The following is a 144,179-nucleotide window of genomic DNA, read 5'->3' as shown; positions in this document are numbered from 1 at the left end:
AGACCTGTGTTCCAAAAACTTTTCTTCTTTATTCTCAATCTTAATTTTTTTGAAATTTTCCTTTTGATGAAATTTTATGTCTAGGAAATATGAAAAAATGAATTAGTAATGAATTGAGTTCAGATGATATTGCTGACATTTACAAATTACCACAAATGTAGTGACTTTAAATAGCATGAATATATCATCTTACATTTCTTTAAGACAAAATTCCAACACAGGTCTCCCTGGAATAAACAAAGTGTTAGCAGAGCTACATCTTTTCCTACAAGCGGCTCTAGCGAAGAATCTATTTCTCTGCCTCTTCCAGCCTTTAGGGACCTTTCTGTGGTCTTTCCACATAAACTCCTGCCATTCAGAACCGGCAATGAGATACCAAATCCTTCTCAAGCTAACAGCTCTCTGACCGTAGCTGGGAAAGGTTATTTACTTCTAAGCACTGCTGTGATTAAATTGGGTCCACCCAGGTTATCCAGGAAGGTCTCCTTATCTTGAGGTCCTTAAACTTAATCAAATTGGCAAAGTCTCTTTGGCTATGTAAAGTAAGCTGCAGGTGCAAAGATTAGGGTGTGGATATCTTTGGGGCAATTATTTCCACTCTTAGACATTTTAAAAATAAACATTTAAATTTGGGGATAAATTAATCAATACATACAGAAATGCAAGGACATTTTAAAAATAACTCTTCCCAGAATCCGTAGTTCCTGTGATAGGCCAATAATAGCTCTCCAAATAAGTCCGCATCATCACGTCTGCTCCAAATTGGTCATATACTCTGTGTTCCTAGTAATGGATTAATACCACATGTCCAGACACCCATTTTTAACAGCCCTTTGATAGGATAGTGTCCACATAGAAGCAAATAAAGGTAATATTAATGTTTCCCAATTTTAAGTAAATATGAGAAGCATTAATTACCTAGATTGGCTGTCTGTAACACTCTATCCAAGAGAGCTGCCAAATCTACCACTTAATTCTAACTTTTGATAGGAGTGGTGACATACATAAATTAGTCATTTTCTCTTAATTTTCTAAACCACAAGCTATATGGTACTTTTCTTTTTTTAATAAAGTATTTAAAACTGAGTCTGAAATTTAATTTATCTAGTAATGGAATTTAAATAAGTCAAATTAGCAAATGTTTACTGAAGCTTTACTACCAGGGAAAGGCACTTGCTTGACAGTTCATTTAAAAAACAAACGAATAAACAGAAACCACCATAATTAATATGTGCATATAGTACATTTTTATTCATAATAAACTGCTTTATCAAACTCTTTAGTCATCTCCATTCCACAAGATGGATGTAGAAAACATGGTACTAGTTGACTATGAGACAAAATTTAGTTGTATTTGATGCATAGCTGTCTGTAATTCAGAGGAGGAATGGATGCCATATGCAAGGTCAGTTTGAGTAAGCAAATCACAGATGAATGACATGAATTTTCTTTGTTTTTGAATCCTAATGACTCACAGACTGAGGTAATCTTTAGGCTCTGCTTTTTATATAGAATGTGAAGAAAGCAGAAGAGCAAATTCCTTTCATCTTCTTTCACCCACCTAGACCTACTTCTTGGTAGAATTCCATATCTTGTATATTTTGGTCAGAAACAAAATGTCTACGTGAAATAAAATCTAGCTTTGCATAAGCAATATGGCCACCAACTGATTCTCCATATGCTTGTTAGTTTCATGGTTAGTCTGCTTCGTCCTGGAACGGGTAAAATTCATCCAAGGCTACCAGTACTGCCAGGGGGCTCATCAAGCTGTGATCAATGTAACTTTTCATCTTTTAAGGTCCCCACGTTGGACATAATCCCTCTAAAGTTTTGAAATCCATGCTTTTATGGTTGCCAACTAAGAAAAGGAGATTTGACAGTAGATGAGAAAATTAGAACTCTGATTATTTCTAATATTCTGACTGCCCTAATCGGTTGTCCCAGGAAATGAAAGTAAGTGAACATATTAGATTGTGAAGCATCATTGTTTGTTGGCTTTAGTTTTTCCATTTGGCCAGTAAATTGCCCAAGAGTGGTGGTTTAATTCTAAAAACAGTATTTGACTGGGGAACTATCCTGCAGACATGTGACAAACTGCAGAAGCTAAGAAACCTCTGGCCAACAAAAGGGGCATGAGAAAGAACAGTTAAGTGATATAATTAAGAAATGCACTTAGGAAAACATTCACAACTTCACCCAACTTAATATTTTGAAATCCAGACTTCTCATATCTCAATAAAAGTGCAGTCAATTTGGAATCCAAAGATCTACTTTTTTTTTTTTAATGTGTCACTTGTCCTTTTGATTTCAGAGCAACTTACACTTGCTGAACTTTTCATTAAATGGACTATGACTTAAATTTCTAACTTTGGACTCCCATTACATATATAAGTATTTTTCCTCTTGATCTCTCTTGATAGTCTAGCACAGTACTTTAGCATGAGGCATATAGATCATGTTACTCTATGTACTAAAATAAGCCAATGATTCTGCATTGCTTAATGCAGAGATTTTCCACATCAACTGTATTTAAACTGAAGGGAGGTGGAACGTGTGTGGCTCAGTTCTGCACTCATGCTGAGCCTATTTGTCCCTGGAACCATTCCTCATGTTTTTCCTGCTATTCTGGCTTCCACACGTCATAGGAAACATTTCCTAGACTCAAGTCAGCTGCCTTCTGGCAATGTTTAGCCTATTGGAAGCACTGGCAGGAACTCCTGGCAAGGGCAGTCTACTGCAAAGACTACTTTTTTTTTTTTTTTTTTAAGTTCCAGGTACAGAGCAGATTCATTTGGCTTCACATTCTCTTCATACTGCTGGTTCCTTGGTGCCAACTAACACTACCTTCTCCCTCCAGTTCTTTGTCTGAAATGTGATCATGGTTTCCAAGTAGCTTCCAGGTACTTCTCCAGTCCCTCAGATTTTCAGCACCTATGTATCAAGTCCCTGTACCGTATTCACTGTATTACAAATATATGCAGTGTATCCCCTTTCCTGAGTAGCCTTTGACTGATACAGGACCCTCACATGCTTTGTAACTAGATCTGCTCCTTGTTTACACATTGTGATGCTGGATTTCTAAAGAATCCTTTGAATGAAGAGGGGATTCTGAATCCACATGAAAGGTTTGAAACTTAGCTTAGATGTAAAATCTAAATTCCCCAAGAATTCAACACTTCCAGTCCCTATTCCCATCCTGATTTGGCATTCTTAGTCCTGGTTTCTGCCTAAAATGTACTCCAGTAACTCTATCCATATACTTACTTGCCCATGATCATAATTTTGTTGATATCATTGTCTCTTAGAATACCCTTCATTCCCAAGTATCCATGTTAAAATCCTACCCCAAATTCATAGGCATGAACAAATACTATAGTTTCTCATTATTTACAAATTTCATAGTTGCAAATTTCCCTGCCCACTGTAATTTATTTATAATCCCCAAGTCACTCTCACTGTCATTTGCAGATGTAGGTGGAATGGGGAAAAATTTTCCCTCTATCTCCTAAAGGCAGTGTTCCTTGCCAAGGTAGAACAAAGGTGATATTCTGTCTTCTTATTTCACCTCTCCTACTGTAAACAGAGTCCTTTTCATAGTCTACTTAGTACCAGGCTTTACACATTTTTTGTGCTTTTTGTTGGTGACTTTACTGTTTAAAATGGCCCCCAGGTGTAGTGCTGAGGTGCTGTCTGGTGTTTCTAAGTGTGAGAAGGCTAGGATGTGACTTACAGAGAAAACAAGTGTTATATAAGCTTTGTTCAGGCATGAGTTATATGCTGTTGACCATGAATTCAATGTTGATGAATCAAGATATATATTAAATAAGGTGTTTTTACTTTCTTTTTTTTTTTAAGATTTATTTATTTTAGAGGGAGAAAGAGAAACTCAAGCAGACTCCTCACTAAGCACAGAGCTGACACGGCTCAATCTCACAACCCTGAGATCATGACCTGAGCTGAAATCAAGAGTCGGAGTCTTAAGCCATGGAGTCACCGAGGCTCCCCACATTTAATGAGGTGTCTTTAAAAGGAAATACACGTAAAATAAGATTGTGTATTGATTGGTTGACAAAAATGCCATGATTAGATGCTCAAAGTAAACTAACTCAGTTTTCTCCTAGAAGCAGTGGTAATATTTGCAAAATCATGCTCATGGTGACTCTATAGAACATAACTAACCAAGAATAATGTGGATCTACTGTATTCCCCTGTCTAGGAAGTTTCCTCCAATCTCTCTCCCTTCTAGTTTCCTCTGTTTTAATTTCCTATAACCCTTTTCTGTAATTCCTTCCCGTCTTCTGAATAAGACATGCTTAAATATTCAGGGTGAACAATAGAAATATCTCTTAACAGAACACACTCAAAGGTGAAAAGTAAGCCAAGAATAAGCGGGTAGCCAGAGTCAGTAAGCCAGAAAAAGAAGGATAAGTGCTGTGTAAAACCATGGAGGCATGATGCAAAATTGAAAGCTTCAGTCTCCAGCCGGAATTAAGAAAAGCTCAGGGCAAATAGCAAATGAAGAATCTAGGGGAAAAAAAGCCTCCAGTTGGTGGTGTTGTGTATGACCAGCTTTTATGTACTCACTATAAAATGGCTTTGAGGAAGATTGACTGCATTGAAAGTGCCAGAAATTGGGCAGACACCTGTCATCACTTTGTGCCTTCTATTACAACTTTTTATGGCCATGTCATATTCTAACTAGACTGTAAGCTCAGTATCTGAGGATGATTCATTTGTGTTAATGTCTAATAATCTCCCACACATAATCACTATAAATATTTCTTGAATAAGTACATGCAAGAATAGGTCCTACTGTATCCTCCATTAATGTAAAAATTGCAACTTTCACTAGTTAATAATAATCTGATTTTCAGGGCGAACTTTGTATTGCTTAAGTGTCAGTCACATGACCATGATTATTTTTCTTTTAATTTTTGAAAGACTAGAAAAACTCCTTATATAACCTAATATAAACCAAGTATAGTACCACTGGTGTGAGTATTAAATAAATTGAAGTTGTTGTGTTATCAGTTTTACAGGATTTTTGCAAGAAGTTTAGTAAATACAAAAGTATTATTATTGTTAGTAGATGATACTTCTTACAGAAATCATGAGTTTAAAGTTTATGAAATGGACTTCAAATAACTAAAATGTTCATAAGGAAATGATGCTGTTGGCTAATGCCATAGCTTTATCTTTATACCTATCACATTTTCTCAAAAGTATTTTTAGCTTGAGAAAATATAAAATACTAGGTACAGGTCAAATTTAGCTGAAGGTGATCATTACTAAGAAAGTTATTGCCTTGGTTCTTAGTCATTGCACATGTCTCATGTAATAAAATGGTAACTTAGCATTAATCTAAGTCTATTCCTTTTAAGTTTTTTCTAAAATTATAAAGAATCTTTCTTAAATGTTTGGGCCAATATATTATTTATTATCTCAGACATTTCCTGGGGGAAAGGATGTCAAATTGATTTGAAAACAATAATTCTCATAGAAATATATGGAATTGACATAGTCAAATATTCCTTTCTCGTTCATTCTTTATTTTGAATAATTAACTTCATTAAAAAAGCTGTTATGTAACTCCATCTGCTTATTTTAGTTCTAATCATATTTGTGGAAACAATAAGTTGAAAATTAGCCATCTTATAAATCACTATCTTTATATTTAGCCATCATTTTCTTGGTCTAAATGATAAGGTTTTCCACAGTAGAAAAGCTATAAGCCATGCTCAAAAAAGCACTTTTCTAGCATTCTTCTGGTTCCAAAAGTTATGATTGGATCTTTTTTTCAATTCCAACTTCAGCAGGCCCTTTACATGAAATTGCTATGCTCAATAGCATAGAAAGAAAAAGCTTCATCAAGAAGATCTTTTGATGTTCACCCCTGAAAAGCTATATTGTGTCTTATTGCTACTTAGATTTGCTGAGGAGCTAAATGGATTGTAAGGTGATGATATGGAGAAATAACAGAACTAAAAATAATTCTTTCCCATTATAGAATAGCAGAATATGAATTTATTTGGCACTTCTACCAAGGCAAATTATATGTACTTTTATTTCTGACAGCCATACGTATTTTTGCAATTTTAGCCATATTCCGCTTCACTGTGCAGTATTGTCAAATGTTTCACTGAATCATAATCCTTAATCCTGGGAATGAATCAGATGTTCTATGAAAATGTCTCTGTTCATTGAAAAGCACAAATATTGTTAAATAAATTAGAGTACTTCAAATCATTTGATATTAGAGATCCAAAACTCATTTTATGACAGATTCAACTATAATTTCTATTTTACACACATACACACACACACACACACACACACACACACTCACACACTCACAGGCTCATTGTTCTTAATCTCTCTTTAATGATTCCAACAAATAATAAGTTTTTGTGGAACATGGAGGTACCAATGACTTGCCTTCCTTTCCCCCGCACTTCCCATCCAAGAACCTAGAAGTGAGGAATATAGCTGACTTTTGAGGAATGAACAATTTTTAACTCATAATAACAAGAGACTCAAACTGTAACTGGAACTGTAACATGCATCTAACCCTAGATCAGTCAGTGATGTGTTAAAAGAGGGAACCTGGGGTGTCTGGGTGGCTCAGTGGGTTAAGCTTCTGCCTTCAGCTCAGGTCATGATCTCAGGGTCCTGGGATTGAGCCCCTCGTCAGGCTCTCTGCTCAGTAGGGAGCCTGCTTCCCCCTCTCTCTGCCTGCCTTTCTTCCTACTTGTAATCTATCAAATAAATAAATAAATACATAATCTTAATTTTAAAAAAAAAGATAAGGAACCAGTAAGCAACAGTAGGGTCCACAAGAAAAAAAATGTGATGGTGTAGATCAAGTGTTGGCCACGGTGGCACTGAGCCTATGAGAACACAATGAACTAGATCACAAGAAAGGAATTCCATGTGGAGAAATGGGGTATTTTATCAGGTTTTATTCTGGTCTTGATAAATAGCCCAAAACTCAACCCATTTACCTTTACTTTAATTCTATGCTTATTATGATTAAACTTCTCTGCTCAGTAAGGCAGATTCTCCAGCATTTTACAGAAGAAAAAGGAGAAATGTTGTGCTCTAGAAAATGGATGTGAGCAGCCCAGTGACTAGAAAGCTTTAGTCCCCATTATAAATTAATAAAGACATCAGTGAGTATTAATTCTATACTGGCATCAGGTGAATATAATTATTATTGGTTTGTTTCCCTAATAGCCAAGTTATTTCTAGCCATATTGATAAAATTTCTATTTCCCACCTATAAGGATGAAGACCACACATTAAACCTTGGTAAATTTAGAATAATATTGCCATTCTTTGAGATCTGCTGACTTAAATAAATCATAGCAGAGCTACATGACTGTCTGCCAGACATTATGACAAAAATAATATCTAATAGCAAATTAAAGGGACACCTGGGTGGCTCAATAGGTTAAGCCTCTGCCTTCAGTTCATGTCATGATCCCAAGGTCCTGGGATCAAGTCCCACACTGGGTTCCTTGCTCAGTGGGGAGCCTGCTTCTCCCTCTCCTTGCCGCTCCCTCAGCTCATGTGTTCTCTCTGACAAATAAATAATTCTTTTACAAAATAATAGTTATACAAATTACAACATATGCAATTATTTTAGTTTTCTTCTTTCCATTAACATGAGAGAACTGCTCTTAGTTTTAACTCTACAACCTTCCAATATAAAATACTTTTAACCTACAAATAGGCAATTTCACAAGATTTAAGTTAAAACTTAGTGCTATTTTATTAGTCTTGCTCACTATGTTTTGCAGATACATCTTTTCTTTGTTCCTTAAACATTCCCCCTCTACTCACTTGTCCTTCTTTTCAATTTATACCAGAGAGATCATTTTACACTTTTGGGTGCTTGGCCTTGTTTGCTCTAAGCTGCATTTTCTCCTTAATTACACTCTGTTGGCAAAGAAATGATTTCTGAACCCTAATTTCCCCAGGCTTTCTTCTCACCTGATGGGTTTGCCAGTGGGAGGCACTGGTGGGAGTGTGGAAGAGCAAGACAGAAGATACGAGAGCCATTCTTCTTCTCCTCTGTCTCTTGTTTTGGGGTGTCTCTGGCAGGAGCTGTATCTCCTCCTCCTCCCATGGGACAGGTTTGCTCTATTTCTAGCTTCCATGGGTTGACTTCAGCCCAGCATCAGTTACGCTCCTCTTCTCCATGACCTTCCCATTTAGGGTATAAAAATGATTAAAGGAAACCTCACTTAAAATGAAAACAGGAAGTCCTGAATGGGGTCCTCTCACACACTACCACTTGCTGCCGTCCACAGGGTCCAACAGGAAGTTTACCGCACATTCCCCAACAGGAAGAAGCTTACCCCACGACACTCAGCCCATGAGAAGCCACCACCACCCTGAATACTTATCCTTGAGCTTTCATTCTGAACAGCCCCTGTCAACTCCCCCTGTTTTCTCTATAAAAGAATGTTCCTTTCCTTTGTGTTTCAGATGTGCCTATGGTTCACCAGAGTTTGCTTGTCCTGAATTGCCATTCCTCTGCTATTCTCCCTGTCTGAGGATCCCTAGGCGGGGCTCAGCTGGTCCATTGCCTGCATATTCTCTGCGTTGTGTTTTTTTCTGTTGGAAACCTTTGAAGTGATTTCTCTTTTCTTCACTAGACCCTGACAGATAAAATACCTAAAGATTATGAACTGATAGATTTGAATTCCATTTTATTCTTATCACCAAATCTACAAAATAGGAGTCTGAACTCATCTTCTCCTTCCCTACTAAAATAAATTTGCCCACCTATCCATGGCAAACTCCCCCACATACCATTGGTATCCTGTCTCTTCTGCTTTTCCAAATTTCTTATTTCTAGTTTAAAATATCTAATTAAGGATACAGTTCATAAATGTAATCAGTTTCTAGTAGAATCATTTCTCGAAAAGCCCTTAATTGGAGGCAAATTCCTATCCAGCAACTGCCTAAATTTTTTTCTTTTCCAGGCAAATGTAACCAAAAATTTGTCTAAACTGATTTTGTCTATTTCTTTCAACTTTAAGTCTATTTCATACTGATGTCCTCCCTGATCACTCTGCCTGAAACCTGTGTCAAGCTGGATCAACTTTTTTTTTTAATTTCTTAATTTAAAAAATTTTTTATAACCCCTAAGTTGAATTGACCTTTATTTTTTAATTAACTTATTTATTTTTATAACCTCCAAGTTGGATCAACCTTTAAATGAAGAAAAGTGAACACTTTTTTGTCCTCATTTTAATTGCCTGTACAGTAGCTTTTAACAAATAGCCAGTCTCTCTTTCCTGAAAGCTTTGGTCTCTCACTCTCAGATTCCATACTCTTCTGAGTTTCTTGTTTGCTTGCTTACTGATCTCATTACCTCTGTCTCATTTGCCAGCTCTAGCTCCTCGATTTAACCTCAAAGTTCAGGATTTCAGGAAACGTCCATGACCTCATCTTCTCACTGGGTGATTTAATCTCTTTTTAAGGTTTTAAGAGTCATCTCTATAGTGATTGCTCTGAAAATTTTAACTCAGTTAACTCCACTTTTCTGAGACTCATATCCAATTCCTAATTGAAATCTCTACTTAGCTATCTCATGGACTTGTTACATTTAACCAGGAACAACATAAATTTCCATGTTCCCAGTCTTACTGTGTCTTACTTGTTTCATGAAATAAGTTCAAAATAAACATGGTAGGACTAATCAGAATTTTAAGAGACATATTTAAGACCCTTTTTAAAAAAGATTTTATTTATTTATTTGACACAGAGAGAGAGAGAGAGATCACAAGTCAGCAGAGAAGCAGGCAGAGAGAGAGAGGGAAGCAGGTCCCCGCTGAGCAGAGAGCCCGTCCAGGGACTTGATCCCAGGACCCTGAGATCATGACCCAAGCAGAAGGCAGAGGCTCAACCCACTGAGCCACCCAGGTGCCCCTATTTGAAACCCTTCTAATTTCAATCCATTAGCCGTAAATTTAACATTTATGAAATGTGCATAATGTGCTATATGTCATAATGGATTCATTACAAACATTTAACTCTCATAATCTATTAATGAGGTATATTCTATTACTTATTCCCTTTTAATGGATAAAGAAATTACAGCAGAGAAAGTATAAGTGATGTACCAAAAGACACACAGCTAGTAAGTGATAGAGCCAGGATTTTAGGACAGACTATTCAGTTTTAGAGCTCATGTTTAAAAATATTGCACTATGTCTCAAATTATAATAAAGCCATAGTTAACACATTAGTAGCACTTATGGCATAGTTGTAAACACTTTAGATATATTAAATCATTTATGAGGAACATATTGTTATTATGCCTATTTTGTAGATCAGAAAATACACAGAGAAATTCAATAATTTTCCCAAAGCCAGTAAAGTATAGAAAAGAATTTAAAACTGGCTACTCGGGTCCAGGAGTCTGTCCTCTTAAACACCATGCCATATATCTTCTTAATCATCTTGTGACTTCTACCTGCAAAACAAATTTTTATGTTTTTTCATGGCTGAGGAACAAAACCATGCTAAGATTCTTAAGAAGGAAGCCAAAATGCATAACTTGTTAGGGATCTGGGATGACAATCAGAACATTCTTAGTTGGATGAGCTCAGGCTACAGAGCAGGGGAAAGTTTAGGATTGTTGTTAAGTGTTTGGATCCAGCCAATTGATAAACGTAGGACTTACCATAGAAAAACCCATCACTAATTCTTCCAACAAGCAAACTAAACATTATAGTTAGGCAGGAAGCAAGCAGAATGTCACTTTTAACCATTATGAGAATGTTCCATGGATATGGCAGGCAAAAATGCCCATAATTTGTAGCCTTATTTTGTAAGAACCAGAGAGGTTGAAGGAGGCATATATATGGTTAAATTAATTTGCAAGTGCTCTGAGACTAACACCTAGGTTTTCTGATTCATACTCAAATGATTGTATTAATGTCATGTGGACTTTCCTGTGGTCCTTTACTGGGATTTTTATAATAAACCAAAAAATAAGACAGTAGGTATGAGAACAACGAAAGTTGATGAAAAAACAATGCCAGGTGTCAAGACACAAGGGAATTGATATTTGGTGAACATCTTACTAGGGAGGAAATTTTAAAGGTTAACATCAGAGCTCATAGATTTTGTGAGATACTCTTTCAAATAAGTTCATGTAATTTGGAGGGAAAGAGGAAAAAAGTAGTGACAGAATTAACTTCAAAAAATTCTATCTTTATGTCCTGTTTAGCTGAAATGTTTTAAACCAGGATACTGGTAAGAGCTACCAAGAATATTTCCACAATTATAAAAATACATAACATGTGGGACCAGCTCATTTACATATGATTTGAATATGTCATGAGAGAGATGAACAACAGAAGACTTGAAATAGAAGTATCAGTCATACTAGTACCTAATTACAAAATCAAGATTTAAGCAGAAGAACTTAAGTATCTTTGTACATAGACCACATTTTGTAACCAGTTAAAGTTTAGCAAAAGGTACATATGTTCTTAAAGTTTAATTTTTACATTGCCATATATTGTGAATGTTAAAAGAGTAAAGTTCTTGGCACCAGAATTAGATGCAGCTGCCCCATGCAAAGGATGGTATTGGAGCTGTCACGGCTCTACAGAGCACGATTTAATGAATGGTTTGTGATCACTATCATCCTATTTCCTCCAAAATAATGAGGAGAATGCTGCTGCAGGACAAGAATCATTTAACCGAAACTGTTGGAACAAGGCAGAGAAAGACAAATACTATATGGTATCACTTATATGTGAAATTTAGAGGGAAAAAAAAAAAAAGCTTATTTCATAGAGAAAGAGAACTGAATGGTGGTTGCCAGGGGCTAGAGGAGGAAATAGAAAGATGTAAGTCAAAGGATACCACCTTTCAATTATAAGATGAATAAGGTCTGGGGCACCTGGGTAGCCTGGTCAGTTGAGCCACCGACCCTTGGTTTCAGCTCAGGTTGTGATCTTGGGGTGGTGGGATTGACTTGACTCACGTCTGAGTCATCTTGAGATTTTCTCTTTCCCTCTCCCTTTGTTCCTCCCCCACCTTGTGCACATGATGAAGATAGTTACTAATAGAGCTACTAATGGTAGCTGTTCCATGAGGCGCATGTGTATAAAATCACCGTGTACATTTTGCATATATACAATTATATTTGTCAAGTATTTCTCAACAAAGTAGAGGAAAATATAAGTCTTAAACAATTATTGGGCCAGATGTTTTCCAAAATCATAACCTATTTGAGAAATGTAATGTGAAGCGCATTTCAAGTATTACAAATATTACACAACTCTCCACAAGGGGTTTGGGAAGCACCCTGTATCAATCATTGATATTTACACTAAGGGGAAAAGGCAGACTATTAATAGTCTATTGTCAGATCATGTCCAATTTTTGTCACAAAATAAGTTCAGGCCAGGTCAGTTTTTGCCCTTACAGAATACACTTAAGATAATTCTTATCATAATAAAGATAAAATCTTTATTTAAGGTCTTAAAATCTCTTTCTGAGATTTTGGATTTCAAAATTGCACGTAAAGTTTGTGGGTTTAGCCAAGAGTATCATGGTGTTTAAGAGCGACACCTAGTGGCAAATACATGGATCTCCATTATATAAATATTTGCTATTAATTGTAAGGCTGCTAAGATGTTAAGCAAATAATCAAGTATTTTGTGTCTAGTCATATAAAAATACATAAGAAATTTTCCCTACATGGAAGAATTCTTGTCTACTGTTGTATTGAGTCAAGCACACCTCCTGCCAATACAATATGATCAGTGTAATGGAAGAGGATCAAAGAGAACAGACATTAGGGGTAGTGGTCAAAGGAGACTTTCTGGAAGAGCAGACACCTAAGTAAGGTATTAGAAGAAGAAAAGGGATAAGATTGTTTCTACAAAAAAAGAATTTGCACAGAGGAAAGCAAAAACAAGAGATTGAAATTGGTACAAGTACTGATGTAAGAGGCAGGGGAATGATTCATGATTCATTTGGGAATCTATTATTCCTTATAGTTTTTTTTTCTTTTATTTTTACTTGGTTGTTTAATGTAAGTCACCATTCTCTCTGTTGATTTCATGATCCACTAAGAGATATTGATTGGGAAGATATTGCTCCAGAAGGAATGTTGATTTGTTTAAAAAGAATACATATGCACGAAAAATATTTGAATAATAAAACTGAAATATAGAAAATTATGGCTTGGGGTTCAAAAGAGAGAAGGCACGAAAATGATTTTGTTGGAGAAAATAAGTCTTGATGTTAACCTTGAAGGATGTCTGATAATTGGATGTACAGAGAGTGGGGTAACATTGCATGAGGGCTCAACCTCTTCTCAGTGAAGGATCAGTTGGGTTGAATGGGTATGTTTAGAGGAACTAAAGTAGCTTAGATAAGTGTGAAGAAATCTAGCAGGATTGGGTATTGCTGATGACAACTATTCTTTCTGATTGCTTCTCTAGTGATTGGGATTTGGAAATATACATTACTTTATCTTTGTATCTACCCTGTGTGGTAAGTGTTCTTAGCCTTATTTTATATAGAGGAGGAATAAGACATTTAGAGGTTAAGTAACTTGAACTCAGACGTAGTAAATGACAGACTGCGTTTAAGTTCATTCCCTGATCCTAATGCCTATAATCCCTAACTATTGAAATAAAGCAGATTAATTAGGGAAAATGAGCTACTTTGTAGAATATCTAAAATGCTGAGGTGAATAGTGTAGATTTTTTATTTTATAGTCAGTAGGAGATTATTAATAGCATTTAATTACAGAATGATATAAGAATTGTTTTTAAATATACATTTGCCAAAATGATGAACTTGGGTATGGGTCTAATGCTGAACTTGGGTATGGGTCTAACGCTATTAAAGCATTATTAGACATTCTAGAGTTATCATGATAAGGATTAGACTGCAGTTCCTAAGAACCCATGGATAGGTGAACCTTATCCAAGAGCATCCTCAAACCAGAATGTCTACAAGAAGACGGAAATATTAGAGCTTTTTAGTCTTATTTAGGGCTAAAAACAGATGGCAGGGTCTGGGATTTGAGGACTTAAGTTTCTAGTTTCCACTTTCTGAAGTACAGTGTATCCGTAGCCAAAACAAGAAAAAAGAGATTCAGACTTCCAGTTTCAGCATGAGATTTAAAATGGCAGCAAATTTAAAAGACAAAGGGGTTACTTATTAATATTAGAGAGATAATATTATTTGCCATATAGTATGTTTTTAGTAAATACTTGAATGAATAAGCAAATAGATATTCAAGTTTTTAATTTTAATTTTTACAAATTGAAGTGATAGAGAAAATTCAAATGTAGATAATTCAGTTCAATTAAAAATATATTTACCTATCTCTGGCCTAACTACAATTTGTATTGTGTATTTCACAAAATGTGAAATCAGTAAAAAGAAAGAATTGGAAGGAAGCATAAATCTTTAAACAAAAATTTCAAAGAGAAAAACAAATTTTCTTGAACTTAATTATTGATTAGGAAGAATGAAGATACTCCAAAAGAGAACAATAAATCAATTGCATCTCACTCTACTTATTGACAAACCATAAAAGTCTTAATAAGATGAAGTCTTCCCAATAGCAAAAGGGTACTTCCAAACCATGGGCATTTTTATCTTTTGGATAAGAATTTTGTGGATTCTTAGAATTTCAATTAAAATGCTACTTTGATCATTAGTTTTCATTAGTCTTCACTAATAATGAATCCAAGATGATGCTGAGATTTGGAATTTGACTAATTAAATTTCCACCCTGGATCCTTGGCAAACTTTTTTCTGTTGGTATCAGGATATCAAATTTGAAATGACCAATAATGATTTCCTGAAAATTCAAGTCTAAGTTTCAAATGTGTTTTGCTCTTATGTTTGCCATAGTCAAGTTAAACAGTGATTCTTTGAATTGAAACATTATATCCATTTTATTAGCATATTTCCCTTATTTTCTCTCTGTTGAAATTATAATTATGCTTCAAGAGCCACTTTAACAACAGACATTGCTGAAGCTCTTCTTGCAGACTTTTACGACAGTTTTCAAAATGATCTCCTTTCCGTAATCTTTTCCCACTCTCTCGTCCTCAAAACCACCATAATGTGATACCTAGAGAGAGTTTGGGAACGAGCTTTGAGGAATATCCAGTTAAAAGGCAAAAGAAGGGAGGAGCAGCCAGGGTAATGGGATCTAGAGGGAAACCGAGGATTAATAAATAATCCAGGGAGGGAAGTCATTTCTTAAAGCCTGTAATTCCAACAACGTCATGTACCTTGAATCGGCAAAGGATGTTAATTAAGTTGAGTAGAAAAGTGGGAGTTGGAGCTGACTGCAAATAGATGAGAAATGTCTCTTCATTCCCACCACTTCAGTAGAGATCTTGCTCTGCCATGTTCTTTTTTATTTTTTAATTTTATTTATTTATTTGACAGAGATCACAAGTAGGCAGAGAGGCAGGCAGAGAGAGAGGGGGAAGCAGGCTCCCTGCTCAGACACCCAGGTGCCCCAAATGAAATAATTTTTAATAAAAAAACTAATGAGTAGTGGCAGACATAATAAAAATATTCTCTGATATTGTACTGTACTTCTATGAGGCACATAGCCTCAATGATGGAAAAAGGAATCAGAGACCTCTGATGGAATTGCTAGAGGCTCTGGGCTGTGCTGAAGCACCTGTTCTTGCTCTCTCATGCACAGCAGGCTCACTCAAGCTTCTTGGGTGTGAGAGTAATTAATGCGGCAAAATGTGTGAGTGTCTGAGCAAAATAATAAAGAGATGATCTGAAGTCAATATAAATCCAAATAAATAAAATGCATTTGTACTATGCCACACACTAGGGATCCAAAGGTAAACAACAGGTATTCTCATGAGGAAAGACCTGTGAACAGATAACTATAATAGAACACAGCAGTGTTGGGGCACCTGAGTGGCTCAGTGGGTTAAGCCTCTGTCTTTGGCTCAGGTCATGATCTCAGGGTCCTGGGATCGAGCCCCGCATTGGGCTCTTTGCTCAGCAGGGAGCTTGCTTCCCACTCTCTCTCTGCCTGCCTCTCTGCCTACTTGTGATCTCTCTCTCTGTCAAATAAATAAATAAAATATTTAAAAAAATTATTTCATTTGTGGAACTGTCAAAACCACAAATTCATTTAACATTTTAAAACCTTATCAACTTTTCTTTTTTAATTTCCACCAGTGCAGTGAGAATATGCAACGCTGTTCAACTCTTCCATAACTGAGATAATCCTTTATAATAATTTTAATTGAAAATATAAATTGGCTATCAGCATAATGAAGAAAGCAGTAAAACATTTTACAAAAGATTTATTGTGGAGTTGAAGAAATAAAGCACAGTTATACAAAGCCATGAGTTAAATAGAAGAAAAGAGGAAATAAAGAAAATTAAAATTAGGCCAGACTAGGAATGAAATAATTTTAGAGGAAAGGATCTTGCCTGTTCCTTGGGTATATGATTTTTATAACGTATGGGACAGGCCTTATGGATTTTTCCTTCTCAAATGTTTTACAACAACTTAGAGAAGTTCTTAAAATATTTTCCCTCTGGGTGCCAAGATTTTCTTATACTTCCTTCACAAATGAGCTTCTTTGAAATGCTGATTAATAAGACAGAGATGCAGTTGTTTTAGTCTTTTGATTTCTCATGTTTGTTTCTCATTTTCATGAAAAGTGGGATATGATTCACTCCCTAATCAAACTCTCTGTGTCCTTTAATGTTGAACATTACATCGTCCCCTTGGCTCTTGGGTCATGGTTCTCCTGATGCTTTTTTTCTTCTGCTTTTTCCTTTAGGCAAGGCTTCAGAGTAGCTGTGGCTTGCCACTTACCTTTTTATATTCTTCGTCAAGTAGAAATCATATAGCTTACATCTACCCTTTTCATTTTCGTTGGATTGACACCTTTTCATCTGCCCTTTCATCCACTTTATATTGATTTTATAGCATCTTTTATCTTTGTTTCCTTTACAGCTTTTATTACTGTTTTTATACACACAAGTATATAATGGGGCTCACTTTCCATCAATCTTGTGAAAGTCCATTCAATAATTCAACAAATGCTCTGATGACTTCTTGAATGTTGCTTTTATAAACCAACAAATCTCCTATCTTCTGAATGTGACTTTTGGGTTGTTTTCTTTAAGGTCCTGTGAATTTGCTTTCCATTGATCTTTGCACTTTAAAAAAAAATATTTTAAAGAAGTAGTCATTGTTTTGCCAGTATTGGAGTGCGTATACATTCAATTAATCTTTCCTAAATTCTTGTCCTTTTCTGCCATGTTCTTATTAGGTTATAAAATACAAAAACACTCACGTAAAAATCATGGTTTTTCCTCCTCCAGTGAAAGATACCTTAGATATGTTTGTCTCATAACATCATGAAAGAATCTCTAAAAATACACAGTGTAAGGATGTCAAATAACTAATTTACAGATAGACATATAATTCAAATCATATTTATATTAAAAACATAGAAATTCATAAAAAGCTAATATTTACCCATATTGTTAGCCCTTTTAAAAAATTATATAAGGAAATCTCTTCCTTTTGGCTCTTCAGTGCCATCTTGCAAGTTAACAACTCTATAGAGTTGTACTTCCCCATTTTCTCCCCTACTTACACAGACATAGCAGTATGCATATTATGTACCTATTTTTACAAATCTCTCTATATATGTGCATATGTATGGGTACATATTTTTATTACATATCAGTCTGCAACCTGCTTTGTTACTTAAAATTAGTTTATCACATATGATACATTTCCTTTAAGAAGATGCATAACATTTGGGGCACCTGGGTGGCATAGTCAGTTAAGCCTCTGACTCTTGGTTTCAACTCAGGTCCTGGTCTCCCAGTAGTGGGATTGAGCCCCTCTTCAGACTCCGCTCTCAATGTGGTGTCTTCTTCAGATTCTTTCTCCCTCTCCCTCCACACTTCCTCGCCCACTCTCTCTCTTTCTCAAATGAAAAAATAAAATCTTAAAAAAAAGGATGCATAACACTGATGATACTTTAGATCATTTCAAGTTTTGGTTAATACAAATAATACTACAGTGAAATTCAGATATATATGTATGTGAGTGTGTATATATATATATATATATATATATACACACATGTATGTATACACACACATCCTATCTATATGTGTGTGTATATATATGTGTATATATGTGTGTATATGTGTGTGTATATGTATATTCATATCTATTATTTATGTGGATAGATAATTACAAGAAGAATTGTAGGGCCATGGATATGTATTTTTTTATACTTCTATTTTTATTTTCAGTGTTTTCCGATTTTACAAATAAATTATTGAAGTTTGCTTTTTTATATTATTGTTTCCCAACTCCTTTCTTTCTCTCTAAAGCTCATACAGTATGCAAGGAATTCTTACCAACTCTGTACCCATATTGATTTGTGCTACCTCCTTTCTTTTTATAAGAATTTTAATATCATGTCATGCTTTATTGATTCTTACAGCAATTGTCTTGGCATAGCCCCTACATATTAAAATTTAATCCTTGTCTCTTCTCACTTTCTATTACATGTGATATTGTCGGTGAAGGCCATTAACTACCCTCAGTTCATCTATCAGTCTCTGTATTCCCTCCTTTCCTGTTTATCCTTCATTTTTTACCCTGACATGTTTGCTCAAGAATTATCTTCATTCAGCTAAGAATTGCATAAGCAGGCTTGTTTCTTTAATTTCCTTCAACTGTGAGCACATAGACCACAATCATCCCCAACAGCCTGTGTCCATATTTGATCAGCCATTTAGTGAAGAAGGCATTTGGAGAATGAGGATTATAATTAAACGTTTCACTTTACCTGAGTAGCCATGATTACACTGGGCCTTTGTCCAAATCACTTCCGTGATCTTGGTTTTTGGCAATAACAGAAATGAAACTATTGCTTTTCCTTAGTGGCCTTGAAAGTTCAGCCCTATAAACCACTCAAATGGAGCTTAATATCCTGATGTCCTGCTTAAGGAAAAAATAGCAACTGTGTATGAGGCTGGCTAAGCTTCAGGTCAATATATGACATTCTTTTTTTCACTGCACATATGTCATTTCCCAGAAATTTTCTATGACTTTGGATTTTATATCTTATCAACAAACCAAAAATGTTTCTAATGGGCTCATCTTGAATAATTTTAGTTCTAATGTCTGGGCTGCATGGATTTGCTAAGTCTACATTTGTATTTTCTGGGTTATTATCTTTTTTCTTAATACAGGTACTGTTTTTGCCTATGTTAATAGGTAGAAGTACCTATTAGTGCTTGGGCAAGGATACAAACAAGTTTCTAGCTCTCTTTTCTTTTTTTAATCATGTGGATGTTACCTTACCTTGCACACCTGCTATGTAAAGCACATGACTCCCACTTTAATCAAGAACACAAAATGTTTGAACTCCAGATGCTCATAGAGAGATTAACTGTCTTTTTTGATAATAGTGGGAGTCATCAATTCAAGTTAGGAGCCAAGTTTATTTTTGAGAAAAGTGAAATGAAATAAAATGCATGTCAAGCAATCATTCCTTCAATTTTTCTAAGTTTTATGTTTATATAACTGCAATGCTACATAGAGAGACTGCTCATTTGTAATATCCTTACATAAGAGGCAGTTTAAAAATTATAAAATAAAGAAGCAGTCGTGTAAGAAAATATTTCTGCATCATTTACCAAATCTTATTACTATCTGACCCAGGGCATATTGCTTTACCTTGTTAAGACACAAATTTCTAGAGGTCAAATTATAGTCTTATATGACATCTTTTTTACTTTTCTAATGTTCATTTTCTATAATTCTATAAGGGAATATATTAAAGAAGTTCCATTCAGACTAAAAAAGTCAGGAGAAAATTCCCTCTTCTAAAGAACAGGGCGGGGCATCTGGGTGCCTCAGTGGGTTAAGCAGGTGAGTTTTGATTTCAGTCTGGTGGACATCTCAGGGTCTTATGATCCAGCCTCCCCATGGGGCTCTGCAGTCAGCAAGTAGTCTGCTGGAGATTTATTTCTCTCCTTCTCCCTCCTCTTCTGCACCTCACCATGTTCATGCTCTCTCTTGCCCTCATCCTTACACACATACATCTTTTTTTTAATCTATAAAAATATTTTATTTATTTATTTATTTATTTATTTATTTATTGAGAGAGAGAGAGAAAGAGAGAGCACTCTGTTGAGCAGAGAGTTCTGATGGAGGGCTCAATCCCAGGACCCTGAGATCATGACCTTAGCTGAAGCCAGACACTTAACCAACTGAGCCACCCACGCACCCCTAAATAAACCTTTAACAACAACAGGAAAAGTGCTTTTTTAAAATCAGAAAATGCATAGAAAATCACTCTTGTGCTTTCTCGTCCCCCCTTGACTGCTAGAAAACTCAAATTTTATGTTTAATTGTTATAGTTTTCTTGGTTCCTGGCATGATATCTACCAACTCTATAATTGGCTTAATTTTTATTTTTTGAAGTGAATTTTGACTATGGTATATGTATTTTACTCTAAGCTAGCTCAAATCTTTTTGGACTTAGACACACTAGAAATATGTGGAACTTATTTTTACTTTGACCACCCAGCTATATTGCTTGATTTTTAAATGTTTTTTATTGCAAATTTCTTACAATTTTTAAATGAAAATCATTTTTCTTGATTATAAAAATTCTATATTTTCAATATACCAATTTGCATGATTCAAAAAAGTACACATAAGAAAATTAAAATTATTCACCTTCTCTTTGTGAATTGTTTGGTTATAAGAAACCTGACTTGACTTAAACAACTAATGCCAGAAGGGGCACTGATTGACAGATCCAGGGACTTTTATGAAACCCACAACTGAAAAAGACAGAAGATGCTTACAAGGGAAGAGTCAGCAGCTACAGATCTTGTTTCTCTTTTCCACTTATCAGCTTTATTTCCTTTCTCTGTAAATTTGTTCTTGCTGCTGTAGTATACAATTAAATGTGTGTAGTAGAAAATGACTGGTCCCGCCTTATTTTTATCATGAATTCCAGTTTAAAATTCCGAGGGACTGAGTTTTTAATTGGCTTAACTTTGATTAGGTGCCCTCTAGCAGACACATCTAAAAGCTTAACTCTTTAATAGCAGCTGTGGGTAATGAACAGTTTTCAAAGAGGCAGTGGGAGATTCATCTTCCTCTCCAAAAGATGACCACAACTTCTATCTTCTTCTTACCTAAATCACTGTTTATATATATTTTTCTATAAATTTAGTTTTAGATTTTTGTAAGGTCATGAATATAAATGATATGTAAGGTCTGGATCCTATAATTGCCATTTAACAATAGCATAAACACTTTCTTTTCTTATCATTAAGAACTTTTAGGCCACAAAGTTTTCTATTACTACCTAACAAATTACCATAAACATGGCAGCTTAAAGCAACAGGAACTTTTTAGCTAATAGTCCTATAGGTGAGGTGCACAGGCAAACTCAACTGGATTCTCTGCTTAGGGTCTCAGCAGACTGAAAGCAAGGTATTGGCTGGGCTGGGCTCTTATTTGGAGGCTCAGGGGAGAGTCCTTCCAAGCTCATTTAACGTGTTGGTAGACTTGAGATCCATGCATTTGTAGGGTTATGGCTACCATTTCCTTTTTTGCTGATAGGAGGGGACCTCTTTCAGAGGTCCCCTTCTTTCAGAGGTCCCCACTTTTTCTTACTGCCCTGCTCAGTTGTCAAAGCCAGGGATTTGAACCCCGTGTCCTTGGGATCTTTCTCTCTCTTATACTGTGGTAGAAAATAAAAGGCTTTATTTTTTTTTTTTAAGATTTTATTTATTTGAGAGAGAGCATGAGAGAGGAGAAGGTCAGAGGGAGAAGCAGACTCCCCATGGAGCTGGGAGCCCAATGCGAGACTCGATCCCAGGACTCCGAGATCATGACTGGAGCTGAAGGCAGTCACTTACCCAACTGAGCCACCCAGGGACCCAAGGCTCTACCTTTAAAAGAGTTCATGTGATTAGATTAGGTTCGCCTGGGTAATTTCCCTATTTTAAGGTTAACTGGGGCCCATAACATAGCATAATCATGGGAATGATATTTCATTATAATCAGTTTCCAGGGATTAGGTATGAAATCTTGAGGACACACCACAAAGAGCATATAAATAGGTTTGTTTAAATAAACAAAAAACCCAGTCACTTGCTTCAAAACCATTTACTGACTATTTGTTTGGTTCCTAATGATTTGTTATTACATATTTATAAACTCTTAATTTATATAAATATTAACAGAATAGGTTGTATTTCCAAGCTAACTATTTGTTCCATTATAGTCTTCTCATGCTTATTGACATATTTTAGTTGTTTAGTAAATGTATCATCATAATAGAATACCTAGAAAGGCAAATTTTCCTTGAACTTTATTTGCCAAATTCATGTTGGCAATTTTTTTTTCAAATTATCTTAGCTACATATGTTTATGTGCCATGCTAGATAATTTTATGTATTTTTTTATTTTCACAAAATGTTGACATTGAGTTGGCACTGTATTAAACTATCATTATATGTGGGCAAACTTGAAATTCAATCTAAGAACATTAGTCGAGGTCCATACTTACCTTTCACTGTAATTATGGAAAGCTCCTAATTTTTTACACATATGTTCTCAAAAATGTATGCAAGGTCTTAGTAAGTGGTCACTATACCCCTAAGTTAAAAGAGAATTCTGAAAATATCAGAATCGCCAAAGCTAAAATCTTATTATATAAAATTTAAAATAAACTTCTGTTATGAGTTCAAAAACACCAAATTTCCTCAACTGTAAAAATAATCACAGGATTATTTTAGAGAACAGGACTTTTGAAAATGATACTATATTTTATCAAAGGAAAAATGAAAGAATTTTCAAACAATGCTAGTAGTTTAAATATAAACTTATAGTTTTAACTATAAGATCTTATTCTACAATGAAGCTATAAAAATTAATACAGAGTTGGTGTATAGACCGTCAAATGAAACACTACAATATAAAACAGTGGGAAAATAGAGACATATCAGGATTAATAAAACAAAGAATCACTTCTAATCAGTGGATTAAAACTATACTTTTCAATTAACAGTTTCCTTTTTTTTAAAGATTTTATTTTATTTTATTTTATTTGACAGAGAAAGAGATCACCAGTAGTCAGAGAGGCAGGCAGAGAGAGGGGGAGAAGCAGGCTTTCCACTGAGCAGAGAGTCCGATGTGGGGCTCGATCCCAGGACCCTGAGATCAGGACCTGAGCCGAAGGCAGAGGTAACCCACTGAGCCACCCAGGCGCCCCTCAATTAGTTTTCTGCTGACTGACTAGCCATTTGAAATATTTGATGAATGAAATGAAAACTGTAAAAGTTAAAAAAAAATATTTGATGAATGAAGCTCTGTCTTTACTTCACTGACTGCATCCAAATAAATCATAAATCAATCCATTTATTTATTCAACACATGTTTTTGAGCACTAACTTTTTGTCCAGGTTCTATTCTATGCATTTGCGATACAGCAACAAAGATTTAGAGGGAAAAAATCATTGAAAGTGATAGAATAAAACATTGTTAGGTCTTCATATACCTCAGGAGAGAAAAAAATATTTTCTATGGCTGACATGAATTCAAAAACCAGGAAAAAAAGAAGAAAGAAAAAAAAGAGGTACACTTAACTGTACACGTAGTTAAAATTTCTGCTGGAAAAAAGTTCAGGCCTAGGGGCACCTAGGCTCAGTTGTTAAGCATCTGCCTTCAGCTCAGGTCATGATCCCAGGGTGCTGGGATCGAACCCTGCATTGGGCTTCCTGTTCAGCAGGGAGCCTGCTTCTGCCTCTCCCACTGCCCCTCCTGGTGTTCCTCTCTCACTGTGTTTCTCTCTGTCAAATAAGTAAATTCTTTAAAAAAAAAGAAGTTCAGACCTATCAAGAATGTAATAACAAGATAAGATATTAAAAATATAATTATATATAATATATATTATATATATTATATATATATTATATAATATAATATATATATAAAATTACTTTTAATTGAATATGATGATTAACCAATAAAAATGCTCAACGCCTTAAAGAAAGTTTCATTCATATTTAAATTAATGCAAGTTTCTGAAATAAGATACTGCTTTTGCCTGTTATAATGGCAAAGATTAAAAAATATCATATTAGTTTTCTGTTGCTGCTGTTGCAAATCGTCACAAAGTGAGTGGCTTAAGACAACACACATTTACAGTGTTACTGCGATGGAGATTAGAAGTCTGAAATGAGTTTCAGGAGTCTAAAGTGAAGGTCTTGGCAGGATTGTGTTCCTTTTGGAGCCTCTAGGGAGGAATCCATTTCCTAATGTCTAGAGGTGACCACATTCCTTGACCCATGGCTCTCAACCAGAATTTACATGAGTACAACCTCTTCCACACACATCCCATCTCTTTCTCTGCCTCTTTCCCTCTTTCCCTTGTAAGGCCCCTTGCGATTGCATCAGACCCACCCAGGTAATCTAAAACAATCTCTCATCTCAGATCTTTACCTTGAGCACACTTGCAAAGTTCTCTTTTGCAACCTACACTAATGTATCCGTCGGTTCTGGGGATTAGGATATGGACATCTTTACAGAGCCATTGTTCTGCCCATCACACTAACATCCAGGATTGTGAGGAAAGATTGTGAGGAACTGGAGGGAATGGATGCCACCTCTAAAAGATCCTTTTCATAGCCTTCAAATTAAAGTCTCACATACTCCTTGACCCAGTAGTAAATCATACGTTCTAGTTGTGAATCATAAATCCATACTCTAGACAGTATTCAAAATGTATGTATAGGGAAGCTTAGTATAGCACTGTTTGTGCTAGCAGACACTTGTAAGAATTAAATATTTACTTATTAGGAATTGATTCGATAAATTATGATACAGCCACACAATGGTTTTCTGCATTAGTATAACATTATTCAGGTGTATCTGTATGCCCTTATATAGAACAATGCTTACACTAAGAATTACTTGCAAAAAAAAAAAAAAGTTAAAGGATTCTATGATTTCCTTAGTGAAAAGATCCTCTTTATATATTTTCCTAAGGTGCTAACTTTTTTGCCATGAGCAAGAATGACTTCTATTAGAAAAAACAATTCTAATGCAGTATTATGAGTCTCTCACATTTACTCATGGCTTATAAGCAGAAGCACTGACAACTTTGTATGCTAGACTCTCAGGGATGTTTGCTTAGTGGACAGCTTTAGAAGACAGAGATAGTTTCCCTTTAGAGCAGAGGGCAGGGTTTTTTTACTACCAGTATAATAATGTCTCCCTCTGGTGAAGAGATTGGGTCAATTTTCTTGCAGTGTTCTTAGAGAAGATTGAGTTTCCTAACTCTGGGTTCTCCAGTTGTGACATAAACTCACTGTGTGTTTGGCAGGCATCTGTCTGTGCCCCCCTCACCTCACCCCATGAGGCTTGGTTGGCAGCAGATATGGCAAGTGTTGGTAGAACATAAAGCTCATACCGCTTATTGTGCCTTGAGTAAAAAAGCCTTTTGTCTCCAACCCAAGAGTCTGTCGCCGTCTGCCAGGGTCCATTAAAATGTCTCTTTAAAGAGGCTAAATTTGGGCACCTGGGTGGCTCAGTGGGTTAAAGCCTCTACCTTTGACTCAGATCATGATCCCAGGGTCTTGGGATTGAGCCCCTCATCAGGCTCTCTGCTCAGTGGGGAGCCTGCTTCCTCCTCTCTCTCTCTCTCTGCCTGCCTCACCACCTACTTATGATCTCTGTCCATCAAATAAATAAATTTTTTAAAAAAGAGGCTAAATTATTAGCTTTTGAGTATGGTAAAATCTCTCCATGTTTCTTGACCTGTGAATTACACAAAAATATATTTTGAATAAGATACACAAGATTATAATTTAAATTACACAAAAATTTAATTTATAACTTAAAGAAAATAAAATATTTTGACACATAGTGTTCTGGGTGATCACATTTCCATTAGAAGAAAGAAAAAGAAGCATTTATCATCCAAGTTATTGTTAATATTCCAAAAGAGTGGTTCACTTGAAATAGTGTCTGCCACAGTGTAGCACATTTTTGTTTAAGTGGTATCAGAAATTAATAACCCTATCTTTTAGCATTATGCTGGAGAAAAAGTTCAATTATAGTAGGATGCACTATATCATTATAGAATTTGAAGGGTAATATAAGCATCGAGATTTCATGTGTTCCTCAAAAAAAAGGGCAATTCAGATTATTTGGGGGGTCTAGAAGCAGATTCTTAAAGACTAGCCTTGGGTAACAGTCATTCTTTAGAAATTTCTCCCAGAACTATCAAATAAAAAGCAAGCTTTTTGGTATTAGCATAATTTTGTTGAATGAATTGCATTCTCTATGTAGTGAAAATGCTTTCTGCTTTTATGAGCAGAAGATACACACAGAGGTTGAGAGAATTAAAATTAAGTAGTCTCATTTACAGTCAGCTGAATTCCTCATCCACTTCTATAAACCCTCGAGAGCCTGCTTAGGATTCTTTCCATTTGGCTCAGAATGTAAGACTTGGACCAATCTGAGGGGAAAGGCACAGTTGCTTCTCCACAGGATGGAGGACACTCTAAGCTTATATAACTGCTGTGAATCCTGAGATTACAAGATGAAAGATTGTGAGTTTGTGCTTTTGCATGTGTGGTAGCCTCAGGTCACCTAGAGTTCTTCTCCTTGCTTGACTTATTTCCCTCTTTCTCTTTCTTTTTCCTCAATGTCTACTTTTTTTCTCAAGTCAGATCATCTCATTCCTTGGTCCAGAAGCCTGCACTCAAAGTAAGCCAAAGTCTTACCCAGTCTTAAATGACCTCTGTGATCTGACTTGACCTGGTTATCCTGCTCTTTCTTCACTGGAGACAAGGGCTTAAAGCAAGAAATTTACTGGGGGAAGTAATTCTGGAGAACCAAAGTGAGGGAACGAGGGATTCCTAAGCAAGTAAGAGAAATGAGCAAGGATGAGCTGCCCTCTGTGGGCAACTATAGCTCAATCCTCGGGACCCTTCTGAGGTCAGGGGTCCTCTGTGCCTAGACACAGTGGGGGAAGCTGGCGTCCTTCATTGCTCCTGAGCTGCTCTGGGGCATGGCAGCCAGGCACTTCAGTTTTGCTCAGGAGCGAGAAGAAAAGGCCAGGACTCACGGGCATCCTCACGGCGGCGTACACAAGCAGTGACAGCAGGTCCCACCTGTCTCCTGAAACAACAGTGGCCAGAGTGAAGGAGGGGTGAGAAGAAAAGGATAATAGGTGGCACCCCAATGCACATGCACATAATTCCTCTCTGAGCTCCCCTTCCAAGACTTACCCTCTCTTTGATGTCCCTTGACCAAACCAGGCACCCTCTAGTGCCTTAAGAGCCTTAAGGCATTTGCATCAGCTGTTCTTTCTGTGTGAAAGGCTATTTCCATAGTGTCTTCAGGTTTTTGTTCAGACACCATCTTAAGGAGGCAGATATTGGTCAATCCCTTTAATATCACATTGCCCTAGGTGGTCTTCCCCACAACACACACTCTCAATACCCCACACCTCAATTCCCCACAAACTCAGTCCTTAAATGATTGCTCTCTCCTTTCCTTAGCAATTATCACCTTCAAACCAGCTTTATCACTTATTATTTATATTTATTACTTATAAATTTTCTCTCACCCCCAATGTATAGAATGGAAGCTTCTTTAGGGTTTTAATTTGATTTATTCACTGATGAATATATTTCAGACTTTAGACCCATCCCAGTTCTTTCCTTTTATAATATTTTTTTTAGTGTGTATGATGTCAAAATTTACATTCTTTTATTTTGTGAATACTGTCACTAATTTTTGTAGATATAACTGATTTTTACTGCTTTTATGCTTTAATTTCTATACCGATTTTATAAATGATTTCATAATCTGTTCCGATTCAAATAAAATGTGACACCAATTACGCAGGTTCAAAAAAAAGAAATCAAGGGACCAAAGGTCTTACCTTTGTTTGCAGTGACTATTAAACGTCAGTTCTCTTGAAGGAGAATAATTAAAGTGTTCAAGATGAATTCAAAGCAATTGTACTTTTTTGAACCTTCTAAAAGCATCAAGTGTAAATCTCTTTTAGTTTGGATAGTTTTCTCATTATAAACCTTAGGTCAGTATGTTCACTTGATGAATATTTAAAGTAAAAAAGATGACCACATAGTTCAATAATAACTACTTGGCAGGGGTAAGGCAACAGTATTATGAATTTTACATTGGAAAAATCAATCTATCTACCTATTATCTATCTTTCTGTCTATATACCTACCTATCACCTTTTTAAATGCCTTTTGAACTTATGTCACCTTTGATACCTGCTTATTTCATATTTTTATGATTTTATCATTTTAAATGTTACACTTCAATTAACATGAATTTCCTTTATTCCTCAGCTCATTTGAATTAAGTTTCTTTAACTTTCTTTTTTTTTGTGAAACATTTTATTTATTTATTTGACAGACAGAGTTCACAAGCAGGCAGAGAGGCAGGCAGAGAAAGAGGAAGGGAAGCAGTCTCCCTGCCGAGCAGAGAGCTCGATCCCAGGACCCTGGAACCATGACCCAAGCTGAAGGCAGAGGCTTTAACCCACTGAGCCACCCAGGCACCCCTCTTTAACTTTCATTAAAAATCATACAACACATAGAAGTTTACTCATTTCTCCTAATTTTGGATTTGTACATGTGAGCTGGGATCTGATTGCAGGTTGTTGAATGAACTAAAATAGGTACCAGATAACAATCTTATACAGAACAAAGAGACACCAAATTGAATTTTCCATATATGAAGAACACTTCATATTCATGAATATAATTTCACTTTCAATTTTTACAAGCTCACACAATGATGGGTATATAAGAAAGCAATGGCAGAAGGAGTATTATGAAGGAATATCCCTATATCCTATTATTATTAAAACTGGCCAAAATATTTTAGGGATTTTGAAGGGGAGGAAAATATGCATCTCAGAAGGGATGAAATATAGCATGGCTCTTGACAGAGAGAGAAGCATCATAGGAGTGCTGCAACAAAAGCTTCTTGAAAGTTCAAGGTAGGAGAGAGAATTTTTGTTGGAATGATCAGGAAGATATTTCGGAGGGAGTGGTAGCTAAGATGAGCTTTGATAAGTTGGGATTTGGCAGTCTGAGCCTGTCTATAAATGTGGCACACAGATAGAGAAAATAGCAACAACAAGGCAAAGAATGCATGGGCATGCTCAGGAGATAACAAATATGTAGGAAAAAACCTAGAGAAATGCAGTTATTTCTATGGACTAGATTTTTTTCCCTCAAAATTAATATGTTGAAGCCATCACCCTCAAATGTTTGGCAATGGGGGCATATAAGGAAGTGAAGTTAAATGAGGTTGTAAGAGTGGAACCTAATCTGATAGGAGATATTGTTAAAAAAGAGGACAAGACACCAGAGTTCTCTCTCCACGTGCACAGAGAATAAAACGTGTGAGGACAGAATGAGAAGACAGTCATCTACAAATCAGGAAGAGAGAGACTAGAAACTAGAAGAGAAGAGAGAATCTAGAAGAGAGAAAACAGAAACTAACCCCAAGGGCACTTGGATATGGACTTCTAACCCCTAGAACTGTGAGAAGATAAATGTCTGTTGTTTAACCACCCAGCCTATGGTATTTTACTATGATGGCCTGAGTAGATTAAGGCAGTGATGTGATTACTGTAATAAGAGATAGCATTCAATGAGTATCTATTCAGTGAGTGTCTATTTGCTACTTTGCATGTTACTTTGCACATAGGACCTCTATTTCTCAAAAATCCCTACACAGTGAAGGTTATTTTATAGATAGAAAATAAGATGAGATTTAGTAGCTTGAGCCGAGTCATATAATTTGTAAAAAGAACAAAACCTCAAACTGATTCCAGTACGCTAATGGGTGTTCTGGAGCTGGCTTGTTCCAGATCTTGGGATCCGATTATGGACATCTCTTCCCAAAGGATCATGCTTGAAACCAGCTATGGTTAGAGTACTTACACCGCAGAAATTGGCCAACACTAAAATCAGGTCGTCCCCAACCGCCCCCCCCCACAAAGAAAGCTAGTTATTAAACATCTATCATCATACTACTGATGACAACATATTACCTCCTACATAAAGAAAAGGAAGAAAAAAATTGCAAAGACAGGTTGAAGTCACTCTAGAGCATTTACTTTATTTGTTTTATTTTTTTTAGGGAGGTAAGAGCTTTTTACCTTTTTTTAAGATTTTATTTATTTATTTTAAAGTTTTATTTATTTTTTTAATTTCTTTTCAGTGTTCCAGAATCGATTGTTTATGCATCACACCCAGTGCTCCATGCGATATGTGCCCTCCATAATACCCACCACCACGCTCTGTTTTAGAGAGAGAAAGAGCACACATGAGCTGGAGGAAAGGCAAAGGGAGAATCCTAACCAGGCTCCATATCAGGTCATGGAGCCTGATATAGGCCTCGAACACAGAACCCTGAGATCATAATCTGAGCTGAAATCATGAGTCCACCACTTAAATGACTGAGCCCCCCAGGCGCCCCAACTGTAGGGGGTTTAAATGATGATTATTGTTTGTTGTTGCTGCTGAACAGCACTGATTATTCAAGTGTAGTTGATTGCCAAAATATTAATTGCATTGAAATTACAGTTAAATATTTTTTCTTATTATCTGATAACAGAGAATATGGAATAATATCCTAATGTTCTCAGCCAAGAAGAAGATCACCATTGTGGTTTTTTTCCCCTATGCTCGTGGCTTTTTATAAATGCTTTGTCACTCTGCTTTAGTCTCTGCTTTTATGTTGCTTTCTAGAGAAAGTATGAACTGAAATGGCTGGCAAAAAAGCTGCAGCAGAAGGTACTAGAGGGATGTTGAAAATGTCTAGAAAAATCACCATACTGGGTGTAGAAATGCAAATTTTATGAATGTTCAGGGCAGGGGAATATCCCAGGAATTGGTGGAGAAAACAGATGGCAACAAGGCCATATTAGAGATTACTGCACATTGTCTTCTATCATAAAGGGCGTCGTAAAAAGTACTACGATCTGAGCAGAAGCAAAAAGCAATGCGTGAGTGGTAGCTAAAAGAAATTGTAGCTGAGGGCCAAATCTCAAAGTCTGAGGAACTGAGAAGAAGGAAACCCCCAATGTCTTGAGCACATTTCCATAACATCTACCCTCTAAAGGGATAGACCACTGTGTAGTTCATTATAATCACACCCCACTTTGATGAGCATCATCTGTCTATAGTTTTTGCTATGTGGATGAAGAGATGCTGCTAGGGTTTGTATAAAAAAATAAGTTACTTTGAATGTTGTTTGACAGAAACAATTAAGTTTGATTTTACTTAATGTTCTGATTTGCTATTTTGGTTTGCCAACAGTGAACCTCTGTACTTCACTGAAACCATCATCTGTACATATTGATAAGCATAACCATAGAATTGCATTTTATGTTAAAAATTCAACTTCAAAGATAGATGAAGTCAGCTGAGGTTGTATGCTTTATAAGGAACCCAATGGGTCCAAAAGAATAACTGATAATAGTATCAGGCATACTGTTTGGATTACTATAGCTTTGTAGTGTATCTTGAAATCCAGAATGGTTATACCTCTAGCTTTGTTCTTGTTTCTCAAGATTGTTTTAGTTATTTGGGGTCTTTTCTGGTTTCATATAAATTTTAGCATTATTTGTTCCAGGTCTGTGAGAAATGTTGTTGGTATTTTGATAGGGATTGAATTAAATTTGTAGGTTGCTTTGGGTAATGGATGTTTTAACTATTAATTTAATAAATCCATGGGCATCAGGTAGCTTTCCATTTGTGTCATCTTCAATTCCTTTCATTAGTGTGAAAGAAAGGCCAAGGTCTTTCTTTTCCTTGGTTAAGTTTATTCCTAAGTTGTTTCTCCTTCTCTTTCACCTTCTTCTCCTCCTCCTCCTCCTCTTCCTCTTCCTCTTCTTTTTTTTTGAGAGTGGAAGGGGAGAGGGGCAGAAAGAGAAGGAGAATCTTAAGCAGGCTCCATGCCCAGTGCAGAGCCCAAGGTGGGGCTCTATCTCACAACCTTGAGATCATGACCTGAGCTGAAATCAAGTCACTTAAGCAACTGAGCCACCCAGGCACCCCTTAAGCATTTTATTCTTTTGGATGCAATAATAAATGGAATTATCTTTTAAAATTTCTCTTTCTGCAGCTTCATTTTTAGTGTATAGAAATGTTACCAATTTCTGGGTATTAATTCTGTATCCTGCAACTTTACTGACTTCATTTATTCTAGTAGCGTTTTATTGGAGTCTTCGGGGTTTTCTGTGTATAGTAACAAAGTGTCATCTGCAAATGGTGGCAGTTTAAGTTCTTCTCCTTACCAATATGGACGCCTCTTCTTTCTCTTAGCTGAGTGCTGTGTCTATGTTGAATAAAAGTGGTGAGAGTGGATATCCTTGTCTTGTTCAGACCTATAAATACAGAGAGCAAACTGGTGCTTGCCAGAGGGAAGAGGGTGATGCCTTGGGCAAAACATGTGAAGAGTAGTGGGAAGTATGGACTTCTAGTTATGGAATGAGTAAATCTTAGGAATAGAAGTAGAGCATAGGGAACAGAGTCAGTGATAATTTTTTAAGTTTTATTTAATTTATTTATTTAAATTTCAGTTAACATACAATGTAATATTGGTTTCAGGTGTGCAATACAGTGACTCAGCACTTCAGTGCTCATCACAACTAGTCAATGATATTGTAATAGCATTCAATGGTGTCAGATGGTTGCTACACATTTTGATGAGCACAGCATTTAACTATAGAGCTGTTGAATCACTGTTTTATACTTGAAACAAATGTAACAATATGTGTCAACTATACTTAAAAATAATTTAAAAAACTAGTATCAGGCAACTGAAAAATGGCTTCTTAAAGGAAGTTCAAGATATTCCATGATATATTGTCTTAGAATTTATTTAGTGTATTTTAGTTACAATGAAGACATGGAGAAAAAAACCATCATGCAAAGAGATAACGGAAATAATGCTATTAATAAAAATATAAAAATATTTCAATCACATAGTTTATGGTAATAGTTACTATTTTATACTAACTTACTATCTTTTTCTGTCCATGTTTCTAAGCAAAAATAATGAAAAGGGTAATACTTAGAGAGGAAACTCATGTAGAAATAACTGTCCTGTAGTGTTTTATCAACTGAAAATTTTTTTTAAGATTTTTATTTATCTATTTGACAGAGAGATCACAAGTAGGCAGAGAGGCAGGCAGGGGCAGGCGGGGGTGGGGGAGGGAAGCAGGCTCCCCGCTGAGCAGAGTCCAATGTGGGGCTCGATCCCAGGATCCTGAGTCATGACCTGAGCCAAAGGTAGAGGCTTAACCCACTTAGCCACCCAGGCACTCAACTGAAATGTTTTTAACTGAAATACTAACATGGTTATTTTTTTAATTAATGTGTGATTTTTAAATGTTAAACAGTTAAATCTTAGAATTTGATGAAAACACATGTGAATATATTTGACCTTTGAACAACACAGGTTTGAATTGTGTGAATTGTGCTGGTCTACTTACATGTGGAATTTTTTTTTTTTTATAAATATGACACAGTGCTCTAAATGTATTTTATCTTCCTTACAATTTTCCTAATATTTTCTTTTCTTTAGCTTACCTCATTGTAAGAATATAGTCCACAATACATATAACATACAAAATAAATCTTATTGACTATTTATGTTATTGGTAAGGTTTCTGGTCAACAGTAGACTATTAGAAGTTAAGTTTTGAGGGAGTCAAAAGTTATACTCAGATTTTTGACTTCACATGGTGTTGGTACCCCTAACCCCCACATTGTTCAAGAGTCAACCTTTATATGGACTGACATATCATCAACTCCAGTAATTTTTTTTTTAAGATTCTATTTATTTGTTTGACAGAGAGAGAGTACAAGCAGGGGGAGTAGCAGGGAGAGGGAGAAGCAGGCTCCCGCTGAACAGAGAGCCCGACATGGGGCTGGATCCCAGCAGCCTATGATCATGACCTGAGCAGAAGGCAGATGCTTAACTGACTGAACCACCCAGGCATCCCCAACTCCAGTATCTAATCCAATCATTTGAACAAACAAAAGCACATAAATAGGATATGTGCAATGGAACAAAAACCAGGTTGTCTTCAAAATGTATCTGTGCTGGATGCCTGGGTGGTTCCGTTGGTTAACCATCTGCCTTCGGCTCAGGTCGCGATCCCCAGTATCCTGGGATTGAGTCCTGCATTGGACTCCTTGCTCAGCAGGGAGCCTGCTTTTCCCTCTGCCTGTTGCTTCCCCTGCTTGTGATTGCTCTCTCTAACAAATAAATAAAATCTTTTAAAAAAAATGTATCTGTGCAATATCAAACAATAGGAAAAAATGAAACAATACAGTATTTTGAAATTAAAAGAATGAGTGCCCAGTCACACATCATTTAGGTATAATAGTTAAATATGCAAAGATAGAGATCACCTTAATGATTAATTGCATAAAGATTTGCTAAAAGAGTGAGAAATGAATAAAAATTAGGAACTCATTATCTGGGTTATTATGACTGAAAATGATTTGACTTGAGCATTAAATCATATCAACATACAGAGCTAACATAATTTATTGTAAATTTTCATGCAAAGTTAAATTAAAAATGAAAAAAGGGAAAATTAGAAAATAATTAAATTCTGAGTTAAATTAATGAAATTATGTAAAAGGATACAGATAGTGGGGATATTGTTATTCCAAAGAGTGGAACAAAAATGTTGTATTTCTGACCTTTAGTATAGGAGTTTCAAAATGATTGTTATATTCTTTACTTTTATAAGAAAAATGGAAACATGAATTTTTAAAATTTACTATAAAAAATATTAAAACATTTTGATGGAAGAAAATGGCTCCTAGAATTTATCGTTAAGAAATAATCCTATATGTACCATAAAGTACATAAATATTTTAGTACTACATTATTTTTAACAGCAGAAACTTGGAAATAGCCTCTTTAATGCTAGGAAAATAGTTATATAAGTATAGTTATCCATAATATAGTTAACAACTAGGCATTAAAAGTGATGGTGAGAAATAATTCTTAATACTGGGGAAATGCTAAAAATTTTGAGTGAAAAATTAAAGTGTATGTAATTTATGTGTGTATGCACACTTAGGCACACTACACACTGCATACATAGTACATAAAAAATTCGCTACCTACCTGAACTATATGTTGAAATAAGGACACAAAAATTTTTCCTGTTGTGTAATGGTCATGAAACCTTTGGTAATGCTTCCTCTTTAGGTAATGTTTAACACATAGATATAATAACAGTTAAATTCTACAAAGTCATGACAAACATTGAATTAGTCATATTAAACTATTACTCCCCAGGAAAATACAAAATTATGTCCTATAAGCTTTTGGTCACAACATTTTCATCAATTAATCGATACATAAACTTGTTTTACGTGTTTCTATTTAAAAACACTATATCTGTTTCTTATAAGTAATTACGTTCAGCATTTCTTTATAATAAAGCACTGGTCATGAAAGGTTAACATTTTCCTGATTCTGGGTATGTGGCTATAAATTTCTTTGGCTTTCAGTCACACAACAGTGATGTCCAGAACAGTTTTTTTTTTTAATGTCATCATCTCATAAATTCACAAATTTAGCCATTTTCTATTTTTTCCATAACTTAGCAGGATAGGTGTTACTTTAGCACTTTCTGGAGCAGCCTCATGTATAAATCAATGAATTTTTTCTTCTTTATCCTGGATGTGTCATGTTGTTGATTCATTAACGTTGGACTCAAGGCCAACAGTTCTATAACTCAGGCTTGAATGAAACTTATCCAACACATGCATTTTGTCCTCCTCAAGACACAGCATAGCTTCTTGTTCTTAGGAACACTAGATAACACTTCAGTCCTGTATTTGGAGCCCATTTTAAACAACAAATCACCAACAAAAAGTCCATGAATGCAAACACATGGCACTAAACTGACTAGGAAAAGGACACTTGCTTATAACCTAAGAGCTGGAGCAAGAAGACAGAGTGCGGCCTTCTTTGACCTCAGCTGGTAATGTGTGTTGAAGGGTGAATCAGATTTTCACTGCTTTGTGCATGCCCACAAATGATCTGGAATGATTCTGAAAGCATTGAAAGTATTGATTTGGGGATTACAAATAAATTTTAGTAAGTGAATTTGCCAATCCAGAATCTGTGAATAATGAGGGTCAAGTGTGCATGTGTGTGTGTATGTACCTATATATAGCATAGTTTATTGTATTCACATGTTTTTATACCTAGAAAATATACTTGGCTGAGAAATTTTTTGTCTATAAAAATTATCAATTTTCTTATATATAAAGAAAAACCTCATTCGTAATGATAGAAATTCTTAGTTCTTAATATTTAATATTTAAATTAATAATTTTTTTTTTTTTTTTTTAAAGAATGGTGGTATATCACTTAGGGTTTTTGTTTGTTTGTTTGTTTTTTAAAGATTTTATTTATTTATTTGACAGAGATCACAAGTAGGCAGAGAAGCAGGCAGAGAGATAGGAGGAAGCAGGATCCCTGCTGAGCAGAGAGCCTGATGTGGGGCTCGATCCCAGGACCCTGAGATCATGACCTGAGCCGAAGGCAGAGGCTTTAACCCACTGAGCCACCCAGGCGCCCCTAAATTAATAATTTTTATTTAATTACAAATTTAGTTGGTTATCAAATTTGATTGGTTAATTATAAACTTAATAATTTTGGTAGGGAAATTTTGAAAATTTTTTTAAAGTTTTTTTTTTAAGATTTTATTTATTTGACAGAGAGAGTAGGCAGAAAGACAGGCAGAGAGAGAGGAGGAAGCAGGCTCCCTGCTAAGCAGAGAGTCCAACTGGGGGCTCGATCCCAGGACACGGGGCTCAATCCCAGGACCCTGGGATCACGACCTGAGCCAAAGGCAGAGGCTTTAACCCACTGAGCCACCCAGGTGCCCCTGAAAATATATTTTAAAGAAGTCTGAAAAAATATGCAAAAAATGCCAAATGGTATTTTCAGAAAAAGAGCATAGCATTTTACAGCAAATATTAAAACAAAGTCACACAAGACTAGACAGAAAAAAAAAATGGAGCAGGATATATAACCAGAAACATCCCTTATAAGCATTTAATAAGTAATGAAGAGACACCATACCTTAGTAGAAAAAAAAAAAAAAAATCAGTAAATATAGGCATACCTCATTTTATTGTGCTATCTTATTGCACTTCATATACACTACATTTTTTTTCTTTATTTGAGATAGAGCCAGCGTGAGGGAGAGCACGAGCTGGGGGAGAGGCAGAGGGAAGAGAAGCAGGGTCTCCACTGAACAGGGAGCCCTCTGCAGGGCTTGATCCCAGGACCCTGAGATCAGGACCTGAGCCAAAGCAGATGCTTAACCAACACAGGCACCCTGACAGATACTGTGTTTTGTTTTTGTTTTTGTTTTTGCTTTTTTTACAAATTGAAGGTTTGTGGCAATCCTGAATGGAACGAATCTATTGGTGCCATTTTTTCCATTACCATTTGTTCACTTTGTGTCTCTGTGCCACATTTTGGATATTCTTGCAGTTTTTCAAACTTTGAAAAAAATTATATTTGTCAGAGTAATCTGTGATCAGTGACTATGACATGCCAAAAACTCAGATGATGGTTACTACTTTTTAGCAATAACTTTTTTTTTTTTTAAGATTTATTTATTTATTTGAGAGAGGGAGAAAGAGCCGGGGTAGGAACAGAGAGGCAGAGGAAGAGGGGGAGAGAGTCTTAAGCCAACTCTGCACTGGGCGGACTCTGAGATCACAATCTGAGCTGAAACCAAGACTCAGATGCTTAACCAACTGTGCCACTCAAGTACACCCAGTACAGAGTATTTTAAATTAAGATCTACACATTGGGTTTGTTTTTAGATATAAGAGTATTGCACACTTAATGGACTACAATATAGTGTAAATTTTATATGAAAGACCAAGAAGTTTGACTAGCTTTATTGAGACATTTGCTTTATTGCAGTGGTCTGGAACCGAACCTGGCCATATCTTTGCAGGATGCCTATGGTGTTAGGTTAATTGAGACCCTTATTTATTAATGTGTTTATGTGTATGTGTATTTGTTTACACATATATTTTAGAGTTTTATATCACAAGCTGCTTCAATATTAATTAAAACTACTATTTAATAAGTTATTTTTTATTTACAACAAGGCACTCAAACCCTCTTCATCTTGAATTCTTCATTTATAAAATGAGGTAGTAGATCTATAATTCTATAATGGATGATTGATAGCCTTAGTACTTAGTGGGTTTGGGAGCAGGCCCTCAGGCCCATGAAAGCTGACTGAACATGTCTTTTCCAAATTCCATTTTTAATGACAGCAAGTTGGTAGCTATTTTTACCAGGGAAATTGACAAATGCTACGAATTAGGCTTTTTTTTCTCCCAGAAGATCAGCGTTTAAACACGTGTCCACACACTACTATTTATACTTTTATAGATTATATCTGTGTTATAATATAAAACATTTATTAATCCAAAATAATTTCTAATGAGTAAGAATTTCAATAGCATGAAGGGATTCTTTGTAAAGACCTGAAGGCTATGAAATTATATTTTGGTATAAATGTAAGATGGAGATTGAGAATAATATGGAGATATTTGGGATGTAAAATACGTGTTGCCCTTTCAGGCATGTCAATGATCTAACGTAGTGATACTCCGTTTTGACTACACATTGGAACGACATGAGGTGCTTCCTAAGATCTTTGCCCCCAACATTTTATGATTTAGTTGATTTGAAATGGGGCCCAGGCACCCATGTTTGTTTAAAAGTTTCTGAAGTGAATCTACTGTGCAATCAGATTATCCTAAGGTAAATATATAGTGATAAGGTAATAATAAAGTGATTAAATAGTGTTCTCTAACTATATAATTAGGGAGCTTCACCTTCCAATTTTCCATTTATGCCAAGACATGTTTGAGGATAAAGTTTTGTTTAGTTTTAAAAGTTGCACTTAAAAATTTCAGTTTTTGTACCTCTGCCTTTACAGATTGTCAGGGAGAAAATGGAAAATGAATCTGTTGCTTAGACTACCAAATTAAGCTATGAATACAATGTCTATAATTCTAAGGCTGACATATAATTTCCAAATCAGCAGAGAGGAAAACAGGAAATAAGGAAAAATTCAGCAATCGAATAGGAAACAAAAAAAGGAGTGAAGTATTTGATACACAGAAATAGCATTTCTCAGGATGCCTGGGTGGCTCAGTCAGTTAAGCATCAGCCTTTGGCCCAGGTGATGATCCCAGGGTCCTGGGATCAAGTTGTGTATCAGGCTCCTTCTTCAGCCACTCCCCCTGCTTGTGTGCTCGCACTCTCTCTCTCTCTCTCTCTCACTCTTACTCTTATTCTATCTCTGGCAAATAAATAAATAAAATCATAAAAAAGACATAACATTTCCCAAACCACTAATATGATTGAAATAACATCTATGACAAAAGTCTAAATGAACTAAACATGACAAAAGATGAGAAAGACTTTACTGAAGAATATCCCAATTACATGTTATATGTATATATGAGAGAGACACAAAAACATAAGGGAAAGAGAAAGTTAAGCATTTGCTCATTTTTTCATTTACTCTTTTTTTTTTTCCTGAGTGCCTACTATGTGCTGGGCAACATTCTGTGTTCTATTAGTAAGGCTATAGAACAAATCTCTGCGCTCTTGGAGCTTCTGTTCTTGGAGATTGGGGATGGGGTCAAAGGGTGACAGACTATAACTAAAGTAACTGTTCTATTCTATATTAGTAGAGGGAAATTGTTATGCCCGAGTTTTCGGAGAGATCACCAAGGAGCCAAGCACCGATGCAATCACATGAGGGTTTATTTGACAAGCTTAAGCTTGGGCGCAAGTATACCCAATGCAGCGGAGTAGGGACTTGGACCCTAAGGCTAGTTAAGGCAGGGGTTTTTATGGGTCATTACAAGAGGCTTGGGGTGGGGAGGAGAAGTTTCAGACTTTTCTGCAGTAAGCCAATTAGCTGTTGCTGGGGTGTTGCAGGGTGGGGTACTTTCTTGGAACTAAAGCAGGGTGGGGGTCCCTGGACCTAAAGTAAAGTAGGGGAAAGTTCAGCCCTTGGTCACAGGGGCCTGAGATGTCTGCTGAAGTTAAGATGGCTGTACTTATGCTAAGGCTAAACCTAAGGTGGGAGGGCCTTAATTTTTCTCGGTCTCCACAGAAATGTTTTATGAGGAAAAATAAAGCAGAAAAAGGCAATAGAAAATTTGAAGAGAGTGCAGTTTAACAGGCTCCTGGGTGGCTTGGTCAGTTAAGCCTCTGCCTTTGGCTCAGGTCATAATCTTGGAGTCCTGGGATGGAGTCCCACATCAGGCTCCCTGCTTGGTAGGGAGTCTGCTTCTCCCTCTTCTTCTCCCCCTACTTGTGCTCACGTGCACTCTCTCTCTCTCATGCTCTGTATCATGCTCTCTGTCTCAAATAAATAAAATATTTAAAGATAAATAAATAGAATGATGAGAGGCAGAACAGAAAATGAAATTTGAGTAAATTCAAAAGGGGAGGGCATTGTTTCAGCAGCATGGCTATTGGGAGCTGGACCCTGGAAGGAACTGGACACTGGGAAGCCTGCCTTGGATATTCAAGGACTGGCAAGGAAGCCTGAATGAGCAGAGGAAATGAGGACAGGGAGGTCTTGTCCAGACTGCACAGAACTTTTTGAGTCATATAAGGATTTTGCCTTTTATACTGAGTGGAATTAAAAGCTACCCAAGTATGATAAACAGTGGATGAAACTGGCTTTCCAGCTAAGAGTCACACCCTACCAGCTGTATTAATGAGGAAGGGACAACCAGGAGGATGTTGTGTTGATCTGCATGAGAGAAGATGGTGATTTAGACCATGATGGTAGCAATGGAAGTACTAGGAAGTAGAGCCCAAGGGATTCTGTCATAATTGCATAAGAACAAAGAGGAATCAAAGAAAACTCTAGAATTTCTGGCCTGAGTAATAGGACATAGAAAATTTACATTAACTGAGATAAAGTTTTTAGGGGTTGCAGATAGGAGAGGGAGAAGGTAGGATTTTGAGTTCAAGTCAATGTGAACTGACAGGAATGTCAGTGGAGATTACGGCTGCTTATAGTGAATTTGAGAAGAATGGAAGAGGAGGAACCAGAGTGAGCTCAATCAGTTTTACAGTAAAGAAAAGAAGAATGGGGCAGTAGTTGAAGGGCTAAGTAGAGCCAAGACTTTTTATTCATGGGATCTACAAGAGCATGTTTGTTTGATGATAGGTTAAATCTCAGGTAGGGATGTATTTTTGAAACATTTTGTATTTATTTACAATAATCCTTAAATTTACATGACATCACCAATATTCAAGTTGAAACAAACTTCTAAACTTTCAATAATAAATACAAAATATATCACTTTTTCCAAATTTCTTAAATTAAAATCTATAGTGATTTATTCTGTTTTAAATCAATTCCACATTTGTACTAATTTTATATTATTTTGTACTCTTTTTTTTTAACTCTTTTCTGAAAGAGGGCTCTTCAGATTTGTAAGCTCTGGCCCCACAAAACCCTGGATCTGCTCTTGGCAAGATGTCCTTGAGAAGTTTAAAGAATTTAGAATGCAAAAGGAGGTTTCATTCATTCAAATTAGAGATGCGGTAGAGTATGTGGATGAAAATGCAGGGAGTGGGAGAAGAGGTAGTGGGAGCTTCTAGAAACTTTTTGATTATTTTATGTTTTCTCAGTGAAATAAGAAGCCAGGTGGTTATCAGGGAATGAGGATGAGAATGGATATGATAGAAGTTTGAAGAATGAGGAAACGACATAAAATCAATGTGAAACAGAGTGAGAAGGTAAATGGATTGGGGAAATACCTGATTCCTGCACAGCACTGAGAGCCCACTTGAGGCCAGTAATCATGAGTATGAAGTGTAGCACTTTGCCTGACCTTTTGGTTCCCCTCTCTGTGGGAAGATGCACGAAACAGCCAAAATGGCTTTATCTGTGTGATTTCATCTCACTAAGAGAGAAGGTCAAGATGGTTGAAGAAGTGTTCCAGAGAATATCAGAACGCTTGATAAAAAAAGTTCATTTGGCTAAGGAGGAGAAAGAGGACACAAGAGAGCAGCAATAAGAAGTAGGGTTATTGATGGATTATAGGTCCTTGAGGGGCATAAATAATATTAAAGTTGAGTTATCAGAAATACAGTCAGTGATGTATGGGAAGCTGGATATTTCCATAGAGATAAAAGAAAATGTCACCATTATTAGTAATGACATAGTCTGTTAAATGCCCACTAGCGTTGGAGGTAGGGTGGGGGAGGAGTCAAGGAACTGAGTGACCAGTATCCTGGAATTATTCATCAAATAGATATTGAAATCAACAAGAATTATGTCAGGAATAACATTATAGAGAGTGCAATGAATCTGGATGCTGTGGATGACAGCAATGAAAAGGGAGTGTAGATGATGTAGTTAAATGATAGGGCATTTAAAGTGGAGGAGGTTTTGAGAGGAGGGGGCGGTGAATAATCTTATAGCCAGGATGAGGAACAAGGGGAAAATCTTCCTAACCCTCTAGCCCAACGTCACTTGAGGATGGAAAAGAGAACTTTTTTTTTTCTTTCTTTTTTTTTTTTTAATTTTATTTATTTATTTGACAAAGAGAGATCACAAGTAGGCAGAGAGGCAGACAGGGAGAGAAGAGGAAGCAGGATCCCCGCTGAGCAGAGAGCCCGATGTGGGGCTCAATCCCAGGACCCTGAGATCATGACCTGAGCCAAAGGCAGAGGCTTAACCCACTGAGCCACCCAGGCACCCAGGAAAAGAGAACTTCTAAACTGCAGAGGAAAGTGCTATTTCCATGGGACAGCAGTAGCAAGTGAGAGGCACAATAAGGAAAGTAAAATGATGTAACCAAGAAAAATAAAAAATTGATGGCACCGTATCAATCCAGACAAAACTGACAAAGGCAAATAAGCAATGTTAGAGACGATTTCTAAACTTTTTGGCTCCATCTGTTCCTATAAACATAGCCATGATGATTGGTCCACACAGGAATTGAAACTAGTGTCCAAGTCCTCAAGAGAATCTACTTGGCACCCACCAACACACATTCTGAAAGTGCAAAGGAGTTAACACTGGTGAAGCCATTCTTGACCAATGAGGATGGAATTGCTTTTGTGTCCTGGGCAAATAGTCCAGACATGCATTCATAAGGTAATTAAGAACATCCTCTGGAATGTAGTACTAGGTGGTGCCAAGAGTGATGACCAACTCCATAAGGCATCCTTGACCGACCTTCTACCTTCCTTATTCCACTTGGCTTGTTCCCCACTCTTGCTCCCTGGCATCCTCTCCAGATAAATTACCTGCCTGCAAGCCTTTGTCTCAGGCTCTGCTTTTAAAGGAAGCCAAGCTAAGTATGTAATTATAATATTTTTGTGGCCTGGTTACATACAGGCATATGTGTATAGTTAGAAATAGATCTTATAATAGCTCTTACTGTGATCATTTATATGCACTTTGTGTACCTTTAGAAGTTCCAAAACTTAAGAGAACCTGATAACTTAGTCATGTGGTTTCAGTTGAAGAGGAGAATTTGATGAAATGTTTAAAAGATTTATAAAATCAAGATCTTATATCTTAAGCAAGGCTATGATAGCTTCTCTTTGTGCAAAAGATGTCTCAGATGCTGAAGACACTGCCAGAAGTCTAGCCACATTTTTAAGGGGCACAGAGAACTTCCAGCCTTCCTTGGGACTTTTTAAGAACTTTGGAGATAAACAATCCAGGAAGCTGAGGGTGATGGGCTCTGGGCCTCAGAGCAGCAGAGCCCGAGGCATCAGGGATCCCGAGGAGGGGAATGTGGTCTCTCTGTGTCTCCCAGTCATTCTGTGTTGAACTTGGTCTTCTCCTCCCCCGCTATAACACAGGCACACGTCACTGATTCCTAGCCCTCTCTTTGTGTCTTTGAAGTCTCACGTGTCCATGTCCGTGGAGTTTGTCACTGAATCTCCAACTTCAGTAGCATCATGTTGCTCATTTTCTCCCCAAAACTGGGTTATTTCCCTTTATTCAGTTTGGTCTTCCTTGCACAAGGAAACCTAGAACAAATATTCCAAAACCTGGCTGTACTTTTTCTGAGAGTGAAGAGACAGGTTAAAAAAAAAATCTTTTGCTTATTAATTCATAATGACAAAATAACCAAAAAAAGTTGGGGGGAAGGATTCATGAATCAATTAGCCAACATGCTATTATTCAGTAATGACTATTTTCTCCTATTTTGAAGTGTTTATTGGGGAATGATCCCAGAAGTGGAATACTGGAATAGAACTATATATAAAAATTATTATACAAATTTATAATTTATAATAATATATATACATGTGCATTGTGTTTGATGCCCACTAGCAAATTGAACGCCTTACATTACTCACAAGAAAGCAATAAACATACTAGTTTGCCTTCATTATAGCTGGCATTGTTTTTTTTTTTAAAGAAGCTGCTGATTTAATAGTAAAAATGAAAATAAGAACTGACCACACAACCATTAACGTTCTTTTACAACTGCTGCTACTGAATAATGATATTCTGTAATTTTTCTAAATTATTTTTATTAACAGGCAAGTGGAAGCAGCCCACTGTTTGTGTACAGTGTTTATTTGAAACAAAAATTATTGTTTAATTATATCATCATCCATTGAGAGTAGTCATCTGAACAATTTACAAACAAGGTTCCTCATTATCTGTGAAAGCTGAGTATAATCAATTAAGTTAAATGCTTCACTGATGCTGAAAGAATTGTCCCCTAAATATTTATTCTGATTACCTGCTATGAGACTAATGTATACATAGCTAAGGCATGAGCTTCAGAATGACAACCCTATGCAGATTGGTCTCTCTAAACCTTAGCATTAAGCAGTTAACTATGACTACAACGTTTGTTTAGTATCAGCCAATATTCACTAATAATATGAACAGCAGATTAAAATGATTGAACATGTTGAATCATTAGTAGCAGGAAGTTTCTTCTCTTTCCAGAGCATGAGGTGAGTTCAATCTGGACAAAGTCCTTGGGAATTAGAGCTGAACTCTAGTTCACTTATGGTGTTAGTTCAATATTTAAGTAGTGATGTTTTTGTGAGCACTCTAGTTTGTCTTCAAATGGCCAGGATAGAATTGGGATACAAACAAAGTGTGTCTCTGAATTATTCCAGTCTGTAGCTGTATGAAAATCTATAGATCTAATTTTAATCTTCCTTTTGAACTTCAGGATTCTATATTCAATTACCTATTGGCTGTTCATAAAAGACTGAAATTCAAAATATGCAAAATTAAATTTTTATCTTTCAACCCACCCACTTGCCTATCCCTGGTATTCCCCATCTCCTTGAGTGGCTCCAGCCCCTTCCCCTTTGCTTAATCCAGAAACTCCATTACCACCCTTGACTTCTCTCTCTACCTCCATCTGTATGTTCCGCTAATTATGATCTTCTATCTATTCTAACTTTATGCTGTCATCCAATATTTACTGAGCATCTAAAAAAGTGGTAGGCCAGTGCTTCACAGACTTGAATGTATATACAAATCACTTGGATCTTGTTTGACTACTAGTGCAGTAGTTCTAGAATTCTGCATTTTTAATAATCTCACAGGTGATGCCTATGCTGCTTGGTCCACAGGTTATACTCTGAGTAGCAAGGTGCTAGGAAATCTTCTAGGATCCAGGAATACTACAGTGCCACAAAGTTCTGACCCCGAGCATCTTACATTCTAATGAAGGGAGACAGAAAATATACAAATATATCTGAGGAAAATTAGCATTCTGAAAATATAAAGTAGAGTAAAGGGGTACAGTATGAAGGTGAAGCTGTTCTAGTGTGAAAACACGTGTAGATGACACATAAATGAGCATAGCTATGTTCCAATAAAATGTATTTACCAAAACAGGTGATGAGCCAGATTTGGCCACCCAGATCTAGAAAGCTTTTCTAATGTGTTGTTCTAGAGTGTTGACCAGGATATATTAACTAAAAAGCATGTATTTCATTTACACTTAGGGATACTGAATAAATAAACCAATATTCACTCAGTAGAGTTTATTTTTTCACATTTAAAAAAAAATATTTATTTGAGAGAGAGAAAGAGAGAGGGAGAGAGGGAGTTGTGGGGGAGCAACAGAAGGAGAGGGAGAGGGAGAAAGGGATTCCCAAGCAGACTCCTCACTGAGCACCAAGCCTGTTGTAGGTTTTGATCTCACAACCCCGAGATCTTGACTTGAGCCAAAATCAAGAGTCAGACACTCAACTGACTGAGCCACCCAGGTGCCCCTATTTTTTTTTCACGTACTTTTTGATAACAAATTTTATGCTAACAAGTTTAATGTAGGCTTTGATATTGCAAATTTTGAAGATACTTTATATTACAGCATAACTTTTCTTTATTTTATAAACATTATTTCGTTCCCTCATGTATCTGTGGTTTCAGTGATAAGATTATTTAGATAAAATAATAAAATAAATGTTACATTTTTTCTTGAGAACAGAAACAAATAATTATCACTTACCCATGAAGCAGAGTTTATTCCAAGGAGTTTCACCATGGAGTATAATTTTTTATTAGTCAATAAATTCAGTATATTTGTGAATCCCTTTCTTAAGAAATGCCACTTTGAGGGTTTTCCAGGTACCAGGCAAAAATTTGAAAAACTCTCTGCCTTCTTTCTATTTGTCCTAGAAACACATTTGGTGTGTATTCTGTGTGCTTCTCTCTCTCTCTCTCTCTCTCTCTCCCCCTCTCTGTGTATTTGTGTGTATGGAGATATATATCTATATATCTATATATATATAGATAGATATATATTTGATCATCTCTGTATAATTCATTAAAGTACTCAGAAGTCAAGCTTTGACTTTTTATTACAGATATTATTTAAAAATAATATTAGATTTGTTTCTAAGAAATATTAAACTTGTTTCTATTTTCCTGATGAGAACATTCTCAGATAAATCTTCACAATTCCTTTTGTTTTCTAGGCTCTAGGTGTGTGGTAGTGCCACCTGCTGGTGGACTTGAAGCAAATGTCAGTATGGTGAATAAAAGCAATCTACATGGAGAGCCAGATGAAAGTGTATTGTTAAGGAGCTAGAAAATTAAATAAGGTTGAACACTATTCAAGGTGCATAAAAGTATTTCACCTAAATTGAATTTTATTTTTTAAACATTTATTTTTAAATGCAGTAAAATTGTCTATCTCAGACCTTTAGTCAATTTTTTGGGGATAGTAAAACTTTTTAAACTTTCTAATGAGAATTTACAACTTTAGGCACCAAAATTGTTCTTATTCAACTTTTTTTTTTTACAATTTTTATGAAATGTCTTTATATTTCTCAACTTTCTTGAGCAGAATGGTAAGAGGACAATTTATCTGATGCACACACACTGATAGCAATAGCAATCAGACCTTCAATCAACTTCCCGCTTGATTTCCCAAGTCAACTGATGAATGATCACTGCATGCGTGGTACTAGCCTCTCTCTTTCCCTCCAGTTTTCTTTTCCTAACCATTTGTATTTGTGGAAACCACCTAAACAATCAACAGAAACTTGAAACTGCTTTTAAAATAACATTTAAAAATAACCAGGAAGGAAGTATTCGTGTCAGTTTGCAAAAAGCTTTGCAATTTAATACTAGAGTGTGTGTAGAGAGAGAAGGAGAGAAGACTAACTTCTACCTCAGAAAGTTTTTCTTTTCTTTTTTCTTTTTTCTTTTTTTAAAGATTTTATTTATATATTTGAGAGAGAGACAGAGAGAGAGAGCATGCTAGGGGAGAAGGTCAGAGGGAGTAGCAAACTCCCCGTGGAGCTGGAGCCCGATGTGGGACTCCATCCTGGGACTCCAGGACCATGACCCAAGCTGAAGGCATTCGCTCAACCAACCAAGCCACTCAGGTGCCCCAGGTTTTTTGTTTTTTTTTTTTCCTTAATTAACAAATGAACCAAAAGTTTTGGTGCCATATATTAACTCACAGTAACTGACTTTCATTTACCACATTCCTCCAACTCTTTTGAATAATAATTAACTACCATCTTCCGAGGGCAGAAGAATATGTAGAAGAGAAATGGCAAAGCAGACTCACTCTGGAGGTGAAATTGGAGACAAAATTTGTATAACTGTAGTAGTTTTGTCATGTCTTTCTGAGCATTTCTAGAATCTCCTCTAGCAGCTGTCCCTTGAGTGGCTCCAGCCCCTTCCCCTTTGCTATGTCTATGTCTTCATGCTGCACTGCACTTACACGGCTTTGCCACTAAAGTGCTAAATATGTGGGATATTCACTGTCTCCTTGATGCAGTCATCAATATGCCTTCCTTGGACTAAAGACCACGGTACCACTCTCTGCTTCCCTTTGGCTAAATGCCAATATTTCAATATTTCTTTTTTTAAACTCTACTTTTAATTGTCAAATTTTAAGTGCTTTGCAGTAAATTACTTCAAATTCCTTTAAAAGCATTGTGGGCGTTCTTTAAACATATTCAGTAAATAAATATCTATTCTAGCTTTTTTTTTTTACATGGAGGGTATTTTTCTGGAAAACGATCAGTAAGGCTAATGACTTACGAATTCAGGCTTTGCCTGGTTGCTTCATAAATCTTTGCTTAAACTAAAAGGAGTAATAGGAATGTGAGCATTTTATCTACCTGATGGATTAGTGCCAGGTTATGGGGAAGTTTCAAGCTCTTGTGGGTCCCGTGGAAGTCTATAATTTGTTTATTGCTTTTTCTACCCCAGAACAGAGCTGCCCCTATGGGAATTTAAAGTGAAGGTACCAGAACAGCTCTCACCTTAATTTCTATTCACATCACAGCCCACTTTGACAAAACAAAGAATTTTTTCTTTTTTTTTTTTTTTTAAGATTTTATTCATTTATTTGGGAGAGAGCGAGTACATGAGCGGGGGAGGGAGAGAGGGAGAATAAGACTCCCTACTGAGCAGGGAGCCCGATGCGGGGCTCGATCCCAGGACCCTGAGATCATGACCTGAGCTGAAGGCAAATGCTTAGCCGACTAAGCCACGAGGCACCCCAGAAAAAGAATTTCTAAAACTTTTGTCAGCTAGCTAATATAAATCAAATCTAATGTGATTTCTATACAAAAATACCAAGTGTTTACATATTCTAATAAAACGTAGAAAAACCATGTATTATCACCTTTCACTGTGGAGACACATTATTTGACCTAAATAAAGAATACTGTATATAGATTCAAAGTCTTAATCTCCTTTTGAGGGTAAAATTCATATAGTGTGCAGTGTTGTTTTATCACTAAATAGTGGTCAATTCTGGGCATCTTCTTGAATGAACAACAGGAAAAATGACTAATACCATTTGGTGCTAATTTGTTGAGAATTTGAATTGACGTATCTTTGAAGAAAATTTTTCATTCCCTTAAACAACTTTTATCTTTATGTCAGTTTGCTGAAAGTGTCCTCTCTTCCTCTACAGAACTGTTTATAAGAGATAGTTTCAATCTGAATAAGAAAACTCCAACTTACCCCATTACACTTAAAATTCCACATCTATACTTGGAGACTACCTAGCCCAACCTTGAACCTCACAATGTACAATCTCTTATCAATAAACTACTCTGTAAGAGTCAGTTGGATAACTTTGAAGATGCAGGACTTACCAAAAGGTAGCAGAATGAAAAATGAGTCCTAATTTAGTGAAAAGTGCCTGCTTTTATGATAGAAGATTATCTGCTATCAGAAGATGATGACACATTAACTCCTCATGTGTTGTTGATGCTTATTATGATGGACACATGGACTAATTCAAAGACTGAAAGGGCTGGCTGTGATTTGCTTAAGGGCAAGAGTGCCTACAGTATTGTGGATGTGAATGCCCAGGAAATGTCTGATGGCCAAATGCCAGAACCTGGGAGCTAAAAAGGCACACTCAGTATCTCCTAAATTCTCAGGATCCTGTGCTGCAGTATACACGGACACAGGTTTTCATCCATTTGCTTACTTAAGCTGAGATCAGTGCTCGTATAAATTGCTATTCCAGATACCAACTTGGTATATAAAATGGTTTTCTTCTTTTTTATCATTTTATTTTTTCATCATAATAAATATTTTCTTTAATCCCTAACCCCTATTTCTCTCATCCCCTGACCCAACTCCCTCCTGGTAATAACCAGTTTGTTCTCTATTGTTAAGAGTCCATTTTTTGGTTTGTCTCTTTTTTCTTCATTCACTTTGTTTCTTACATTCACATATGAGTGAAATCATATTGTATTTGTCTTTCTCTGACTTATTTCGCTTAGCATTATACTATCTCCATTCATGTCATTGCAAATGACAAGATTTCATTCTTTTTTATGGCTGGGTGGTATTCCATTATATATATATTATAGATATATAATATATATATATAGTTTCAATCTGAATAAGAATATATATAAATTAGTTACATATATGTACATTTCTTCTTTTTTTTAATTTCATTTTTTAAATTTAAGTTCAATTAACTAACATATAATGTATTATTGGTTTCAGAGGTAGAGGCCAGTGATTCATCAGTCTTATATAATACCCATATGTGCTCTTAACATCACGTTCCCTCCTTTCTGTCCATCACTCAGTACACCTAGGGAGACAAATACACTGAGAATAGTAAAAAAATATTTTTACCATCAGAGGGAGTATTTACTAATTTTCTTATTAGTTTTAGCCATATTTTGATATAATACTTTGTAAGATGTAGAAATGCGAGAGCATTAATTGGTTTTTCCCTCAAACAACAACAATATAGTCTATAAATACATTTTTCTCTCATTGACATCTTCTGTATCCCCAAAATCCAACATTTCCTGGGTTACTTTTGACCTATGGCAATGCTTTGGCAATATGTGTAATTTGAGAGGAAATTGCAAACATGTTTCAAGTAAAGATGTAGATAACTTGAGTCTTATGAGACATCAAGTAAACATGTAGATGACTTGAGACTTATGAGAAAGGACTAAGTACTAGCTTTGGAGAATGCCTCAGTCTAGGCACATATTTGTAGGGTCAGGGTGTAGGATATCATGGTAACATTGATGGTCCAATATTTTTACTTCAAGTCCTTTTTCACAGTAATATTTTGGCTTAAGCCTGTGTTATCATGCATTTACTTATTGTCTTGTTCCACCATAAAATTTGCAACTTTCTAAGACTGTGATACTACTTGGGTTATTGACAGCACCAGTAATAATCACTTATCTGATCAACTGGAATATGTCACTATCCGTGTAAGTGTGTGAACTTTGAAACCATTTATGGACAGATGGTAGAGAATTCTCTAATACAATACAATTTGCAATTTGTTTAGTGTATGCTGCTAGTACATTCAGTTTTATATTTATACCTAACTAATTTTAGTTATGATTTTACTTTAAAATATACTTTAAGCTCTTTTAAATCCTGAAATCCAAAACATTCTGGCACAATCTCATGGACTACCGTGTTTTTTCATATTGTGTCTTTTTCTGTGCATTTTCTCTCTTCCAGTTCTGGTTAGAGATACTACATGTAGCCAGGTATTGTTTTTAAAAATGGTAAAGATTATTCAGTTAGCCAATAATCTTGAACACTAATGATGGTTAATAGCTGTATCGGTTAAGTTTTTCTAGAGAAAGAGATGCATAGAATAATAGAGTGGGTATATGTGCACACACGTGTGTGAACGTGCCTGCACACGTGCATGAATTTAAAGGAATTGGCTCAGGTGCCTGTGGGGTCTAGCAAGTCTGAAATCTGTAGGGCAGCCAGCCTATTGGAAACTCAGGCAGGAGTTGATGTTGCAGACTTGAGACGGAATTTCTTTTTGTCTATGAAATCTCAGTTTTTGCCCTTAAAGACTTCAATTAATTGTGTTAGGCCAATAACGTTATTGAGGATCATCTCCTTTTCTTAAGGTCAACTGTAGATGTTAACCACAGCTACAAAATACCTTCATAGAGACCTAGGTCAGTATTTGATTAAATCATCACTATAACCTAGCCAAGTTAACATAAAAAAGTAAACATCACAGTAGCTAGTGGAATTGATTTCTCCTTATTGCCATTTTTTTTCTGTACTACTTTCCCCAAACCTTTGAAAGAAAAGACAAAATATTATAGTCCTGGGGGTGGTGCTATTTTTGAAAAGCTGCTACACTTAAAGTTCTGTTAAAATGAAATAACTCCCATTAAAGAATGAATTGTTTTTTGTCTTTTGTTGTACAAAATGATTTGAGGGGAAAAAAAACAGGAATGAATGCTCTAAAAAATGGAATGACTAATGCAAAAGACACCACAATGGAAAGAAAAAAGACTATGTTTTTATCAAGCCCAAAAAATAGAAGCTTTCAAAGAGTAATTATTCAAATGAAGGAAATGAATTGGTTGACTTATGAATTATGATACTCATACCCTGTTCTTTTTCTTCTATTTTTTCTTATTGAGAAAATAGAGATGAGGGAATATTTAGTTAGACTAAACAAACACTTGAGAAATATACATTTGTTTCACTTTCTAAATAAGAGCTTCTCATTCCTACACCCCACAGATGGAATTCCTTACCCCTGCTCAAGTTATCATGGTGGCTCAGTTCAACTAGACTCTGAATGTGTGCATGCCTCCTCAGAGAATATCTCTGATACTATCTCAAGACTGCAAGGAACAGACAGTAAACTACTAACTCTTCCTCCACTCCCACCACAACCCCACCCACTCAACTCTACTTCCTTCTTTCTCTTCTTTCTTCTGTAACTCCTCTGGTGCGGCCAAGTGCTCAGGTGGTAATGACATGCTAGTTTTCATAAAAAGAACTGTGGGACTAGGTCGGAAGCCTGCTTCTGAAAAGCGTTCCAGAACTAAGAATCTATCATCTAAGTAATTTGCTGAATTCTTGGAGGTCTCAATAACTTCAAAAGTCCTTTCGGGCTTTAATTTTCTTTAGCAATGCTAGCATGATTGTTACTCATGTTACTCATTTTTCATAGTTCCTTCCTGTATGACAGACTTCAAAATTAGTTGATTATATTTATATCCACAGAAAGGGAGGACTGCTGAAATTGCATATATAATAATATTGACAGTACATTTGATACTCTTCCATATTAATCTCAGATCAAAAATTAAGACAGATCAAACAAAAGAATTACATAGTTGAAAGGCAAAAAGAAAAAAAGAATGGTCAATAGATAAATACTATAAACCAGCAGTAAACATCCTCCTTAGGAATGAAAAAGATGAATTAAAATGCAATAATCAGATACCATATTCTTTCTATGAATATATTATTCAATTCCTCAAGGGTATGTTGAGAACTTCACGCTTCTGAATAGCAAGTAAAAGTATAAATTTAAAGGTCCTTAGAGAATGTAATTTGGTAGTATGTATCGCAACTCCTAAAATGTTCCTCAATTTTCAACAATCCATTTGCATTTTCATAACAATTCATTTTTAGCAGTCTAGTCTAAGGAAGTAACCATAGACATTAATAAATATTTATAAATAAAAATTTTCATGAGTGCATATGTGTAATTAGTCAAGTATTGAAATTGTCCTAAATATTCAGTAACAAGTTAACATTACCAAATATAATATATATGATGAAATACTATACAGACAGTTAAAATGTCTTTATTAGACTTTTTAAAGACATGGAGAAATACCTACCCATGTTATTAAATAAAGATGATGTAAACATATATTGATAGAAATTATTAACCAAATTTTATTTATTTGGCTAATTAAACACATATGTCCTAGTAGTGGTTATTTTTGTATTTTAGTTTTTTGTTTTTAGTAATTGAGGTATAATTGACATATATTAGTTTCAGGTGGTGTACAACATAGTGATCTGCTATTTAAATATACTGCAAAAGATCACCTTGATAAGTCTGTTTAACATCCCTGCCCATAATAGTTAGGATGTCTTTTTTTTTCTTTGTGATGGGAAACTTTAAGATTTACTCTCTTAGTAACTTTCATATATCTAATGCTGAATTATTAACTATAGTCACCATGCTTTACATTACTTGCCCATGGTTTATTTTGTTGTTGTTTTTTTTTTGTAAAGATTTTATTTATTTATTTGACAGAAAGATCACAAGTAGGCAGAGAGGCAGGCAGAGAGAGAGGAAGCAGGCTCCCTGCTGAGCAGAGAGCCCAATGCGGGACCCAATCCCAGGATCAAAGATCATGACCTGAGAAGAAGGCAGAGGCTTTAACCCACTGAGCCACCCAGGTGCCCCATTTTTTCCCCTATGGTTTATTTATTTTGCAACTGAAGTGTGTATCTTTTGACCCACTTCACCCATTTCACCCACCGTCCACCCCCACCCTGTCACAACCATTAATCTCTGTATCTATGAAACTATTTTTTTCTTTTTTTAATTCCACATGTAAGTGAGATCATACAATATTCATCTTTGTCTTATTCTACTTAACATAATGCTTTTGAGGCCCATCCAATTGAAAAGTCAATTAAACACTGTAGGTTTTAAATTTTAAATATTTTGCTCAAATATTAAATTCCATAAAATTTTACATAGCTCTTACAATCTAGTTAATAAAAGGAAGAAACTCTGTGCTCTTTTTGATCAATATTTCTAAAAATATTTTTTAAAATAGTCACTTCCTAAGTCACTGTAGGCAATCTGGATAGTGGATAGGTAGTTTTTATTTTAATTCCCATTAATCTTTGGAAGGTGAATGTCACTGCCCTCCACCATACTTTGTATGTATTCTTAGCCTAGCAGTTATAAGCTATCTCACCAGGATGCCCAAATTAAATATTCCCCACCATCCATTTTTAAATTCCTTGTCGGAATATACCTCTTCCATGTCCATTTGGGTTTCTGTGTCATGCTACATAAATCTTGCAAGTAATGGTTATAATGGGTCATAACTGCTTCTTCAACCATGCCAGACCCTGTATCCCAGTTTACCCAGTTCACACCTGTTACACAGTACAATTTTTAATAGCACTACTTTTTTTTCTAAAAGCTATCCATATTTGGATGATAAATTATGTGGTCACCCTAATCATAAGAGAAGGAGACTATTTTAACAAAGGGATAACCGGTGATAATCATCAAAGTCTTGTGAGCAGAGACACCTAGGGAGTAAGAAAGTCATGATCAGTAATATCGTGTGAGCTGCTATGAATTAGCCTTCATATAAGACTAGTTGTGTTAATGACTCAGTGTCAGAAGTGACATTTCTGTGTTTTTCCATCATTGACTCATTCCATTTTGCCACTTGACTAAAATAACTTTTTGAACCTTGATTTCCTCATCTGTACATGAAGACTGATATCAATTGCCAAAAGTAGATTGTAAATTGAATAAAGCTATAGGTCATAAGTTCACTGGAAAAGAAAACATGCAGCATCAATTTACAAAGATCTGCCTCTTTTTGGTTACACCTAATTTGGTTACTTCTGGTTTTTAATTGATTTGTCTCTTTCATTCACACTTTCACAAGGTATCATAATGTATTCCACATCTTCCTAAGAAGACTGATTTCCATTTAGCCAACAGGGTTAAGTTTGATCCTTTTATACTTCCCATGAAATCATTCATTTCAAGTACAATCTTTTAGAATTTAATGCTCAATGTTAATTGAAGAATTGCTCTTTCTCCAAGCTCTGCTTTCACTAAGTGGGATAACACAGCATTGCAAGTGACCATTTAAAATCAACAGATGCACCCCCTCCAGGATCGAGCTCCTCCAAAAATGGTGGTGAGGCCTGGGAGTAGGTGGACACAGACATGAGGCTTACTCATCTCAAATATGTAATTTTAAAAATGTAGTAAAAATCATTATTCTGGAGAGAGGTACATATGAAGAGATGTTGAGAGGATTGTATGATAGTTATATTCTTATCCAATTTTTTTAAAGATTTTTTTAATTTATTTGACAGAGAGAGAGAGGTCAGAAGTAGGCAGAGAGGCAGGCAGAGAGAGAGGGGGAAGCAGACTCCCTGCTGAGCAGAGAGACCCATGCGGGGCTCGATCCCAGGACCCTGGGATCATGACCTGAGCCGAAGGCAGAGGCTTTAACCCACTGAGCCACCCAGGTTCCCCTCTTATCCAATTTTTTAAACAATTACTTATTCAACAAGTTCCAGCCCTCCTCCATATCCAAGATTATTTATTTGGATAAAGTGAGATTTAAGTTTTTTGTTTCAAGTCGGTATTTGAAAATGGTAGTATAATTAGGATATTGTCATGGTGGCCTTGGAGACAAGCAAGAAAGCAGGCCAGTTGCTTACTATGTTTCTTCCAGCCCCCCTCTGCAGCTTTTCTAATTATGTCTTCTATTTCTGTCAGCCTAGAATGTCTTTCCTTCTGTTCAAGTACTACTCATTCTTCATAGCTGAATTCCAGCCTCAAGCTCTCCATAAATAATTTTCACAATGACTTCAACTTGAAAAATATTTTCCATTTGCAATCTTCTTTAAACAATCTTAGAATTTAGGGTAAGATAATTTATGGAAATGTTTATTTACATTTTCTCTTCTCTTTCTTCATCTTTTCTTTCCATCTCTTCAAGTGATTTAATAAAGCTTGAGGCAAGATGTTTTCTGGATTATGTTTCCAAAAGTCCAGATGGTGAGCCTTCAAACTCTCCAGGCTGAGAGGACAAGGTGGTGTTGGTACTGGAAGAAAAGAGGACTTGCAATGACTCCCTGGCAGGACCCAAGGACTTCAGGATGGACACCGGTGCCTGAGGAGTTTCAATCCTTACCCAGAGCTCTGAGCCAAAGATACCTGTGTCTCAAATATGGCAGAAACATAACAACGAAGCCTTGAAGTGACTATACCAGCAACCCAGGTGTGGTATAGATTCACCATTATTGGTTTCTATTATATAGAGTGTTTACCTTCCTTCCTTCCTTGCTTCTTTTCTTTCTTGTTCCTTCCTTCCTTCCTTTCATCTGTAGCTCAGCTACACATATAAAGAAACCTTTATTTTATGCAGCATTTCTATTTGTAACAGAAAGTTTTCAAGGTTATATGACTGCCGTTTTTCCAGAATTCAAAGTATTAAAATTAATATGTTTTTGGTGATTTTGATATAAAGGTCTTTTTAAATATGTATCTATAGCTGAATCTGCATGTGTTTCCCAATCCTTTTATTTTTCTTTAAAACTCAGTTTACAGGGGCGCCTGGGTGGCTCAGTCGTTAAGCGTCTGCCTTCAGCTCGGGTCATGATCCCCTGGTCCTGGGATCCAGCTCCCTGCTCTGCGGGAAGCCTGCATCTCCCTCTCCCACTCGCCCAGCTTGTTTTCCCTCTCCAACTGTCTCTCTCTCTCTCTGTCAAATAAATAAATAATTTTTTTAAAAATATCCGTTTATGTCATGACTTAATTACCTATAACTTCTACCTGTAAGACTGCAATTTTTTAATAACAGATGCCTTAATCCACATGTACTTGTTTGATATATCCTCTGAAACAAAGCTCCTATTCTGATGTTTTTCAAAAGTAAGCCAAGAGTCATGGGACCACTTATTAAATAATACTGTCTTTTCCTACTGATTCTTAAAAACGTTTTCACCAAAAATGGAATTCTCAAATCGAGATTTGTACAAGTGATTTTAAACTTATTAGTAGAATTTGACAAATTGTAAATATGAAATATTAAAAATGATTTTGTTAGAAAACAATTCCACTGTAATGTTTTTAGGTTCAAGTCTTGTCTTCTCTGTCTTATGTTTCAAAGTGTTACAAGTGACCTTTTACGGAGCTCAGCATTGATTTAAATATGCTGATGAAATCACTTGGCTTGCAAGATGTTTGATAGAAAAATGAAACCTTAAACTACCAACTGAGTTTGAACAGATGATGTTTTTCTGACTAACACACCAATATTCATTAAACAGAAGTATGTGTCCAAAGTTCAGGTATGAATAAAAATGAAATGGCTTTTCTGGGTGCTTATATGTTAAGCTTCATTAGGTCATTATTTCTCAATACCATTATGATTTGTACTTTGCTCTTCAATATAAAAAAAGCAATTAAAATATTACAAAGCCCCCATGAACTCCGAAGAACTTTTGTTCTCATTACTAATCATTTGTAAACTGGAATTCTGAGGTTAGCTTTACAAACTTGCGTAATTGACTAATTCTAGGAACTTGTTCTTCTCCTATTTTCATCCCTATTTCCCTACATTTTCTCTCTGGGTTATGGGTAACAAGTACAAGCAGAGGAAATACTAAGAATAATAATTTAAGAAGACAAAATTCTTTGTCATATTTTACATCGTGCTTACCATCTCCATCATAATGAACTGAATCGTATGATGGTATAGTTTGCTTTTGTATCCATCACATGTGAAACATGACCAGCATTCTCTGCTTTGTATCTTCCATGCACCTGTTCCTACCTACCGTTAAATGGGATTCTCAATGGTCTTTAAACACATGATGTAAAATTAATCCTCTTCAATCCCTCAACCTCCCTTCCCCCACTCCCTCTAACTTATCCTCTTCTCTTTTCCCCACATGCATTCCAATCTATTTGATCCCTTGGAAAATATAGAGAGTAGAATTAAGACAAGTAAGAAACATGTTCATTTCGCTGTGCATCAACTAATCAGTGCATGCATTTATTAAAGGGAAATGTACTTGGAAAAGTAATTGTCATGTGTTTTTTAATATTTTATAAATATCAATATTTAATTATTTATCATTTATGACTTCTGAATCACTGATTCAATTTTTCATTAGAAATATAATTATATTCAATTTAATATACAATATACTTTTAAGTGATCTTATTTTATAGTGTGAAGTAAGTAGGTGATTCTGTCAGATTCAACTTTATATTCCATTAGATGACTTGATTAAAACTCACTTTTTAATTTTTATTTATTCATGGTATCTTAATATCAATGCCATTGGTTTTATGACACCTACTGGTTTTCTTTATTTTATGTGTTCAATTTTGTCATAAACATTCGCCATTCAGCTCATTGTTTTACTCAGATTGTCACCTTTATGATTCAGAAGTTAGCTTATCTAATTTTAAAAACTTTTTTTGAAACACTTTGTTTACACACTTTGAAACACTTTTTTTTAACACTTTTTGAACACTTTTTTTGAAACACTTTTTTTGTTGAAATACTTTGTTACACGGTTCTCTGAGAACCGTGGGAAGAATAGCTTTATCCTCAGAGATAGTTCTTTCTTCAGTGTACAACAGAGGGTTTTCATTTGCAAAATCAATCTAGTGCAAGGCAGGTGTCTCAGTGAAAGAAATTCTAATTTTATTTACCCTTTATTGAAACCTTCATTTTTTTTCTTGAACTTCTAGGTTCAGTCAAGAGTAATGTAATTATGTTTGTTTTTATTCAGAGACCTAAGACCTAGACAGGTAATTAATCACAAATATATATATGTATACACACACACACACACACACACACACACACACACAATGTACTTAATTGCTATTATTCAGGGTATGAGGAAGCGTTCTTTTCATATTGTCTTAATCTGTTCTCTCCATTTTTTCCTGCAGAGACACATTCTACTTGCTTATTACAGATCTAAACTTGAATTTTCCTCTAGTCTTGTTCAGTTACTACAGTGAAAGAATTCAAGGACTTGGAGAGATTACTAGTTTCAAGGTAAAGTGCAAATATTTGGAGATTTCTGTGAGAGTCACACTACAAGAAATATAAAAGAAGCATTTCAAGTAAAGATATATAAATAACAAATTTATACTTGATGAACCACATATCTAACAATGTCAGGAAAATATAGGACAGAGATTAGTCTAAAATCACTCAGAGATCATTAGAATTACACTAATTTAAATAACATGTTGGAATAACATATTTCAAAGCACTCAGGACAAATGGGTCACAGGGTAGATGCTCAGTAAACACTAATGGAATCTGAATTCATATTAAAAAGAAATGTCTTATTATCAAAAACAGTGTTTTCTAATAATTGAGTACTAAACAGTATGTGTGCCTGTGTGCCAAGAACAGTCTTCATCATTATTATTTTTTTGAAAGACTTTACTTATTTATTTATTTGTCAGAGAGGATGAGAGAGCAAACACAGGGAGACCAGTCAGAGGGAGAAGCAGGCTCCCCAGGGAGCAAGGAGTCTGACACTCAGTGGGACTTAACCCCAGGACCTAGGATCATGATCTGAGCCAGAGGCAGATGTTTAACTGAATGAGCCACCCAGGTGTCCCCTCAGTATTATTTTTAAATAATGTCTCCTCATTACTGGAATTTTTCAATGCATTTAGTTATGCTGCCGCTTAATTCTCCCACATCCATCAAGCCATTCATTTTTCCCCATTTGAATTATAGAGAAACATTTAGCCATATATGATTCAGAGTCATAGATTTATGAAAGTTTAAGTCATTAGATCCTCTACTCCTCAGGTGATCACACAGAAATTTACAAAGATTTCATCTGCCAGTGGCAGTCTTACAATATAAGTAGGAAATATAAAAGTAGCATGAATTATACTTTTAAACATGATAGTAGAAGTAAACAAAGGATAAGTGGAAGAAGATACAAATGGTATAGATAACATTTTAGGGTAAGTAGTGTTAAAGCAGAACATAGTATGACTGTCTTCTGAAAGCCTTCTCTTTCTTCACTGTGATCTGTAATAAGTCTTGCTTGCCTTCACTTTAATGAGAACATTGGGAGTTACACAGAAATGACTAGATTTTTTTAGGTGACATATTCTGCACCCCCACCAAAAAAAAAAAAAAAAAAACAGCAAAACACTGAGACAATCCCAAATAATCAAATGTAGCCTTTGATCTCCACCAGAGGAAATGAAACACCTTTCTTTCTCCCACTTCACACCCCTGTTTACCTTGTCTCCCTTCTACAAACCCTACATTAGATTATCTTGTATCATGAACTAAGCCATAGCCAGATGATTATAATTAAATAACCTCATTGCAGTAACTAAGGAAAGCATTCTGCTTCTTTCATCTTCAGAGATGCCTAAATGAAAAAAGGAGACACACTCCCTCAGCACAATATCAATTAATTTGCTGTGTTCTGTATTTATTTCTTGTTACACCATACGATATGCGTGTGTAACTCAGACTACTAAGGAGCTAATCATTTTCTTTCCATCATGAGTTTAAGGAATAAAAATATCACTTCTAATTCAGGTACCAATAGAAAACATCTCTTGTGAAAGATTTATACACTTCAAAATATACCTCTGTGCATCGTGTGTAAAATGCCGTCTAATGAAACTCAGAGCAAAGAGGTTTCCCAACTAAATTAATTCAGGTGCGGCAGTCCATTGTTTAGACAAGACTTACTCTCTTTAAGTGAGGGAGACAATGATAAATCTACTCACGAACTGTAGTACCACGGGGATACGGCCCTTATGGGCGAGCATCACTCTTAAGTCAGTGTCTCACCTTGACATTTATTATCCGTAAGTAATGAGTTTACCCTTTAGACAGCATTAAGAGAGCATTCATCTTCGGGAAGGTTGCAAGCCATTGACATTATCTCTTCCTTGGGCAATAAAGAACCTTGATTTCTGGATCTGAAGGAATTTAAGTAAGAATGAGCTGAATAATGCACACAGTCATCACTGTTTTCACAATCAATAAAGAGCCAAACATGGCGTGCGTGACTGATGTGCACTTTAAATAATGTCTGCTTCCAGTGTGACGGAGTTCCTTTTCAAGCCATATGGTTGTATAATCTTTTCCTTAAAACACTTCTTTGAGTAAAATTTATCATCTTTTCAAAAGTTATGAGTTGTGGGAATTCTATATTTTATTGCCACTAAGACTATCTGAATAAATTAATTTAGATTCATTTTCATATCCTGATGGGGATTCCCCATCTCAATTCCTTTTTCCCTTTTCTCTCTCCTCTCAGCATATATATCTGTATATAAATACCTATAGATAACCTATAACTATATACAGTTATAGTTAACTATACAGTATTTACTATATATAGTATAGATATAGATATATTTATATAAATATATATATATATATTTATATATAATGGCTCAGGTCATGATCTCAGGATCCTGGGATCAAGTCCTGAGTAGGGCTCCCTGATTAGGGGGGAAGTCTACTTCTCCTTCTGCCCCTTTCTTGTGATTTCTCTCTCTCTCTCAAATAAATAGATGAAATCTTAAAGTATCCACAAATTTGATTCAGTTTGAAGTGCTTTGAATTGTAATTTGAAGAAAGAATTATTAATATCGGTTAAACACATTATTAGATAGGGTTAAATTATTCAGCAGTGTTAGTCCTTTGCCCCGTAAGAGGCAATGTCTATATTATTCTTGTAATATACCTGCATACTCATATAGGTTTATACAGCAATCTGGATGTTGAAAAGATAGAACACTATATCTTTTAAAGAGTTATCCTTTTTCCTGTGTTTTCTCTCTGAAGCCATGTGACAAACAAGAAGTCTGCATATAGAGGTACATGGAGATAGGGAACAGACTTAGAAACATCTCAATATCAACATTTTCCTTATATAATAAAAGGCAGTATTATGTAGCTTGCTCAGGCTTCAGATGGCTTGAATTCCTACACCAGCTCCACTCTTTACTATATGACTTTTAGTAAAGCTTTAGGCTCTCTATGACTCAGTTTCTCAGTCTGTACAATGGTGCCTATCTTACTGGATTCATGTGAGGTTTATGTGAAATACCCATAACATATGCAGACTTAATAAGCATAAACACTATTATAAAAAGTCACTTATTAATGATTACTAATATTTATTGAGAGCTTATTACACACCTGGCATTCTTCTCAGTGAAATGAGTATTAGAATTGTCTCCATTTTATGGATAAGATAAACTGAGACACTGAAAGAGGAAGCTAACTATCAGTCATCACATAGCTGCTAAGGTGTAAATCTTGAGTTCAAGGCCAGACAGTCTGGCTCCAGAATCTGTCTATATGTCGTATCATTATTCTATAGTTTTCAGCTCAAACAAAAACATAGAAAAATTAGCTATTATTTCTTAATAGCATGTTTTCTAGATTTGTATGTTTTTCCCAAAATATGATCATTCTGCCAAAACTCAAACAGTATATTTTTAAAAAAAAATTCTTGGCTCAACTGAAGAGGAGGTATGATGAATGAATAAAACTAATAAATCGGCCTGGCCAAGATTTCAGCTGTATTTTCCTTTATTACTTTAACCTGATTAGACTTTTTATTTATATGATAGTTTTCAAATTATGCTACAGTATTCATTAGTATCTAAACAATTATAAAGAAACTCTAGAAACATCATGAATATGGCAACTTAAAATGTCAAAAGGAATTTTTAAGGCTCCAAAATAACAAAATACAAAACAAACAAATATCTGGATAAGTGGTGCCTGGGTGGCTCAGTCATTAAGCATCTGCATTTGACTCAGCTCATGAAACCAGAGTCCTGGGATGGAGCCCTGTGTCTGGCTCCCTGCTCAGCAGGTAGTCTGCTACTTCCTCTGATCCTACCCCCAAATCATGTTCTCTCTCTCTTTCTCTCAAATAATTTTTTTTAAATCTTAAAAATAAATTTAAAAAACAAAAACAAAAATTACTGGGCAAGAGAAAATGTAAAAAGTTGAAATTATTAAGAAATGTAAAAAGAAAAGATCAATGTATTTAGTTCATACCTAACCTATTATGTATGTCAGTGTCCAATATAAATTTAAAAGACAAACAAGAAATTAGGAAAATTTCAATCAAAATAAAAACACTAAAAATTAACATTCTTCATATATTTTAAAACACACTAGTTGATAATAAAACAAAAAGATATTAAATAATGGGGTGAAATATATTGCTAATTAACAAAACAATAAATACAAATAGCTAATACAGATATGAAAAATAGCATATTAGCAATAAAAATGTAAATTAATTAGTAAGATGCCATTGTCTTAACAGACTAATATTTAGTATTTAAGCCTAAGTATTTAGTCTTTTATTACTGACATGGAGAATGCAAGAAAATTGTCAATTTCACTCTACTGGTGCTTTTGTAAAATTGTAGAATAGCATCACTCACATTTTAAGAACATCTTCCCAGATAACATTCTATCCATCATCGTCTGCAAATGCCTGACTGCTTCCAATGCAAACCAATCCATTCATAAGTTTGGGCACCAGGAACAATGTTGTACTTCTAGAACATGTACTTAGCCATGGCCAATCAGGATGTTTCTCTGATAAATGTAGACTGAAAAGCTTTTGCCTGGCTAAAAGCTTTAAGACATGATCTAGAGATAGATGGAGAATCAGGCAGGGAGTAAGGAAAAGGAGATAGACAAGTCAGAGAGATTTGGCAAATGGCTTCCCATTTTCTATTTAGCATCTCCCAGTGGCCTGACTTCCTTTTTTTGCAAGTTCCAAGAAACCCCATGTCTCTTAATAATAAATAATTATTTTTTGCTCAACTTGTTCCTGATATTTAAACCAAATAATAATAGAATAAATTGCTTGAAAAATTAAGCCAAAGACTGGAAGAAAATATTTGCAAAAGAGATATCTGAAAATGGATTGTTACCCAAAATATACAAAGAGCACTTAAAATTCAACAAAAAGAAAACTAACAACCCGATTTAAAAATGGGCAAATGACTTGAATAGACACCTCATTAAAGAAGACATACAGTTGGCAAATTAGCATATGAAAACATGTTAAACATCATACATTATCATGGAATTACAAATTAACTTAATGAGATACCACTGGACACCCACCAGAATGGCTAAGACTCAAAATAGTGATGATGCCAAATGTGGAGCAACAGGAACTCTCATTCATTGCTAGTGGGAATACAAAATGCTACAGCCACTTTGGAAAAACCGGTATTTCTTACAAAACTAGATATGCACCTACCATGCAATCCAACAGTCACGTTCCTTGGTATTTACCTTAAGGGACTGAAAACATGTCTACACAAAAATCTGCACACAAATGTTTTTAGTACCCTTATTCATAAATGACAAGACTTGGAAGTAACAAGATGTCCTTCAGTAAATGAATGGATAAACCAACTGTTGCACATCAAGACAATGGAATATTATTCAGCACTAAAAAGAAATGATCTATCAAGGCATGAAAGACCCAGAATTTAAGATTCTTAAATGCATATTACTAAAGGGAAATATGCCAATCTGAAAAGCCTACATACTATGAAATTCAAACTCTATGACATTTTGGAAAAGGCAAAACTATGTAGACAATAAAAAGGTAAGTGGTATCAGAGACTCAGGTCATGATCTTGGGGTCCTAGGATGGAGCGCTCAGCAGGGAGTCTGCTTGAGGATTTCTCTCCCTCTCCTTCTGCCTCTCTCCCCTATTCCTGCACACTCTGTCTCAAATGAATAAATAAATAAATAAATCTTTAAAAAAATAATGGTGAGTGGTACCAGAGGTTAGAAGGGAGGGATAAAGAGGCAAAGCACAGAAGATTTGTAGGGCAGTGAAACTTTTCTGTACTTTTCTGACACTACAATGGTAGATTCAAGTAATTACACATTCGTCAAAACCCATAGAATATATTATAAGAGGGAACTGTAATATAAACTGACTTTGGGTGATAATTCTGTGTCAGTGCAGATTCATCAGCTGTAACAAATGTAACAATCTGGTGGATGATTTTGATAGTGGGGAGGACTGTGCATGTTCGGGTATAAGGGGTAGATGGGAACTCTCAATACTTTCTGCTCAATTTTGCTGTGAACATAAAACTATTCTTTTTTAAAAAAAAAAGTCTTTTTTGAAAAAGCAATTTGGGAATGTTTTTTAAGACCTGTAAAAACCTGTTAAGACAAACTTAATAATCCCACCTCTAAGAATCTACCACCAAGAGGATATTTAGATTATATTTTGAAATACAGATTATATTGTGAAAACACATTGTGTTAAAAAATGTATAAAAACATTCATTGCATTGTTATTTATAAAAGCGAAAAGCAGGTGATACAAAACACCCAACAATAAGGAGATGGTCAAATTATAATACATCCATACAATTCAATATTATGCAAAATTATAATTGTTTATGAAACTGATTTTAAAAACGGATAAATTAACTGTTAATAGTACTAAGTGAAAATACTGTAGTGGAAAAGTCTATTTTCTGGCTTTGCACAGTTTTAACTGGAGCATTCTCATTCACATTTCACTGCCCAAAGAGTTAAAAATTTTAAAACTGTTATTAAATGATGTCTAAGATTCAACTGTAAAATTCTATGTAGTATGACAAACTGCTGGGAAAGCTTTTTGCTTTGTCCAGGGAGGTTTTACAATGCCCCTCATTACCTGCCACTGGGTTGATATGCTTTATCAACATATTCCAAGGACTCTATCATTTAGCTTATTTTTTTTTACATTCAATGCCCAATAAACTTATTTTTATTTAGTTTTCTTAGGAAATTCTCTGCATACATACATTGAAAAACCTGTAAAACCTTTTGTTTCTTTGCTTATGTGGTCTGAAAATTATATAAATTCTGCAAGTGTGAAATACATACTTTTGGTTACCTGTAACTCCTTCTCTCAATTAGAGAAAACAGAGCTTCAAAGATACAGAATTCAGAATGAAAAAATATGTCACTTTCACAATAAATATTTTTCAGGCAATATTTAACGATTTGGGTAAACTTATAACTTCCAAAAAATATCAACTGGTTACTAACAAAATGCTCAAGTTGCAAGTTTTTTGAGATAGTATTCTTATCAACACAAACATTAGGTTTAGCACAAAACAGCCAATCCAAGTTATCTGGAAACATTCCATAATACAAAATTTCAAAAAAGCTAATGGGGCATGGACCTTGCTTAGAAAGTCAGGAATCTCTATGCCTCTCAGTTTGCTTCTGTTTTATTATCCCCAGCAGACATTCTAAAAATAGTATTGCTTTCACTCATTTATTTATAGAAATCATGGTCATTGTACTTGATGCTAATATATTTATCTTTGAATGAACTATTAGTAGTATATATATATATGTATGTATATCCATATATATATATGTTTTTTTCTGATGCTAATATATTTATCTTTGAATGAACTATTAGTAGTATATATATATGTATGTATATCCATATATATATATATATATTTTTTTTTTTTTTTCCCCCCATGCTCACGTGATGTGGAAGGTTTGCACCCAGCGCTGCCATAGTTACTGTAGGCTCTGGAGCAGAATGGTTAAGATCAGGGGTTCTGGAGGAGTTAAGCATAGTGAGGACAGTATGATAAATAATTCACACGGATGTGAGATTTGCACGATGTGAACTATAGAAAGTGCCTAGGATAGTGTCAGCATCTAGTAAGGGCTTCTCACTAAGCCCTAAACTAAATGTTCATTCTTAATGAGTAAATTGAAATCAAGGAAAAATGATACTATCAGTCATGTTTGTCTTCTCTACACAGTACTACAACTGTATTCAAAATTTTTCTATTTTCTACTTATAATATATAACAAATTAGTTTACATGATTTTTCACAATTGCATGTTAAGTCTGAATCAGTAGTTGGCAATATATTCATTCTCAGATTGAGTTTTCTATGCATCTTTCAATTTAAACTTAGAGTTTCTTTCAATTACAAACTCAAATACAGTTTCTTAAATAGAGTTTCTTAAAAATTGTGTAATATTTGTTTTATGCTGTTTTGCAGATTGAATGAGAAGTTATCAAAAAGAATCTCCTGTATAAAAATTTGTTATTGTGTTAGTAACCCAGAGGCACCTAGTATTTTTCAATTCATTTTAGGATTATTTCTTGGAGGGACACTTAACTTCTGAAGCTCTTGAATCCTTTCTAAAAGGTCTCAATCACGAAAGTTCTCCACTCAAGTTTCAGATTTCTCCCTTTCCCTCCATCTATACCCCAGAACCAGGGTCCCTCTTGGGCATGGGTTAGGTTCCGGTGAGAAGGAAGACGGTTCACATTGATAAAGCAATACCCCTGGGAAAAGACGATTAACATGTATAAAGGGATTTCCCTGCAGTATAAGTACCAAGCACGCGCCCTCCTGGTGCTCAGGGCCTTCCTGATGTATATATGCAGGGAGTGAGATTTGAAACGGCCCTTGGAAACAGTAATAGAATAAAAGTCTGACTTGGGGAGCAGCAGTTCTCAGCTTTCTACTGTCTTGTGGGAATGAGTTGCCAACCTTTTACTTCGGCTGATACCTTCATACCTCTGAATTCGGAGGCTTCTGCAACGCTGCCTCTGATCATGCATCACAGCGCTACCGAGTGCCTCCCGGTCTCCAACCATGCCACCAACGTGATGTCCACAGGTATGGACTCCCCTACCAGTCTACGTGCGGCCGGACGGATGCTTTCCATCTTGTTAGTTTAGAATGTCTTTGCTTCTTTTTTTTTTCTCCTTCATTTTAATTCCCTTTACGTTAAATATGAAGGCTATTTAAAAAAGGCCAAACTACCTTAGAAATTTTTAAAGAATATTATTAAGCGTAGTAATTTCAATTGTTGGCTTTATTATAAAGAAGATCTATTTTTTACAAAAGTAAACAGCAAGCCTGGGTGTTTTTAATCCAGAAAATGTTTCTATGTAAATATTTATGGGTGAGGAACAAAACTAAAGGGATAGCTGAAATAATTTAGTGTTTAAAAGGTGTTACTTATTTATCTTAGAGATTCGTTTGGTTTTACTATGTCCAAGAACATCCATATACCTTGTAGTAAACACAACTGAATGATTCCCAATACCAACAACAGTGGATTTCAAAGAATACTGCAATTAAGTGATTTTAACAAACATTATAGCATCATTCAAAACTCAAAAATCAAAGCTAGAAGCAATATGTAGCATTTAGAGCCCACAAACTGAGTTAAAATATCTTAAAACTGAGTTCCAAAGAGTCTTCAGTCTCTCTAACCAAGTTTTAATCTTTTCTTATGTAATTTTCTAATGTAAAAAGTAAGCTTGAAAATTGAATATATTGTCTCAAGTGCAATCAAATAGGCATGTGTTGCTAATGTGTCCTTTATGTGGTAATGAAGTAGCTTTATAAATTGACAAAGTCTTGGATTGAGTAAATTTCTTTCATATGTAAGTTTGGGATTAATCTGCAGCTGAATTTTTAAAATCTAGAAAGTGGATATCTGGATTTGGGTGAAATCATTAAGGTAGACAGTTTTTTGTTTTGTTTTTCATCTACCAAAGAGTCTCATAATTTAAATAAAAAGAAAATAATGGGAGTTTCCCCAAACATATTTTTTTAGAAAATAGAGTATTTTAACCAAATTTTGTACTATAAGTAAATTTAAGCAATTATCACATAACTGTTTATATATTTTAAATAATAGATATGTCTATTGTAAATAGACAAATAATAGTATTTAAATACACGATAATAGCATCAGTTTTATAATTTTTCCATCAAATTATAAATTACTTAGTAAGAAACTAGAAATATTGCTTATAGTGGAAAGAACACTTGGACATTACATGGGTTTCTTGTTTATTTGTTTTAGATTTTATAGTAAGATATTTACATGTAATCATTATAATATAAAATATCATTATACTATAAAGTGACTTCATTTCTTTCTACATGTTAATTGTAAAATGAAAATTTGTGCAAGTATTTTAAAATATTGAAGATTTTCAATATTAAGAGAAAATGTTCTGCTCTCTGAAGTGAACTCAAGTCTTTAATCACTGGATGGCATCTCAATATTGTCAAAGGATTCTAACTCTATACTTCTAATATCTCATATCTATTCAAGGATTTATGATCCTATTATATTTATGAAAACCCACCATTATATTCAGGATATGAAGGAAAACTGAGAAAATAGAACACATAAACGATGGTTTTATTGTCAATACCCAAACTCTTAGCTGGTGATTCATGTTTAAAGCTCAATTAAAATTTAGTATTTTAAATTTACTTTCATAATATACATTGATTCCACAAGGCAAGTAACTATGAATGGTTATGTTTATATGCTGGGTTCAACCTTTATAGATCTCAAGTCATTCAACAATCAATTTTTTTTGACCAGCTTTTATTATTGTAATTGTTGAACTGATTGTGTACACACAGAAAACATACCACCTCTTGGTTTCAGCATCAACATAAATGCATCATGCACTGTCACGGATTTTTCATAAACCTCTGAATTTACTGGGATTTTTATGATTGTATCCAATTAGAAGCTAGTTGCTTGGCCATTTTCTTTTGGATAGAAGAAATTGTTAGGAGAATAAGCAGAAATAAAGATTATTCAAGAGTTGATTTCTCTATTCATTCTTCCAGAGAAAGACCACTCCATATTACCATATTACACAAGAATTTAAAGAGATTATTCCTCTAGTCAGTTGATTGTAATGTTTATATGAGATGTAACCTACAAGAATTCTGCAACTCCCAACCGGCCAACATCCAAACTGGTCAGTCACCCCTTCACAGAGTGCAGCATAATTAATGAATGCTATCATCCACACTGATGATTTATGATCTGATTACTTGAGGCAAACTTTGATTCCTGCTTTTAATCTACTCATCAGAGAATTCCCATTAAGAGAAAAACGAATTATGCCATATAACTTTAAGAATCACATAAATGTGTGTTTTTGCAATGAAATGAATGTATCTTGAATCCTCATACATTTTCTTACCAGTCCCGTCTATTTTGTCTTTGATCCAAACTCCTAAATGTTTGTGCACATATTTCTCGGTGACAACGTTGGGAAACACAGCAACGGGACTTCATTATTCTGTTCCTTCCTGTCATTATGGAAACCAGCCATCGACCTATGGAGTGATGGCAGGTAAGAAAAATAATCTGCCTATAGAGATTGAGTTTGGGGACACTTAGATGGATTTCTTGGGTCTGAGGGAATCTTGACCAGAGCGTATCATGAAATTCTCATCTCTTAACTTTGGAAATTGCTGGTAAACCACTATTTATTGAAATGTTCCCTGATAGTGGGATGCATTCAGTGATCATAATGATTAAATCTCATTGCCCCTGTTCTCCATAGACCTGAACTTCTGTGCTTAACTCTTTTATTTGCTTTGTATGATTTTTACTCTAATTGATGACTACCAAACGGCTGACTGTCACTTAATGTTATCAGTGGGTTCGATCCAGTAATAATACAGCAGTGACTAATCTCATGTGGGTATTTCAAATTTTTTTATTTAAATTCAATTAGCCAACGTATAGTATATCATTAGTTTTTGATATAATGTTCAATGATTCATTAGTTGTGAATAACACCCATTGCTCATCACATCAGGTGCCTTCCATATGCCCATTACCAAGTTACCCCATTCTTCCAACCCCCCTCCAGCAACCCTCAGTTTGTTTCCCAGAGTCAAGAGTCTCATATGGTTTACCTCCCTCTCTGATTTCTTCCCCTTCAGTGTTCCCTCCCTTCCCCTAAATTATTTAAATTTAAACATAAATTAGCTCAAATAAAGTCAAATTTAAAATTGAGTTCCTCTGTTGCACCAGCCACATCTGAAGGGCTCACTAACTATCTGTGGCTACTAAAGCAGACAGCACAGATTTATAAAACGTCTTCAGTGCAATATTTCTTCTGGATGTGTGGTCCAAAGATAAATAAGACATTGAAAGCTAAGAGTCAGTTGCAGTGGGTTCAGTGATATTCATTTGAAATTCTGGCAGCTCAGAGTTGTTGTTAGTCTTAAATGAGATTGAAGAGTTAAAGTTACTTTTGTTTCTCCTCTAGATAAATAAAGCATCAGTAGATCAAGGTTAATTATCTATTGATACTTATATGAAGGCAGTGATAACACGTTTCTTAAAGAAGAGGAAAATTTGACCTAATCCATTGAGAACAAAACTTTATAACTCAATTTTAGGATATGGCCAGAAAAAAAAAGGTTTTGATGGTTTAATAAAGTACACAATTTTGTTCACTTAATTTTTTTTTTTTTTAGCTATTCTTTGATGTTTTATATTCACTGCTACAGCAGGGAGAGAAACCTGATGAGTGACAAAAAACTACTGGGGCTCTGTGAGAAAATAAGTGTGTGTGTGTGTTGTGTGTGTGTGTGTGTGTGTGTGTGTGTGTGAAAGAGAGAGAGAAAAGCTTTAGATAAAGGAATCATATAATAGGGAAATCTTTTCTCACTGCTGTGTCTTGTTGTCATCCATAATAAGTGATAGAAAAAAAATGGATCTATGACTATAAATTTGAAATAAAACTGAATAAAAAATTAGTTCACTGGCATTTAATTTCTCCATATTTTTCAGTTTGAGACTAAATAAAACACTAAAAATTTAAAATAAAATATTCCAGAATAAATTAGCTTCACTTACATCCTACCATGCAGCATTCTTGAATAAACTAGTGTTCTCACTTTTATAGTAAAATGAAGACTGACCTGTAAATCCTAGTGTCTCTTTTTTTTTAATAATTATGAAATAGGGACAACCATATTTTCCCCTTTGAAAACTGATCATTTATGATTCATATATTTAATAGCTCATCAGTATTCATGGTTAATTAAAGTAGCCCTTTTTGATGATAAACTACTTTCATTATAAAAATAGTAAATTGTGCATTTAGCCACTAGAGGGGCAGGCAAAATGCTTCTTGTGGCCCACACTACATTTTGATTATGAAGATAGGAATGACGAGCACGTGGCCATGTGCTGCTGTCTCTTGGAGGGGAGTCCTTGCTGTTCATTCACAGTAATTCCCACAAACTCAGCTCAAAATATGTCAAATAGTGTCACACATTTAGGCTCCTTCTAAACCCAGTGACAGGCAGCCATGGATTGAGGTTAGCACAAAGGTAACATCAGTCACAGGCCAAATATCTTTTTTTTTTTTTAAGAGAGGGAGGGAGAAAAGGAAGTGGATGTTGGTGAGAGAGGAGCAGAGGGAAAGGGAGAGAGAATCCTAAGCAGGCTCCGTACACAGTGCAGAGACTCATGTGGGGCTCCATCCCAATCCTGAGTCAGGAACTGAGCCAAAATCAAGAGTGGGACACTTAACTGACTGAGCCACTCGGGCACCGCCCCAAATACTTTAACATGGTTTTTGCTACCACCTCCCTCCCCACCAGATGAAGGCCACTGGCTATTAGCCTAGTGAATTTGCAGCTGGCCTGAGAATTCTGACATGTTTCTTGTTTCTGGGCCCGGGTTCACAATGAGAGTCTACGGGCAGCTGGGGCTATATTACCAAGTCCTCTCAGCAGGCACTCAGCAAACCCACTTTCTCACTGCAGCTGGAAAGGAGAGGCCCCCAGAAGAGCCCTTTAAAGTGCCCCAAAGCCTGGGTAGTTAGTATCATAAGGAGCAAAAATGGTTATCCTAAGATTTGAATGTATCACCGTAGTTCTAAAAGCAAATATATATTGTCCCTGGAAGAAAAATTCACCATGGCAAGCATAGAGATGATATTTGAATATTTTTTGAGAGTGATACACTTTATTATTGGTTAGAATGTCACTATTTTGACATATGTTTGGTGTGAGTATTTGCATCATAGCAGATTAAACCTCAGAGAATCTGAACTCTCCTGTCTTTATCCCCAGAGAGGCTACACAAATTGAGTTATAAAACACAGGAATCCAAATATAAGAGAGCAAAGGTATAAAATACACAAGAGAAACCTGGTTAATGTCATTAGAATTTTCCAAGAAGTCTCAATGCATTCATCAAATCAGCCACTGCCACACAATTCACAGAATTATCTTATCATCTACAACAAGGACAGGTTCATTGTCACATATGCCATATGAAAGGAAAGGTACAGAAAGACCTGTATTTCAAAGCATATGAAATTGCTTTATTTTAATGTGGCAACCTTAGAAACTACAGTCTGATGCTTCCATTAAGCTTGAGCATTTCCTTGAATGAATAAGAGCTATAACTAATTTTTTGTTAAGGTTGAGAGAGAGGACTTTGCAGTTACCACATGAATCCACTGTGCCTTATAGTCCAGGAGTGGACACACTGAAAAGAATGACTAATTGGGAAAAATGAATTAGTCGCATCATGAACTAATTAGAAACCTTGTTCAAGTCCCTTCACCTCTCTGAGTTTCTGTCTCTCTTTCTTTTTTTTTTAGACATACACCCTTGTGTTTCACATTGTTTTAATTTTTAAATATATCTGTTCTTTTTTAACAATGTATAATGTATTCTTTGCTTCGGGGGTACAGGTCTGTGATTCTTCAGTCTTACACAATTCACAGCGCTCTCCAGAGCATACACCCTCCCCAGTGTCCATCTCCAGAGCATACACCCTCCTCAGTGTCCATCCCCCCAACACTTCCCGCCCCTCCCCTCCAGCAACCCTCAGTTTGTTTCCTGAGATTAAGTCTCTGATGGTTTGTCTCCCTCTCTGGTTTCATCTTGTTTCATTTTTTCCTCTTTTCCCATATGCTCCTCTGTCTTGTTTCTTAAATTTCACATATCAGTGAGATCATATGATAATTATCTTTCTCCGATTGATTGATTTCGCTTAGCATAATACCCTCTAGTTCCATCCTCCTCCTTGCAAATAGTTTCAGCCTCTTCCTGGCTGAGTTGTGGTGAGAGCCACCACTCCGCTGAAGCTGGATTGTGGCAGATATGTACCAGCTCTACCTGGTTCTTCCTATGATCTTCTCTTTCTATACACTTCCAACTGAATGTCTTCTATGCCTTCATTCCTGAGAATTTAGGCCCTTCAACAGCCTAGAGTGAATTAAAAATGCTCTTCAAAAGCTCTTCTGGATAAACACGCATTAAAATAACAACAACAACAACAACAACAACAAAAGCCCTCTGGAAACTCTAATTCTTGGGTATCTGAAATTGATTCTGTTCTCTGGTTTCCGAAGCTGGGTGAAGTTGGGAAACCTGCTCCGCGGGCTGCCCACCCTGCCCGCCCTCCTGTGGAGGCGGCCCATCAGCCACACAGGGATGACCTTTAAACCCGGCTGGGTCAGATTATGTAATGGCCAAACCAAGGTGAATTGTGAGAGTCCTCGTTTCAAAGCTCATCTTAAGAGAAAAGCAAAATAGCAGAGGTTTCGGAATTAACCACGAAGATGAATGTCCTTTTTTGCTGTTGTTTTATTTTTTAATGGGAAGTGGATAATAAGAGAAAAGATAATTATGACTGAAAGTGCCCTCTCCATAGCTCTTAGGCACAAAGCAACAGAAATCAGTTTGATGGCTGACATGGAAAAATAGTCAACTTTAGAGCCCATCTCTTATTCTTAAATTATTTTCTTTCTTCTCCTTCTCCTCTTGCTCCTCCCCATTCCTCCTCTCTCCTTCCTCATCCTTTTTCTTCTTTCTTCCCCCTCCTCTCCCTCCCATTTTGTTTCTCCCTAACTTGTTCTGGTTGTATTGACTCTGAGGGAAGAAGTGATTCTGAAGGGTTTTTTTAACCTCTGAATCAGAAAAGGCTGTTCAGTAGCAGTAACATGAGGTATTTTCCCTAAGTTTTCTTAGTCTCTCAACTACTCGGTTCAGCAGCCATAGGCAATGTGTAAACAACTCTGCATGCCTGTGTTCCAAATAAATTACAACACCAGGCAGAGGATCCCTGTTGTATATGGATAGGATTTACCAGTGCACAAAAGAGAAGAGATCACAAGTCGCATTTAGGGTTTGTTTTGCATGGTCTTGTGTGATGAAAAAGAAATAAACGGAAATATCCAATACACCTTCCTTTGCACGTCTCTAGCAAGATGGTGTGTCTTATTGTATCCCTCTGCTTTCCCTGCCTGTTCTTCTAAGGCTTCAGGCCCATAATCTCAGAGATGTTGGCAGTTACATGGGGCGGGGCCCCAGTGTTGAGCCAGCCACCTCTGCCTCCCCATGGCCTGCTTGAAAAGATTGACCTCTTCTCCCACTTCTGCCACACAGAAGTATATACACAGCCATTGAGAACGGCTTTGGTGGATTAATCCACAATGTGAACATATACTTTGGGCTATAAATAATGTGCAAACACTTCCAGGCTCTTTCACTGCGTGCTTCTCTGGGGCTTACAGATAATTTTGCTTTATCAATGTTTTGGAAATGGTTTACGAGACCTCTACTGACACTCCCTGCTGCTTTTATCTTCTTATTTTTTTTTCTTTTTTAATAATCCATGTCTTAGAAAGGTTTTAAAAATATTTTGCCATAGTTACAATACCATAGTCACTCTCCACTCTCCCCCAAATACAGGATCACGGGATAGACACTGCCATTTGTTTGGCTGTGCCTGTGACCATCATGAATTTCTGTTCAAGGCTGGTTAGCTCCAGGAAAACCATGTCTGTGTGGGTAACAATGGATATATTCACTGAATGAAAAATACAAACGTATCACACATCGTGTTTTCCTTTTTGCTCCGGACACCAGACCTCTGAACATGGCATCTTCTGTGGTCTTCTCATGGACTTGTGTACAAATTTATTTTTTAAATGTTGATTTTTTTTCCCCAGAGTGTTTACAATGTATAAACTACATTTATAATTTTTCAGAAATAGAGGTGACTATCTTCACTAATTATTAAAATCTAATTATTTTTGTCTGAAATCATCTGTTTAATGTAGCCAAATGTGTTTAAACTGCAGATGTCTTTAAAAGAAAGTCATCTGGTTTACCTGAGGACAGACTGCCAGAAAAATGAATGAGGTTTTTGTTTTGATGTGGTTTATTGAAGTGATCATTGGACTTCAGTTCTGGTTTCAACTATATCGTTGACTCATTGTGGCACCCGAGGGAGGTTATTGCCTTTTACCTAAATTTTCTAAATTTTAAGTTGTGAATAATAAAAAAAAATTCTTTCTAGCTTTTATATAAGGCTAAGAAGATGACAAATGTGAAATGAGTACAGCACAAAGTATCACAAGGAAGATTCGTCGTGGTGTGTGACTATGGTCAGCAAGAGAAATTGAAAATAGTGACCAAGATTGCTAACAACTTCAGAACTTATGGCTTATCATATAAAAGATATGTAACAAACTACTTACGGACAATAAAAACAATTTGACATAGGTCAAATGAGTTATCTAAAGTACAGTACCTTAAAATACATTAAACGTGCAAAAATCAAACAGTAGTGTGCACATATATAGAGAGAGATATTACTCAGCCTTAAATAAAAGAATGAGAGGGAGCACCTGGGTGGCTCAGTTGGTTAAGCATCCAACTCTTGATTTCAGCTCAGGTCATGAACTCGGGGTTGGGAGATCGAGCCCCAGGTCGGATGCCGTTCTGGGTATGCAGCCTGCTTCAGATTCTCTTCCTCTCTCCCCCTTTGCCCTTACTCCCCCTCTCTTGATGGCCATTTGTGATAACATGGATGGACCTAGAGGGTATTATGCTAAGTGAAATAAGTCAGAGAAAGGCAAATACCATATGAGTTCATTTATATGTGGGATCTAAAAAGGAAAACAAATGAACAAACAAGGTAGAAACAGACCCATAAATACAAAGAACAAACTGATGGGGGCCAGAGGAAAGTGGGTGGAGAAACAGACAAAATGGGTGAAGGGGAGTGGGAGATACAGGCTTCCAGTCATGGACTGAATAAGTCACAGGTTGGAAAGGTACAGCCCAGGGACCACAGTCCATGATACTCTAATGGCATCATCTGGAGATGGATGGTAGCCATACTTACAGCAGGCAGAGCATAACATAGAGGGTTGTTCAATCACTATGGCATACATCCGAAACTAATGTAACATTGTGTGGCAACTGTACTTCAAATAAAAAAAAATATATAGTAAGAAAGAGAAAAAACCCAACAGCCTCATTTTTGCTCACTGCTTTTACTCTTTCTCAGAGTAGTTCATCGTTAAGTGTCTTAGTGGCATGTGGTATTTTTGAATCATGAAAGAAGCAAAGATTTTTCATATATCTAACATCCAAGTCTGAAAGCCTAAGTGAAAACAAAATCTTGAGATAAATATCAAATAAACGCTAAAATAAATGTGATCAGTATTCTTTTAATGTAGTTGTAGTCTTTTACTTCAACTAGCAGAAATCCAAAATGAATAGAAAGCTGAAAATAACCCCCAAATTAATAATAACCATTTTCAAATGTTAAACTATGTAGTGAATTAAAAATTCAAAAACTTCTCTTAAAAATGGTCTGATCAATATACTACCCACTAAAGCATAAAATGGACAATTAACTGACTTTTAAAAAGTAAAACAATAATATTGGTTTGTAAAAAGTAGCATGGATTTTTTTTTTTAGACAGAAATGATTTCTCTCACATATTTTTCACAGCAGCTGAATTTATTTTGTGCTATTTTGTTTAGCCCCTCACTTGTATATTTACTTTTCTTCCAGAAAAAATATAGTCTATTGGAAAGGGGTATACCTTATAATTACATATTGTCATATAAATAATACAAGCCAACAATTTGCTGACTTACACTATTCTTTGGTCATTACATATTGATATATTAATGTAAGATTTATATATTCTGGAAAACTACATTATTACTCATGTCTTTGATTCGTGAATGTATTTATAGAGAATTAATAGGTAGCATAAACTTGATAAATTTTTGCAGTGTTTTCAAGAATGATTATTGCCTATATCCTATAGCAATTTATTTTTAGTTTAAATATTTATTTATAATCATAAGAAAAATGAATAATTACCAAATATTCTATTTATATTAAAATGTGTTGGTTATACAAGTGTCATTTAATATAAATCAAAGTGAAATCTCTACCAATAAAAACGTGATATATTGATGAGGAAAACAGAAATAAAATGTATGGAAATTTGGCTTATGCTATCCTCTAGCCAATGTCCCCAATTGAGAAACTCTTCTTTTCTAGTAAAGAATGAAACCTGGAAGCAATTTTTTTAAGAATTAGATCTTTTTTGGTCATTTATCATTTAACTCAACTGATCTAATGTTTCATTTATGGGTAAATGCCCATCATATCTAGAATTACACACTTCTGCCACTTACTTTTGTTTCTTAAATAATAACCAAGAAATGATTCCATTATATTGTATACTTTTTTTTTTTAAAGATTTTATTTATTTGTCAGAGACAGAGGGAGAGCGAGCGAGCACAGGTAGACAGAGGCAGAGGGAGAAGCAGGCTTCCCTCCGAGCAAGGAGCCCAAGGTGGGACTCAATCCCAGGACGCTGGGATCATGACCTGAGCCGAAGGCAGCCACTTAACCAACTGAGCTACCCAGGCGTCCCTATATTGTATACTTTTAAAGAAATCTTGATGCTGACTTTTTAATAGAACTTTAGAAATTACTTTTATCTATTCACTCCTTGAATCTATTTAAGCATATTAGTGTACTTTATGTTCTCATACTTTTCTTTTTACCTGCCTTCATTCAATTTTAAAAAGACATGATTATTTCCCCTTGAAATTAAGCACTGGCTGATAAAACCATGGAGTTTCTTAATATTGTAAAGTCCATTTTCGAATCCTAAGAAAACTTCCCAGCATAGCGCTTAACCATATGCCTTGATTATAATAAACATCACAGATTGTGTAATGAATTAAAACAGAGGTCAAAACATACATCCAGGTTTCAGTTGAACCTCAGATTGACAGGAACAGGTATCTTTTAAGAGAAAACAAAATAATGGAAAACATACTTCTGAGAGAATTTGCTCTTTGGCATTATTTTTGTTTTCACTGCTCTGAGGAAGGTGGAAAAAAAATAACCACATTTATACTAAGCTACTCTGACTTCCATTTCAGACCGCTGAATGTCAGTTAACCTTGTAGAATCGTGATGGCTGCAAGGGAATAATGGGTTCTAAGGTGCAAAACTTTTGCTTGTCTAGAAATGGCGGATAATTACAAATGGCCCTTTTCTTTCTCTTTCTTTGTTTATTCACAGGTAGCTTAACACCTTGTCTTTATAAGTTTCCTGACCATACCTTGAGTCATGGCTTTCCTCCCATGCACCAGCCTCTCCTGGCAGAGGACCCCACAGTCACTGATTTCAAGCAGGAACTCAGGAGGAAAAGTAAATTGGTTGAAGAGCCAATAGACATGGATTCTCCAGAAATCCGAGAACTTGAGAAGTTTGCCAGTGAATTTAAAGTGAGAAGAATTAAGTTAGGTATGCACTTCTTAAGGGTAATAGGTGTACAACTTGGTCTGCAAATCCTTGATAGTACTGGTCAGTCTCTTATTCTCTGCTCAGAAGTCCACGATACTTCTCATTCTACATCTGTGCTGTGGATTTAAGTTAGTCCAATTATGAAAATCCTACAAAAAAAATCCCTTTATTTCCTTGTTAATTCTATATATCCTAAATACATAATTTTTAAATTGGTATTTTTTTCAATTTACCTACCTCAAGATTAACTTTGAAGTGCTTGTTTTTCTCCCTATTTTGTTTGAACTTTTTTGAATAGATGAGCCATTCATATGATTCAAAGGCATAAAGGGTATAAGTGAAATGTATTTTTTATGTTTGTCTTTCCTGTTTATCAATGTTGTTGGTTTCTTTGCATCCTTCCACAGATCCCGTTTGCACATATAAGCAAATACTTATATATCTTCAGTTTTTTTTTTATTTAACCATTTATCTGATAGAGCTTTCCTTATTAATTTTTAGAGAGATTTTTTAAATAGGTCTATCAAATTCCATTTCATGAATATATTATTTAACCAGTCCCCTACTGATGATAAATTTAGGTTGTCTCCAATCTTACATTGTTAAAAACCACCCTACAATGATTCACTCCATTGATGGCATTTTGTACCTGTATAAATACACACATTTTTTTTTAAGATTTTATTTATTTATTTGACAGACAGAGATTACAAGTAGGCAGGGAGGCAGGCAGAGAGAGAGGAGGAAGCAGGCTCCCTGCTGAGCAGAGAGCCCCATGCGGGTCTTGATCCCAGGACCCTGGGATCATGACCTGAGCCGAAGGCAGAGGCTTTAACCCACTGAGCCACCCAGGTGCACCAATATACACGATTTCTTAAAGTGCACGTATCTTTGTAATTCTGATAGATGTTATCAAATTGGTCTATATAGAGGTTATGCCAAATTTTACCACCACCATGAGTGTCTCTTGGCAAACTCCTTAGAATACAATCTTTATGAAAGCAGTAGTTTTTTCTTTATCCATTTTTATTTTTCCTTAAAAGCATATCCACAGCACTTAGAACAGTGACTGGCAGCACATAGAATAAATTATTGAAGGAAAACTATGGTCTAATCTTTTGGATCTTTGCAAATCAGATAGGTCAAAGTGGTTCCTGCAGTAGGTTTTTGGGTTTTTTGTTTTTGTTTTTTTTCTTGAGAAGGGAAGAGAGAGCGTGTCCAAGTGGTAGGAGAGAGGGAAAGGGAGACAGAGACTCTTAAGCAGGCTCCACATCCAGTGCAGAACCCCACATGGGGCTCCATTCTTGTGACCCTGAGATCATGACCTGAGCTGAAATCAAGAGTCCAGTGCTTACCTGACTGAGCCACCCACATGCTCTTGTGGTTTCATTTTAAATTTATGAGTGAAGCTTGAAAAGTGTTATTTCATGTGTTTTACAGTCATTTGTAATTCTCTGCGAACTGTCTGTTCTCACACTTTCTATTCAATAGTGTTTTTAACATAAAATAACTATAATAATTAACCTTGACTTGAATTCATGAAGTAGTGTATCTTTTAAATGGATTGAAAATGATAGTTCCACCGTCTGCACTTGTGGCATGATTTTGTAATTTTGTAATGATATTTATTGACAGGCATTGTACGTAGCTGTTTTATGCATACAGGTATATAGCTTTAGGCCCTGAATTAATATGCAGTTACTATATGGAATAAACACAGCAGTGGGCATCTTTGTAACAGCCATTTTCAGTTTGCTATTCATATGGCTGTATTTCAAATTCTGTGTTGATGGTTGATACTAACCTGTACTCTAAAAATATTTTGGGACAATCTGAACAGAGCTTCGGTCTGAAGATCGAAGCATTACCAAACGATAAAATGAATGTGCTCAGAAATACATGTAAATTATTGGGTGACCCCACTATCATAATAAACACGTTTTCAGGGAAAGTCAGCATAATTCTTATTTTTATTTGGTACCCTTTAACAATATAGTTGAATTTTATACTCTTACAGTTGAGATAAAAATATTTATATCATTATAACTTATGCATTATATTTAATATACTATATTGTTGAGCATGTATCAGATATTTAATAATAGTAGAGAGAAAGAATTTATAAGTATCTTATATATAACATATTTATGACATATCTATCCAGTTTCACTAAATATTGTGAATGGCAGGGGCTCCTGTCTGAATAATTTTGACTTCTAGAAAAAAATAACTAGAAGTCTTTTTTAGAGTACTGAGCAATTCTGCACTGCACTTACTAAGCAATTCTAAATTGCCAATGAATATATGCTTTAAAGCAATATGTAATAGTTGATGAAGAAGGACACAATTTCTGTGATAACCGGCCAAAATGAATACTTCTAGAAGAGCTGAAGCTAACAGATCTCTCCTGCCCTTTCACAGGCTACACCCAAACCAACGTCGGGGAAGCCCTGGCAGCTGTGCACGGCTCTGAATTCAGTCAAACAACTATCTGCCGATTCGAAAACCTGCAGCTCAGCTTTAAAAATGCATGCAAGCTAAAAGCAATATTATCTAAATGGCTTGAGGAAGCTGAGCAAGTAGGAGGTACTTAAGTTATAGGCTCTGTGATGTCTTAACCTAAAAACGATGGCTTCCTTGCTAGGATTTCAGCTAAAGCAGAGAGGTTTGCAGTTTAGTTGGCTTTTTTCTCTTTCAAATGAGAAATAAATGTTTCATATTCCCGAAAAGAGGGAAGCTCATGCATGTACAGAAATAAGTTTCTTGAGAAGGTAAATATAGTGAGAAAAGAAGCTGCATAAGGACGCTTTCTGGATAATGTGGCAGAGGCGTGAAGTGGTGAAATGATTTTTTTTTAACACATCCAGATTTTCTGGCTCTGTTCGTACTGTAGTGATCATACATGAATTTTTATAACCCGATATTACTGTAACCAGAGCATTTGAGCACACCAGTCTTCCAAGTAAGTACAGAAGCAATTGCTCATGTAATAAAATTATCTACTCAACTAATGAGAAGGCTGGATAAAAAGCAAGGCTTGAAAGCATTTAAAGCAAGTGTTCCAAGAAAAGTATGGTCAGGATATCACTAATAGACAGTTGTCTATGCAAAGTTAATATTTCTGCATTAACATTTGTATCTTGGTCTTGTACTATAAAATAATGGAGAGTGTAAAAATCTAAGAAAAATGTATAGTGACTTTATTTTGCATCTCTTTACAAAGAAAATTTGAAACTCAAATCTGATTTTTTTTGAACCTGCTTTGTTTTTGTAATCATTTCTCTTTTCCCCACATTACAGCTTTGTACAATGAAAAAGTGGGAGCAAATGAAAGAAAAAGGAAGCGAAGAACAACAATAAGGTATTGAGATATTAAAACATTCAGAGGAGATGGAATATATAATATAAACAGAAGAGTGAGGATAATCTAGGTAACGAAACTTAAATGTATGGTGAGTAGAGTCAACTGAAAAAAGCAAGATTGGTGAAAAACATAATTTAGTAATTTAGTAGTGAGAAAGAGAGAGCTAGTAATTCTTAACATTTGATAGAACAGTAGGTTATTTGATTCAAGAACACTTGCTCTACAAATCTTAGATAAAGTACAAACTGAACAATCACTTCTACAAAGAGTGATCATTTCTGCAGTCCTTTTCGATACATCTTGCTCTGGCAACTTGGTATCTATGTTGTTAAAAACAGCAAAACTAGTCATCAGTGTTTCAGTCTTTTAAAGTCCAACATGATACCTTGCATTTCATACCAGAAAGATTGTTGATCTTTTGATAATTTGTGTGAAAATTACAGAGGAAATTCTAAAATACAGGTTTTGTTTTGGTCGATGAGTTCACTAAACACTTCGTCTATTGTAAATAACAAATGATTTCTGAGAGACATTTAGAAACGCCTGCACCAGTGCTCATTTCCTTTTTAGGAAATCAGTGCCCTCTAGTGGCACAAAGTGGGATAAATACAGAAAGCCCAGAACACCTTACTACTTTCCTCTTGTTACTTGGCTCAGCATACCCTGCTTAAGACAAGCATCTACATATTCTACAGACTGCATATTTAGCTTTGTTGACGCTTTGGAAGGATTTTCAAAGTCTTTAAACGGTATTAATGTTGATATTTAGTATATTCAACATTACTTAATTTTGATCTGCCAAAACATCATAAAAACACTATCATCTCACCCTTCTTTCTCTACGCCCCTCCCCTCAGTATTGCTGCTAAAGATGCTCTGGAGAGGCACTTCGGAGAACAGAATAAACCTTCCTCTCAAGAGATCATGCGAATGGCTGAAGAACTGAATCTTGAGAAAGAAGTAGTAAGAGTTTGGTTTTGCAATCGAAGGCAGAGAGAAAAACGGGTGAAAACAAGTCTTAATCAGAGTTTATTTACGATTTCTAAGGAACATCTTGAATGCAGATAAAATTTATTATTGTGTGACAGCCAATTTTTTGTTTTTCATTCCTCTCTCTTCTCCAACGAAAATAGAATTAGTTATTTGGTTGGCTTCAAAAATCATTTTATACCAGTAACTTTTACAGAAGCTTTTCTACTTTTTTAAGAGAATACAACTTAAATATTGATGAATTATTTTCTTTAAAGGAATTATTCTCTGAAGCCAAACTGTGCATGTTTCAACTAAAGATACCAACAGGAATAAAACAGTAATCCTCTCACATTCTTTCTCTCTCTCCCTCTGGCTCTATCTACAGACACACACACATGCACACGCACACACACAGTGTGCATGTGGTCTTCTAGTCTGATTCCTTTTCCAAAGGCTGTTTATTAGCTTTTTAACATTTCAGTCACAATGCCAAGTAAAGAATATCACAACGGAAGATAAATTAGAAAACTGATTAACCAATGTCCTGCTTACCATCAACTCTAATAGTTTGAACTGAATAGTTTGCACTTAAGAGCCAGAGGTGCCTTTGAATTTTATTAGTGCATTTAGAAATAAATCTTACTCAGAAGCGACACTTTTTATCTTTTTATTCTTTCCAGAGATTTAGCTTTTTTGATGTTTATTTATAGAAAATATCTTTTATGGATTCTTGAACCCCAAACAGCTCTTCTGTAAGCTACAACAGCGCAAGAATGATACCTGGTTTGTCTTTGTTCCTCCATTCCCCGGGAAAGTGTTTGCGCCTAGTGGGCATGCTATCTTTGTTAAATCAACAAAGGAGTGTGCTGTTAACAAGCGCTATGAACTTGAAGGGTGCCTAACTTAATAACATAATTTAAATCTCACAACCCAGAAAATCATCTGCAATCATATCAAAAAAGACTATCATTTTGGTTTAATTGGTTAGAGTATGATTTATTATTGATGAAAAACCTTGACATATTAAGTATTTAAATTTGGGGAATTAAATCCAAGGAACATATTTATTTAATTTATAAGAATGCACTTCTTTGAAACTTGCAAGTAGAAGCAAACTATAAGGTAATATCTAAGTGGCCTTTTTTGCATTTAAAATAATCTGCTGGCAATGTTTAACTTATTTTATATAACACAAATGGAAATAATTAGACCAACTTTTATTACTGATTTAGAATGCTTACTGAATAAGTTATACTGTCCAGTATCATGGTTTTTATATTAATTTAAGACCAAGCATTGTACAGGTCATAACCTCTATAGATCTTATGTGTTCATGCACACATAATCACCACGAATTGGAAGACGAGAAATTCTGATGTGTTATTAACAAAAAGAGATCTTTTTCAGTGGCTTAATCATCTATGCTTAAGTATATATCTAGCACCCAGGAAATGCTGAACAAAATATATATATACAAAAACTTATTATTCAAGAGTAAATTCCAAATTATTCAGTCATGTAGATATGTCAGTTCCTTCTCTGTATACTTCACCAGCTTACCACACACACTGATTGCAAAGGGATTCTTTAGTTTGCAAATGGCAGGGATAGGATGTATATACAAACATATATACATCCTATATACATACAAAAAAATGCAAATATGCATGTAGAAACAAAATGTAATGCAAAATAAATCAGAGTAGTGACTTTTTGCTCTTTATGAATCTGCTGGGAACGTTTAATCTTTAATCAAAAATAAGCATGTATGTATGCTGTTATCATCATCACATATATATATGATCATAATCTTATCAGACATTCACCCATAAGGTCATTCCAGTTTAGATACAACAAACATTAGGAAGTAATTTTTCTCCTTTAAAGGAATTATTTTGAATCAATACTTAATATTGAAATAGCAAATCTTTATTCACAAGTTAAAGTGTACTGGTATTTATTGTTCATGTATTTGTATTAATGAGATATTTTAATAGATATTGATCTTTTTATAAAAAATAGGTAAGTTATTTAGAGTGCTAACCTGCAATTAAACAAATAGCAAATGTAATTTCCGAGGCAAACTTGGGAATATTATTTGAGAATAAATGGCAAAGCTGACTTTAGCCATAGTCTTGCCATTCTATGTTGTTGTGAACTCTTCAGTGGTTAAATCTTCAGGAATTTAGTACAGTCCATTAGAACAGATTTGTCAGTTATACAATTCATACATTCAGTTTTATCTGGTAGAGGTGGTTGACATTCATAAATTTACCTTTCCATCTCTAATGGTGGGAAGATTGATCTAGTAAAAAAAATGTTTTCATTTACTAGATCCATCAGGATCTAGTAAAGATTTTTTTAGTAAAGATTTTTTTCTAGTAAAGATTTTAGTAACGATTTTTTTACTAGATCCATTTTCATCCATCAGGGATGGGAGCAGTGTGTCTGTGTGCACCTGCATTCAAGTTCTGGGGAGTGTGTGGGGGCGGGCAGGGTGTTAGAGTGCCTTAAATCAAACTTTACAATCCCCAGGCTTCTCCTAAGGTAAATCCAATCCAATTGACTTTTTAAAGGAAATAAGTATGGAAGAACGGTCTTAAGTCCCTTGACAGGACTCAATTTCTACAGAGAGGAAATTGAAAAGCTGATCCATTTTTCTGCTGCTCCAAAAACCTAAATAATGGCATCAAAGGAGGAAGCCATCATTGGTCTCTAGACATACACTGTGTTTTAACAAGGGAGTATCTAAAATAGGAGCACATATTTAAATTAGGCCCACAGGGATCAGGCTAAAACTGTGGCTACTGAGCTAGTAAGGGATGTACTCGGGGCTAAGGGGAGAGTACAGTTCTCTCCTAAAGGCACTCAAATGCAAGTAATAAAATATGCATCACTGTGCAGGTTGAATAAAATAAAGCCCAAGGCTACCAGATTGTATCTGGTCTTAAAGGGTCACAATCTTGAGCCCCAGTGGAAAGCCCCTTTCCACTGGGCCTGCCATTGCCAGGTACTCCTCTCAGAGCACAGAATGTAGTCTACACAACACAATCATCTGACAGATGGTCATTTTATGTTTTCTAAGGCTATTATTATCATCAGTACTGACATTTTCATACCACATTCCACTTCTCTGATACCCTGAAATCTCCACCACCCATGACTTTTTTTTTTTAAGATTTTATTTATTTATTTGACAGAGAAAGATCACAATTAGGCAGAGAGGCAGGCAGAGAGAGAGAGAGAGAGAGAAGCAGGCTCCCTGCTGAGTAAAGAGCCTGATGCGGGGCTCAATCCCAAGACCCTGAGATCATGACCTGAGCCGAAGGCAGTGGCTTAACCCACTGAGCCACCCAGGTGCCCCCCACCCATGACTTTTATATCCAGTAATAGAATGTGACATTGGGCTGCATCCTTCTTGATAACAGAGGTATTGCTATGCTCTTTTACTCTCTATTGGCAACCTCTTGTTTGACAACAGTTGTTAAAGTAATCCTTTTGCCAAAAAAGAGAAGTTAGGGAAAGCAAAGCCAAAAAAAAAAGTCAGTGCAGTTAACCATTGAACAACATTGGTTTAAACTTTGCAGGTCCACTTATATGCAGTTTTTTTTTTTCAATAAATATAGACAGTACCATATATGTATTTACTTTTATGATTTTCTTAACATTTTCCTTTCTCTATCTTACTTTAGTGTACAAAATACAATACAGGTAACATACAAAATATGTGTTAACTGACATGTTATTGGTAAGTTTTCTGGTCAACAGTAGGCTATGAGTAATTAAGTTTTTGGGAAGTCAAAAGTTATGTGTGGATTTGTGACTGCATGGGGTCAGTGCCCCTAACTAGTAACACCCACATTGTTGAAGGGTCAACTATATTTTCACTGAATTCAATGTATAATAATCCTTGTTTTCTAATTTAAGGACTGAAAACAAGTTTTATTTTTAATAAAGGATAGTGTAACAGTATAAAATTTATGACTGTGAAAATGGGCCACAGGAGCATTTTATAAATATAGCCAAATCAGAATGGCTCCCCTCTCTCCTTTGGGTCCCAAAGACTTCTATAGTATCCATGTTTGACTGAAAATAAAGGAAATCACTAAGACTTACCTGTTTAAAAATAATATTTAAAAATGTTTATCCCCTGCAAGTTCTAGAAAAGGAGTCATCAGATCAATTTCATGCGAAACCACCAATTCTTAGGCTTACTCCATTCATAAACATCAGTCCTGTAGCAGCTGCTAATTCACAGAAATGACATTTGTTAAAATGTAAGGAAGACAGTTACCTAATTTTCTTTCTAGGAAAATAATAAAAATCATTCTTTTGAAGAATTACCAGATATGCATAAAAATGTTAATTTAGCAGAAGCCAATAATAGAGTAAAAGATAAGGGAAAAAAGCATAATAGCAATAAATCTTTATTGGAATTTTTTTTAACAAAATAATTTTTCAAAACAAAAGCCCCTGCATGTAAACAAGAAAGTAAATAAAGTTAGTTGGCATCATTAAGTACATCCAAGAATCAAAACAAATTCTGGGTTAACATTCCATAATCCAGTAAAATGTTTTGACCCATCAATGGTCAGGGAAACTATTTAATATTATCAATAATGCGACCTGATCTTTGAACATCATACAATGGTTTATGAATTATAAACAATACAAACTTTACATTCTCCCCACCAATCCATATGCCACATGTAGACCCTGTCATAAAATGGGATTTACATTGTCGATATTAGACCAAAATGTCCATCCTCACTAGCTGACCAGGTTTACGCCTATCTGATCTCTACAGTTTTTATGGTGGGATATGCTAGAACCCATATATTACAATGTGACTTTTTTAAACAAACCTAATCCTAAATTCTATCCCTAACTAATCTGCCATTTTCTTTTTTCTCACTTCCTATACATACATTAAATACCATAGCAACTTCACCTTAAAAAATACTGCTAATACATTAATACACATTTAGGCAATAATTTCTGACAAAGTTGTAGTTTATTTACCAAGAAAAAAAATGCTATCTTTTATTTTAAAATTTAAGTCAAGTATTGTCATAGTAATGTTAAATTAAAAAGGATGGCTTCCATTCAGAGGGTTCAATATACACATTATTGAAGATAAAAATTAAACAGATATTAAGTTATATCTTATATGGGGAAAGTTTTCTCAGTTCTTGGAAGAAAGACCAAAATACAGTTTTATTACTATAAAATGTTATTAATTCAGTGCCTGTTTTTGCTAATTCATTCAATTCACTTTCATAAGCTTTATAAAAGAGAGCCAGGGTAAGTTTTCTAAGAGGCCTTAATTTCGGTTTAAAATTTAAGTCTTTTCTGCCCATTAAAATAACTTAAAGATGTGCACAATATATTTGTGCTGTTTAAGGCAGGTGCCAAGCACATTTTGAAAGGTAATAAACTTACCAACTAGAATGTTCTCCCAAAGGAAAAAAAAGAAAAGAAAAGCTCATGACTGTTTTTAGGACAGATGTTTAAACAGCACTCTTCTTTTGGATCATTTAAAAATAATTTGGCAGCTGAACTGCCTATGGTCATACTACATATCGCTAACAAAGGACAAGCAACAGATACAGAATAATGATATATTTTTAATATTTTTACATGTCTCTTTAGTTGGTGCCTAGTGGCTTTTAACAAGATTTTTGTATTCACTGCAGAAAGACAGAACATAAACACTAAGTAATGAATATAATTTCTCTATGCCATGCAGAAGAGAAGTCAAACATTTTACACATCATCACTTCTAAAGAGTTCTAATTAAAATCCAAACTGTTCCCATTTTTGCATCCTTGTCATTCTTTGGTAAAAGATTCAAAATAGTCATGGGTTAGAAAACAACTGTTTGCTCCATGGTCTTCATTTTTGCAAATAAATGTGTTTTGTAAAAGGAATCTGCACTGTGCCTGGTTTATACTAAATAATTATAAGTAAGCAAAATATTATGGTTTTTCTGACTAATCTACTCCTAAAGCTTTGAGTTGCCGTTCAATCTCTTCATCGGAGATTGTAGCCTTTGAAGTAGAGGCAGATGGTAAGCTTCGGGCAGCTGATGGAGCTTTGGCCATCTATATTAAAGGAAAAGGAAAAAAACGTGTGCATTATCAAACATCTGGGCAAGGACACAAAGGATATGCTACAAAAACGTTTGTCATTCAAATATATAAAAAGATGCCTCTAACAGCAAAAGCTAACTTAAAGTGACAAAATTGGTAGAACTGATTTCCAACCAAGGATGGAAGACATTCATACCTTTCCAGAGATTTCAATTCCAATTTCATCAAGAACTTGATTTACAATATCTTGGCTTTCTTCTTCATCATCAGAGCCATCAAAGATATCATCAAGTGTGTCATTGACTTGAGGGAAAGGGGAGAAACAAAATTACAGTTACTATCAAACAGATTTCAAGTTAGATTTACATTTTTAGAAGGTGGCCCAAGTATGTATACATATTTGTATATTACTCCAGGGCAAACTTAGCTGAACCAACAAACTACAAAAGTCATTTTCAAAAGTTAGTGAAGTTCACTTACACATTTTTGAGTTACTAAATCTGGAGTACTTTTGATTGCAACACAGATTATCCTATAATAAAACAAGTCTACTCTGATTTTTTAAAATGTGTCTTTAATAAACAACAAAAGAAATTCACAGCCAAAGTTTTTAAGTAATGATTAAAATTAAGTTATGATAAATAATGATAAAAATTAAAATAATATTATCATTATAAAAATAATCATTATAATATAAATATATATATTTATATATTATATAAATATAAATAAATATAAACCATTATAAAAATGATAAAAATTAAAGTTTTTAAGTAATGATTCCAAAAACTATATTCATGAGCAAGTTAGCAGCTGTTTAATCTGACCATGGAATAATGTTCAAGAATCAAATATCCTGTAAATATTAGGGAGATAATTTACTCTTTTTAGATCTATAATTATATTTTTAACTTAAATTTACATTCAACATGTAGGCAGAATATTCTAACAAAGTCCAAGGTTCAATGTTTTATTAAACTTGTCTGAAGAATGACATCCAATTTAACCTTGCAAAGATTATTACTACTATATCCCTTTCTTCCTCCTTTCCTTTCCTTCCCAAAATATTTATGGGAAAGGTTCTGCATAGAAAGTATCCTGTTAGGATTGTCATATTTACTTCTGAAACAAAGTGCCTGGGCAATTGTAGTACAGTACAACTGCCTGGGCAGTTGTAGTACAACTACAATTAATGGACAGAGAAAAATGAAGACCTCAGGTACTTTACATTTAAGCAGAAAAGAAATTAATAATCAGTATAAATAAGAAAGATAATAAAGGGAAGAGATTACATCCAACTGGGAGGAAGTACATATGAGGTGCTCCTTGAAGGATGCACAGGATTTTACCAAACAGCAATAGAGAGTACAGAATGAGTAAAGACTCGGTGGAAGACAATAAGGAGTCACTCAAGTAGGGCAAGTTCTTCTGTTGTGTTTTTATTTAGGGAGTATGAATGGAAAAGGCATATCCATTATTCTGTGTCAAAGAGTTTATGTTTGAGATGGGAAAAAAGATCTGGGGAATCATCTGGGATGTTCCCTGTTTCACATGTACATTTTAACTGCTTGTGTCCTTGATATAATTAATAAAGCTTGACACTGGTTAAGATTTCTGGTTAGTATGAGCATGACTGGACAACCTGATTTTTTTGTGTTAGCTCAACAGCATAAAGTACATTTGGAAAAAGCTATATTATGTTCAAGGACAAAAAAAACCCATAGTATCATCTCTGAAGAAATAAAGCAAATGTTAACCCTTCAATTAGAGTTTCAGTTCTTCCACTTAGTGTAGATTCAACTTTTGGAGAAAGTCATTTTACTTCTCTGGGCCTCAGTATGTTCACTGGCAAAATAAAGGGGCCTGACATGAAAACTGCTTTTGATTTACATGTGGGGGTTTTATTTTATAGTCAGCAAGAAGCCACTAAAGGAATCTCACTGGAATCCTCAGAGGTAAGTTTCTGGAAAAATAATTTAGATGCAATTGAAGCAATAATGAGGGTAGGGAGTACAGGTCAAAGTTTATAAGGGACTCAGTTAAGAAGTAGCTGCAGAAAAAAATGAAAGAAGGGGATAGATGAGAAAAGAACAGGGAAGTATAATTAGGGATTAACAAAGAAGGATGCTTTTGGAAAAAGTACAACAAAATTAACCATATTTTATATATATATTATATAATTTATGTATTTGAATTTATATATATGTACTTACACACATATACATATGTATATAAAATGTGTGTGTATGTGTATAAAATACAGATTTCTCAAAGATCCTGTTTCCAAAATGGAATGTGAACAAGTTCTGGAGTAGTACTGTACAATATAAATTTCAATTAGAAAAAGATATATCCATTTAAACCTTGAATTTACCTTTGGATGAAAATACTAATGTTAATGTACTTTACTAGGTCATAGAAGAAATGAGTAATCACCAACAATTACTACTCTTTCAGACCCATTTGCAAAGTACTAAAATACAAATGAGAACTATGACAGAAACGAGTTGTTTGAGCCTACTGATTCTCTTCATAATAGCTTAATGGAAAAGTTAATTCCTCTAAAATCTGCTCACACCTGTGCCATCACTGGAAATCACATACACGTTAGATACTGTGATCATTATATAAATGACAATTCTCACAGTCATTAAAAATTCACTAATGATGTTTCAAAAAAGTCCTATTTTTCAAAGCAAAGATTCACAGTCAAAGCTAAAGAATTTCTGAACTATCAAAGACACACATACACTGACATTAACTCCTAAAAGGGAAACAGATATTCTGAAATTGAATACTTGAACAGTGGTGAGTTTAGTATTCCTGGTAATTTAATTAGATGCTATTTAATTGTACACTATTTTGTTCACTAAACGCCATTAAATTAAAATGCTGGCAGCTAAGCAGAGCTAAACTGGCATATCTCTACATAGTTGTAAAACAATAAGAAAATAACCTTTGCGAAACAATGATGTCAGTTGTGACAAACAATGTTAAGTAATGTTGACCAGGATTATTCATTAGCAGTAAAATAAAGGTTGGGATAATCTTTCTGGGAAGAATGTAGTATGAACCAAAAGGCTTATAAAAGTTAATACACTAAGAATATTTTTAAAATGTAGTAAAAAATAATATAGAAACATTTATCAAAGGATTAGCAAATACACAACAAATTTTAAAACAATGTTACTGACCAATGTAAGAATGGTTCAATAAATTAAGACTGATGTTATTGAATACTGATGATATACAGTATTAAAAGATTTCAGAGAAGATTTAAGGTCATGAGTACATGTGTATATCATACTATTATGTTTTTAAAAATCAGGATAAGGTTCAAAATTGCACATGTAGTATGATTTAACTAAGATATGGGAAAATATAGGAAAGAAACATATAACATTAACAGTATTTAAATAATAAAATTAAATATCTGGGTGGTGGGGCACCGGGGTGGCTCAGTGGGTTAAAGCCTCTGCCTTCGGCTCGGGTCATGATCTCAGGCTCCTGGGATGGAGCCCTGTATCAGGCTATTTGCTCAGTGGGGAGTCTGCTTCCCTTCCTCTCTCTGCCTGCCTCTCTGCCTACTTGTGATCTGTCAAATGAATAAATAAAATCTTTAAAAAAAAAAAATCTGGGTGGTGTGATAACAGATTTTTTAAATAAACTTTGTTCCTTTGTGTTCTCCATAGTTCCTCTACAAAATGAAACTAACTTGTAATCAAAAAGAAGAAAACTAAATATTAAATAACTCTGGGAAGGAAAAGGAAAAAATGAGAACAAAAGCACTTCATTATCTCTACCTCCAACAGAAATAGGGATCTTCTCTAGTATGAAAAAATCAACACAAAACTCTGAAACTACCAAATTCATACCATGAAGAGTTCTTTTATTCACAAGTTGGTTTTGGTCCCCTCATCAATGAAGTAAAACCGCTGGGGCCAATATGGCATAAAGATATGGCATATCATATTTTATATTTTTCTTTCCAGTAAAGTTTGATAGGATTTGAGCCTTATATTTTGCAAATTTAAAAATACACTGGAGTTATAATATAGACATCTATTCAGAAGGCTGCTGTATCATTGCTTTTTTCAACATTTGTGCTTTTATGGATTAGAATACGAGGTTGCTAGTAAATAAACTTGGCTGATTCAAAGATAAAAAAACTAAATTTCATTATAAGTTATTAAACTCACTCATTTCTTCAGTCATTTCCATTTTCATGTTTTCCTTCTGGAAATTCTGCATTGTTTGTAATGTCTTTTGTGGATCCATCTTCTTGTTAACTGCTTGCATTGTCTTTAAATATATGAAAAGATTCATGTTGGCTACATAAATGTGACATTTTTACTATGAAATAAGTCCAAAGAGAACAAACCAAATTAGATACAGGCTTTCTAAAGATATACAAACTGCCATAATCAAACATAAGACTGTTCAGTATTCTAGAAAAATGAAATACTCACTTGGAAACCATCTGCTTAACATTTATGTAATAAAGACCATAGTGAAAGAATTCATATGAACAGTAGGCCAAAAAAAAAAAAAATTAAAAAGCATTGTCAACAAAAAAATCCATTGCTATTCAAATGGGACAACTACATTTGCCTATTCTATGGCAAGCACGTAATGCCTAAATTGAAAAGAATCACAATTTAAATTTTACAAAATTTTTTCATTAAGCTTTTGATGTCTAAACTAAAAAGGGGGACACACAGTATACACACTTAATCCATTCACATATTTTAAACCATGTTTTAAAGAAATGAACAGAACACTGAGTTTTATAGAAATATCTGAGAAGAATCCTCTTATATTTTATATTCACAAGTTATTTCATTAAAAGAGATTAATGCGGGCGCCTGGGTGGCTCAGTGGGTTAAGCCTCTGCCTTCAGCTCGGGTCGTGATCTCAGGGTCCTGGGATGGAGGCCCGCATCGGGCTCTCTGCTCAGCGGGGAGCCTGCTTTCTCCTCTCTCTCTCTATGCCTGCCTCTCTGCATACTTGGGATCTCTCTCTCTCTGTTTCAAATAAATAAATAAAATCTTTAAAAAAAAAAAAAAAACTTAAAAAAAAAAGAGATTAATGCTATCTACTATGGCCAGAAACACCATACAATAGAAAATATATCAGTTTCAAAGATGCCAAGCAGTCTTTTCCCAATCTGTATACAATCTACTGCAAAAGTAACTTTGGTTACTTTGCTAACTTTGGATACTACAAAGTTACTTTGGTAACTTTGCTAATACCAAAGTAACTTTTAAGTATAACACTGGATTTTCCCCATCCCCCTTTAGCCCACACAGACATTGGAAGTAGGATTCCACTGTTCTTGTATCAAAAGCCAAAAACTGTAATTCACTGTGAGACCAAACACCACTGAACTCAAACAAGCTAGTCTTATGGTGTACACTGCCCTCCAGCCACACTGATCTTCCACTTCCTTAAATGTGCCATACTTTCTCTTGCTACAGGACCTTTGCATATGCTGTTTTACACATGCTCTTCTCCATTTGTTTTCATTATCAACACTTCAGATTTCACCACTTTCCTAGGGAAATCGTCCCTGACACCCCTGATTAGAATAGATATTCCTGTTAAATCCTCCTCACTACTGATGGAATTCCCTATTTACTGATGTAAGTTATATTACTTCTCTTGCAACTTATAGTATTATTGCAATTAATACTAATAACAATATGATAATAATAATAATAAAGCAGTAAATGCCTACAGAGTCTTAACTATGTTTCAGACACTGTTCTAAGCACTTTTACATATAACATTTAACATTAAAAGACATTTATTCAAACCTGACAAATCTTCTTTATGTGCCATTGCCGTTCGTTTTAAAAACGGATAATGAAGGCACAGAAGGGCAAAATAACTTGCCAAAAGCTAATGAATAGAAGTGAGATTTGAACTCAAGTAATATATATTCCTAATTACCACACTAAACAACCTCTCAAATGGGCTGTTTTTGAAATAGACTGTACAGGGGCGCCTGGATGGTTCAGTTGGTTGGTTAAGCGTCCAACTTAACTCTTGATTTCAACTCAGGTCATGATCTCATCAGGGTGCTAGGACTGAGCCCTGCGTTGGGTTCCAAGCTTAGCATGGAGTCTACTTGTATTTCTCCCTCTGTTCCTCTTCCCAATTTCTCTCTCTCTCAAATAAATAAATAAATAAAATCTGAAATAGACCGTACAGTTTAAACCCTTGCCTGGTTTTGCTTTCCACTTCATCCCCATCATTTGCTGTACTTCCTACCTATATAGGGTCTAAACAAATATTTGCTGAATTAACAAGTATCTAAAAAGATTAAGTGAAAATTCTAGTTCAGATATCCCTATAAAACAGGACCATATTCTGTACCTTTTCCTGGCCTACCACCTGCAAAAAATAGCAAAATAAGTAGTTCTCCCCTTAACATTATTGAAAGGTTACCCATCTCAAGTGTGTGATCATCACGTACGATCTTTTCCTCAATTAGATGGTTAGTTCCATTTGTGAAAGAAAAAAGAAAAACAAGTTTTTGTCCTTAACTATATTTTTCACTGTAAAATGACAAAGATCCATCAAGAGTAAGTTAACTGACAGAATATTGAAACTTCCTCTATTTTTTTGAAATGTCCTTTATTTTTTTAAAGAACATAAGGTGTCACTGCACTTACCGCAGCTAAGATGGATAAATTCTATTTTCATGTGCTCTGTAATCTACAACACAATTATAGTTGCTCCTCATTATTTCTGGATTCCTTATTTGTGGATCTGCCTATTCACTAAAATGTATTTGTAACCTCATACCAGTATCATAGAGCTTTTGTGTTCCTCTGTGGACAAGTAGAGAACAGCAAAAAATGTGAATTGCCAAACGTGCTTGTTTGCAGCTGAGGTCTAACAAGGTGACACCGTGCTGCCTTGTCTCAACCCTCATACTGTAAACAAGTATCCTTATTGTGGTCTACCTACCTTTTGTTGGTGACTTTGCCTTTATTAAAATAGCCTCAATCATAGTACTAAAGTGTTGTGTAGTGTTCCTAAGTGCATGAAACTATAATGTATTCATGGAGAAAATACATGTTAAGCTTTGATTAAGTTCAATGTTAATGAGTTCAATGTTAATGAATCAACATTTATTAACTGTGGTGTCTTTCAACAGAAACACATAAAACAACCTTAGGTATAAGCTGGCTGACAAAAACGTTGTGACCAAAGGCTCACAAGAACCTAACCCTCTATTTCCCCTAGGAGTGATGGTTTGATATTCACTAATCAAGTGTTTCCAACTTAACAAAACATTAACTACTTCAAATAATGAGAATCAACTGTAGATACCATTTTTCTAATATGAACCTCCTACTTTCCTCTGCGGCTCTCTTTTCTCTTGGTCTTCATATTCATACTCCTCCTTCCTTATATTTAACACCTAGTGGTATTTTTTTTTTTAAGATTTGTACTCATTTATTTGATAGACAGAGATCACAAGTAGGCAGAGAGGCAGGCGGAGTTAGAGAGGGGAAAGCAGGCTCCCCGCTGAGCAGAGCCCGATGTGGGGCTCGATTCCAGGACCCTGGGATCATGACCTGAGCCGAAGGCAGAGGCTTTAACCCACTGAGCCACCGAGGTGCCCCCACCTAGTGGTATTTTTAAGACCTAGGTCTTCTGCAAAGTCTTTCAGATCATTCAGTTCAAAGATCTGTACAGTTCACTGAAACTTAGCACACACTTAGCAATGTTGATATATGTAGTAGGTAGTTTCCCTGTCAGATATAGCTTAACCTCCCACCCCATCCCCAACTGAACAATAAAATCTGTAAGAACAGGGCCTTTGTCTTAAATATCTTCTTATTCCTTATAGTACTTCATATAAATCCAGGGACTCAGTATTAAAAAATCAAAAAGCTCCGAGGCACCTGGGTGGCTCAGGCGGTTAAGCATCCAACTCTTGATTTTGGCTCAGGTCATGATCTCAGAGTTGTGAGGTCAAGACCCATGCTGGGCTCCATGCTGCATGTGGAGCCTGCCTAAGATCCTCTCCCTCTCCTTCCACCCCAGCACCGAACTCTGCCTCTCTAAAAACAGTTCAGAGTCCTTTAAATTCTATAGTGAAAACATTTTTTTTTTTTACATATAAAGACTGTAAGTTAAACATAAGTTCCTGATAAAATTAACTGATAAATACTTCTGACAGAAATCATGTGTCCTTCTGACACAAACATGAAAATGAATCAAGAACAAATTACTAATTAAAACTTACAGCTTAATGAAATAAGGCCAAAAATCTAAGAATTTAAGGGAAAACAGCAAACAACACTTTAAGTCAATTTAAAAAATTTAGATGCTACACATGATCTTGGAGAAATCAGAATGTCCTGAAATAAGAAATTTTAATGTAAAACATTATGTAAAATAATGTAAATAATGTAAAACATATCAATAAAGAATCTATGTACATGTGAAACTAATTTAATGTTATAAGGTAACATGCTTCAATTAAAAATTCTAGAAGTAGTTATCTGGATTACCTCATATTATAACTCCTTTTACTAAATATTACACAGATTCTGTACCACATATATACATCAGGAGGTACTTTTAAATCTGATTTGAATCCTTTGAATCCTTAAATGTCTTAAATAAAACCAAAAATGTATGGATATAAAGTTTCCACTTACTTTTGCTGTAGTAGACATTGCTCCTGCCATCTTCATCTGGGAATTCATCACTTTCGTTTGTGTCGACATAGAAGTGACTTTTGAACTTACAGCAAAAGTTCTTGTTTTTTGTTTCCGTAGATGTACAAGTTGTTTGGCTAAAACTCTGCAAGCTTCTTTATTACCAATCTTAGCCATTTTCTTAATTTCTAACTCCTAAGAAAGGAAATAGAGGGAGTATTGGGAATAAAATCATTGATAGGTAGGTAATCCCTAATGATTTACTTCAGAAAAAAAAAATTAAAAATCACACACACATTATAGACCTTTTTCTCCCTGATCATGAAGAAAGGAAGAGGCAGTCATAAAGTCACAGAAAAAAATAGTTTTTTTGAGTGGGCAATTTATTCCACATGTTTACAAGGGACTTTGTACCTTCATCTACGAATATAAAGCAAGTCTATAAAATTGTATTTACAAAGAGCCCGAAAGAAAATGAGAAAGTTCAACCCAAAAGTTAGTAGAAAAAAGGGAAAAAAAAAAAAGACAAAGAAAAAAAAAAAAAAAGAGCACAGTGGTTGATTTAAAGTGAATAATAAAGACAATTATACCAAGTGAGAAGGTTCACCTAAAACCTCAATAAAAGTTGTCATTTTATGTAAGAATATAAACTATACTGTATGTTTTGTCAAGAAACCAACTTTAATTATAAAACCAAACCTACGTAAAAGGACAGAAAACATATTCCCTATAATTACCTACTAAAATCTGAAAATCTGGAGTGTGCCCATTAACATCAGATAAAACAAATAAACAAACAAAAAAACCATGAGAACAAGGAATACTATCAGAAATAAAAAGGGGGATTTCATAATGACAAAGGAATCAATATATAAAGATGTTAAAACAATCCTCTACGTGCATGCACCTAAGAACAGTGCTTCAAATATGTGAAGCACAACTGACAGAACTGAAAGGATAAACACACAATTAGCATGAGGTATTCAACAACTCCTCTCCAGTACACTGCTATAATTGTTAGAACAAGTAGACAGAGAATCTGTAATGATACATATTTACAAAAAATACTATGATCAACCTGACCTAACCAACATTTATAAAAACGCCACCACCAATAGCAGAATACTTTATAAGTGTACACTAAAAAAGAAGGAAATTACCAAAACACAATATATTTTGCTCAGAAAACAAGACTCAATAAATTGAAGAGGACTGAAAGCATACAAAGTATGTTCTCTAACCACAATGAAATTAAACTGGAAATCAGTAAGGGAAAGGAAGGAATATTATAAATAAGCAGAAATTAAACAACATGGTTTTTTTTTTCTTAAGATTTTATTTATTTATTTGACAGAGAGAGATCACAAGTAGATGGAGAGGCAGGCAGAGAGAGAGAGAGAGAGAGAGAGAGAGAAGCAGGCTCCCTGCTGAGCAGAGAGCCCGATGCGGAACTCGATCCCAGGACCCTGAGATCATGACCTGAGCTGAAGGCAGCGGCTTAACCCACTGAGCCACCCAGGCGTCCAACAACATGGTTTTAAATAAGTCATGAATTGGAAAAAATCTCAGGAGAAATAAGATAGTATTTTGAATTTAATAAAATGAAAATGCAACATATCAAAATGTGTGGGTTACAGTTAAAATAGCTCTTAGGGAGAAATTTATAGCATTAAAGCCTATATTGGAAAAAATAAATATCTCACAAGCTTGAAAATTGAGAAAGTAGGAAAACGTAAAACAGTAAATACAAGTAAAAAATAATATAAACAATAAAAGAAATCTATATAGTAGGAAAGAAAAATATAGAAAATTGATGAAATCCAAAGCCATTTTTCGTAAGAGACTGATCAAACTGGCAGGCTATTAGCCTGGGAGGGAAAATGAGACAAAGAGAACACACAAATTACAAAGATTAGGAATGCAAAGGAGGGATGCCTGGGTGGCTCAGTAGGCTGGGCATCTGCCTTTGGCTCAGGTCATGATCCCAGGGTCCTGGGATCAAGTCCCACATCAGGCTCACTGCTCAGTGGGGAGCCTGCTTCTTCCTTTGTCTGCTGCTCTCCCTGCTTGTGATATCGCTCTCTCTCTCTCTGACAAATAAATAAATAATATCTCTAAAAAAAAAAAAAGAAAAAAACGTGATACAAAAGAGGGCATTCCTTCATGTCCTAAAGATGTTAAAGGATAATATGGGAATATTACGAATAACAGGTCATTACATTTTAAAATTTAATAGACATGGACAAATCACTTGACAAATGTTAACTACCAAAATTCATATAAAAAGACAGTTATCCTGATCCATTCTGTTATCTGTTTTTTCCTAAAAATTGAATTTGTAGTTTAGAAACCTATCCACAAAGAAAATTTCCCTCCCAATCGCTTTACTGATGAATCCTATCAAACATTTAAGGAAGAAATACCCAAACTCTTCCAGTAAAGGAACAGTAAGAGAAACCAACTCATGCTTTAAAGTCAGCATCACTCAGATGTCAAAACCAAATAAAGACACCACATGAAGAGATTACTACAAATGAGTATCTTTCACGAACATGGATGGAAATATTCTTTGCAAAATTTCAGCATACTGAGAAAAAAATATTTTTAAAAAAAACATGTCTTACCAATGGAGCTTATCCCAGGAGAAAAAGCTTGATTCAACATTAGTAAATCAATAAATGTAATTCACTACATTAACAGACTAAAGAAGAAAAACTACATGATCATCATCTCAACAGATGCAGAAGTGAGGTTCTACCCTCACCTGATAACACAGTAAAACTTAATTCAATATGGTTCACAGTCCTAAATGTAAGAGCTAAAATATAATTCTAGAGGAACACATAAGAGAAAAACTAGCAACTTTGGGTTAGAGAAAGCTTTCCTGGGACACTAAAAGTACTAATCACAGAGAAAAGGAATAATATATTGCACTTGATTAAAATAAAAATCTGGGGCGCCTGGGTGGCTCAGTCGTTAAGTGTCTGCCTTTGGCTCAGGTCATGATCCCAGGGTCCCGGGATCAAGCCCCACACTGGGCTCCCTGCTCAGCAGGAAGCCTGCTTCTCGCTCTCCCACTGCCCCTGTTTGTGTTCCCTCTCTCGCTGCCAAATAAATAAGATCATTAAAAAAAAAAAAAAAAAACCCTTAAAAAATAAAAATAAAAATCTTCTGTTCTACAAAAGACACTATCAGGAAAATAAAAGAACAATAACTGAAGAAAGTATTTGTAAAATATATATTTAGTAAGGTACTTGTATTTGAAATATATAAAAAACCCTAATAAATAAATAAACATTCATTAAAAAATGGGCAAAATATTTTAATAGACACTTTGGCAAAAGACATATAAATGGCAAAAAGGCACATGAAAAGATGCTGAACATCACTGGTAATTAGCAAAATACAATTTAAAATGACAATCCACTATACACCACCAGAACGACTAAAAGTAAAAAGACTGTCAACTCTAACTATTGGCCAGGATGTGAAACAACTTTACTTTCACATACAGCTGGTAGGAACAGAAAACATTACAGCCAATTTGCAAAACTGTCTAGCAGTTTCTTACACAGTTAAACATACATTTACCCTATGATCCAGCAATCCCACTCCCAGGAATATACCCAAGAGGAATGAAAACATATGTTCACACAAAGACTTCAATTGCATCCTTATAGCAACTTTACTCAAAAGAGCCCAAACCTGGAAATAACCCAAATGTCCACTAGCTGATGAGCAGATAAATAAACTGTGTAACATCCATACAATGAAGTAAATAAAAAAAATTAATACTGATTATGTTACAATATTGATTAATCTCAAAATAATTATGATGAGTGAAGGAAGCCATATTAAATACACATTTAAAAACATAACATAAAAATATTTAAAAATGGACAAGATAAACCTATTTTTTAAAAACTACATTCATTATCACAGACACAATGATCACCAAAAACCAAGTAAGATACCTATGAGTCCACAGAATTATTTCTTGTAACCCTTTCTTGCTATTCAGGACTATTTTGTCTTTGTTGTTAACTGAGAATGAAGTAGCTGTGTTTTGAGCAATACTTCCTCCTAGGAATTCATGACTTCTACAAACTGAGGAATAATTTGATTTTATAACCAGCAGAATTCACAGAATCCTGATAAAAGTGAGCAGAATGACACAATAAACAAAGGTAAGCAGAAAATGCAGGAAGACGGTAAATGCCATTTCTTAGTAAATCACTTACCACCTGCCATGTGTCTTTTTCTTAGTTAGCTAATTATTCTGACACTAATTTCCAAATTTGTTTGAAAAGTTAAACTGAAATTTAATGTTCTACTTACCAGCTGTTTTTCTTGTTTCTCTAAAGCTGCTCGATCTCTGATTATAGCCCTCTGTGTACCTCGTAATTCTCGATTCTGTTCCTTTATTACATCTAAGAGAACCACAAAAGAAACCTAAATGTATGAATTCCAAAATTTTTTTCAATAATATTTGAAATATTAGACTTGGAGACCTTAATTTAAAAAAAAGAAAACTTGATTTACTAGATGTTAAAATTTTTGCATTCAATATACTAAAAGATTATTCAAATATTAATACTTGGATTATAAATACTCATTATATAAAGAATTATAAAAGTACAGATATGCTACAGTCAGAAGTTTAACCAAAAGTATATATAAATCACAATAAAATATTCCCTTAGAGAACTGATTGTATGCAATGTTTTATGTGGCATACATATATGTCTCTCTCTCTCTCACTCACTCACTCACTCACAAACACACACATACACACACACTTTTCATCTCTTCTTACTCTAGTATTTTATGAAATTCCAGGAAGGAAGACAGATCATGTGTTTATTAAATCCTTTTTTCTACATTAAGTCATTATATAATAGCGTGAAGCAACAGACCTGCCAATGAGGCAGACCTGGATGTGCATCCTCCCTCTACCATTGGCTCATTGCATGATGACATCTCGGCTAAATCAGTTAATATTCTAAACTTCAAATTTCTTATTCATAAAATAATGACAGTTGGAAAGGTGTATTTAACATACATAATTACCCTGATACACTATTAAATTTCCACTCAATCCTAATGTTTTTCTAACTTATTTCAACTCATTTGGATTCATTACTCCCATCTTTTGAAGAATTAGTATTAGTCTAGGTCTCACGGACCATAATTTGGGTTAGTTGTTACTAAATAGTTATTTCTTTAAAAATCACAGATATTGATGGTAATTCTTACCAAAACTGATCTGTCATTATCAGGAATCTTGCTAAGTGCTGTACATGCATTATACAATAGTCACAATAATGTTATAGAGTTGGTTTTTCTATTATTTTATACTTGAAGAAAATTGAGTGTTAGGAAGTTTAAATAACTTGCCAGAAGTCACAAGGTCATAAGCAGCAATGCCAGATTTGGATCCAGTAATCTTAATTACTTCATTAGAGTTCCTTTCTAGTCAAGAAGTAGATTTAAAAATAGTAATAACAACAACACAAAGAATAGTCTCTTCATCAAATGGCACTGGGACAACAGGATATCCACATGAAAAAAAAAAAAAAAAAAAAAAAAACAGAAATTGGGCCCCTACATCACAGTGTATCTAAAAATTAATTAGGGGCACGTGGGTGGCTCAGTCAGTTAGGTTCCAACTCTTAATTTCGGCTCAGGTCATGATCTCGAGATCAAGAGAATGAGCCCGCATCAGGCTCCATGCTCAAAGTGGAGTCAGCTTGAGATTCTCTCCCTCTCCTTCTGCCCCTCCCATTGCTCATGTGCCCATGCACAATTAAAAATAATAATAATAGTAATTAAGAAATAAATATATAAATGAAGTCTTTTTTTAAAAAATTGACCCAAATATAAAAACTGAAATCATACAATTCTTAGAATACATAAGAGTAAATCTACATAATCTGGGGTGTGGCAACAGATTCTTAGATATGACTCTAAAAGCATGAGCAACAAAAGAAAAAATAGACACTTCATGCAACTTAAAGGCTGTGCACCAAAGGACATTATCAAGTGGAAAGATATTCCACAAAAAGGGAGAAACTATATACAAACTATACGTATGTTGAAGAGTCTAGTATCTAGGATATATAAAGAACTCTTAATAACTTAAAAACAAGACAATCTAATTAAAAATGGTTGAAGGACCTGAAGAGATACTTATCCAAAGGAGATACAGAAATGGCCAATAAATACAAAAAGAAGATGCTCAGCATCATTAGTCATAGGGGAAATGAGAGACACTACACACACACTAGAAGGGCTGTAATGAAAAACAAAAATGGAAAAATACAAGTGTCAATAAGGATGTGAAGACTGGTACCCTTATATATTGCCAATAGGAATGTAAATTGTTTCAGACACGGTGGATAACAATTTGGTGCCTCCTCAAAAAGATAAACATAAAATTACCATATGACCCAGCAATTCCACTTCTAGGTATTAGAGAGATGGAGTGTAAAAAGAAAGGGAGTACTAATACGTACTACAACGTGAATATCCAAAATCTCCAAAAATATCATACTAAGTGAAAGAAGCCAGATATAAATGGTTACATTCTATGACTTGTTCATATGAAATATCATATTATATAAGTCCATAAGGACAGAAAGCAGACTGGTAGTTTCCAGGGGTTGGGGAGAGAAAAGAATGCTGAGCACTGCTTTACTTGTACAGGATTTTACTGTGAGGTGATGGTTATACACCATTGTGAAAGTACTAAATGCCACTGAACTGTTGTTCACTCTAAAGTGGTTAATATTATGTGAATTTCACCTCAAATAAAACAACAGAGCCAACATCCATTATCCTTTTGCTGATGGAACATCACAACTTATTTCTACACATTCCTGTGTATAACATACAACTTTACACAGAATAAAGATAGGTGCTTACACTGAAGAACAGGCAGTATACTAAGAGGTTTACAACAACCACAAAGGTAAGTACTGTTACCTCACTTATTTCAGAGAAGGGAATTGACATTAGGTGAGGTAATCTGCCCAAGGAAGATTAGGATTCACATACAGGCGGTCCGAGTCCAGGGCCTCTGATTTTAACTACTATATTATGCTGTGAAGCCTTTCAGTCAAACAAGAAATAAAGTTATCAGAGACATAATCCTTATAAATATAGATTTGTATTAATAAAAATATACAATGAAAAACATTTCAAGTCATTACATAAGATACAACTAATCAACTACAATGACTTTCTAAATAAAAGTTATGATGCCAGAGCTCCTCCTTATAAGACATCTATTTCCCCACCTTTGCATACTCTGTTTCTCACTAACATTATATTGGTGGAGCACTGGCTGTAATTCTATTGTCACAATTTGTGTTTCCTAAGACTGCTATAATAAATATCACAGACTGGGTAGTTTAAACAAGAGAAACTAATTTTTTCACAGATCTGGAAGCTCGAAGTCCAAGATCAAGGCACTGGCAAGTTTGATTTTTCCCCAGGCCTCTCAATTTAGCCTGCACATGGCTGCCTTCTTGCCGTGTCCTCATATGGCCTTTACCTGAGTGTGCCCATCCCTGGTGCCTCTTTCCTCTTCTTATAAGGTCACCCTCCTATTGGATTAGGGCTTTGCCTTCATAATCTCATTTAACCTCAATTACCTCTTTACATACCTTATCTCCAAATATAGTCACACTGGGTTAGGACTTTAACATATGAATTTTGGGGCATACAATTCAGTCCACAGTACACATTATCTTTCCTCTGGCATCTGTAGACACTGAACAGCAAAGTTCTCATTTCCCTAGATTTAAAAGCAATCATCGGCCTTTTCATCCTCAATACTACCAATTTTCTTCTTTTGAACTTAGCACGCTATCTTGCCAAAGCCAATGAATTGGTATAAAAACATTCACCACTTACCCTACTCTTTCAACAGAAAATATATTTTGTATTTAAAACTATGAAATTACAATGAACTCTGGAGTATAACATCTTTGTGTATGGACAACTTCCTAAACTCACCTAGCATGAAATGAAATGGTAACAATGAGATAGTGATGAGGATCTTATAAAGCCATAGAGTACAGAAGTGAAAAAGAAGCCACCACACTGACAAGTCAAATTGTGATCAAATAACTGACACAGATGCAAAGCAATCGCTGAAAGCCTTGACTGCTAAATCTCGAATTCTATCAATATATATTTTTTCATTATAGGGTGGTATAATATATAATAAAAAGTATGCATTTGATCTTTGTCTTAAGTTCCTGGCACAGAACTCCTAAAACCTTTGGAATTTCCTTAGTAGTAGGAGTATCTTTTAACGCAAGAAGGGGTACCCGTAGGTAGTTTCTGGAGGGGACTGGTTACCAGAAAGACCAAATGCTTGAATAGAGGGTAGAAGTTCAGCACCACTCCCGTCAACCGACCTCAGGAGAAGGGAGTGGAACTGAAGACTGGGTTATAAAAACTCCTGAATAAAGATATTAGGACAGCTTCTGGGTTGGTGAAAACATACTGATGTGCTGGGAGAGCAGCATGCTTGAAAAGGGCATGAAAGCTCCGTGCCACTTACAGCCTCCAAAACTTTGCTTCCATTTGGCTACTCCTGAGTTCTAACGGTTGTTCTAGCAAATTATCAAACTGTGGAGGAAGTTATGGGGACTCTAGAATTTACAACTGGTTAGTCAGAAGTACTTGTGGCCAACTGGGACTTGTGACTCGCATCCAGGATAAGGACAGTCCTGGAGGCCTGAGCCCTGAACTTGCGGTGTCTGTGCTAACTCCAGAGTGTTAGGATTGACTGACTTTTTGGTCCCAACAGTTGATGTCAGAGAATCAGAGAGCAGAAAATAGATATAGCCATCTCTGTTGGCAAAACACTACTTATGACACGAAATTTTACCAAAACATGTACCTTAATCAAAATAGTTTTACTTCTCTTTTCTTAATTTTATATAACTATGTGTACCATAACTGTCACAGTACATTAGAGAAAGAAAAATAAGGAAAATTAACTACTGCATATTCCATAGCCCCATAGTTAATAGACATATTAATATTTAAACAGTTCTAAGCTATAAACTGAGAGCACCTAATGTTGCATACTAAAATATAGTCATAACACATTAAAACATATTATGGTAAGTAAGGAAAGATAGTAAAACATTTTCTTCATATAAGATGATAGGCTTAATCCTACAAAACAAACATATTACTCTCAACTTTTTTTTTTTTTAAAAAGCAATCCCTATGTTAAATCCACATTTAATGATTTGGTCTTCTAGATAATTCAGAGGAACTAATAAGAGAATGATTCTGAGACACTATTAATGTTTTTAGGCCAAGTTTATTTTCCATTATATTTATTTTTTGGTAGGTTGGATTTCCTCCCAAGATTACAAGCACTTTAAGAGCAAGGAGCACAGTATTTTCTTTATTCTACTTGTATTCCCACCACACTTCATGCCAACTACTACCCCAATGTATATTTAGCAGTGACCTGCAAGAGTACAAACATATATTTAAATGTAAAAGAATGTGCCTTACAGGCATAGTTAATACATTTCTTTAAGATGTATAATAAACTCTACTGATTACCAAGATAATTGGTAATTGATTGATAATTGATTGATAATTTAACCATGAATCTTGACTATGTCAGATCTCTTTATACAGTGGAAAAATAAAAACACTGTAATAACCAGGTATTTCCCTTACAATTTTCTGCTTTTCCCTTTTTTCATTCCAAGTGGAGACAATGACAGAAACATGTACTGAGTATTACTGAATCTAGGAGATAGAGTGCTTGGCTCCTATCCATCCCTGCTTCTTTCTCTAGGCAAAAGAATATGCCCAAATTTTTATATTCTAGCACTTCATCTACCTTGTGGGGTTGCTGTGAAGCACTTCATAATAGGTGGTAATAAAGAACTTTCACATTGTGAAAACGGCAATGATACATGCCTGTGACTGATATGTTCTTTGCTACCATTTGGTAAGGCAGAAGAGAGTTCAGAGACTGCCCCAAACCACCACCGTCTTTCTCACCCATACTCAGCACAACACTTAGAAGACACCCAAGCCAGCTCTACTGTAGGCATTAAAAGCCTATCTTAAGCCTTTCAGGCTCTTTTTACTGAGTGAAATAAATAAATAAATATATACATATACATACATATATATATGTGTATATATATATATATATATATAAATCACAGACTCAAATTTTGGACTTAAGATACAGAGAGAAAAGGTCATTCTGCTCTCCTTAGTTCTGAATCAATAAGATCTGCTTACAGAAAAAAAAAAAAAAAAGTCAGAAAATAAAAAATAAAAACAAAATAAAGGGGGTCTCCATATGGTCCAGCCTAGCTTACTAGAATTCTCTACTGGGGTTTGAGGCTAGGCCCCAACTTGAATTATGGCTGTCCTTCCTGGCCCTGCTTATTTACATACAATTTGCACGTTTAAGGATTAAGCAAAAAGTAATTATCAACTCTAAATACAGGCATTCATTTATTTGTGAGTTATATTTTAAATATGTTTAAAGTGCCTTTCCTTTGGGGAAAAGGAGGTGGCCCATCTCAAGCTTACAGAGTAGTTCAGTTTTCTGCCCCAGGAGCCTTGAGGCACTGGTGTACTAGACAGCATCCACTCTACCATATACAGGTTTTGTTCTTTACTATAAGGTTATGTTTACTCTAAGGCCAAGATAGACATTTTAATCTAATATATCATATTTTCTGCTTTTAAATGTATTTCTATAAAGAAAAAAAATCATTTGGATCCGTACATTTTTATTGCCTATCAGTTATCCTAAATCCAGTGATCACAGGGACTGAAATAGGAGCACAGAATAAGTAAGGCATATCCTGCATTACCATTTTTATTAACTTGTTTTGGAGACTAAGACCTGAGAAGACAGGGAGCTTTTCCTTTAGATTTTATCTGCAATCTCTGCAGCAGCTGTGAGTGGAAGCAGTGGGTCTGCAGCTCTGAAGGGCAGACTAATGGGTAATTAGCTACATCCTACTACTTACTGAACAGAAGAACCACCTGTGTGAAGGGGGTGTGGTGGAGCTCACCCAACAGTAAAGAGGAAAGGCATCCTGACTATGCAAGGATGTACCAGTATCTTGGGTGGATGAGAAGAAGAAAACTGCAAATGGTACAAATTCAAACAGCTAAAGGGTAAGAAAGAAACATTTAAGGTCGGTTCCTAGAAAACACTGGCTCTGGAAACCAAAGTTACTGACAGGCAGAGGGAAAATGACAATGAGAGGAATGGATGAGGGAGGAATCAGAACTTGGAATGTAAGCAAATGTTTCAAGGGTTTGGAAACTATGTATCAAAGAAATCAGGGAGGAATGGCATCAGCTTAATTAACCAGTTCTGATACATGGTAAAGGAAAAATAAGAACAAAAAACAACTAGGGGGAAACTGAAAGGACTGTGGAGGATTGTGCCAACAGATTTCTCCTACATACAGTCCTGGGAGCCAACCAGCCATTTAAAAACTAGGCTGAAGTTGATAAACTCAGCACGACTTTCTTGGAAAGAGGAGGTGGAATACTAAAGAGAAAATAGGAGTCTAGCCCTATGGTAGCATAAAAGGAATGCTCCCCACCCTCCCCCCAGTAAAATCTCAAGTCACTCAAATACTGAGAAATTCATTCAGATTAGTTTATTAGTAAAATATCAGTGTTTTCCAGAGCTGAAGGAAGGTCTTCATATGGGCTCTGTGTTAGTAGATCTTTAGGTCTCATGTGGTCCTCAAAGACACAGGCTTTGGTACCATCATCAATAACAGCTTCAGTTCAGAAAATTGTGAAAGAGCATTTTCTCACTTTAGATAAAAGTGGGAACAAGAAGGAAAGATCCTATAAAAGGAAAGTTTCACAGACCTATGGACTTGAAGATAGAAAATAGTAGCATGAAAAGCCATACCAGTCTTTGGGGTCATGCTAGGGATGCAGAAATACAAAGGGGAGACATTTTCCTACAGAAATATCCATGGATGGTATCCATCCATCTCCATACCAAAAAGTATGGAGAACTTTAACTCAGAAAAATTCTCAAAAGAGAGTACTGTGCTTCTGAATCCCATGTTCAATTATTTATTTTATTTATTTTTTTTTTTTTTGGTGTGCCAAGAATGTAGGGGCCAAACAGTAAGTAAAATTTGAGTTTTTAAATATTCAGAATAATAAGCACTAAGAGAACATACAGCATCCTAGGGAAGATCTAGGTATTACAGGTAGCACCAGACTGTTCTATCTTATTTGGAAGAAAGTAGAAAAGTTCTGGAGGGGATTCAGTTATATAGATGGTAGATTTTCTTCTCTCTTAACATAACACAAATGTCTCAACTACCTTTTGACAGGAGATTTATACCAAGTTAGTCAAAACTTCACACATTCTGAACCCTGGACTACTAGCACACATGGATACAATCCCAATACCGCCAAAACCAAGAAGCTTACTCCTCTTCTATCAGTAGGATTCCTCAAATTTTGGCTAAACTTGCATGGAAGTGGCAGTGATACATGGATGTAGATAGAGTATAATAAGCTCTGAATGCCGGAAACACTACTTTTGGTTAGTAAATACTATTATTTTCAAATTTTGTCTCTAAACGATAAACTGCTGCAGAGATACTTTCATGTATGCTGAAGAGACTCTGCTACCTTCCGTAAATGCAAAGTAGGAAAAACTCTGAATAAACATAATCCAACTTTGGAAGTACACAAGGATCTCCTTTAGTTCCAGTGAATGCAAGTCAGGAAGCAGAGGCTAAAAAAAGGAGAATACAAGAGTGAGATACTTAACACAGTGTGAGGTGTGTTCTCAGATCAGAAAAACACCTGACATAGTACAGGTTAGCCAGAGGAAGGAAAAAGATGGTTCTGTGCATTTGGACATCATGACCAAAAATATGTCAGAGAAAGAGTTTGGTATGGTATGTCCTGATGAATATAAAGACAATACTGCTGAAGAGTAAAATGTTCAGAAACATGACAGGAAGACAGGGACGATCAAGGAGGCTACATGTGCCTTATTAAAGAGCTCTCATTGATCGTGTTGGTACCAGTGATACAATAAAGGGGTTTACACTGAGGAGTAGCACAGTCTGATTGGGGTTTCAGGTAGATCAAATCACAAGGCAACTCTGTAGATGAACAACTTAAGAGCTATGAAGCTACAGGAAAGAAAAGCAGAAGGTGATGTAATAAAATTACAAGAAAAATGGGATCTGTATTAGAGCAGGAGTTGTAGGCAAACAGTGGAAAATCGTGTGCGTCAAATACTTAAGACACAAAAGGAGCAAAACGTGGTAACTAAAGGTAGGAAGCAATATCAAGACTTGCCAACACTGGAAGAGGAGACTCAGGAAAGGAACTGACTTAAAGTAGATGGTGGTGAATTGTTTGGAATCTCTTCAGATTGGGGTACTTTGGGACCTCTAGGTGGAGATACTCAGCAAATCACTGGTCTGAAACTCAGAAAAATAGAACTAGAGTTACAAATTTGGGATCCATCAGCACTTAGGTAATAACTAAATAGTAAGACTTTGGATAAGATCATGCAGGGAGAGAGTGTACAGTTAGAAAAGTGGCATCCCAAGATGGAAGCAAGGACAACACTAACATTTAGGAAGCAGGGTTAAAAAAAGAAAAAGGAAGAAAGGAAAAAAAAAAAAAAAAAGCCTGAAAGGAGAAAGAAAAAGAGGGGTTACAGGAATTTGAGGAAAATATTAAAGAGTTTCATGAAAGCCAAAAGAGAATTTCAATAAAGAAATTATTATTAGGATCAAATGTAAAACATAGGCCCAAGAGCTGATCACTAAAAAATGGCCATTTTGACAATCGAGGAGTTATTGATCATCTTAGCAAGATCTCACTGCTTAAGCTGTAAAGCAAACTGCTACAGAATTTGGGGGCGGTCTGAGAATTAAAGGGGCAGGAATAGGAGACAACACTATTCCTTCAAGAAATTTACAGGAAGAGTAAAAAGACAGTGGACAATACTTCCTAAGAAACCCTGGTTAGGGGGAGAGTCAGGGAAAGGAGGGTTTTTCTAGTTCTACTACTATTTGAAATTAAATTTCTACCACTGATTCCAGGGAAAAAGAGCCTGGTTCACAGATAAATGGTTACCATTACACAGTACCTACCAAAAGTTGAGAATTCCATATACTAGGAAGAACAGCAAAATAAACCGTGCCATAGGATCTCTAATAAGAAAATATTACCAATGATAATACTCAAGGGATGACGTCCTGGTTCTGCCACTATGTTGTGTAACCTTGGGCAAATTACTTAGTCCTTTGTATCCCAATTTCCTCACCTATAAAGTGAGGATGATAGTAGTACTCACTTCTAAATTCTCTGAGAATTAAGTATAAGATGCTGCATACAAAATGCTATCACAGTGCTGGCTTAGAGGAGGGCCTCAAATGTGCCTTTATTGAGGATAACAGACAACAATTATATAATGCTTAAAATTTTTCACTTTTTAAAAGACAAATTTAGTTGTTCATTTATGACAAATCCTCATGGCATCCTGATTCACAGGTTCATAATTAGTTTCAATAAATAAGTCACCATTAGTCCACTTGGGGGAAAAAACAACAACACTGTGAACACTTTAACCTATGTATATGTGTATACTTTATAAATCAGTAAAAGGAAAACCAAATACTCAACTGTAATTTCAAATTCAAAGATATCTTTATCTTCTATGGCATTGAGGTACAATTCTCATTAATTTCTGTAACAAAGTATACACTGCAGAGACTTGTTCATCTTTGTGTCAAAATGAATTAAACATAACTCTGAATAGTAATAAGTGCTGTAATGTTGTCTCCCTTTCTAATTTACAAGTGCAGTAGTCTTTAATGATATAGTATGCAACTCTTCCAGCCAATCCAAAGAGACAAAAAGATTAAATTATTCTCCAGATCTATGTGGTTACATATCTCCCTTATATATCAGAATTTAATTACTGCTGAAACAGATAAAAAAAAAAGGCAGCATACAGCAAAAGATCTTATGATCAATAATCAACGAGTCCAAGGATCTGCAAAAAATCCATAAAAATACATTACATTTCATAATATATAGCCTCATTACTGCTAAGAAGAATGCTGTCACCTTTTAAACAAAACACCTTCTTTTTAATAAAACAAGGAGTAAAAACATTAATAAAGCTCTATATCAGAATAAAAGTACAAATCTATAATTAAAATGGTATTAAGTGATCTGAACTGACATAATAATGTAAAAAAAAATCAAGTATGCAGTTTGGTAGTTATAGTAAATGTACATGGTGTCCAAATTTACATTCAGAAATTTCACATGCAGATCTTTATATCTATAGTACAGCTCCTAAAGTCCTTAAGACTTTATTTTCACAAATAAATCTATTTAGCAAAAAACATTATTTCTTGGATGAATTAACCCAAGTGCAAATGAGTATACAGTTAAAAATCCTCACTGCACATCTTCACTTTTTTAAAAATTCTGTTCTATACTTCAAGTACAATAGTTACTAGGCTGCCAAAAGCACCAAGTAGCACAGTGATGAGAATATAGAACTGATATTTATATCTTTGAAAATATGTGACATATATTAAGCAATTAAAGCTGTTTGGCCTTTAATATTATGATGTCCTTTAAAATATAATTTGTAACATCACAGTAACAAAGGTACAACTCTTTTCCTCTGTTTAGTAAATTCTCGCTATATAAAACTGAAACAAAAGATAAACCTGTTCCCCCCTGAAGTACTATACAGTAATTGGAAACCACAATACTGGTACTGAAACAGTGAAGTGCCCCCTTAAAGATTAGAAGGCATTCTCAAATAAAATCCATCTCACATAACTGTACTATATCCTACACCAACTTGAAAGGTATGTCCAGGTATTGTAAATGGTATTTCTTAGTTAATAAAAAGTCCATAAATCGAAAAAAGGTTTTTCACCCACTCAAGGTAGGCAAAAATGTATTATGCTGTGTACTAAATCAGGACTAACATTACATTATGTGTTGAAGTGAAGGAGAGAGTGGCAGAGAAAAAGTGATGTCTTTGTTATCCTCGCCAAAATAATGTTGCTGGCACTGGAACAGTCAATACAAAGGAATGAAGGAGTTACCCCAGGTCTGGACTCAGCACCCTGTTTGTACCAATCACTGTCTAGCTACCACTGCTCCTTTTGTGGCTGGGTTAGACCCTTACAAAGAAGTGATTCTTTGGTTGAACCAACAGCAACCTAGACTCAACATGTAATAGGAAACAGAATTTTTAAATAACTTGAATGAATTTGATTCCTGGTGGCAGTCAATGAAAATATCAAGAGTAATTAATCAGTGTTACATATACATTACAGTAATTGCTCATAAACACCAATTTGTATATTTCTCTATTCATTTTTCCCCCTTAATATGACACTGAACTAAATGTCTGAAACCATGCCAAATATATAAAAATGTAAACTTCTATGCAGATAATACATACCACATCTTACTTTAGACAGTAAAAGATAATCACAGGGAAGGAAAAATACATTATGAAAACTAAACCCAAGGCACTTCCCTTTGGTTTCTCCAGCATTTCTCCTGGAGTCAGTAAAGAAGCAGTTGTTTCACATCTCTCTTGATGGGATATTCTTAAGGGCAAGTCGACCCCGACCCAGGTTCATTTTCTAACTGGAGCCTGTTATCCCCTCCCCCAGCTGAACACAGTTTTCCTGTTTCTAAGCCTCTATAAGTAATACACAGCTCCAAACTGAAGAAGCAACAAACCAACAGATGAAACCAACAAGAAATTCATCAAATCACCGTCTAATGACACTCAAGGGCCAGCAGCATCCTGTCTCCTCAAAATGCTCAAGGTCTCGCTAAAGGAAAAACGGGGGGAGGGGGATGCGAAAGGGGGCCGATAAAGGTGGTGTGTGTGTGTGTTACAGAGAGAAGAAGCCAGATTATTCAGGTGAGGATGAGGTGTGGCGAGTCAGCAGAGATGGGGAAGCAGAGAAGTGACGCACGAGGGCGGTCACCTGTGGGGCCACTTGATCCAGCCCCGCCCCCAGGGACAGCTGAAAGAACCATGGCCGGAAGCCCCCAAAACACGCCAGGGAAACGCAGAGCTGGGACCCTTTGGCCCGGCCTGAACTCACCATCCACGGTTTTCTTCTTGAAGAGAGACGCCATGGTCAGGGACCGCGTCTGGGCTGCCCGGCTCGGCCCCGTCCGGTCCGACCCCGGCTGGGAAAGCACAGGAGGGAAAGGACAGGCTCTAAGAGGGTTTGGTGTGGCGGAGCGAAGGGCAAGAGAAGAGGGCGGGGTCTCCAGACAGGACCCGCGGAAGGCAGGTATCCGCGAAGCCTACCGCAGCGGAGTCGCCCCGGGCTCAGGTGACCGAGAACTAAGACACTTTTTGGAGAAGTCACTTCTAGGCGGCGCCTGCGCATTAGGCGCAAGCGCCTGCGCACTGCGGCGCCTGAAGCTGCTGCCTTTGCCCTTACCTCAGCTGTTGCCAGCTCTTCCAGCGTGCGGGGTCGCGGCGTGGCGTGTCAGGCAGGGGCTTGCGGTGGTAGCAGAGCGTAGAAGACCGTCGGCGGTGTCGGGAAGCTTCTCTTTGCGGGTTCGTGGGGGCATTCTAACAGAGATGAGCCTTGGTTAGCCCTTTCTTCCTTCCTTGGAGGAAGCTGGAAGTGGGGGTCTCCAGCGTCTTAGGACAAGTGTGGGTCGTCCCGGAACCAGTTGGTTTACAACCATCCCGTTGCTGTCAATATCGCTACTTTCATAAGTGCAGGGGTTGATTGCAGGGCTGTGGCCGAGCCCTGGTGGTGTTTGTTTCCGAAGTTCACGTTCTTTTCCGCCCTGACTCGTCAGCAATCTCCCGGGCGCTCACCCGCGTAGCCCCCTATGGGTCCGGAGGCGTTCACCTGCCTGGCTGGGCCCAGGGTGCCGACCACCCGGTGTGTCTCTGGGAATCCTGTTCCTAGGCTTGAGAATGGCGGGGAAGGGAAGGAATAGGGAACAACTTTCTGAATGCAACACTATTTACTATTCTTGGCCGGAAACAAAAACAAAACAAAACAAAAATCACCCATATTTGTATCCTGGCTTAAACGTCTCCAATTCTATTTCTTAAAAATTTCGATTTCTTGTAATTGTTCAGGAAAAATTCATGAGTATACTGTGAACCTATTAGAATGCTATATAGCTGGATCTTGGTGCTTAATGTGGGGAGAGGAGCCCCTAAAGGAAAAACATAATAAATTATTTAAAGAATACTTGTGCATATAAGCATAAATATGGAAAACGTAGTCTTTGGAGCAAGACCTTAAGTTCATTGTTTTACTTCATTGTGTGTGTGTGTGTGTGTGTACACACATACCTCAGTTTAATATATTATCTATTTAAAATCTTAATTCTGCTCTGAACTTTTTTCCTTGGAATCTGTTAGAGCTTTAAGAAATACTTGTCTTCCACAGGATAAAAATAGTGGTAGCCTTTGTTTCACGTCATTTCTGCCAGGGAAAACACTCCAGTAATAGTGTCAATAATATTAGTCACCTCTGGCTTTATGAATCATGTCTCAAAGATTTCTAAGTGTTTGTGGGAGTCAGAATTTGCTTCCCCATTTTTTTCTCATCTCAAAGTCCTCAGGGCCATTGATAATCCTACTGTTGTTGCTAGAATGTAGCTAAGAGACTGCTCAGGAGAACTTTCTCAGAATGACATGGTAAAATGCAAAGTGTAATTGTCTCATTCATCCTCAAATTATTCTAGATATTACAGGACAATGAAGAAGTACGGAAATGGGGAAAAAATGTAAACAAGAACATGTAGGCTCTGCACGTAAGGCCTGGCCTTTCTGGCGAAAACTCTGTGGTAAAAGGCGGTTTACCCTGGCTGCCTGTTGTAATGAATGGCACTGAGCTGTGCTTGAATGCATGAGAGGCAATAAGCTGTTATGTGCGTAGTAATCGTACTCCTCCCTGCAGCAGTCACCCTTGTTTTATTACTCCTATACAATCCCCCCCACTGACCCAATTGTAACAGTTGGGAAAATGCCAAAATACTTAGCAGCAACCATATGGAAGACCCTCCAAAAGTGCACAGCAGGAGCTAAAGACAGGGCTTGTTCGTTACAATAAAGACAAAATAAAAATATGTAGTATTTAAACTCAGCACTCTAATAGCTTGATTCTCCCATAGTCTGAAGCAGGCAGATACTAGCTGATAGGCACCGGACTGGCCGGCATTCACTCTGATTAGTTGGCGACCAAACTGTACCTGTTTATATTTTGTATCTCACTCCTAATTTAAAGGGTATGTACACTTTAATATAGCTGAGAAGCTGAGACTTAGGACACCACGGAGCCAAAAACTAGAATACATGGGTATTTTTCATTCTTTTAAAACCATCACCATAAATGAAACAAAACACAAACAAAAACCCTCACCATCATCACAAACTCACTGAATCAGTAAGACACCTATATAAGCATGATGGGTAGAGAAACCCTTTCAATTGTATTCTTTTACACTCTCATTAAGAAATGATGAATTAATAACCTATGGTCATATCATTCTGACCCAATGCTCTTCTTACAAATTGCTCAGGTAGCAAAAAAATATATTTATTACACACCTAATGCTACATACCATGCTATAGACAGGGGACATACCAGTGAACAAACAAATACGGTTCTCCCCACTCTTCTCTTACCCACCTTTCCACCAGGTTTTTCATCTTCTCTCATTCACTTGCCACAATTCTGACACCAATTCCAATATGTGTGTATTTTTTCCCCGACACCAAGCAAGTCTCAGACACCAGCTAGGTGTTCCATGATTCAACTCCATTCTGACACTCTCTCCTTGGAGATTCCAGAGGTTAAAGTTTCAGTCTTATGGACTGCCCCCGCTTCAGATGTCAATCACAAATCCAGGTTGTTACTTGTGCTTCTGAATGACTAGCTAACAATCAGAAAATCCCATACCCTTCCCTCCAACCCCGCCATAGATTTGAGTAATTTGTTAGATGGGCTCACAGAACTCCGGAGCCCTGTTTATTCAATAGATTGCTGGTTTATTGCAAAATATATAAAGGACACAAATCAACAGCCAGAAGAAGAGATACTCAGGGCAAGTTTCTGGATGCAGGAGTTTTTGTTCCCTTGGAGTCAGAAGCCCCAGCACAGTGTCATATAGGGGCATTATGATTTCACCAACCTGGAAGTACCCTCAACCCTGTCCTCTTGGGTTTTCACAGAAGCTTCGTAACATTGCATGACTGTTTAAATCACCAGCCAGTGGTGACTCAATTCCATCTCGAACCCCTCTCTACTCCCCAGAGGTTGCAGAGATGGGACTGAAATTTCCAGTCCTCTAATCACATTATTGGTTCCCTTAGTGACCCGCCCCCATCCTTAAGTGTTTTCTAAAATTCACCCCATATATTCAACATAAAGTCAAGTATGTTTGAAGAGGATTTGTTGTGGAAATCATCACTTAGAAAATTCCAAGGGCTTTAGGAGTTCCGTGCCAAACAGGACAAAGATCAAATATTTATTTCCTTTTATAAACTACAATATCACACCTGTCCATCACAGAGAAGCAGGTTTTGGCTCATTGTAAGAAAAAGAGCTATTCTGGGGCACCTGGGTGTCTCAGTGGGTTAAGCCTCTGCCTTTGGCTCAGGTCATGCTCGAAGGGTCCTGGAATCAGGCCCTGCATCGGGCTCTCTGCTCAGCGGGGAGCCTGCTTCCCCCTCTCCCTCTGCCTGCCTCTCTGCCTACTTGTGATCTCTCTCTCTGTCAAATAAATAAATAAAATCTTTAAAAAAAAGAAAGAGCTATTCTAAAATGGGATGAGTGCTGCCTGAGTTATTAAGTTCCTTGTCAAGGAACTGCTCGAAGAGGAGCAGGTTGTTGTAGACAGGATTCTTAAAGGAATCAAAGGCTTGATGAGAAAGTTTCTAAGGTTTCTTTAAAATCTGAAATTTATTTGGCTAACATAGAGTTCAGGCCAAATACCTTGGTGTATTGTGTTTTACACCCTACAGATAATACTACCAAATCCTGTTGGCTTCACCTTTAAAGTTATTATAAAGCCAAAAAGATAGAGTATTTCATCATTTGGAATCATCCTGATTCAGGTGACATTTATCTCTCATGTGGATCATCACCTATGTTATTTCCTTGCATCTATCCTGACCTCATTCCACTTTTGTCTCAATATAATATTGCAGGATTTCTTTTCCTTCTTTCTGTGCCTGCGGTTCCTGGTCACGCCACTTTGAAGAATGAAGAAGTAGACAAGATAGAGTTCTGGGCAGCGAAGCAAGATTTACTCAGAGTAAAACAAAGTTGACTGAGTGATAATACAAAGCTCCCGAAGAGGTAAGGGACCCAAGGGGTTGCCACTAGAGTTTCTAAGTCTAGGGGGTTTTATGCAATTATTGGAGGACTGTTTTAGTTTGATTAATCCTCCCTATGCTCTCATTCAATTGGGTTTTTGTCATCTACCTATCATTCGGGGAAGGGTGGAGGGCTCCTTCCCAGGTGGTGTAAAATCCTTTTAAGACTGATTTCCTCTTAGGGCAGGGGGGCCCCTTGTCCCTGCCTCCCTTTCTTCCAGCTATCCTTCATCAATAGCAGACAGAGTGGGCCTGTTAAAATATGGTTAAAATATAGATCAGATCATGCAGTTCTGTTCCTCAAAAAGGATCAATGTATTCCCAATACTTAGGTCTGGAGCTCACACACATGTGTGCACGTGCACACACACACACACACACACACACACACATCTGTTCTACAGACTAAACTTCTGTTGTTTATCCATAAATGTCCAAATTTTTACCGTCCATGTTGCCCTCCTAATTATTTGCTTTCATTATGTGTCACTCAGGTGGAACATAACTATTTAGATGCAATCTTAGAATTACACTCTCCATTACTGCCCTTGTCCCGTATACTGTATTTCTGACAGCACTCCCTTCAAGTGCATTAGCATTCTTTGAATCATATCAAACTTTTTTAGTCAAGTAAAACTTTGGCATTTTTTAAGAAATACAAATTCCTGCTTAGTCCTCCCCATCCTCTATTTAATTGATGGATAATTTTAACCTAAAAAGCTAAAAACAAAACTTTTCGTGCATCACTAGAGACATCTATTCATCTTTGTATTTACTCAATTATAAGCACTTTCAAGGCATTGTAGGTATCTCTGAATCCATTTATACTAAATCATCAAGGTTTTATTTAAATTTCAGTTTTAGGACCATTTTGAAGATTTTTGTAATTTTTAATAAGACAGAAAGACATTTCTGTGAAAATTAAGGTAACTCGTGCCTATGTTTTATTCACACTTTATCAGTTATAGCAACCATAAAGATAAAAGAGATGAGTTGAGTTTGGCATAATTCATACCTAAGGAAAAAATACTCCATATGATCAATGGTTTCTTTCTCAAGTATTAATGAAATATAATTTAATAATCTGTTTTAAATTGTTTTCTAGAGTATTTCATAACATAGTTTCCTCTTCTTTGAAAACTGGTTATTTGCCATTCATTTGCTTTTAGTATCTTAGGTTAAAATTTGAATGGATGCCCTTTTCTACTCTGTTGGCTCTTGATGTGTACAATGTCAAGGCTGAGAGTGCTGACTCTGGACACAAACTGCCTGGGTCTGTAATCAGCTCTGCCACTTTTCAGCTAATTAGATCTAGGGCAAGTCACTGAACCTCTCCATGTCCATTTCATCCATATAAAATCACCTTCATATATGGCTGTTGAAAGAATTAAATAAGCTAATATATACAAAATGCCCAGATTAGGCCTGACACATAATAAGCACTAACAAGATATTACCTAATTACCTATCTTGGTATTGTTTCCAGCCTACCTTTCCATGTTTCCTCAAGAATAATCTCTCTACTTTGAAATTCACTCAGTCCTAGATACATTCACTCTATCAGCTACTCCTCCCCATTAGTCTGTTTCCTTCTCCTTAATTAAAAAAAAAATCTGTTTTTCTTGTCCTTGATTCTATTATTTTTATGGGAGTTGACTTGTATGTGTAACATTGTTTTTCATTATATTTATTTATTTATCTATCTATTTATTAATTTATTTGAAAGGGAGGGGGCCAGAGGAGGGAGGGAGAGGGAGAGAGAATCTTAAGTAGCTCCATGCCTAGCATGTGAGCCCAACGTGGGGCTCCATTTCACAACCCTGAGATCATGACCTGAGCTGAAATCAAGATTCTGGAGCTTAACTGAGCCACCCAAGTGCCCCTTGGTTTTCATTATCTTAGGAAGACTCATTACAGGTTTATTTGTATTGTTTTTTTTCTTCCTGGCATCAGCTCCTAAGCTCCTTGGGTTCAGAAAAGATATGTTGTCATACTCTTTAATCATTTCCCTATTGTAAGATACATATATTTTTTAAATATAACAATGCAGTAACATCTTTGTATATCTCTGTTGTAATATTTTTAATGGGAAAATGACATATATGTAATATATGTTATATATTACATATATGTTACATATTACATATGTCATTTTCCCATTAAAAATATATATAATAGAAATATAGAGAGATATATAGATAGAGATATACATATATATCTAGTATATTTGTATTGACTTGACATACTCAATTTCAAGCCTCCCTATATATGAAGGGCATCCAACATTATCCATCTCTATAAACAACATAGATCTGGAGAGCCCGGTTCAAAATCAATAAATAATTTTGTCTAGCTCTAGGTAAGGATTTTGTGTGGATATCCCCCTTTGTATTTCCTGTTATTTGGACATACTGTAAGATATTTTGCTATTCTATTTGCTATCTTATATTTTGGTTTACATTTAATAATGCTAGTACCGGGGTGCCTGGGTGGCTCAGTGGGTTAAGCCTCTGCCTTCGGCTCAGGTCATGATCTCTGGGTCCTGGGATTGAGCCCCACATCAGGCTCTCTGCTCAGTGGGGAGCCTGCTTCCCCCTCTCTCTGCCTGCCTCTCTACCTGCTTGTGATCTTTCTCTCTGTCAAATAAATAAATAAAATCTTTTTAAAAAAAGATTTTGAATAATGCTGGTACAAAGTATGATTTTATAAACAAAATTACGACTAACATGTCAACTTATGTAACATTAAAAAGTTTAGAAACATTGCATAGGACAGAAAGAGTCACTGGCAAAATTTTAAAATCTCTCATTTCTTACAAAAGGTAAAAAAAAAAGACAACAGAGGAATGAAATGGCTTTTCAAAGTCCTATAGCTAGTATGAAATTGAGTCAGAATATGTGAGGACAAACTCTTTTAGTATGTTTATACTTCATAGCCCCACGTAGGGTCTGTTTGTCAATTCCCTTGCGACTGTAACTAGACAGGTTGTATGTGCTCGGGGGGCAGGACAGCCAAGAACGTGGACTAAGGTTGCTACTTCCAATCATCACTCAACAGAGGCATACAAGGTTTAATTTCAGGGAAGGGTCAGCTACCTGAAGGATGCCCTGTTACCTCCCCTTCTGGCTCCCCTCTCTTCTCAGTGTTCAACATCTCTTCGTGGATTCCCTCCCCCAACCCCTGCAACCTCTCCAAATTCAGAGCAGCTAGGCAGCACTTACTTTACTTGACTAAAGAAAACACTCAAATGAGATTAGCTCACACAGATGGATAATTTTTGTGCATTTAAAGCCAAGTAATGTGTGCACCATTGTCTCATGTTTCAGCGTGTTCACTATGTTTTAATGTTAAAATGTGGAATTTTTTCCTGTAATTTCTGAATCCATGCTTTCTAGTTCCAGAAATTCACCTCATTTCTCTCTTTGTCAAATCTTGCTTTTAAAAATATATGCCATAAAGAACAAGTCAGACTAGTCAGACATTTAGTCGATGAAAAAGCTAAATGAGTAACCTAAATGTGTGTGGCTGCACATCATTGGTTTTATAGTCTAAGAGAGTTCATGTGTTATTTGGAATATGTAACAACATGATCCTTTTTGAAAAATAAAATAAACTTTGCCCTGAATTCCTCACGGTGTTAATAGTAGTTGCACATGAGTAAATCAAGACAGAATTTGTGCCCCCTGGCACAACAGAACATATGTATATATTTGCTCTTCAATCCAATAAGGACTCTAGAGTGCAGAACTACTACCACACAAAATAGAAATGAACTTCAATATAGGGGTAATGGATTTGAATCTTCAATAAAATAAACCTTAATAGCTATCTCACTTTCTATTTCAAATGAATAGAAATTAAGAGAGGCTCTGGATGTGAGGTCGTGGTAAATTAGTAAAATAATTTGCTAAAACAAAGGCATTGTGTTTTCTGTACAAATAAGGTGGCCTTTTAATAAGGCCCATTTCAAGCGACATTTAAGCAGTCTTCTCTTCATGGTTTTGTTCAGTCTTGTTAACACTTAGAGAGCGGTTGCTATATAAAATAGGTGATGCTTGTAGTAACTCAGAGGGATGTAAAAATGAAGTAGATAGGAATTTTGTTTTAAAGAATTTAGAAGTCGAATAAAGATATTAATAAGGAACATTAAGAATTAGATGACAAGGGGGACACCTGCATGGCTCAGTCAGTTAAGTGTTTGCCTTTGGCTCAGGTCACGACCCCAGGGTCCTAGAATCAGTCCTATGTTGGATTCCCTGCTCAGTGGGGAGCCTGCTTCTCCCTCTGCCTACTGCTGCCACTCCTGCCTGTACACTCTCTCTCTCACTGATAAATAAATTTAAAAATCTTAAAAAAAATAGAATTAGGTGACAAGGAAAAATATGTGGCTATAAAAACTTGGGGCCACAAACAAAACTATGTAATTAATTGAATTTATAACTGTAAATTTATAACTGTAAATTTCCAAAAATATTTAGATATATTTCAGATAGGTGGACTATAATTAATGTATTAAATTAAGAAATGTATCTTCATTTAAAAACTAGGTTAAATGTATATCTCCTTTTACATTTGTTTCTCTTAACGTTCAAGGAGGTGATCCAGAAGTTCAAAGATGCCTAAGAGAAGATGAAACATTAAAATAATTTTGAAAATAATTTTAGACATTTTGACACAAAGAAATATAAGAATGTCCAAAGTGCAGAAGTCTGAACTTACTGATAGATAATATAGTAATGATAAATAATACCTGATTGTATATAATGTTCAGACTCCTAGAGATGACTATATTGTATTTACTTGGTTTAATAGGAGGACTGCTTATCTTTGCCTTCTCACTTCTACTGTAATTGTGAGAATTACAGTTTAGGCTACAAGCCACCATCTCAAAATATAAAATTAAAATTAAGAATTTAATATTACACTCACATTATAAAATTTTAAGATAATCATTCATAAACGAAGACCTGGATATTGTTTGTTGGGCTCTTCTTGTTAATGTTTTTACATCTAGTTTTGGGATTTCTCTGAGTTCTCTGAGACTAACTTTGATAAGATTCTTTAGATAACACAATCAATAATCATATTTAGTGATGGCCTACTCTTATATAGTATAAAGAAATATAAAGTGTTAAGATAGGGTCTCTGCCTAATTAAGAATAACCTATTTTGGATGATGACAACTAACCCTACAAGCAAAGTTACTTGTAGTAAGAGGGTTAAATTTGTAGTTAACAATACCAGGTTGATCTGTCACATCAGAACAGACTTTATCGATTACACCAGTTTTTATGACAATAGTTGTTGCCTCTGGAGATGTAGAGAGTCTCAAGTACAATTTGGAGATTAGCTGGCACAGGCTCAAGTTTGTAAGGGAGCCTGTTTAGAAGCTGATTTTTCCTGATTTCTCTATGGAATGTCTACCTCTGGTTTTACTACCAGAAGGATGCTGTATGAGTTTGTTATTTTGGCTCTTACAAATTAGCACAAACTTAGTGGCTTAAAACAACTTAAATGTATTATTTTATAGTTATGGAAGCAAGGAGTCCAAAATCATCTCACTGAACTGAAATCAAAGTTTCATCAGGGCTGTGTTCCTTCCGGAACCTCAAACAGCAAATCTGCTTCCTGCCTTTCCAATTTTTAGAGGCTGACTGAATTCTTTGTCTCCTTGCCCCTTCCTCCATCTTCAAATCCAGCAGTGTCACATCTTTAAATCTGTCTCTGACTCTGACTCTGACTGTCCTTTAAGGTCACTCATTTAAGGTCTCTCATTTAAGGTCACTTGTAATTGCATTGGGTCTCCCAGATATTCCAAGATTGCCTCCTTATTTTAAAGTCAGCTGATTAGCAACCATAACTCCATGTGCAATTTTAATTTTTCTTTGCCATTTAACATAACATTTCACAGGTTCCAGGCATTAGGATGTAGATACCATGAAGGGATAGCATTCTACCTGCCACAGGTGAGACTAATTTTTTTTTTTTAAGATTTTATTTATTTGACAGATATGGATCACAAGTAGACAGAGAGGTAGGCAGAGAGAGGAAGAAGCAGGCTCCCCGCTGAGCAGAGAGCCCGACGCGGGGCTTGATCCCAGGACCCTGGGATCATGACCTGAGCGGAAGGCAGAGGCTTTAACCCACTGAGCCACCCAGGCGCCCCGAGACTAATTTTTAGAAACAGTATGAATCATTGGTTCTGCATAACATTCTTGGGATTATTCTAGTTATAGACTGTTTTTCAATGGTACCTAACACCTCCCATAGGATTATAAAGAGCACTGTTGACCTTACTGATATGCATATGCTATTCTTTGCTATTACTGTGCCATGGTTACATGTGTGCAAAATGGTCATCTATCTAGCCTTCATTTGGCAGGAGTATATTTGATCCCTTCTCATATCAGCCCTAACAGATTTCTAGAAAAGGGAGTAAAAGATATTTGGACAAAACTGACATGAAATTTTTCATTGAAACATACTTGGTTTAATACTTTGTTCTAAATTCTCTGCCCTAGGGATATATTACATTAGTATTTAATCAAACTTTTATTTAATTGATATTTAATTTTGGACTCGAGCTGCATTCATGGTATTAACCACCAACATATTTAAAGTTTAAATAATGGACTGCTTTTTTTAATCCTTTGCATATATCTAGCACATAAGGGTCCAATAAATATCTGTTCTATTGAATGAACAATATTCGATCAAAATTTAGGTGACAGTGAAATACATTTCAAAAATGCATATTTAAATGGCTCAATTTTATTGAAAGACAAACTAGGTAATCTAGATCAAAATGCTCAATAACTTTATTCAGTCATTAATTTCTTCACGTGTTCACTCACTTATGCTAAAATTTTAGAGGTAAAATGGATCTTATAGGTCGTCTATTATAAGCTCTTTATTTTGCAATATCAGGGATCCACAGCAAAAAATTGCTGAACCTGTTGGCCAGTGAAAGATTTACAGCTAGAAACTCAGATGACACAATTCTCAAGCCATGCTTGTCCTGTCTCACAGATCTGTTTTAATAAGAAAGCAGAGAATACACAAGAAGAGATAAGATCTGGGAGGCAGTCTGAGAAATCTGCAGTCCTTGTCGATACATTTAAACATCTTAACTTATGAAGAAATGACAGGATGTTCCCACCACCTTCAGTGCTGAGGATATAATTCATATAGTTCATTGAAGCTGGTTGTGTAGATATGAGGGGACAGACCTTTGGATACACTTCTAATTCTCTTAGGTACATTTGAACTAGGAATTGTTTTCTTTCAACAAATAATTTCTGCCATTCAATGTGGAGATTTAGGAGAGTACTCATTAATATTTTTATAAAGATAATCTAATTTTAATGAAGACAAAAGTATTCTAAGTCAGAAGCATAAATGGGCAGAGGAGAGATCCGTCCCTAAAAGGAATGATGCAGAAATGGGATTGGGATTATGGAGATGGAATTTTTTTGAAGATTTTTTGAAGATTTTTATCCATAATCTGCTAAGGAAATGAAAAAGTGATGAAACCAATTCCACAAACGAGTCAGGATGTACACATGTACCCAGATCACCATTTAATTTCTAAGCCATGAGAGACCATTCTTAATTCTCACAGTTTTCTCAAACCTGGCCCAAGTTTATCTTATTTAGGGTGATGGAGTAAGGATTGAAAGAAAGAACTAGCATTTCCGCGAGATGTATATTCTACATCTGCATTGCAGAAGCCAAAAGCACAAAAATACTAAGGGCAGACATTTTAACCCCAAATTACAAAGATTCAACATATTTTAGGATATGTTTTCACGCTGAAAAATAAATTACAACAGGTTTTATGTTAAGAGAACGTGTGATGACAAACTAGACATTTCCAAAATAGAAGTGTTGGTCAGTTACATTATATAATGCAAATATAAATTATGGTTCATCTTAATCACTTAGTAATATCTGACATTACAAGAGAGGTCATTTTATCTTTCTACATTTGCCCATAATCCATTACACAGTAAAGCAGACCTAAGCACTAGGTTGTGTTACCAAAGGAGGTTGGAGACTCTCTCCTTGGGGGTCATAAATATAGTTTTCCATCTGCTGGAGACTGTTTAGGTGAAACATGCCTGAAGTCAGGGCCTGGATCAGATGATCTCTGGGGGTCTCTTCCACCCTTTTGAGTCTTTGAGAGAAATTTCTAATCAGCATGTTAATGAGTACTTTAAATTTGTATTCTGGTTTCCTTGAAGATAATTACCAGAAACACTAAGTGGAGAACAGCATTTCTAAATACCCGTTTAAAAGAAGAAGATGAAAGAAAAGAAAGAAAGAAAAAAAAAAAGACACAGTGTTCTGTTTAAAGAGAGAGAAAAAAAAGAGGTAATACAATGAGACCCACTTGATATCAAAGAAGGCAATTACCTGAGAAGGTAGTATGGTTCAGTGGTCTTGGTAACGTCTGAAAAAGTCCAAGGCTACTGGATCTTTTCCCTGTTCTTAGGATGTCTTGCTGTGTGACCCAGGGCAAGTCACTTGACCTTAGTTTCCTCATCTGAAAACACAAGACCCCAGGAGTTGTGCTTGATTACCTGACTAATATCAAGCTACAGGAATTAAATGAAGAATGGAATTTCATTTTGGGCTTCATCACTACTGTGGCGATGACAGATGGGAATCGTATGAATGAGGTTAGCCCCTGTGCTTCATTAACTGATGGAAAAAAAGTCTGAATGACATGGATGGTAAACTAAACTTTGAAAACCCTGGAAGAGATCTTAATTTCGATATTATACAGATGAGCATGCGGCAAAGATTTATTTTTATTTTGGTATTATGAAAAATCAGTTGTGATATTATCCTGTGTTTCATTAATCTAGTTACTCCAGAATTGGCCCCTGGGAAAAACATGTACTAGGTTAGGCCAGTAACTCTTCTTCCTATACTTAACTTTTAGAGAGGAGACAAACTTTTTATTAATATTGGCATATAGTTTTTTTGTAAGTAAGAACAAAAGTATGTCAGTCCAAATTACTTTTCTCCCTGTGTCCTTTCTTTCTTTCCTACAGTAAAATAAATTTAATCTGAATTTTTATACTTGTCACAAAGTATGATTTTCTCTGGGTCACTAAGCTGGCATTTCCTAAACCTGGCACCTAATGTTAAATGCTTAGGTTAAATCCAAGCTATTTTCAATAAAATTTTTTTTTTTTCCCACCAGAGATCATGCTTGTTTTAATAAACATATCCTAAACAAGACATCACATGAAGTAGGAATTTAAAAAACTTATGTTTTGACACGCTCTTTAGAGAAAAAAAATAACAAATTAAAAAAAAAAAAAAACTAAGATGATAAAAAGATAAATTGATGTTATGTTTGTGACCAAGTTTGGAAAACTGTAACATCTATACCAGATTAGAGATACATGAATTCTACTAATAACCATTATCTATATTTCAATACACTATGTATTTCCATTAAAGTGAAAGAGCCAAATCCATCCTGAAAAAGTAGTTGGCATTTCGTTAGAGAATGCAGTTATATGCAGCCTTTTGTTCACAAACACTGAAGAGAGGGCAGGACTATTACTGGAAATACTGCTCTACCTAAAGGTTTGGGGAATCATAAATTCTGGTTCCTACTCTGCTATTCAGTTTTTAGATGGCGTTATATCTTAGTCCCGCCATCTGTACAGTATGAATAATCATATTTTGCTAACTCACAGGTGTGTTGTAAAGGATAGACAATAAAAAGTAACTCTGAACATATAACCATTCTCAGCGCTCTGATAATAAGGAAAACAAGTGGTTAAGAGATACAAAACAAATGCATTGAACTTTATAATAAAATTCTGAGAATCACATTTAAGTTCATTAAAAAAAAATTTTTTTTCTGTGATATTTACCTTCCAAAATTTTCACAGAACTTTATTCACAAAATGTACCTCATTTGGACTTTGGCATGAAATTCCAAATGAAATGAAATTCCAAATTCCAGATCAGGTAAATTTTGTGAATAAAATTTCATTGCAGAGTCTTTAAGGGACAACAAAGGAGAAATCATATCCTGAACCTACCGAGTTTTTATATCTCTCTGTGGAGGGATCAGGGAGATTCTCACTGTAAGTCTATGCAGTATTTAATATTAAATTGCACTTCTAATTGAAGGATTGGACAGTATACTTTATCAGAAGAGCAAAAACTACCATCAGCTATTAAGAGTTGAAAGAACACTTTTTGCTCCAGGTGTTGACATTTATTAACACGCAGAAATAAAATGCCCAGGAGCCTTTGTGTCTCTGCCTTCTGAAGTTTGAATTCTGAGGATACCAAATCAATATGCCCAATTTGGTCAAGCGTCTAACCCCAGATATTCAGAGTATACATAAGGTCACTAAGCTCCCACTTTTGGTTATTCATGATCTATTCCCAAATATAGGAAGAATTTTTGTGAATTAAGAATCACCCCAGGTAGTGACTTTTAAAAGCAGGTTATGCAAACTGATGGCTACCAGAGGGGAGATCAGCAGGGGGATGGATGAAATAGGTGATGGAGAGTAAAGAGGGCCCTTGTGCTGAGTACCAGGTATGTATGTTAAGTATTGAATCACTGAATTCTACACCTGAAACTAATATCACATGGTATATTAACTAACTGGAATTTAAATAAAAACCTAAAAAAAATAAAGTAAAAGCATGTTACTGAATGTTCGTAATCTTTTGGTATAGGGGAGAAAGATGGTAACTCCCACTTCCTTGTCTTCCTGCTTGAGAGAACTATTTCCTCCCATTTACAACCCAATAAACACCTTTTTGTCTTGACTCCTTTACCATCAGTGGAAGAAAATCAGGATTAAGACAGGCAGAGACGGAAGTTGCGTGTTTCTAAATTCCTTTCTTTTTATGACTTTCTGGGAGGATTTTGCCCTCAACATTACACTTTCTTTTACCAGCCTCTCTTAGTTTACCCTTTTGTGAAATTTGAGTTTCTTTAAAAAAAAAAAATGAGATAAGTAATACAAATAAATATGTTGAAGAGCTCTGCTTCAAGTGTTAGGAAAGACAGAAGGAAAGAGAATGTCAAATGTGGGTAGTCAAAATTGTGAATATCATGCATAGTGAACGAAAAGCATCAGAGAAAAAAGCCATTTTGTGATTATCATTGGTGAATTGTGGTTTCATTAGTGTAGGGCGGAAGGTCAAAATATGGCGTAAAGAGCAAGTGATGGTGAGAAAAAGTGAAGTCAGCAAGTATAAAATACACTTCAAAATTTTGAGAGTTCTCTAAGTAATGTAGGAAGTGAAGTCATCTATTGAGAAAGAGGTAAATGGGTAGAATTGTGAGTGGAAAACGAACAGAAGTTTTGGAAGAGTCACTGTGCTGAATTCCCTTGAAATCAACAATATTTGGTTGTTTATAAGGAACAATTTTTTCCCTAACATTTTAACAGCTGATGGCAACTTAAAATCATTGCTGGCTGTCTTGATGTAACTGCTATTTCCAGCACATATGGGAACTCGATCATGGCTGTTCATACTGTCACTTAAATTGAGTTATGTGCATTGCTAAAAATGTCATCAAAAAGATTACTTACTTTGTGATTCAGTATTGAAACAATAAGTTATTTTATACTCAGAAAGGCATGTACCCAGAGCAGTGAAGCATGAATTAGATATTAATGAAGCAAATATTCATGGGGGGGGTGGGAATGAACACAATTCTATAAATTTCTTGTAAAGAACAACCGAAAGCTTTAATGAGATCCAAGAATATAAGGCACGTATATTTATTACCGAGTTGTTTGTAAAAAGAGCAGCTATCAGACACCAAGCAATACAGTTGAAGGGAAGGAAAATTGCCATATACCTCAGAACAGATGAGTGAACTTTGAAATCAATGAGAATTTGGTGTGACCAGCTGAATTATAACACAGGATTATCATTAACGTGTTTCACATCCATTGGTCAGAAACTTCCAGCTAGTTGATTAGTAGCACTTTCACTTCCAGCCACTGAAGTACTTTCTCTTCTTTCAGCTGAAGAAAACTGAATAAATACATGTGGGGTGTTTTTTTTGGGGGGGGTGGAATAAATATATGTTTAATCAAGTAGGATAAACTGATAAATCCTAGAGCTCTTTGGCATGCTGTAAACTTATAATGTCAATACCAGTGCACTAGATGATGATCATGAGCACCGATGGAGAAAGGCAATGTGTCATCATGACGCTGTACATGACTGCCAATGGCCAATGTCTCCTCCATGTTAAATTTTAACCTCAAACGATTTCTGAAGAATATCTCAGAATATCTCCTCAAAAATGCTACTCTGGGGGCGCCTGGGTGGCTCAGTGGGTTAAGCCTTTGCCTTCGTCTCAGGTCATGATCCCCTGCTCAGCAGGGAGCCTGCTCCCCCTCCCTCTGCCTGCCTCTCTGCATACTTTTGATCTCTGCCTGTCAAATAAATAAATAAAATCTTTAAAAAAAATGCTACTCTGTATGTGCACACACACACACAGATGGTGAATGGGCAAGCTGATAAACGAGATAAACATTTTCTGAAAGAGATAACTAGGAAACTTTCTTTACAAGTGTTAATGTTTTGCTTTTTGATTTTAGTTTGTTAGTGGACATGCACCTGGCTCGTTTAAAAATAAGCTTACTCAAACTATAATGACTGAGTCATTATTGCTGCCAGTGTGAGTAAACAACTGCAACCTCATGATTTTCAATCAACTGACCATTTAATCACCATCTGAAGAAGGCCACTGGTCCTTGTTTTTTTTTTTTTTTTTTTTTTTTTTTTTTTTACAAACAGAGTTCAAAAGTAGGAAGAGGGGAAGGAGGGAGGGGGGGGGGAAGGGAAGCAGGCTCCCTGCTGAGCAGAGAGCCCGACACAGGGCTCGATCCCAGGACCCTGAGATCATGACCTGAGCCTAAGGCAGAGGCTTTAACCCACTGAGCCACCCAGGCACCCCTGGTCCTTGTTTTTGAAAGAAAACTATTGACACATTGGAGTATGATTGATAGTGTCAGACATCAAAAACTGGCAAATGGAAGTCAAGAGTCTAGATGAAAATTTTGAAGAAAACAGTGAAGGTTTAAGAAATAACAATGCATCAGGGCACCTGATGGCTCAGTTGGTTAAGCGTCCCACTCGATTTCAGTTTGGGTCATAATCTCAGGGTGGTGAGATGGAGCCCTGTTTCAGGCTCTGCTGTCAACAGGGAGTCTGCTTGAGATTCTTTCTCTCCCTTTCCCTCTGCTTCTACCCCAGTGTGTTCTCTCTGTCTCTCAAATACATTTTTTTTAAGATTTCTTATTTACTTACTTGACAGAGAGAGTCAGCAAGGGAGGTAAAACAGGCAGGGGAGTGGGAGAGGGAGAAGCAGGCTTCCCACAGAGCAGGGAGCCCAATGAGGGGCTCAATTCCAGGACCCTGGGATCATGACCCCAGCCAAAGGCAGGCACCCAATGACTGGGTCACCCAGGGGCCCCTCAAATAAATTAATAAAATCTTTGGGGAGGTAAAAAAGGAATAGCCGTGCATCCACAACAGAGCAGCACAGAGAATGACAATTGGTGTGAAATATGCTCATTGATGAGTCAAAAGAGTGTCAGAAGAGTGGGCTCTGGAAGTTAATATCTTTTAAGAATTCCATAAGCAATTAGGATTGAGACTTAGAAAAGTTATATAACCTGCCCAGAGTAATAGTTTGCTTATAATTTACATTTAAAAACTTTTGGATGTCCAACTAAGCCTAAAAGAATGCTTTCAGTAACTACACAATTTTTTTTAAATGTAAGTTTTAAGAAAGTATTATGTTCTAGTTTAATTGGCAGTTTCCTTCTCAATCACAAATAAAATAATAGCACTTCTAAGGACTGATGGCATCCTAAATAAAGTACTATAACAGGGATTTTGTGATGTTATTTGCCACTTTTCTTTCTATGGTCTCTCATTCATTGATTTGTGCATAAATTGTGCATTGATTTGTGAAAAAAAATAGCAACTTTGTTCTAGGAATTCCACTAAAAACTAATGACAAAAAGGCTAATGAGGCATAGTGATTAACGTGTTCATTGTCTAGCTGGGGAGAAAAATAGAAATAAATAATTATACTATGAGGTGATAAGCCCTGTAGTAAAGATATACACAATAATAGTATTATCAGAGCACCTATGAGTCACTGCCTCTCTGCCTGGGAGATTTGAGGAAATGTAACAAAAGAGATTAGAGATTAAGTCATGAACAAGAGTTCATTAGACAAGAAAAAATCATGCTTTGAGCAGAGAGAACAATATATGCAAAGGCCCTGTGATATGTAAGGGTCCTGGAATAGTCAACAAATAGAGTGAAGCTAAGAATCACAGAAACACTAGCAGCAGAGCAACTTGCAAAGGTAAATTGGAACAAAGTTTTGAAACATCCTCTTTGTAGTTATGGGAAACATAACAAAACACTAGAGAATTTTTCCCAGCATTTGATTTTTAAATTTCTTTTTATTGTGGTAAAAAAATACATGACAAAAATTATATCATTTTAACCATTTTAAGTACATAGTTCAGTACTATTAGGTACATTTTACATGGTGGTTCCGATATTTGATTTTTAGAGGTAATTTTGTGGTGAATAAACTGGATTACAAAGCCACTAGATAAAAGATGAATTGAACATTTCAATAGAGATACAATAGGATCAAAGTTAGAATTGGATGCTACTAGAGGGAGACAATTAAAGTTGGTAGGAAGAGGATTATTTGAGGGGAATACAAATGAGCTCCACTGTAGACATGTTATTTTGATATGTATATGAGACATCTGTGGGAAGCTCTTCAATACACAATTGGAAATATAGTTTCAGAGCTCAGGGAAGATGTGCAACTAGAGCTATTAGTCCTGTTGAAGGGAATTATCTTAAGGAAACTGCAAGAAAATGAAGGAAATGAAATCAAGGAAGGGACTTTGATGAGACTCAGCATTTGAGCTCACTAAGAATAAGGAGTCACTAAGGGACACCATGTAGGAATGGCAAAGCACTACGAAAGAGATTATAAACATTAAATAAGGAGGGCTTCCTGGTGGCTCAGTTAAGCGACTGACTCTTGATTTTGGCTCATGTCAAGTGATTTCAGAGTCATAATCTCAGGGCTGAGAGTTTGATTTCCACATCAGGCTCTGCACTCAGTGGGGAACTGGCTTGAGGATCTCTCTCTCCCTTTGCCCCTCCCCCACTGCTCGCGCGCGCGCTCTCTCTCTCTCTCTCTCAAATAAATAAATTTTTTTTAAATCAAATAAGGAAAGTATTTCAAGTGGTAAGAGCATCTAACAAATATCAAATATTATATTCAAAGAGAACAAAGTTTCTAAAATAGGTCATTGGATTTGATAATTAAGAGGTCATTTTTGAGTCTAGCTAGGGCAAGTCTTGTTGGGGATGAGGTTATGTGCAGAAGTGGATTATAGTGGGTTGAAGAATTGATAGCAGAAATAAAAGGAATAAAAATATGAAAGAATAAGAATAGAGATAGATGATATCTATGGAAAACTTACACAGTGTCAGGCATTGTGCAAATGTTATATAACATTATGCCATTTAATTCCCATACCAACTTTTTCACAATAGGTATCAAAATTTTATAGTCTTAGAAGAGTTATATAACTTGCCCAAAGACAGACAAACAGACAGACACACACACATATATATATATACATGACTATATATATATATATATATATATATATATATATATATTATATTTTTTTTTTCCTATAGCTTTCTTGAAATACCAAAGCCAGGTTTACACTAGTCTATATACCATTGACAAAGAGTAAATGGAAACTTAGGATATTTACAAAAGTAAGAGCAAAATATTCTTTCAAAACATTTGACCACAAATGGAGAGAAGGAGACAAATCAATAACTACTTGAGGAGGTAGTAATATTGAGGTAAGTTTTGGGTTTTTGTTTTGTTTTGTTTTCTTTTGGAGGGGTGGTAGGAGGCAGAGTTATTTTAAGATTGCAGCAGACTTAAACTATTTTTTTTTTATTTTATTTATTTGACAGAGATCACAAGGAGGCAGAGAGGCAGGCAGAGAGAGAGGGGGAAGCAGGCTCCCCACTAAGCAGAGAGCCCGATGCCGGGCTCGATTCCAGGACCCTGGGATCATGACCGGAGCCAAAGGCAGAGGCTTTAACCCACTGTGCCACCCAGGCGTCCCAGACTTAAACTATTTTAATTAGACAAGTAAAAGAGAGTTTCAGTAATGCAAAAAGGAAAGAGAATCATTAGTAGAATGAGAGGCCAAAGAAGGAAAGAAAATTTTCAGTTCATGGGTCAGACTTACTCTCTTTCTCAGAGATGAATCTGGTCTGAGACAGAAGAGGAATGTGCGGCACCATATATAGATAACTGAATATGGTAGAGAAGTTATGGAGTTTTTTTCCTGATACTCACTTTTTCTCACTGTGGAATATGACTGGAGATTTAAAGAGTATAATATATACTTACAGAGTATAATAAAGAGTATAGTATATATTTAAAATGAATGTCTCAAAGAATTGAAAAGAATTTCTTTGGATTCTTTGAATATTATAATTCTACTGAATTATAATAGTAAGTGTGCTAATGGTGCAGTTTAAAGTAGAAACCATTACTTAGTGCGAATACCAATAAACATCGTTATATAATTCACCTGTCCCAGTGTGTGAGCCATTGTCAACAAAAGAGAATAGAAGATGATGCTCCTATTGATCCAAGGACAGTGACTGGCTTTAATAACATACTAGAAAAGATGAGACAGGGAAAGAATGCAGGACTGCCAAGCAGGGTTGGGTTAATTATAGAATTGCTGGTTGGGATCAAAGAAGAAAGGTGGTGTAGAGAAAGAGACTTGGAGATATGAGGTAAGCAGCGGTTGTGAGAGCATGAGGCTTTCAGAATTTAAGCTTTCAGAAGTACCCCTGAGAGTTGACTCATTCATTCTAGGGTTCCATCTTAAAAGTATTTTGCTAAAGAAGGAGGAATGAGAGATCCCCAAATTAAAATCATGTCTGGCAAAAGCAATTTAAAAGTAAATAAGGGTTTTACATAATTTGAAATTTTACTCCCAGTTGAGTAATTCTTTCAGCGTATTATTCAACAGTAGCTTTGACAGAGGAAAGTAATTCTCAAGAGTACAATTCCAGTAAAAACATAGAAATTCCGAGGCCTAACCTGATTTTCTGAAAATCGATTCTTTTTCTCACACCTCTCTGAAACAGACCCTCTTCTAGTACACAGAGTAGTTCCTTTTTGACCCCAAGTTCTGGTTGATGCGGCTACTACTCCTACTTTATTTCTAGAAACCAGCATTTCCCTCAAGGTTAACGCTGACACCTGTGAAAACATAACCATTACTCTTCCTCAAAGGTTAGTTTTGTATTTGTAATCAGTCACTGATGATTGGCAATCATTTTTGAGGACATTTACTCATGTTTTCACATCTCTTTATCACTAAGACTGCTCTCAAGTACTTGCATAGTATCAATTTGCATAATGTACTCCATCAGCATTTATGTGACATTTTATTATTTTATCTTTTCTATTGCCTTTTTACCCTCTGCCTTTAACATGATTAAGAAGGAAAAAAGAAAGCTTTCAATGACAAAGGCACCCAAAGATGGAGCATAAACAAAATCCATGTCTACTATTTTATTATTTTACTATTTAGATAATTCTTAATAGCTAGTAAGGCAAGGGATTTCTTAATGAGTTGCATTTTGCCCATGATTAGCTTGTTTTTATCAAGAATGTAGAAACTACCTGAAAACCAAAATCTAGATACAATCAGCTAACTTGTATTTACACATTTTCTTTAAAGCTAACTTACTTTATAGTAATTAGTATGTGGCAAAATGGGCTCTTACCATGCTACCTGGTCCTGTCCAAATGCTATTTGTCATAAAATCTTTCCTGATTTCTTCAGACACAGTTAAATACTTCTTTATCTGTGTTCCCAAGGAACTCTGCTCCTATATGTCATTTATCACTTACCACATTGCATTGTGCAATCTGATTGCAGATCTGCATCTTTCTTTAGACTTTGACCCATTTAGGGTTGCGGCTATCTTATTTATCTTGGAATCCACAAAAGCAAAAAAAAATGCGTGACTTGAATTCTTTGTAATTCAAAATAAATGTTTAAAAACATTTTTGCTGCAGTATGAACTATATGAAGAAAATTATTCAAATCCTAAGTGCACAACTCGATGAATGAAAGGTATTCAACTTTGGTCATGAGATGACCTCAGACTCATTCTTAGTGGTTCCTTACTCAGAGGGACTTCTCAGACGTACCCTTATTGAACCCTCAGGGTCACTATCCCTTCCCCTTGTCCGAAAGTAACCACATCCAGACTTCTGACATCATAGATCAGTTTTATAAACTAGTAGCAAATAAACTGCTTTACGTAGTTTTTGTGAACCTATGTGATTTGGGGGTAAATGAAATTGTGCTTTTTCTTTTTATCTCTTTATTTTATGTACATATGAATAAAACAAACTGAAGTCAATTTCAAGATGCAGAATAATTCAAATTTAACTATACCAATAGAAGTGTCAGGTAGTGTTAATAATGTTCATCTAATTTGAACATAATGAATACGTATATGATACACTAAAAAGTAACTGACAAATCATTTCTCTGATTTTCCAGGAAGAGAGAAACAGGTAATTTTCACTTCTTACCTCAACCACCATGTCATTTGTAAGCTAGAAATTTAATGTTTTATGGACTGAATTTTTGTGTTCTCCTAAAATTCCTGGATTGAAGTTCCAGTCCCCAGTGTGATGGTATTTGGAAGTGGGGCCTATAGGAGGTAGTAAGGTTCAGATGAGATCTTCAGGGCTGGGCCCTCCTATGGGATCAGTGCCCTAAGGGGAAGAAACACCAGGGAGCTTGGTTTCTCTTTGACCTTGAGCACACAAAGAAGTAATGTGAGCACACACTGAGAAGGTAGCCATCTACAAAGAAGGAAAAGACCTCTTGGTAGAACCTGATCATACTGGCATGCTGCTCTCAGACTTACAGCCTCCAGAATTTTGAGAAATAAATCTCTGTTGTTTGAGCCACCCAGTCTATGGTATTTTGTTACAACAACCCAAGCAGACTAAGACAGTGGTATTTTTAAATTTCGGTATTTGGTATTTGGACCACAAACTTCTCGTGTATTTGTAATAATTATTTCATTTTCCTGGGATGTGTATAGGAAATGCAGATGAAGCCCAGCTCTGTCTTCCTGCAGCTAGATGTATATTAGTTTCTTAAAACAAATTGAATTTTGCCATTGAGATTTGGTGATAGCTCCTTTTCTAATGTTAATATTGTAATTAAACATTGTCGAATTTAGAGTAGGTCTTCCATTTAGAGCAGTGGTTCTCAGTGAGGATGATTTTGCCTTTGAGGAGACATTTTTTCATTGTCACAACTCATGGTGCGCAAGTGGGGTGGGGTGGGGGGTTGTTAATAAAATTTATTGGGTAGAAGCCAAAGATAATGCTAAGTATCTTCTTCTTTTTTTTTTTTGTAGCTTTAGAACTTTATTTATTTTTTTATTATTATTTTTATTTTTTTATAAACATATATTATTAGCCCCAGGGGTATAGGTCTGTGAATCGCCAGGTTTACACACTTCATAGAACTCACCATAGCACATACCCACCCCAATGTCCATAACCCCATCACCCTCTCCGGACCCCCTCTGCCCAGCAACCCTCAGTTTGTTTTGTGACATTAAGAGTCTCTTATGGTTTGTCTTCCTCCCGATCCCATCTTGTTTCATTTATTCTTTTCCTACCCCCCAAACCCCCCACGTTGCATCTCCACTTCCTCATATCAGGGAGATCATATGATAGTTGTCTTTCTCCGATTGACTTATATCACTAATTGCTAAGTATCTTCTGACCAGGGAACGGTTTGCCACAACAAAGCATTGTGCATCTCTAAATGTCGATGATACCAAGGTTGAAAACAACTGAATTAAAAGTAATTTCCATACATTCCTGTTATCTGTTGGATATTTTGATGCCTAAGCTTTAATAAATTTTGAGTTATATACTTAAAGTCATTTTTGTTTTACTTTGCATTTTTTTTTAAAGATTTTATTTATTTATTCGACAGAGCGAGATCACAAGTAGGCAGAGAGGCAGGCAGAGAGAGAGAGGAAAGCAGGATCCCCACCAAGGAGAGAGCCCGATGCGGGGCTCGATTCCAGGACTCTGGGATCATGACCTGAGCCGAAGGCAGAGGCTTTAACCCGCTGAGCCATCCAGGAACCCCTTACTTTGCATTTTTAATTTCAAGGGGATTAATACCCTTTAAGGGAAATTGAATTAGAAATGCTTGGAGAAATACAGGAACTAAAAATGTTCAAACATGACTTCTGGTACATTCATTCTGTCTTATAAGTTTCAAGAAAAGAAAAGTCTGCCTTGGTTTAGATGTACTTTGGACCATACTAAGTTCCAGGTAGACATTATTATTTACAATAATAATTACAGATACTCTGTATCATCCAGATACACTCTTCACCTCTCCTTAACACTACTACATTTTTTTCATGAATTGTTAGATACTAATTCTAAACAATTATTCTCTTCAGCTTCAACTTGACTAAATTTGCATTCTCTGTGTAAATTAGCAGCATGTGAATACTTTTCTAGTGCAAAGAATACTAGATATGGTTTACTTTCTAGAGTAGGGGTCATGGAATATTTCTATACTTGCATGTTGTGTTTGGCTTTTTAAAAATGGTTACATTCAAGCAGTGATTCTTTATATGACTTTGCCGAAGGTAAAACTCCAACTAATGGTGTCACTTTAGTAAGAAAAAATGCTGTTTACTTCTTACCATGCTTTATAATAAGAGACATATATTAGTAAAGAAGGCGAGGAGGAGAGAGGCAAAGAAAGAGCAGCAGAGGAGACAGATTACAGGGGGCTGTATATATTATCACCCTGAAGTCAGTAGGGAAGGCTGCTAAATGCTCTTACAACTGTAATAGCCTATCTCATGTTAATTCTAGCCTGAAGCTTCCTGACACTTCTTGTTCAGAGATAATGGGGACAAAACTACTCCTTTCTTTTTTTTTTCCTGAACAGATTTTTTTTTTCTTTTCCCAAGGACGTCAGATAAATTAAGCAGTCTTTGCAAACAGCAATACAAAAGCCTTTTGCTTTGTAGGAATTCCCAGTAATAACATGCAAGAGTTATTACCCTTGATACTTAGTAGATTTTTTAATGGCTGGCAATAATCGTTTTGATTGAATATTGGCTTATAATAGGCTTGTAAAGGAATTCAAGCACCCTTAACTGCTTTCAACTTTAGCTTCATGTGCCTCGGGAAAATCTTTCAAACAATAGATCTTGGAGTCATTAACATGGACATATTTTATAAAAATGAAAGTTAATACCTATTAACCTCAAAATTGAAGCCAATTAAAATTGACTCTTTATATTAATTTTTAATACTTCAATGTGTTATTGATTGTCTTCTTTGAGAGGGGAAATAATTTTATGGCAACTTGCAGTTTAATTTCCTTGGACATTCAGCTTTCTTTTAAGCAGAGAAATTTCATCGTTTTCAAAATTCCTGGCATTCAATTTAACTGGGACTTTTCCTGAATGCCTCATGTAAATATTCCAGATTTCAACCAGCTGGAAAAAAATATTAGGATTTTTTGTTTATTATAAGAAAGTATGTTGTTTGAAATATTGGAAATCAAGGTTGTTTTAATATTTTGTTTGATATTTATGCCTCCTCAGTGAGGGTGTTTCTAGGCTATACTGTTTTACTAGACTTTGAGAGTACGAAAGAAATACTCTAGAGGCTAATCTACTGAAAAATATGTGAAGTGATTCCACTCTGAGGCTGTAGAATCCACTAAAAACTCAGCTTCTATAGTAGGAAGGACGGCAAGAGAAGCAGATTTGAGGCGAAATTGGACTCTGAAGAATTATGAAAAATGATTTCTTACTTGTTGTTTTATCACTTCCTATCTATCAGGGCGGAGTAGGACCAGTAATTGAAAAACACACTAGTTGAGACCCTGGAGTGTTTTTGCCCAAAGGACACCACAGCGTAGGGCTATGGGGAAGATTGTTATAAATTGAAAGGTCTATATCTGCTACTCTTTTTCTCCTTTAAAGCCACTGGTGGTAAAAATGACAGAATCTCTTAGATTGCCAAGGAATTTCCATGATTACCAGCTTTTTCTTAAGCTACTCAATAATGCACTTCTGGACCCCTCTTGTTATTTTCCCTTGTAGACTTTAATATTTCTTTAGCTTTCATTGGTTGACGATTTTGATTCTATGATGTATGTGGAGTATTGAAATGTTGACCATGCCTTTACAACACAGAAAAAGTCCATTGGCTTCTTGAACAGACAACAATTTCATCACTACATAAGCTTCATTAGGTAGAGAAACCATATAGCAGGCCTTCATTTAATAGTTACTGAATTAGTAAAGAGATGCTCACATGTTCTTGTGCATTTAAACAGACCACTGATTGAAACAATGGTGGAAAACAAAATGATTAGAAAACAGTCGGTCATGGGGCGCCTGGGTGGCTCAGTCGTTAATCATCTGCGTTCAGCTCAGGTCATGATCCCAGAGTCCTGGGATCAAGCCCCAAGTTGGCTCCCTGCTTGGCACCCTCTCCCACTCCCCTGCTTCTGTTCCCTCTCTCACTGTCTCTCTCTCTGTCAAATAAAATAAAATAAAAATAAAACGAAACAAAACCAGTTGGTCATAATTTTAGGATCTACTTTTTGACTTGTGTGCACAGAATTAATGGCATTGACTCATAATCAGTAGAACGCACTTGTTAAATGATGTCCCAGTGCTAGTGTGGGGTTACGCCAATTCCTCTACCAATCACAAGGGCGCATTTGTAATAGGGACTTCTGGGGCTGATGGTAGGGTCTGTCACCTTAAAATATAACCACTGGGGGCATAATTGAAACATATGACTTTAGACTAATTGTTATCATATTCTAAGCAGGTATTTAAACACAACCGTAAACTCTGGATTATCCACAACATTCCTATTAGTGAGTAAGCATCTGTCTTAACATTGCTCCTTCACCAGGTTTGGTTCCCCCATCGCTCCTTGGGGTCTTTTTCCTGCCACTCTATACCTATCTTGGGACCACAAGCCTCCTTCCTCCCCACCACACACCCCCTACAATGATGTCTCAGGCCAGACTCTTTGCTGACACCTGCACTAATAGCAGGGTAGATTATCTACTGTTCTTAATTATGTCTCCCACAGCTTGCCTCCATTAGCTTGGATAATTGACTGTATGTACAACATTCATAAGCAGAACAATGTGCTATAGGAAAAAATTAAGGGAGAGAAAAAAAATGAATCTTTAGTTTA

General features: G+C 35.7%; 2 protein-coding genes and 1 long non-coding RNA gene across 3 annotated transcripts; 2 read left to right on the top strand and 1 right to left on the bottom strand.

The window, feature by feature from the left end:
• The first annotated feature begins 56,454 nt into the window (after positions 1-56,454).
• On the top strand, positions 56,455-59,738 carry LOC116882065. The gene is made up of 3 exons (XR_004385540.1): positions 56,455-56,983; positions 57,875-58,055; positions 59,677-59,738. It is a non-coding gene; the product is annotated as an uncharacterized LOC116882065 (long non-coding RNA).
• An 8-nt stretch (positions 59,739-59,746) lies between these two features.
• Positions 59,747-84,742, top strand: POU1F1 (POU class 1 homeobox 1). The gene is made up of 7 exons (XM_032882259.1): positions 59,747-59,785; positions 67,825-68,451; positions 70,884-70,955; positions 79,994-80,218; positions 82,640-82,804; positions 83,519-83,579; positions 84,440-84,742. The coding sequence occupies exons 2-7, from the start codon at positions 68,310-68,312 to the stop codon at positions 84,648-84,650; spliced, it is 876 nt and encodes a 291-aa protein (XP_032738150.1). The 5' UTR covers positions 59,747-59,785; positions 67,825-68,309; the 3' UTR covers positions 84,651-84,742.
• Positions 84,743-89,458: 4,716 nt separating this feature from the next.
• CHMP2B (charged multivesicular body protein 2B) lies at positions 89,459-116,616 on the bottom strand. The gene is made up of 6 exons (XM_032882215.1): positions 116,508-116,616; positions 103,666-103,757; positions 99,328-99,522; positions 94,846-94,948; positions 90,843-90,949; positions 89,459-90,658 (listed from the first exon to the last, which is right to left on the bottom strand). The coding sequence occupies exons 1-6, from the start codon at positions 116,539-116,541 to the stop codon at positions 90,548-90,550; spliced, it is 642 nt and encodes a 213-aa protein (XP_032738106.1). The 5' UTR covers positions 116,542-116,616; the 3' UTR covers positions 89,459-90,547.
• Between the last annotated feature and the right edge of the window lie 27,563 nt (positions 116,617-144,179).

This window comes from Lontra canadensis, unplaced genomic scaffold (assembly GCF_010015895.1).
Source record: "Lontra canadensis isolate GAN:19392208 unplaced genomic scaffold, GSC_riverotter_1.0 scaffold80, whole genome shotgun sequence".
Taxonomy (NCBI): domain Eukaryota; kingdom Metazoa; phylum Chordata; class Mammalia; order Carnivora; family Mustelidae; genus Lontra; species Lontra canadensis.
The sequence above is the reverse complement of the archived record's forward strand: the minus strand, read 5'-3'. Positions and strand labels throughout refer to the sequence as shown.

What these genes read in the sequence shown, in the direction of transcription:
- POU1F1 (XM_032882259.1), top strand. Translation starts at nt 68,310, where the DNA reads ATGAGTTGCCAACCTTTTACTTCGGCTGATACCTTCATACCTCTGAAT. An exon ending in AGTGAGAAGAATTAAGTTAG is followed by an intron (nt 80,219 to 82,639) that starts GTATGCACTTCT and finishes GCCCTTTCACAG; the next exon opens with GCTACACCCAAACCAACGTC. An exon ending in GGAAGCTGAGCAAGTAGGAG is followed by an intron (nt 82,805 to 83,518) that starts GTACTTAAGTTA and finishes CCCACATTACAG; the next exon opens with CTTTGTACAATGAAAAAGTG.
- CHMP2B (XM_032882215.1), bottom strand. Translation starts at nt 116,541, where the DNA reads ATGGCGTCTCTCTTCAAGAAGAAAACCGTGGATG. An exon ending in GGAAATGACTGAAGAAATGA is followed by an intron (nt 90,950 to 94,845) that starts GTGAGTTTAATA and finishes CTTTCCCTCAAG; the next exon opens with TCAATGACACACTTGATGAT. An exon ending in GAATTGAAATCTCTGGAAAG is followed by an intron (nt 90,659 to 90,842) that starts GTATGAATGTCT and finishes CCTTTAATATAG; the next exon opens with ATGGCCAAAGCTCCATCAGC.